Genomic DNA, 144,179 nt, shown 5'->3' on the forward strand with positions numbered 1-144,179 from the left:
CAGAGTCACAATTCAAGATGGATTTGTGAAGAAGATACGATCGACACACTGGATCCACTCAATTAAGAGAAGAGAGGGATCACGCACTCAAACCAAATGAGCCTGACTAAGAAATGCAAGGGGAAAGACCATCAACTCTTAAAGGAGTCAGTGAATACCCAAATGCTGAAGAGAAAATAAGGAAGCTTAAAGAAGCCAGGGGCCTAGTAGAAGAGTGTCAATGACTTCACGAAGCCAAGTTATGGGCTAACCGGGTTAGGGACACAATGTATCCAAGAAATGAACCAACAAAGGGAAAGGGAATTGGACATACCTACTCCAATTCCAGAAGAGTCGGAAGAGGGATCTCAAGGAAACATGATGTCAAGAATGTTTGAGGAGGTTGCGCAGGATGAGTCCATCCATCCATTCCCTAGGGATGGATACGAGACACACACATTGAAGGAACTCTCAATTGCCAGAGAACCCAGAGACATAGGCAGTCTCACAGCTATACTATCCAATTCTAAGCAAATGCCATTGGGGAAACTGCTACGCAGTTCATCAACATTGTGGGTAGACATAAAAGAATGGGTAGAGGGCGGACTAAGGCCAACTGACACTACAGAGGATATTCATTCACCTCTAGCAGAAAGATCCTTAAAACATGCAAGGGGGAAAGAACAACCAACGTCATCAAAATACCGGTTAATTGATTGGGGCGTTATTATGAAAGTTACGACACTAATGCTATGATCCCAATTCATCATAACAGATACCAAGCACTGGCTATCCTGGATGGTGAGGCGGAGGTTAGCATCATCACAAAATGATGTTGGGAAAATTGGGAAAAACTCGATTTGAAAAGAGAAGATCTTCTCGTTAAAATAGTAGACGGAACATCTTCAAAACCCATATTGGGATTTTAGAGAATGTGCGACTCAAACTCTTTATGTTTCACTACCATCATACATTTGTGGTAATGGACTTTCTGCGCCAACTTGACATATATGACATAATATTGGGGAGACCCTTTATGAGGGAATCCAAATTGGTGCACAATTGAGCATTAGACCATGTGTATGTTTGAAGGGATTCACAAATTCTAAAGATAGATTTGAGAACATGGAAAGCACACCGGAAACTATTTGGTAATGATTCGGTCACAACCAAGTGAACCACATCCGTAATAATATTCCAGCCCACGATGGAAATTTCCAAAGAGGAAGAGGAAGCAGAAATGTATGTATCACTTTCTCTTCCGTATTTCAATGAAAACTAGATGCATTTGCTAGCCACCATAGATGTGATGTAACCCCCCCGAGAAAGCCAATACGTGGAATTTGGGACTGTTCCCACTACCTCTATTTGTATGGTCAATTGGCAACCCATTAATGAGGTTTCGGAGGAGGAAGTTTCTAGCATAGAAGGGACTGGATCACAAGGCCATACCAGCGCTCAACGCCTTAGAAGATGGCGAAAGCAAAAATGATATTTCGCTCAACGAAATGCCCTGCTACAAAGAAAACCCATGGATGCCTAGTGGCTGAGATACCTCGAAGCTACTAAGGTACACGACAAGTTTTCTAAGGATTGGGCTAAGGATTGGGGTGAGGAATTGAGTAACAAAACACTTGAAGGGAAACATAGGGAGGAAGTCATCCTTTGAGAACTGGAAATGCCTAAGCTTACAAAAGGTGGGCGCCGAAAAATGAAACAAAGCTTTAGAAGATGAGCAAAAGGACAAGAAAGTTATAGCTAAGCTGTAAGATTCCTCCCCAGCCTCTCAAAATGTCCAACATCTTCCCCTGTAATCAATCCCTCTTCAGAAATATAAAAGACTTGTTTCTAACTGTTTTAACCTAGAGAGAGAAAATATTCTAGAGAGAGAATATTTAGATTTTTAATATTTTTGGATAGAAAATTATCTCATCTTATTAAAATAAGTTTCCCTGAAACAGAAATTCAAAAAGAACTTTCCAATGTGCAATTGGAATTAATTGGAAATGGGTATAAAGGACCTTGGCCTAAGGGTCTAGATTTTCAGAAATTTTTGGATTATGGTCCAATTAAGGTTCCTATGGGCCAATAGCATCAATCCATGTGTAGGGAGGAGATAAATCCAATTTGTAAAAGAAGATACCCAAAAATGAGTAAATGCTCACGTAAGATGAAGAGTTGAAAATGTACAAGGTTTATTAGTAAAAAAACTATGAGCAATATTAAAAATATGAGATATTTTGGGTATCCAAAAATGAGTAAACGCTCACATAAGATGAAGAGTTGAAAATGTACAAGGTTTATTAGTAAAAAACTATGAGCAATATTAAAAATATGAGATATTTTGGGTATAATGATTCCATTTTGACACATGTAAGGAAGGGGAGTTCTTTAAAGGAGGTGCATATTTCACATAAGATGAAGAGTTGAAAATGTACAAGGTTTATTAGTAAAAAACTATGAGCAATATTAAAAATATGAGATATTTGGGTATAATGATTCCATTTTGACACATATGTAAGGAAGGGGAGTTCTTTAAAGGAGGTGCATATTTCACATGCTTGAATGAGTTTTAAACTCATAAAAATTGAGATATTTTATCTCTCCTCTCTCCTCATTCAAGTCTAGTTCCAAAAAGTTAGCTTAACTGACCTAAAAATGGTCAAATATTGACCAAACAGATTTAGAAAATTCTAGAATCAGTTTGTTTGGTTAGGAGCTCAATTTTTCCTATAAATAGAAGCCTCCCCCTTGTTGAAAAATATATAGTGTTTATGCATCGTTACTCTACTCCACCTAAGCCAAGAACTGTGAATTCATTAATAATTCACTAGTTTTTGGAGCTTCCCTCTTTCTTCAATCCCCATTGGTGGCTCCATCAACATACTTAACCAATTGATTGGTTGGGGTCCTCTACCGTGAACAAAGAATCAAACAATTTGTAAGGTAAATGGTGAATTTTGATCTTTTATATAATTCCTCAATGTTTCTCTCTTCTCAACCCCTCTCAAGCTTGAGAAGCTTAATTGGAATGGTTTTTGAATGCTATTGAAGTTAATTGATGAATGTTAGTGAAGAGTTTCATAATTTGATGAATGCTATTGAAGTTAATTGATTAATGATAGTTAAGAATTACATAAATTTCTATTTATGCTTAATTCTAATGGTTTTTATGTAATTTCTCTCTCTCACTCAAGAAATGGTCATACTCATGACCCATTCTCAATCCAAATGAAGCTTTTCATAAAGCTTTTCCTTAATCCAAGATTAAGCTATGCTTGAGGCCAAATTAATGATTAATTTTCTATGCTTTTAGTTTATGTATATTGATGGTTCAATCCATTATGGATTGATGATCCAATTAGAGACCATTCTAATTATCTCCTTAATGATAAGCTTTATCCCTTAGAAAAATTGAGATTTATCAGTCATAGCAGCGGAGCTATGGCAAAATTTTTATAAAAATTACGCATAAAATAATTTCATTCAAAGTATGAAAAGAGGACTTCCTACCATATTCTAGGAAGTATCATCCTAGATTAATTGAAAGATATTCATTGTAATCATAGAGAAATTGATTCTTATATTATGCATAATTGATTTTCATGCATAGAGGTATGTATAAAAGATTATTATTTTAACATAAAAGTGTTACTTTTATCATATTTGGATTTCATGCATAGAGGTATGCATAAAAGATTATTATTTTAATGTAAAAGTGTTACTTTTTTCATAATTGGATTTCATGCATAGAGGTATGCATAAAAGATTATTATTTTAATGTAAAAGTGTTACTTTTATCATAATTGGATTTCATGCATAGAGGTATGCATAAAAGATTATTATTTTAATGTAAAAGTGTTACTTTTATCATAATTGGATTTTGTGCATAGAGGTATGCATAAAAGATTATTATTTTATTATAAAAGTGTTACTTTTATCATATTTGAATTTCATGCATAGAAGTATGCATAAAAGTTGATTATTTTATTATAAAAGTGTTACTTTTATCACAATTGAATTTCATGCATAGAAGTATGCATAAGAGTTTATTATTTTATTATAAAAGTGTTACTTTTATCATATTTGGATTTCATGCATAGAGGTATGCATAAAAGATATTCTTTTTATACTAAAAGTATGATTTTCATCATAAATGGATTTTATGCATAACTTAGATGCATAAGAGAAATTCTTTTATTCTAAAAGTGTAATTCCTACCAAATTGAATTTATGCATAGGAAGATGCATAAAAGATTGATTCAAAAGTGTCATTCTCATCTAAATTGAATTTATGCATAGGAAGATGCATAAAAGATTGAATTTTAATTCAAAAGTGTCATTTTCATTTAAAATGAATTTATGCATAGGAAGATGCATAAAAGATTGATTTTTACTTCGAAAGTATTAATCTCCTTAAAGCAAATTTATGCATAAATAAATGTGTAAAGAAATCTTATATCAAATATAAGAATTCTCTTGTATTCTATAAATAGATATGAGATGTGATAGGATGTGATAAAAGGTGTATAAGATGTGATAAGAGGTGATAAGATGCTTATGAAATAAGTTAGCAGGTGATAAGGTGAATTAAGATGTGTATGTGATAGGATAATATGTATATGGGTCGTGATAGGGCAAGAATGGATGTGATGTAAAAGATTAGATGTGAAGGCATATGGGGATATATGAATGGGAATGTGAAAATGGATGTATGTATGTGGAAGTGTGAATGTGGAGATGGGAGTGTGGATGTATGTATGTATGTGGATGTCGATGTGAATGTATAGATGTGAATGGGAATGTGGATGTGGATGTATGTATGTATGTGGATGTAGATGTGAATGTATAGATGCGAATGGGAATGTGGATGTGGATGTATGTATGTATGTGGATGTGGATATATGAATGAGGACGTGATAATGGATGTATGCATGTAGATGTGGATATATGGATGTGAATGTGAATGTGGATGTGGATGTGGATGTGGATGTATGGATGTAGATACGGATGTGGATGTAGATGTGGATGTATAGATGTGAATGGGAATATGGATGTGGATGTATGAATGTGGATGTGGATGTGGATGTGGATGCGGATGTATGGATTTGGATATGGATGTGTATGTATGAATGTGGATATGGGATGTGGATGTATAAATGAGGATGTGAAAATGGATGTATGCATGTAGATGTGGATGTATGGATGTGAATGTGAATGTGTATGTGAATTAATGTGTCGTCGATACGAGGAAATGAATAAGAATGAGTACACATTGAATGGAATGTGGAATAAGTAATGTGGACTAAGGAGAGATAATGTGGAAAGACGAGAGTTCGATTTAAAAACTGTATTTTGTGACTGTTTGTAAATGAATGTTTTATGTCAAGAATGTTGGGGAAGCATTTTGACCATCTTGTAGATTAAGGTCAAGGAGACCTAACTGATAAAGTTGCAACTGCTGACGGAGAGTCAATGGAGGACGTCTCACGTAGCAAGGTCGGCCGAGGTCTTGACCAGCCTCGGTTCGATTTAAATGGTGAGCTTCCGGTACGGTGGATTAGGGACCAAGGAAGCGGCCTATGAGTGAAGCGCTAGGTCACCTGTGAAGGATCCTAGAGGGTGCTGACTATACGGTGCTCGGGCTCTGGGTCGCCGAAGATACCCACACGTGCGTCGTGGAAGATATTGGAACAAGGAGTAAGAGTTGTTTTCTGAAACCGGGCATGGATCTGGTTGATTGACCTTGCTGGTCCTCAACGGATGAGTCCATGGCTCTTTTATATGGATCTGTGGGTTGATCTTGCTGATCTTCCACGGAGATTCCATTCTATTATATGAATATATTGCCGGTTACTATGAGCTAGGAACTATGGAAAAGGCCCCTGAGCGAACAGGTGGTGAGCGTTCTGGTTGCCAATGATGCCATAAGTATATCGATGAATGAATGAATGGAAAAAAAGGATTCAACCAGAGACTGAGGATTGTCATCAGTGACATAATGGTTTCATTAAAGGATTGTTTTAAAGTTAGCTGATGCTAAGAAAAAGGCAATTTCATATTGGGTCTGTAAGTGGTGTGACTAGTTTTATGCTTGCATGAACTTCCGGCTAGGGGGCCTTGGAACTCTTTTCCTTGGTACCCGGGACAAAACCTAACCAAATTCTTAATTGGATCCCATCACTTCAGTGGTTGGGCGGTTGGCTAACCCATGGGACTGGATGGGGTTAGGCTGGACTGATGGATCCGTAAATCGAGATTTAAATTCTATTATTACGATAGATGAAGTAAATCCCAGATAGTAAATGTTCTATGGATAGGAATCAACGGCTGTGCCTCTTGATGGGAAAAAAAGCGTTGATCCCAAATGATCCAAGTGCAAGCTTCTTTCTTGATCTGACCAAGTACCGTTAGAGGTGCAGTCGGATCAATTTGATCAGTAATGATCTTGACTATGTTAGAGTAAGGAGTTATCTTGGTGGAATCGCCCATGCTTTTCGCGTAAAGGAAGTTTTTCCGGTTTCGGTTTTGGATAAACCGACGGATTAGTCTCTTGTCCGGATATCTGTGGGCGAGGCCCCGAGTATGAGACCCCTGCCCCGCGCACGATGTGCTACTTCCGCTGCTAGTACCCCGAATCCGTTACGCGGTGGAGACCGGGATCTTACATAAGACAAAAAGTGAGAATGAGGATAAACCAGACTTGCTTTCAGTACCAGACCATTTCAAAACATACACAATTGACGAACGAAAGGTGGTCCGAATTGATGGCAAAAAGAGTTAAGGAAGATGGGTTATCCACATGATACGATGGCCCGATTGAAGTCAAGGAAATTGATATTGTAGAACCAATCGAGGAAACCAAACCTGTTTATATCATTAAGGACTTGACTCCAACTGAAGAAAATGAGCTTGTTGCTCTCCTTAAAGAGTTAAAGGATTGTTTCTCCTAGAACTACAAAGAGATGAAGGGTGTACCACCTGAAGTGGTGCAACATATAATCCCAATCATGGAAGGATTGGCCATGGTCTATGCTATCAAGAAGTATCGACATTACCTATTGGCCAACAAATTTGTATTCTTTGTGGACTAGCAGGCTTTATTAGACTTGGTGAACAAGCCTTGCACCACAGGAAGAATCACACGCTGGTTGTTATTACTATTGGAATTTGACTTCACGGTTACGGTGAGAAAGGGAACACATGTGTTGGCCAATCATATGTCGAGGATTCCAAATGGGGAATTGGAATGGGTGTTGATGATGAACTCCTTGATGCTTATTTGTTCAAACTAGACATGGTGCCCGAAGGGAGTGAGGAATATCATATTATCTAGCTTATGGTGTTGCGTGACGAGTGGTGATCAATGCAAGGATGCAACACAAAGATGCAAGCAGGAAAACATGTGACATTCTTATTTAGGGCTCTTGTAAAGAGTTCCAAGTTGTAGATGAGTGTGGGAGTGGGCTTAAGAATAATCCCACATGGGAAGTTTTGGGAGTTTTAGAGTTTTTGTATAAAAAGTGGCTCATTTGAGAGCTTATGGACACATTGGGCTAAACTTATGCTTGAGCTCTCTTGAGACTAGCTCTCCCTCTTTTTTCATAGAGGTGCAAGCTCTTCTCTCTCCCCATCTACATTATTGTATGAGCAATGCTCTTTTTTTAATTCAATGCAATGAGATGATGTTTGTCTCTCTTCTCATGTCTATTTTCTAGTGTGCATGTTTCTTTGTTGATAGCTTCAAGGTTTGTGTGCATGCTAGGGAAGTAAGTGCTTGAGAATGAAGTATGCTTTGAGCTTGTGTATGCATTAGCTTAGCTTTCTTCTTGTATTGGATGCATGAATGAGTGGGATGATGAGTGAATGAGTTATGGCAAGATTGAGCTTGTGTGTGTTAAGTCTATGTCAAGATAGTGGTGTTCTTAGCATTCTCTCTATTTGTGGATAAGCTTTTGTGCACTGGTACGGGTTGAATCCCTAGCTCTGAAAAGGATGCAAATCCCATTGGATTGAGCTACACACGGATCATACTACTCATGCTACAAGCGAGAGAGTTTTTCGTCTCTCCATTGGCGCCGCTGCCGGGGAAAAGACTCAAAACCGGTTGAGAAGCTTGCATTACTACCACTATTTCTTTTTGTTTTTAGGTTTAGGGTTAGCACGAGTGTGAAATCTCGGAGCTAGTGATTAGAAGAGAAAAAAAGTAGATTACAAAGACAAAGGCAGGACCGGATAAGGTAGCAAATTTTTTTATTTTATTTTTGTTATATATTTTTTTAAAACACACAAAGAAACCATGCATTGTGACGGGTTGTAGCTCTCATGGAGCATTGCGGAATGCTATTGGGTGCATTGCTAAGCTCTTCCATAGCTTATGCAAGCTCCATAGGCTCTCAAGTGTGAAGGCCGCTTAAGGGAGAGAGAAAAAAAAGGAAAAAGAGGAGAGAGGTCGCAAATTTTATTTTTTGTTTTTGTTATATTAAAAAAAAAACCACACAACCGGCGAGTTGACTGGCGGCTAAGAGGAGGGAAGACGGCTAGCGTCGCTGACTGGCCGGCATGGAGACGACTGTCGGCTCTGCAGGGCGACCGCGTGGAAAGAGCGCAAGCCGGCAAGAAGGCAGTGGTGGCCGGGCGCCTCAGCTTAAAGCGAAGGACGGGTGACTGTGGAAGGCGGCGCGAAGGCAGTGGTGGCCGGCGAGAGGTAGGCCGCTGAACACGTAGGCATAGAAGGAGACGAAGCCGAGAGGCAAGCACCGCCAAGACTACAACCCGCAAGGCGGTACTGGTTAGGTGGCCGCTGAAGGCCAAAAGCAAAAAAAAAACAAAGGCTGGCAGAAAGAGACAGTGAAGGGCGGCCGCGTGGAGAGAGCTGGGCACGGGCCTCAGCTGGCGGTGGCGAAGGTCAACAAAGAAGCGCAGGCGGTGGCCGCTGAAGGTGGCGAGCAGAGAGAGCTAAGGAGTGGCCGATGAAACCACGCAGAGCTGCAAGAGAAGAAGAAGGTGAAGGGCCCGGAGGCGAAGGTAGTGAAGGCGGTTGTGAAGTGACCTTCGCAGTGGCCAACGTAGTTAGGTGGCCGCTGAAGGTTGTGGCGGTGGTTGTGAAGTGGCCGGCTGAAAGCAGAAAAGGCAGGCCGTTGAAGGCGGCGAAGGCCGTGTGGAAGAGAAAACTAAGGCGGCAGCTCAGGAGGCGAGCACAGCAGGGAGAGAAGGGAGGTGTGGAAGGAGCGAAGGCTGGCCGGCGTGGAGGGCGACTGGCAGGTGCGACGGCATCCACAGCATCCGCAGCGGATAAGGAGGCACGTGAAGGAGGAACGAACGGCGCACGATTAGGAGGATAAGGCGCGAGATAAGGTTAGTATTTTTTTTATTTTTTTGTTAATTTTTATTTATTTTTTTTTGTTAATTTTCATGTTTTTTTGCATTTTTTTAAAAAAATAATAAAAATAAAAAGAAAAAAACAATAAAATAATAAAAATAAATAAAAATATTTTTTTTAAAAAAAAAGAGAAAATAAAGAAAAGAAAGAAAATAAAAATAAAAATAAAAAATAAAATAAAAAATATTTTTTTTTTGTAATTTTAGGAGTCCACATTTTTTTTAGGAGTCCACATTTTTTGCATATTCTGTAATTTTTTATTTTTTTAAATTTCTATAATTTTTTGCATAATTAGTGTAACTTGCATCTTTTTAAATTTTTGTAATTTTGTGCATAATTAGTATTTTTATGTAATTAGTTAAAAAAAAGGATAGGTATTTACACACATATTCACGTTAGTTGCATTTAGTGGTTAGGTAGGGTTTAAATATATATATATATATATATATACATAAATATATATATACATAAATATATATATATATATACATATATATATATATATACATATATATATATATAAACAAACTTAAAATTTGACCTTATGCACTTGTGGTCGGGACGTCATATAGACACTGCCATAGGGCCTAGGGCACCTTCTAGAGTACCTACGCAGGAAAGTGGGACCCAATCGATAGGAAATTTGGCAGATATTGCTGAAACCTTTTCCGAATCCCAATCTGATACCCTTTCCAGAACAACTAGCTCATTGTCCATGGACAATCTAGGGCCGTCAAATAGTCATCCCTTAGCCCCAAATAGGACACCCACAAGATCTTTTAATCCATTTGAAGCTGACACCATGGGGTTACCACTCAATGTGAGACTTCAATATGTCTACACGAATGCTCAAGGAGCTGAGATCTTTAGGGATCCACAACAACGGTATCTTGTTAAGATCGCAGACTTTTTCTCAGAACTTGATAGAGCACCTCTAGTCAATGACCAGGGTAACATGTACATGGCTGGAGATGGTGTTCGCTATGAAGTCACCTATCATCCAGAGAATGTAGACAAATTAGGGGAGCTCTCTAAAAGCGAGTTCTTAGACTTATCAAAGCTTTCCAGAGCAAGGGAGTCTAGAGATGATTGGCTCATTGAGCCGGACATGCTTGGACCATCCAATGCCCAGTCCTCAAAGCCATCCATAGATGATTTACTTCTTGTAGATCTAAATTTGGAAAGGGATAGGAAAGGCAAGAGCAAAATGGATCAGGGGGCTGAGAACCAATGGGAGTTTGTACGACAAATTCCAGTGACAAAGGTCTTACAGGATGACCCACTTCAAGAGGTCTATAAGGACTCTTAGAAGGATATTATGCCACAACTAGATTGCCAGAGCTAGATCTTCCTCTAGCACTTGTGGTGGTAGTCGAGAAGCTTGCAGAATACAAGAACCGAATCGTTGATAAATGGGCCAATGAATACCGAATCGTTGATAAATGGGCCAATGAATACCGAACCTTAGATTGGAAGGAGATTCGGGAGCTCACGTGGAAAGGACAACCATTATTCATGGAAGTGTTCTCAACAAATACAACTAAACCAGGAGAGACAGCCTTTCATGGAGAAATTGCTGCTCCTCCCCTACGAGAGTTCATTAGAGAGGGACCCTCAACATCAAAGTGGACCACTGCAAGTAGCCCAACTCTAGCACCAAGATATTGTCCTACACCAAAAGTGCAACCACAGATCACACCACAACAACGTTTCTCTCACTATGACAATCGGAGGGTAGGGGAGCAAACTCGGCCTCCCATAAATGCACCTCCTGAAATATGGGTAACAAGATCTTTGGAGGGGGTTGGTGAGGCAGGTAATAGGAGACCCACACCAATTTGGGATGCATGTGGACCATCTTACCAAAGAGAGGAACAATTCCCACTGAGAGTGAGAGGCCGTAGGCCCTATGATGAGTATTCAAGACAAGTAAGGCCATCAACTCTTCAGAAACTGGTAAAGAAGTACGAAGGGTCGGGAGATCCATATGACCATGTAGCAACATTTAGGCAAGCAGTTCGAGCTAAGCAAGTGACTGACAAGCATACTCAAATTGAAGGATTTGGGCTCACTCTTGAGGGAAAGGCCCTTGCTTGGTTTCAGGCACTAGAGGCTTCAGACAAATCTTCTTTACAAGTTCTGGAAGAGAGATTCATTGCTGCTTTTTCCTTGATGGGGATTCAGCATGACACAGTAGCAAACATCTACTCTTTCAAGCAAGGCGAGACTGAGAGTGTTAGAGATTGTGTAAATAGGATGAAGCAGTACATTAATCGTTGCCCAGAAGATGAGAAGCCCACCCAGAGTCGATTAATTTCTCTCTTCTTAAAAGGACTCAAAAATTCAACACTGCATACACATCTCTATGCAAAGAAGCATACAAATTTCAATGAGTGTTGCCATGATGCTATGGATTTCACAGATAACTTCAAATTCCAAGATGGTTCTGACCCTGAGGTGAAACCTAGAGATCAGTGGGGTGATGACCAAAGTTCAGGGTCTAGCGCGCTAGTAAATCCAGACCAGATAGCTAACCTAGTACTAAGGAGATTGGGACAAACCTATCGCCCACCCATGCAGCCACAACAGCAGCAGCAGCAGTGAATGAGGAGTGTACTACCTACAGGTCCTCATCTTTGTGGAGCATGTGGCGGTAACCATAAAACCGAAGAATGTAATACCTTTTCTCCTCTAGTCACAAACCAACCCACAAAGAAGTGGTGCCAGGCCTGTGCTTGGAACTTTACCCACACCACACAGGAATGTACTCGCATTGTAAGAATGAGACAGGAGCGTGAGCAGCAAAGGGGTGGAGTGACTCCACAAATGCATCAACAGTACACTAATTTTGAACGTAAGCCACCGATGGCACAAGAGCAAGCACGACTTGTTCTTGGTGCTCAACCTCGTGCTCCTGTGAGGGTTGTTGACTACGACAATTCAAATATGTGTAGAGACTTGGTAAACCCAGGCTATGTGGAGGAGGAATATGCATCATATTCATCCAAGGAAAATCTCTTTGAAAGTCCCGCATATCCAAGCCAAACACTGGCTCAACTAGGGGAACAAAATTCTTTGATGTTGCTAGGCGGCTACCAACCTAGGACTCCAGAGGCCCCTTAGGTCAATGGCAGCAAAGGAAAGTAGAAGCCAAACTAATGGGCCCCTGTTATGAGTGCGGAGAACCCCATTGGGCTCGTGATTGTCTACATCGCCCAAGGCAAGCAGCTCGATCCAATACAACAGTACCACAGTTTCCACCGATTGAAAGATATTATCTAGGGTGTTGTGTAGAACACTTCCCAAAGGATTGTTTGCTGAAACCACATGAGGAAGGCACCTCTCAACCAAAGGTCTCACTCAACCTTATAGGGGCAGTTCCATCGCCACCTTCATCAGAGAATGAGGATGTCGTGCCACTTAGAGTCATGACTAGATCACAGACACGAAATGCCGAAATGCAGACTGATGAGACACCTCGAACTAGGGATGCAAAGGCAAATCTAGTGGACAAGACCCTACATTCTAATAGAAAAAGGACCACTAGGAGGAAAAAGAAAAAGGACCACTAGGAGGAAAAAGGCAAATCTAGTGGACAAGACCCTACATTCTAATAGAAAAAGGACCACTAGGAGGAAAAAGAACCGCAACAAGCGAACTAAAAGTGCATCCACTAGTTCTCAAGAAGTCTCTAAACAAAACATGAGGGATCAAGCTTTTACATCCCAAGAAGTGCATAAGGAGCATCAACCTCACCTGGGCCTAGTGCTAAACAAGATGAGGCTAGTACGACTGAGGATAGTTCTGGGGGTTCTGTTTTTGTGGATAAGGTGAACGAGACTCTAGATACCATCATTGATGCTCATAGAAGTCACATTGCAGCTTTATCTGAGCTACCCAAGAAGCTTCAAGAATACCCAAACCCTCGTGAGGAGAAGATCAATCTAGCTGTACATCAGCAACTCATTCGGGAAGCTCAATCAATACTTGAGGGACCACCTCCACCTATCCCTTGGGGCCCAACCTCTCTTAAGCCAACATTAGAAACCGTACCAGAAGTGTCATCAAGTTGGGAAATGAAAAGTGAGCTCATCTCATGATCTCATAGCGAGAAGTCTGCACCAATTGCCACCCCATTGAAAGAAGGTATTCTGCCACCACCTAGCCTTGCCTTCCCATGCAATGATGAAGTTATTGATGCTAATGAGGACATGGCAAATGAGATGTGGGCAGCAGTTCATGAGAAAGTTAATGAGAATATGTCCTCTATTATTTCACCTCCATTCTCTGAGGTGGATTTTACCAGGGGCACAGAAAACAACTTTAGATGCCCAAGCATCCAGGAGGAAGTTCAAACAATTGTTTCTCCTAGAAGTAATCATACAATGAAAACCTTACCATCATATTTGGGAGAATATGAGAACTGTTCTCAAACCTTGAGAGGATACCCTCCATGCATAGAAGGTTGACACAAAGGAGATGGATATGGGTATCATGCAAGCTATTTTGTCAGCACCAGTGGCTTGTACCTTACCTTTGCTTGATTTGATAAAGCTTCGACCTGAGTTGTGGAATGATATTGCCACATGTTTGTTAGAGCAGGTATTGCTACAAAAGGGTCACCATCATTGTACTATACACCCTGAGACAAAGCATGTTATGCCAGTTCCTATCAACAAAGTAGAAAAATTTTGTGAGGACGATCAGGGAAATGCTACCCTCCCATTAGAAGTGCGAAAAGTAGCTTCAACTGCAATACTTGATAGTGGTGCAGGAGTGGGCATTGTGACAAGGTCCATATGGGAAAAGTGGAGCAAACCAGCTATTAGGAGTACCAGGATGCGCTTGCAGCTAGCAGATGGAAGCTTAGAACATCCCCTTGGGCTGCTTGAGAACATATTGGTCACCACATGTGGGATTGAATATGAGCACACCTTTGCAGTAGTGGATTTTGGAAAACATCCAAACTATGAAGTGATATTGGGTAGACCATTCATGCGACAATTTCAAATGATTCAAGATTGGGGATACAATTATTTGTACCTCCGACATGATTCTGTCATCACAAGGGTCAACCTAAAGAATCACTCATATCATGATGTAACAAGGTCTCTAATAGATAAGTTTGATTCTGCTTCATCTGAGGGCTCAAGAGTTACATTGTCAGATGGGTGAGAAGATCTGTGGATGTGTGGAGCCTCATGTAGGGATTTCAACACTGAGAGACTTAAGGGTAATCGAAGTGTATCAGATGAGGCATACATTCCACAACCCTTCCCTGAGCATTTAATTGATCCACTAGAATGGAGTCATGTCCTTGCAACATTATCGACATGTGCTTTACCTAAGCCAATTCAATTTTGTGACTCAGATGGATATGACATTATTCCTATACGAATGGTACAACCACGTGACCTTCTAGATGTTTTGTACTATGGGGATGCATCCACAACAGCACTGCATGTAGAGAAAGTCTCAGTGGAGGATTTAACACTTGAATCTGCTAATGATGCTGATAAGGAAGATGGATGGGACTTTGATTTTGATAATGATGTGATAATCCCTGAGGAAGAGTTAGGAAAGGCGCGCCTACTCTTGAGAGGAAGGGAGGTTCAAGTAGAGATCCCTCGAAGCCGACCTAAACGTAAATGCTGTAAGAGCCATAAGAGAATCCGTAAACAAGATGAGAGGGAATGACGTGAGAGACTACAAAAAAGAAAAGGAGGAGTTTAAGAATGAACACTCTCGACCACCACCTTACTTCTCAGGAAAGAATGGATATCTATACTATGTCCAAGCACAAGATAGTATCAAAGACCAAGTAAAACGATCAGATGGATTCCAACCAGGAGAAAAGCTAAAAACTGCTAGCAAAAATCGCAAAAAACGAAGAAACAAAAACCAAAACTCAAGTCTAAAATCAATTCAAAAGAGAATGTCGGAAGTGCAAAGATAACGGTTGAACAAAAAACTCTGATGCAAGATTGCAAAGGAGAGCTCAAAACTGCATGGTCTTTAATTAGTGATGACTCAAGTGGACAAGAACAAGGTCTCAATGTTCCCCCCCAACTTCACACAGTACACTCTTCAAGATCGGAAGATTGTTCTTCAACAGCCCATGCGACAAAAGCCAAGCATGCCAGGGGTTTCATATGATGGTCTAGAAGATGCAAAAAAAATTGATATCGCTAAGCCAGGAGAAGAGCCTCGCTATATGTGGATTGCCACAGACTTGTCCTTAGATGAGGAGAAGTTATTAATTCAAACAATAAAGGAGTATCGCGATGTTTTTGCTTGGAGTTATAAAGACCTCAAAGGAGTTGATCCAAGCATATGTCAGCATACAATTCCATTGCGAGAGGATGCAAAGCCTTCCAAGCAACGTCCTTATACTTACAATGAGAATTTTGCATGAAAGATAAAAGAAGAAATAGACAAGCTCTCAGAGGTAAAATTTATCTATGAGATTGAACACACTGAATGGGTCTCCCCTATTGTAGTGGTGCCCAAGAAAAATGGAAAACTTCGAGTATGTGTAAACCTCAAGAAGGTAAATGCAGCTACTATACGTGATCATTACCCACTTCCAATCACGGATCATGTTCTGGAACGAGTTGCAGGGAAAAAGGCATATAGTTTCTTGGATGGATTCTCCGGTTACAATCAAGTGTCAATTGATCCAAAGGATCAACACAAGACAGCCTTTGCTACTGAAGATGGCATCTTTGCCTATCGTGTTATGCCATTTGGTCTAACAAATGCACCAGCAACCTTTCAGTTAATGAGTCATGTATTCAAGGAGTACCTTAGGCAATTTCTTGAGATCTTCATGGATGATTTATGTGTTCACTCACAAGAGCGTGATGATCATATAGAACACCTCAGACTTGTGTTTCAAAAGTGTCAAGTTTATTATATATGCTTGAATCCTGACAAGTGCAAATTCATGGTAAGACAAGGGAAAATTTTGGGCCATATTGTTTCTCGCAATGGGATTTCAACAGATATGGATAAAATTGATGTCATTGTCTCATTACCTCGGCCTATCAACCCTAAAGGGGTACAAATATTCATGGGACATTGTGGCTATTATCGTCGATTCATCTACATGTGCGCTGTCCTAGCCAGACCATTATATGCTCTTCTTGTAAAGTTTAATTGGACTGATGAGTGTGAGGAATCCTTTGAAAAGTTGAAGCAAGCATTAGTGACTGCACCCATCTTACGGGCACCAGATTGGAACCAAATCTTTCATGTCCATATTGATGCTTCAAACTTTGCAATTGGATGTATTTTGGCTCAATCGGGAGAACATAATAAGGATTTCCCAATCTCATATGCTAGTCGACAGTTGAACAATGCTGAGAAGAATTATACCACAACAGAAAGAGAAAGTTTGTCCATGATATATGCAGTGAAAAAGTTTCGCCATTACCTTTTGGCAAACAAATTCATATTTTTTGTGGACCATCAAGCATTGCTATATTTGGTGAATAAGCCTTGTGTAACTGGAAGGATTGTGAGGTGGTTTATCATCCTTCTTGAGTTTGATTTTGAAGTGGCAGTCCGAAAAGGAACAACTCATCTTAGGGCAGATCATTTGTCTCGAATCACCTCTGGCGAAGCTCCTGTGGGTGTGGATGATGATATGTTAGATTCAACACTTTTCCTTGTAGAGACAGCTCCTAAATGGTCTGAATCCATCTTAGAAATTTTGACAAGTGGGCAGATACAACTAGCGGGTCCTAATGTGGACCTATGGCGACCATTCAAGTTAATCTCAGGGAGATTATATCGTCAGGGTAATGATGGAGTGTTGTGGCTTATACCTAACCCTGACCAATATGAGGAGATCTTGGAATGGGCACATGCGGGTATCGATGGAATCCATGCATCAGCTACTACTTGTGTGCAACGTATATCTCAGGATGGGCAATGGTGGCCTACCATGCATGCGGATGCTGAAAAATTTGTTCGTAACTCTGCTTCATGTCAAATTCAACAGCCAATTCATAATGTCACATTATTCCAAATTTCAACTACACCAAGTTGGAGTAAGTATATTGTGGACTATCTTCAGCATGGTCATACTGATCAAAAAATTCCTAAATATCAAAAACATGCTATTGAAGTTGAAGCGGCAAACTATATGCTGATAGAGGGCCAACTCTACAAGAGGGGCAAGGATGGCAACTTACGCATGTGTGTATGTGAAGCTGACTACTTGAAAATCTTGACTCATGCTCATGCAGGTGTTGGGGGTGGACACTTTTCGGGCAATACCACAGCTAAGTTTATTAGGTGGTCTGGGCTTTGGTGGCCAACCTTACAAATGGATGCCAAAGAATATGTAAACCGTTGTGACGATTGTCAAAGGACCAAACCTCCCATCACAAAGGACAATATGCCATTGCGGCCTATGTTAAGCACATGTGCTTTTGCAAAATGGGGTATTGATTTTGTCGATCCCATTAAACCTCCAGCTCGTCACACGCATGCCGAATATATTATAGTCGCAACTGACTATTTGACCAAATGGGTAGAGGCAAAGGCTACAACAGTTAAAAATGATGCCAGAACCACAACCAAGTTCTTGTATGAGTACGTGTTTACGCGCTATGGCTTACCTATTGAAATCGTTAGTGATCAAGGTGTGCACTTTGTGAATGAGGTCATAGAGTTTTTGCTTCAAGAATTTATGGTAATTCACAAGCGTTCTGCACCCTATCATCCCCAGACCAATGGACAAGCTGAGAGTACTAACAAGATTCTTTGCACAGCACTCACAAAGATTGTTGAGGGACATAGGACTGATTGGGAGCAAAAGTTGCACTCAGTTCTTTGGGCATATAGGACAGCCTATAAAACATTTGTGGGCACAACCCCATTTAAGCTTGCTTTTGGGCTAGATGCAGTTCTTCCCATTGAATTTCTTGTACCTACTCTACGAGTTGCTAAACAATTGGACTGGACTGGCCATGAGCTTTCACAACGCATTGATGAATTGGAAAAGCTTGATGAGACCCGCTTATTGGTGGTAATGGGGATGTATGTTGAGAAGAGGAGACAAAAGTAATGGTATGATAGAAATGTAACAACTAGCCGATTCAAAAAAGGGGACCTTGTGCTCTTGTACACACTTAAGAAGCATAAGAGAAAGCTCAAGAAACGTGGTCTAGGACCGTTTGTGATTAATGAGCTTACTCCAAGTGGTGCAGTGCGTTTAGAGACACTAGAAGGTGAGCAAATGTCTAACTTCATTAATGGAAGTCGTCTCAAGAAATACAATGAACCATTAACTGAAGCCATGCTTCAACAAATGCATGCTGCACACACACGAAAAGAAGCACATGACCTACTTAAACGTCAGGCTCAAGAAGAGGCTAAAGCTAGAGTTGCAAAAGCTAAGGAACGTCGCAAGGCTTCTATGTTAGCCTTACAGTTGGCTCTACTGATGAACAATATGTCGATCCTTTCAATATTCAAGTGTGTCTTCATCTTCATGAGACTACCTACTTCGTCTCTGCCTTAATTGACTCTGGTGCAGATTATAATGTTCTCTCGTTTGACACATGGATAGCCTTGGGACAACCAACACTTGTGCACATTCCTATTGACTTACGAAGCTTCTCAGGTGAAGATAACCCTATAGAGGGAAAATGTGTCATTATGATGTCCATTCAGGATCACCAGATGTCAGTTCCCTTTTATGTGGCAAGTAAGTCCAAGGTAGTGGTAGAGGCTGTTCTCAGTCGATCATGGTTAAGTGCTACCAATTGTTCATTAGATTGGAAGAATAGAAAATACAAATTGCAAATTGATTCTGATTGCATCTTGGGATCTGCTACTCCACGAGCTTTATCATGTCAAAAGGGTGGTGTTTCTACCTTACACAACCCGCTTTCAAAATCTGCTCTTGAAGCTCCAAGACAAATGATGTGGATAATCGATGAGTCCTCAAGTGAGGGCCATGGCTGGCATGTTCCAACTACTTTAGTCACTGCTCAAAGAAGGCCAGGCAAGAAGGAATTATCAATTTGGCTACCCAAAGATGCATACAAACTTGTACCATCTAGCCTAGTTGCTAAGCCTCCTAAAAAGCACATCTTTTCCAAGCCTAAACCTCAGATTGTTACTCGTTGGGTCCCAAAGCATATTCTTAAAGCACAAGGCTATTATGAGGGTGCAACAGCACTTTGGCTTCCCAAATGCCATGGTTTGCTAGAGGTAAAAGAGTGTATCAGTAAGATTCCAAAAGCCACCCTTGGTTTTCCATATCAGTGGGTGTGCAAAGGAAATCAACACAACCTAGATAGGATAGGTGGTTGTGATAGCACCTACAAATCTCCTTGTGTTGACCTTCCCAAAACATGTATTGAATCACCAGTTGTCCCAATTTCTCCTTGTTACACAATTCCACCATCAACTTGTGTACCTAAGACAAATCCAACTTTACATGAGTCTCCTTTGAGCATAGATTCTAGCACTTCAATGCCTAAATCCTCTTATCTTGCTCAAATTCCTCGACAATTGCTAACCTTCCCACCTCTTAAGAAGGACATACCCAAAACCAAAGGTAAGGCATTAACACTACAATTGAAGCTCTTTGGTAGATCAGTGTTTGAATAGTCTCACATTTACTAATGTGGTTCCTTATGCCTTTAGAGGATTGTGTTCTTTTTGAGATGATCTTATCTACAATGTTTTTGATAGGGATTGTAATGATGGATATGAGTGTATAAAGTTTGAAGTTTCTAAATTTCATTGTTCTACGCCCAGATACCTCCTGATGGATACTTGGCGAAATACATGTCCACCATGCATTGACCCTGATAGTACTCAACCTGAACATCACGGGGGTTATAGTGCTCCTCCTTTTCAAACTCATTCTAGGTACTTTTATGCTCCCTTAGGTGAAAATTGCTATGGGCATCACTTTGTCACTTTATTCTATCAACAGCATCACACATTTCCACATTGTCAAGAGTGTGCATGACTCGTATTAGGAGAAGCTTCACACATTTGTTGGCTATGCCGCTCTTGCTTTCAACGATATGGCACGGGCTTAATGAAACAAATTGTGGGAATTACACCCCAATGCCATAACCTTCTTGATGTGAGAGTACTAGACCGAGGACCAAATCAACGTAGATTACCTGAGGAGGTTCAAGCACAACAATGGAGGGATGCATGCATAAATGACTTGCAACCACCTATCTTGCAAGCCCTCTTTCCCCAAGCCTCAACATGTCAATTTTGGATCACTATGAGTACCTACATTGAGCAGTTCCAAAATAAAAATTGTCTGCTTAACCTTCCCACAGAACCAATGCCATATTTTAGCGAGGAAGCACTTCTTCCTCTACCACCTTCTGCAGAGGCTGGTTTTTCTACAGGGTTGTCCTTGCATCCTGAAGTGATTGATACCATCTTTCCAGCAGAAGTAGACACGGATCCACCACCAGTACAAGGGTAAGCTTATCAACTCCACAATAAGATCAACAAGCCAGGGCACTTTTCTCCCACTGGGTTTTTCCCCTCGGCTATATTCGGTGATTGGCACCAATAACAAATTTTATTCCTTTCTTTTCTTTTCTTGTTTGTTAATAAACATTTTGCAGAGATCTCAGCTAAACAAGAGCATACAAACACGCCCCAATAGTCCACCTACCGTGCACACAAATTAGGAAGGGGGGATACATGCAATGCCTACAAAGAGCAAAGAGAAGCAGTCTGCACAACATCAGCAATGCATCAATGCAAACGCACAACATCAACGAGCACTACAACAGGTGTATTCAAATCATAATCTTTTGTTCTTTATGTGCTTTTAAACAGTACAGAGGGTTAGGACCTTTCCAAGTGTCCAAAATCACAACTCAAGGGGGGCGGTTAGAATTGAAACAATTGAGGGCGTACAAATGAGGGTCACATTAATGGAAGCAAGCTTAAAAAATATTTTGGACCACTGACCCAAGAGATGATCTTGTAAGAAAATCTTTTAAAACAATGGAAAGAGCTCACAAAAGAAAAAATCAAGCAAGATTAAGAAGAAGCTAAGGCAAGCGAGGCCAAGACCAAATAAATACTCTAGAAGAGGATGTTGCATGTGAACATGGCTTCACTAACTCTCTCCTTGATGAGGATGAACTAGACATTGAGCCAACATAGCTCAAGGTGGGAGTCTCTATAACTAAATGTCATACAACAAGCATTGCATTGATAGATACGGGTGTCAAAGATATGTAACCCTTATTTGATGACATAGGTGCTGAATCACATAGCTCAGCGGCCTCTTCCAGATTTGGAACCAGAAGAAAGAATGCAACTGGAAATACAGATAGCACCACCACCACTTACCTTTGAATAAATGTAGGAAGGACAAGCCATATTAATGGAAACAAAGGAAATCACGAAGGAGCTTAAGAAAGGGAGAAAGAAGAAGATTGAAAAGAAGATGAGAGGAATTATGCCTAATGTTCTCGAGGAAACACAAAGAATAGAGGCCGAGCTAGCCCATGAAATAGCATTATACTAGGAAGTACTGGGGCAGTAGGGAGCAGTAAGTCTCAGCTTGTCATCACCTCCAAAGGGGACGACAACATAGACACATCATCAAACTCCCCCTCCAAGTCCAACACAATTGATTTTTAAAAAACATTTCCCCTCTTCAAAATTCAACAATGTCAGATACACCTGCTTCTACTACTGATCTGAATAAGGAGACTCAATAGGAAGTGTTGCCAGATGCAGAGCACCAAGGACACGAAGAAGCCACATTACTCCTAGCAGCAGCAAGACTCCCCGAAGAGCCACTGGATACATGGAAACAACAAAGGGCTGAAGAGACACCAAGCCCCAGTAAAAGGCAACATCTGGATGATGCAGAGGGGATTCCAGAGACATGTTTTCTCCATAGCATGGATTATGACAAATTCTTTCATGAGATTGTGAAAGGCCTAGATGGACTCTTGCAATTGCCACACTCTCTGGACTATGGAAGGGACAGCATCAAAACAAGTGCTTCCCTTTGGGAACAAGAGCAAAGAGTATGGCGATACCATCTGCTTACAACTCATATGCTTCATGATAGAAATGCAATGCTATGGAAGAAGTTCCATAGCATTGCTATGGAAGCAGTTCCATGAGGCTACCAATCAAGTTCAAACATTGCAAGAGCATCTAATAGAGCATCTAACAGCAACAAAAGCAACACACATAGATGTCAAGTTCAAACATTGCAAGAGCATCTAACAGCAACACACAGATGTCATCCTAAAAAGCTTAAAGGCTGCCGAGGAGCAGGAAGTGAGACACCAAACACTTGAAAATAATAATCTTGTTCTTAGTCAAACCTTAGTTCAAAAAATCAAGGATACAGACTTGAAAGCGCAGCTGGAATAGGCAAAGGGGCAAATTCAAAGGGAAGTAGCACATAACAAGGAACAAGAAACTATCCAAGCTAAACAACTACAGGAGCTCCAACATACCTCCCAAGCTAAGGAAGAAGAACTACAAGGCTACCTAAATTCACTATCCTCAACCCTTAAGGAAGCAGAACAAAGAGTGCTCCAACTCCAACAAGAAAGAGAACAAAGCAATAGAGAAAATGCAAAAAAATGCGAGCACTCAATGAGACCATCAGCACACCAACTTGGAAATACAGAATATGATGTATACACACAGAGAGGTAATCCTGCAAATTACATAGAAGCTCCAAGCAAGTCAAGCCTTGGCCACCGCAGAAAGGCTTCACAAGATTATAGAGGCTCAAGGAATGGAGGCTGCAGCTAGACAAGCACAGGAGGCAGCCAACAAGGCGATTTGAAGAATTGGATGATGCAAGAATGGTGCGAGAAAAAAGTATATCATATCTTCTTACAACGACGAAGGTCTCACACATACAAGAGTTGGAGCACCAATTGGCAATCCAGGAACACAGCCAAAGACAAGAACCAACTGATGAGATGTGACTTGAGCGAGCCTCGGAGATAGCTTCATTTGCCAGTAACTCCTCGGGCCCCTCCTCAAACTTTGAATCTCTTTTCGTTTAACAATCTCTTTACTACAATATGATATCAATCTGTCTGATAATATGAGCCTTGGAGAACTAACACTTATTAAACAAAATACAGAGGGTGTGTGATGCTGACCCTACTACCATCGTGGGAATTTTTCGAGGGGACCTAGTATTGACTGATCCCAAAGATATTTTCTTCTATCCAGCCATTACACCCCATTGTGCTCAACCTTTGTAGTTGGTGTCGGGTGCTACAATACTCAAACATCCTAGACAATAGTGTCGATGAATTAGACTTATTTGTTCCAGATGATATTCCTGAAACACCGGCCAATTACGAGGTTGTAGCTCGCAGCTACCAGTTGATCATAAGAAATGGGTGGTTAAAAGTATATAATAATTAAGAGAAATTTAATCTTTATGCTTATTTTTAATGCTTTCTTTAGGTAAATCTCTCTCTCAAAAAGAATAGTCATCTCTATGGCTAATTCTTTAACAAAAGAATGCTTCTCAAAGATAATCTCTTATTTCAAAACTAAACTCTAGGCTTGATGAGCTAGAGATTAAGAAAATGATATTTTCATGATTTTGTGCTATTGAAATAATGGTTAATTCTTTTAGATTATTTATGAGTAGTTTAAAAAACTGCTTTAACTCATTCTAAATGAGAAATGGATTATCCTAACAAATTGGGAAAAGAGGAATGTTGAAATGAGCTTAATCTAGTGGGATAATCATAATTATATTTATAATTATGGTTAAAATTATGATTTAAATTCATAGTCTAAATTTAAGCTTAAAAGTAGAACTTCTATCATATGTTCATTACAAGCTTTTATTCTTTTAGGAAATTTAAAAATTATCAGTAATAGCAGCAAAGCTATGGCAAATTTTTTTTAAAAAAATACATATCTTATTTTTATGCATAATACTAAAAGAGGAACTCCTACCATATTGTAGATTTAGAAATTTTAAGTAAAAAGAATGATTTTGGCCATATTCATAAAAGAATACTTTTTGTATTTATGTAGAATTATTTAATTAAAAAAAGAGAAATTTATGATAAATTTATTTTATGCATAAGAATTTTTAAATGATAAAAGAGAAATTCCCATGACATTTAGAATTCAATCATTTAAATGCAAAAGAGGATTTTTTGGCATATTCAAAATAATGGATATTTTATTTATTAGTCTTCTCGCAGCTCTACTGGCAAGTTGATGTTGTGGTGAGGTGCACGGGGTTGTCATGGGACTGTGGGGATCCCTTTGAGCAATGGAGTTGCTCGATGGTGCCACAAAAGTGGGTGCATAGTTCTCTTTGGGGTTCGGCACCATGGGCAACTCTCCTTTGACGACAACGAGGATGAGTAGGGCCATTGCACATGGGCAAGGTGTTACCTCTTGTTGCTTGGGGTCCACGGTCTCTTTTGACTTTTCTAAAGGTGGTGTCGACACCTATAGCATGTCTATGCTTGACCTCGATGCATCTTTCACACCATGCTTTATATGTATGTACACCTACTGTGGGGTGAAAGTTTCTTTAGCAATCTCTAGCTCCTTTTCATCCCCTTTGATGAACTCCCAATATCCTTTTCCCATAAGGAAATTGGTCATATTGAACTTTCATGCTTGGATGTTCAACTTTTTAATCATAATTTGGGATAGATTATCAAGCGTGATTTTCTACAGTAACTTACCAAATGGTGCTTTTCAAAAACTTATGCATATGCAACAAACCTACAATAATCTCCAATATTGTGGTATTATAAACTTGTTATAATGCTACTGTATGTGAACCAGTCACATAATCATACATCCACCAACAGTTGCAACACTTATATTCTCTACACAAACTAGCATGTAACCAAATTTATGCTGCTATAACTTTGCACTGAACTAGAAATTAGACATACATAGTCAAAATTGACACTTCACAGAGCGCCCCACGAGAAACTTGCAAAGTCAAAACAAGGCTTGAAACGAGCCCAAATCGCCCCGAAACGTGAAAAAACATCGATTAACGTAGTTAACTATACACAATTTGGTTTTCTTCCTTCACCCATGAGGACAGCTCAATCTAAGTGACTTCCTTGTCTATCTATCGCTCTCACACATTGCTCTAAAATCAAAGAGAGAAAGAGATGAAAATACCCTTACTCGTGTACCACTTCCTTGCTTGCCTTGTTATTGCCTCTTGCTTGCCTCAGCTCTCACATGAACTAGAGCTCTAATACCATAAAGAGAATGCGAGGGAGAGCTTGAGTTCCTTACGCAAGGAAGCGCACATAAGATGGATGGCTGAATTTTTTTCTTTCTTCTTTCTTCTTCTCTTCTCTACAACCATAAACTATAAAGAGGAGAATCTCCTACTAATAACAGACCAAACTGAAAAATGGTCCAACCTCTATTACTAGTGTTAACCAACTATGTACACTAAGATCATAGACTTTTCCTATTTGACATTAAGCTCATAGTAGTAAGGCTGCTTTATATGTTCCAATACCATCTTACAAAAGATAAGTGCTCGTTCATTACAAAAGATAAGTGCTCGTCATTACAAAAGATAAGTTTGTGGACTTTCCCCATTTGACATTAAGCTCATAGTAAGGCTGCTTTATATATTCTAGCACCATCTTATAAAAGATAAGTGCTCGTTTGCATGGGTAATATAGTAAAGCACCTTATGATAGGTCAGGGGGTGAAATCATGTTAACAAGGAGTTTTTAAGGCAATAATAATTGGTCGATACAATGTTAGGTATACCTACCTCTAGACTCACATCTATGCCGGCTCATGTGTGGGAGCTCACTTTTCCAAACTCAGTTTCCAAACTGACAACTCACGTGTCCACGCTCACATCTATAGGCTTGCGAGTCTAGCCTCGCGTATTTTTATGCAAGACTGTGGACTCACGTCCCTTGTAAAATGGAGCTAGTTTGGCTTGATTTTTGGTGGTTTTTAGATTTTCTACACTTGATGAGGTGTGATTAATGGTCCCAATTCTAGTTAATAATTGTTATACATGTAATTAAGTGTTTTTTATTGTGTTTATTTTAGAATACATACTTATAAGGTACCAATTCACAGAATGCATGAACACAATTAAGAATCCCACTCTAACCTACCCTAATGGATCCTTTAATGCTCCTATTTTTGGTGTGGATTCTACTCCTAATCACAATTGCTAAGCTATCCCTTGGCTCAAAGAAATGAAATCTAAACCTCTTAGACTAAAATTTCATGTGAATCCTTTAATGCTCCTATTTTCGGTGTGGATTCTACTCCTAATCACAATTGCTAAGCTATCCCTTGGCTCAAAGAAATGAAATCTAAACCTCTTAGACTACAATTTCATGTGAATCGCCAATGAACCAGAGTTTTGTCCTTCCAATGGATTAAACCTAATGCAAATAACTTTCGAATCAAAAAATAAAAACAACTACTAAACACATCCAATGACTCCAAAATCGTATATTTTTCGAACTCTGACCTCCTAAGCACTTGACAATATTAGGTAATCCAAGCTTGGAATGGATGAATGGATGGAGGTAACCCCTAGGCTAGTCTCTGATAGTGACATCAATGATCAAGTCAAGAGCTTACCTTGGCCTTGCCAAAGCATGTGTCGTTGGGTCTTACCTTAGAACCATAAACTACAACTCCTCTATGTGGATGCGCAAGCTCCTCGTCCATCACATCCACTCCGTCGTCCGTCACACTAGAATGTTCCTTTGCCAAAGAGGTGAAGAGAGAGCTCTATATACCTAGATGGAGGCAACGAGAGATGGTCCTTCGTGGGGTGATTCTCTATCACAAAAGGTGGAAAATAAGGGGAACCTAATCTAGCATGCATCTATCAAGCAAGGAAGTTTCATTAGTATACAAGCAAGCAAGAAGAGGGAAGAGGAGAGTTCACAAGTAAACTATTACAAGGGAATGATTGTGTATTGCAAATTGTCAAAAATGACATATACAAGTGACTAGTTTTTACACTAGGTCGGCCAAACGTACAACTTGTATTACTAGTCTTAAGCACCTATATAACCGGAGCTCGTAGACTTTCCTTATTTTACATTAAGCACATGGTAAGGCCACTTTATATGTTCGAGCACCATCTAATATACATGCATATATATATATATATATATATATGTATGTATGTATGTATGTATGTATGTATATATATATATATATATATATATATATATATATATATATATATATATATATATATATACAGACATACATACATATATACGTATATGTATTTATACATGTGTGTGTGTGTGCATGCACACACATTTATATGTATGTGTATGTATATAGATATATATACATGTATATATATATATATATATATATATGTATATATATATATATATATATATATATAGATATATATACAATCACACACATACACAAACACAGATATATATAAAATACACGCACGCACAGACACACACACTCACACACACATGCTTGTGTGTATTTATATGTGTTTATGTGTGTGTGTGTGGGTGTGGGTGTGGGTGTGGGTGTGTGTGTGTGTGCAATTATATATATATATATCTATGTGTGTGTATGTATGTATGTATGAACACACACGTGTGTGTGTGTGTATGTGTGTATGTACATATGTATAATTATACATATATCTATGTGTGTGTATGTATGTATATACACACGTATGTGTGTATATATATATGTATGTATGTATGTATAAATGTGTGTGTGTATATATATATGTGTGCATGTGTGTACACATATATATATATACACATACACAACATGCATACATGCATGCATACACACGTGTGAGTACATGTGTGTGTGTGTGTGTGTGTGTACCCTTAAGGATGACTTTCAGTAGTCACGACAGGAATGGGGCAAACCGGTTCCAGAGGTCACGTACAAATTGAAATTGCCGTCCCTCGTGAATCCTCTTAGGAAGTTGTCTCAAACTCCAGTTATAATTTTCTTTCCAGGAAGAATCCCAGCGGCCAGTGATGTCGCGCAGTGGATTAAGTCCATCCTTGGAGGATGCTTTGTAGAGGGAGTGTATTTTGCTTCCAGAGGCTCTTATGAGGTGCATTTATCAGATGCTTCGTGCAAGCAGAGGCTTCTTGAATTCTCTCCCCTGTTTTACGGGAAGCAGATGGTACATGCTATGCCTTGGTCCCCAAACAAGGATTATCAAAGTCTTATACGACATCATTGTCCTGTATGGGTTGAGGTTGTTAACTTCCCGGACTATATGCGTGAAGAGTTGCCTAGCCTGGCTGCTTCTTTGGGACAGGTCATTTGTCCTCCACGCCCCATGGGAAACCGTAACAGGTTCTGCATTCTCTAGGACACTGATACACCTACCCCTCCTTCTATTGCAGTGGAAGTTCAGGGAGTGCAATTGGGAAAAAAGTACTTTGAATTGAAGTGGGGTGTGTTTGCAGGAGCTTGTTTTGCCTGCCACAAGTTTGGGCATCCAGCCTCTGAATGCCCAATGGTTCTGCATGAGCCCCCTCCCAATGCCTTGCCGCCCCAGACACAGGAAAAGAATAAGAATTTGCAAGCTAAGACAGCAAATAGAAATGGAGCAAAGAATGCCAAACCAATCAATCAGGTGCAGTCACTTGCTGGAAAAGGAAAAGATAAAGGACAAGAGAAGATGAAGGAATCTGCGGGGATTGATCAGGATGGTTTTCAACAACCTAAGAAGGTGGTTGTATTGAAGCAACGCCCCCTTCAATCTCGTCAATGGGATGCTTCTTCTCCCTTACCAGGACAGGCTTCTACTTCAGCTCCGATCCTTCAAAATTGGGTGGGGGTTTTGAAGAAGGGCATCCCCATATGTGATTTAGAAGAAGGGGATAATGCTATGTCTTTCATGGGTCATGATGAACTGCAGCCCATGCAGGCAGAGGCTTTGCCTCTCTGATGTCTTGTTTTTATATCTGATACTTTGCTGTATATACCTCTTTCATGCCTCAAACACTTAAGTGCTTTACCTACAATGTACAGAGCCTCTGCAATGTCTCAAAGTGGAGGCTTTTATGGAATTATGTACATAAAATGCAACCAGGTTTGTTTGCAAGAGCATAATCAACACTCCATGGTTGGTCATCATGTTTATTTTGGCAGTTATGATATATATTATGCTGGTACCACTACCTACTCAGGTGTATGCATACTGGTTAGACATGAACTGGAGCCTCAGTTAGCCTTTAATGACAGCAGTGGGCAGATGGATGGTCATACAATGTAATGTCAATGGTGATATTCTTGAGTTTGCATCAGTCTATGCTTCCCAGACCTCTGCCATGAGGGCTTCATTATGGGATTCTTTATGCAGATATCATGGAGATCCAATGCATTCATCTGTGGAGATTTTAATAATTCCCCTCTGCCAAGAGATAACACCACTTCAAGATCTCATATGCTATCATTGGAAAGGCAGAAATGGGACAGCATGCTTCTTTCTGTGCAGGCTGAAGATTTATGGGTGCTGCCCCAAGGGTCAGTGCCTGGATATACTTTTCATCATAATGCACTTATTACATACTCGGCAAGGCTTGACAGATGGTATTTGTTTTACCCACAACAATTTGCAGATTTTAGCCCTCATCTCCTTATAGATTTCTCATTGGGCTTGTCAGATCATGCCCCATTGTGGATGAATTTGCAGCTTGGCATGCCTCTGGATGATTTGCCACCCCTCTCCAGTAGATTATTGCATGTTAATCAGGCTTATTTCCGACATCACTATTTCCAGCAAATGATCAGACTTGCAATTCATCCCTTGCCTTTGCATGCCCAGGAGGACATGAATTATGCTTGGGACAGCTTTGTCTCTCGTATGCAGAATGTCATTAGGGAGTATGGCAACTGGCATGACTGAATGGAGAAATGAGATTAAATGGGCAAAAAGGACAGCACAACAATTGACTGAATTTTCTCAGTTAAGGCCTCTCTCTGATTCAAAAAAGGATTCCCTTTCACATGCTCAGTTTAAATTGACTGTTAATGATCAGAGGAAATTGCACAAATGGCATATTAGGGCAAGAATGAAGCCCCTCATGGATAAGGGCTGCTCATCAAAAGCCTTTTTTCAGGGCTTGCATGCTACTCAAAAGAAAAACTCATGCCTAAGGGTAAGGAAGCTAGATGGCTCTTGGACGCACTCTTTCTCTAATCTCCAAGATGAATGCCAGAATTATTTCCAGAAATTATTCTCCGCTCCTAGTTCCCCATCAAATCAAATGACTGAGGCTAGGACTGAATTTCTCCAATATGTTTCTGGAATAGTGGAAATGGATGAAGCTCTTACCTTGGAGAGACCTTTTACTGACACAGAACTTGATAATGCATTGTTCCACCTCAGCAAATGCAAGTCCCCTGGCTGGGATGGCCTAACGGTGGAATTTTATATTTCTTTTTGGGATGATTTGAAAGAAGTCCTCTTGCAAATGATCAATGTTGCCTGGCAAGAAAATCAGTTGCCGCACTCTTGGAAGCATGGCATAGTCAAACTTGTGCCCAAAAAACATCTGTGTGACCATATGTCAGATTGGAGGCCTATTACTTTGATGCCTGTAGTTTACAAACTCATTACTAAACTGATTGTGCATAGGCTTCACAGGATACTGGATGCGGGACTTCATCCTCATCAGTATTGGTTTGTGCCGCGAAGACAAATCCATGACAATATATCCAATGCCTTGACTGCAATTCTATTCTTTGGCCGGGTCAGGTGGTGCATTCCAAAGATGTAGTCAGGCATTTGGGATATCAGGAAGCAGCAACTAAAATGGATCTTCCAAAGACTTCAACATAAACTGGAATACTAGAAGATTTCTACTTGACCTCTTCATATCAGGCTCAGAATAGTACAGTCCATTGTAATGTCATATGTCCAGTTCTATTTGCCTTTGCTGCATTGGTCCTCCAGGGATATTTCAGCCTTTATGTCTCAAGCTATGGAGATGTAATGGAGGACAAAAACTGCCTGTGAAAGCATTGAGACTGATGAAGATGGAAATGGTGTACTCTCCTAGGATGCATGGTGGACTTAATGTCCTCAATATAAGATATCATGTACTTGCAAGGAAGGCGACTATGCTGCATACTTTTTTCCGCCAACAACAGCCATGGACTTGTATGCTAGCATCCATGTGTGTCAACATGAGGACTTGTGCTTATGGTCATTGGATTACTGATCATTGGGAGGTAGTCATTGGGAGATTTGTAGGGAAGATACATGGTTGTCCTTTCTCTACTGCTCTGATACTTGACTGGAAACAAGTACTTTCTAAGGTCAAATGGGCTCCTGATAATTGCTCGGGGACAAACTCAATGAGGAAAGAAAGTATTCATTGGAGTGCCATCTTTGACATTCCACTCGCTTTACAGGAACCTGTTCGGGCATACAATCTCATGAAATTGGGAATTAGATACATACATGATATGGTAGATGATCAGGGCTATGTCTTATCTTTTCCTCAGGCCACTGCTTCCTATGCATTGGGAATGCATCATAGGTCTATATGGAAGGAAATTGCTTGCTGATTTATTACATCCTTTTCTACCTGTTCCTCTTGTGGTGGCTGACACATACAAGCTTACGGATTGGCAATTGCAACCCTCTGCTACATGCACTCATCATGTTCCTCTTCCCGCCTTAACCTCCATCAAAGCTTACAGGCTTCTTCAGCCTGCTCCATGGATTCAGCAACATGCTAATTCTCTGTGGCATATAAGGAAGCCCCTCTCATGGTGGCGGAAGAATCTCGGGATGTTATGGAAGTGTAAAATGCCATTGAAACAAAGACTTTTTCTTTGGAGATGTATGACAGGCACATTGTCAGTGGGGGTCACACTTGCTTAACGTCGCATTGCACCATCCACATGTTTAAGATGTCAGGCTCCTTCAGAGACTGTTCTTCATTTGCTTTGGCACTGCCCGTGTTCTAGGATCGTCCTCAGGAGAATTTCAGATTATCTTCGGCTCCGTTTCCCGAGTCACAGATATGGGAAACATTTCTGGCTCTTTGGCAGATTTATGAGGTCTTTGTCTCTCAATACTCACTATTTCTCTCTTGGGTGAGATATTGGGCTCTTTGGACAATCTGGAGTAAGCATAATTTGGCATACTTGGGTCGGCAGATTCACAAGTCATATGAATCTTTCCGAGCCTCATTGCGGCAATCCTTATATGATGCCTACCATGAGGGTGATATGGATGCTTCTTGCATAGAGCTTTTCTTTTTATGTTTCTGATCTTCGGGATACTCTCCATTTCGGAGACCTCCCATCATGTAAATTTATGAGCATATAAATATAATGCACTGGATATTACCAAAAAAAAAAGTGTGTGTGTGTGTAAGTGTGTGTATATAAATATATATGTATATACATATATATATATATATATATATATATATATATATTTATATTTATATAAACATATACATACACACATATATTCATATACATGTGTGTGTGTGTGTGTGTGTGTGTGTGTGTGTGTGTGTGTGTGTTTGTATATGTATGTATGTACTATGTATGTATACATACATACATATGTGTGTAAATATGTACGCATGTTTACATATATTTATATGTATGTATGTACTATGTATGTATACATACATACATATGTGTGTAAATATGTACGCATGTTTACATATATTTATTTGTTTATTTATTTATTTATATTTATTATATAAAAAGCTCATGCAAATGACTTGGGTAGGTAAAGCGTTAAAGCCAGGCTTGTGCTACTAACATGTTGCAACATCACTATGCAATTCAAGAGAAACAAAGTTCGTCCATTGGAAACCACGGCAAATTACATACGGTTAGTGTCCACTTGGATGCTGTGGAGGAATAAGATTTAAATGAAGACTTGGAGATCCATAAACTATCACCTACTAAAGTTGACACAATTGAAGAAAGTTGCATCAAGTTGCACATGTACCTTGCTCTTTAGAAGGAAGGAAAACAAATCACGCTAAGAAGTAATGTTCTTACTAGCGCCACTATCAAAAAAACCAAACATGGTGTTCTATCATTGACATGTATACATCATGAATAGTGCGCAATAAGTGCCCAATCTTCTTATGCATAGTTCGTTGACTCCTTTTCAACACTTGGTGTTGATACATCAGCCACATCCATGCCTGACTCTTTCTTATGCTCCTCTAGCCTTTTTTTACATTCATTGATATAATGGCCTAGCTTTCGACAATAGTTGCATGTTTTCCTTTCTTCTTAGGCTTCTCACCCCCTTCTTGTATAACTGCTTTACCTTTATCTTTTTGACTAGCAATGATCTCTTACACACATACTAGTTATGTTTTTCCAAGATTACTCTTCTTGCAAGAGCAACTAACTCACCAAACTTAAGAGCATTAAGGTTACTCTTTATCATGAGTCGAAGTGTGGATATGAAACTTAAGTAGGAATCCAGTAAAGCTGTGAGAACAGTACACACTAATAAGCTAGCCAGATAGGCCTCATCAATACATGGAAGCTTCTCTTTGAGATCTTTGATCCTTGTGAGAAACTCATCCATTAAATCTTCATCGTTCATATGCTCAAACTCTAACTGCTTGTACAAGTAGGCCACTCATGTCTCTCGTTAGATACCTGGCAAAGTGCAACAAGCACATCCCAAGTATGCTTGACAATTTTACACGAGCGAATACGAGGAATAATGCTTCTTTTTACAAAAAGTACCACTAATGCATGTGTCTGTGCATCCCTACCATCCCACCTAGATTGTTCCATTGCAAGGGGATGCAAAGGTGGATGCCACAATTACATCTAGACTAGAATCACCATCTGTATTATCTTACATTAACGAGATAGGATATGCTTCAATGCCAATAACAACATTCCAAAACCCTTTGGTAACTAGTCATCATATAAGACAACAGCTAGTTGATCCCGTCAAGCGTATCCTCAATGAAAAGCATCCCAAATACATCACTGTAAATAATGAATCTCTGACACAAAATGAAATATCCCAACTAACTATAGGCACTGCCAACGCCCACTGAATGCAACCGATATGGCTACTAATAGATCACTGATAACGAAGAATCTTGCAGAGTGATCTATTAGAGTATATCTTCTCTAAAACGAAGAAAAGCACCTTGAAGAGGTGATGGCGAGACAGTGAGGGCAAAGGAGAACCTACTTTGATACCAATTGTTGGAGTGGAGACAAAGGTAGCAACACACACACACATATATATATACATGTGTGTACATACATACATACATACATACATATATATATATAATTTTTATTTTCTTTATACTTTCCTAAAGAGTTACTATATGCTTCAAGAGGCTTGGAAAATTGGACATCCAAAATTTGTTTTCTTTGTACTTTTTTTTATTTGATTTAAGAAAGAAAACTCTAAAAACACCCAAAAAAAACCCATTAGGTTAGCTTTCCATTGTTTTTAAACTGCTTTTTTTACGTAGGCTTATGGTAAATTTAGGCACTCCCCACAATCTTAAAAACACCAAATAGTTCCTGAAAAGCAGGACAAAACCCCTGATCGTAATCCATTGTAATAGACGTGAGTGAACTTACTCACCCGCTACATCATTAAAGGTGGTACATGCCCAATTAAGGTTAATAAAGCCCAGTTTAAGTAGAGCCGCCAAAACAAGGCGCCTGACAATGGAAACCGGACCTATTCGATCTTAACACGTGTAATTGAAAAGTATTACACCGCCTCATATGGTGGACATCACTCAGGACATTGATAGTTTGAAGACAATTTCTTAAAACGAGATCAAACTAAAAACGTGAGCAAAAAGCTCCCACGTGGCAAAATTAGGCAGACCTTTGCTCACGATCGTGAATTGAAAAGTTTGACCATGACTGAAGGGTTTTGAGCTCGTGAAACTGCGTGCATTCTTCTACACGCACATATTTCATCTATAACTCGCCTGTTCATAACCAAAGGAACTTCTGAGTTCAACATGAAGACGAGTCTTGCACTTCTTTAGCAGAGGATGGTGGCATTGCAACTCACTCATTTAAGGGATAACAACCATAACAGCCCCATCCCTGGACGTTACAGACCCACTTAATCATACCTGGGAGCTTGTCAGTGGTGTGGTGCTACTCCATCCACAAAAACCATGCCGGTCGAGAGCATATGTTGTGGAATGATCTCACTAGCGAAGGTAGATGTGGAAAATTCAAAAACCACAAAGTCATGGAAGGGTGGCTAGTCCGCAAGGGTGTCCAGACCACAAAAGCTTAGATCCCCATAACCAATCAAATCGAGGACGGTAAAAAAGCAAGTGACCAAGTGTGCGCCCGACATAAGCAAATGCATGAAGGAAAAGTGTCACAACATCATTAAAACTCCACTCGCACAACCAACAGTAAGACATGAAGACAACAAGAATGCTTTAATCCCATTAAGCTGAGATGGATTGATTTGGATGGACCCCATCCAAACCCTTTGTGGACACTTGGAGCATCTAACAAGCAATTCGGACCACATGCAGCAACATCGACATGATTATCTTTTTCCACCCTCAAATGTCTCGCCAAAAGCACATCAATGCATTATTTTGGTGAGCTACATACTGAACGCCTTTAAAGCTCAAGTACATGACAGTTTTGCAGTAAGGGCGTCATATCAACCACCAGTCACATCAAGACATGGCACAACTTTAGCAGTGCATAAACCAACTTCAAAAGCACTTGGACATCCAGTTTACTCCATGAACTATTGTAGTACATCTACCAAGGATAACCACACCACCAAGTACATTTGAGGCCTCTTCAACTGCCAAAAGAATTCTTTCAAACTAAATGCACCTATGTCAGATTGTTTATCCTCAATATTTGGTTATGTTGTCTATGAAGCTGGAGGAACTAACTCCATGCCACTAACACGACGCCTTGAAGATTCCTAGCACTTTAAATAAGTAGTAACCACATATCACAGTACAGGATAAAAATCCTACCAGTAGTGGCAGTCAAAAACAACCTTCCACCATTAATATACATCAAAAAACAGATGAGAAATCAGAATCAACCTCCTGTACAACATGATGCAAATGAGGGATCCTCTGCCAACGGTGTTTACTTTGTATAGATGATAATGTTGCCCATACATTGCATTTGAAGCAAAGATGGGAAGAAAAAAAAAAACTTAACTACGCGATTGTAATTTCAGTCTCTATACAGGAGTATTGATGATCAGCCAGATAACCCATGAAATAAAAGTTGCCAAACCAATGACCACGTGGTCAAGAACATAAGCCACTGCCAAGGCATGCCTCAGATGCTTTACATGAACCTATCGGTGTGAAATAGCGTTCCTAAGACAAACAATCCACAAATTAAGTACCGTCTCTTTCTGTGAGTCCCTGATGTAACAGTATGTGCTAAGGGAATCTCCAAAGCCACTTTTTCAATGGTCTCTGAAAAACAAATCTGAAGAGGGTTGAAGCTTCTGAAACTCCAGGAGCCAACATAAGCTTGATGTCAACTCATACTCCCCACCTAACTTTTTGGAACTGTGGAAGTGTACTTTTACCGGAATGCTCGAGCAAACTAATAATCTTTACATGAAATGCTCACATGATATACTCAACTAAAGTAACAAATATTGGACATGATATCACAAGCACAGCCTCATTCATTCCAAGCCTGCAGGCATGATGGCATGATTCCTAAGGCTCGTCTCACCACACCAAGAGGATACATGAGCTCAGAAAGAAGCCTTACAGCAGATTCCAACGCACAGGATATTTAGGCAGCTCACAATATCAATGCACAACTTACAACCAGGTGTGTTAATCTCTTCGCAGGGCCGCCCTACGCTGCTCCTGATGGATTCTCTCTTGATACATAGGGAGATGTAGTATCTCTTGTATCTCAGCAAGCAGAACCTCTTCAGTGATATTGTCTTCAATGCTTTCCATTACCTGCAATATTCAAAGGTTGTCAGTAATAAACCATATGCACGTGACTTGCCAAGCCTTCTTAACATTTTGTCGCCTAACCTTGCGATAAGTTCTCACTGCATTTGGGGTCTCTTTGTCAGTTCGCACCCGCATATACTCCCACTTCCTTTCATTGGGAAGCCACGAACATTCAATTATCTTCCCTGAAAAGCTGCTAGGATCTTCGTCATCTGATGATGTGGTTAAAGCAGCATTCCAAAAGATAGAGGTTTAGAATTCTTACCAACCAATGTAATCGTACAAATTACTGTTAAACAGTACACCCTAAACAATGGGCTCTGAAAAGTAAATCCATGAAACTTACGAGGAAAAACAACCAAAGCCCCTTCCAATGGCCAAAGTTTATTCCTGTCGATGAGAAACAGCTGTTGGGAACTTCCATCTGCAGAAACCTGTGCAAAAGATAAGTCCATCATAATCATCAATCCTCTATATAGATACAAAATATCCCTCTTTTAGCACATGGATGATACTACAGCATACGATGCAGGGCATGCTTTTGATCCAGGCATATGCAGACGTTCATTTGTTATGGATCTACACCGACACTAGCATTTGGAGTGCCCAAGTGATGCTATTTTGTACAGCATACTTTTGATCCAGGCATAAGCAGACATTCATTGGTTATGGATCTACACCAACACTAGCATTTGGAGGGCCCAAGTGATTCTGTTAAGACAGAACCGCAAAAAAACTAAGGTTAACAAAAGACATTCATGAGCTAATTGAGCTAGCTAAAGACAAGATAAAGACTTAAATGTGCATGTATTTCTCCCTATCATATGCGTTTACTATATTACCTTTCACCTCAAGTAATATTCTCAATTATTTTGAACAAACATGAGGGTTTACACTAAGCAATTATTAGAGCCTTGTCCTGACCAAAACGTTTCTCAAATAAAAAATGAAGAAACAGAGCCAAAAATACACCTGAAACTTGAAGTCCACAGAATTCATATGAGCATATTTCCATTTCAAGAGAGAATCATTAGTACGTGCAAGATATGGATCATCCCAACCCTGCAATGAACACACCAGGCCAAAATAATTAATGTAACTTGTGGGTTATTAATTGATCCTCTACTCATGCCTATCCATACAATTTTCAGCATTCATCTACTCATCGTTTTGCTCCAGCCACTTGGTGAAGGTAAAACGCAACATTCATACTCATTTACAGACGCAACATTCATACTCATTTACAGCATTCATACACAGTCTAGAACAGTCCCAAACAGCCCCTCTCAGCCTCAGCTTTGCATCCCTCCCTCATTCCATTGGGAAGAGTGCATAGGCTCAAGATTGGACATCATTGGTGCTTCTACAGTCGTGTACAGTTCAGCCCAACTCTCGGTCTTCAAAGGTCTTGTGTTTGGCTTATCGTCAGTCACACCGTCAGTCTCTTCAAAGATAATAAAGCAAATACTATCTCGGTAACGGGATATGGGGCCCTTCAGTGGGTAATTCAGGACCCCATACGGTGTACAGTTCTCGTCTCATAGGCCGAGTTCGGTCTTTTGGAAGACGTTAATAAAATCTATCTATCTATCTATCTCTCTCTCTCTCTCTCTCAAATCTCTTAAAAGTTTGAAGTCTTAAAGTGGATTGCTAAACTCGCGAAACTCAAGATACAAAAGACGGTGTGAGCATTTGTGTGATAGGATCCTCCAATACGTATACTTCCGCTGCAGGTTACATTGGTATCAGATTCAGCTTGTCCACACACACCGTATCCTAGCGTGAGGGCATCCTTGGATGGTCAGATTGCGTTCCGGCATGACCACCGACTTCAGCATCATGTCTACAAAGGAGAGTACCATCAGCCGGAAGACGTCTCCCCCGAAGGAGACCTTGCTCTTCCGACTACAGCATTCCACTGCATGTTACATTGGTATCAGATTCAGCTTATCCACACACACCGTATCCTAGAGTGAGGGCATCCTTGGATGGTCAGATTGCATTCTGGCACAACCACCGACTTCAGCATCATGTCTACAAAGGAGAGTACCATCAGCCGGAAGACGTCTCCCCCGAAGGAGACCTTGCTCTTCCGACTACAACAGACACCATAGCTCTTCTTAGAGCTCAGAACCAGCTGCTCATGGAGCATCTCTAACTCTTGGAGGCAACAGCAGCATGTCCTCCTCCGCCTCTAGCAACCCCCGACTACATCTCCCTCTTCTTTCAGATGGAGCAACAAAGAAGAGAAGACGAAGCCAGACGGGGAGAAGAAAAAGCAGAAGCAGAAGCAAGAAAACAAGAAGAAAAAGCAGAAAGACGGGACTATGAGGAAGCCCAACGCAGGATCGACGAAGACCGGCGTCAGGCTGAACTCGCCGCTCGGGAGCACCAACGAGAGCTCGATCAAGAACATATGTTACTCGAGCACCAAAGGGGAAAGGAGGCCATTCATCTTAGATACCAGCACCTCCCTTCAGCTTCCCGCACCTCAGGTGCTAGTCATAAATTGGCCGACCATTTGGTCCACCATCTCCAAATTTGTGTCTCGTTCACTTGAGGCCAGGCCAGTGTCTCATGTGAAGGGGCCAGTATTTTTGCATAACATGGACGGGAGCCAGACTGGTGCCACCCGTGTATGACCTGGACTGTGTTCTATCCATGGGATTGTCACGCCATGGAAGAGCCAGTATTTGTGCCGTGTCTTGCCTATGGGACTGTCACTCTACAGGGAGGCTCGTGCCTGGATCTGTGTCTTACCTATGGGACTGTCACTCCATAGGAAGACCGGGATTTATGTTTTCTGTCGTGCCATCATTGTGCCCGACAGATGTTTTGTACTTGTTCCATGTATTCTTGTGTTTGCCCGTTTGACGTGCCACTTTACTGAGCGGAGATGCCTGCTAGTGAGTCGTGAAGTTTGCTCTGTCTTCTGACAAGTTTTGTTGCGTGTGAACAGGTGGTAAGTGTATTGCACTTGTTTACTTTATAGCATTCTTTTTAACCATTGTTTTTTATAAGGTGGCAAGTTCACATTCATTAAAGAGTGGACACCCTCCCAAATATTTAATGATGTCCTTCGTAGGGTGGGCACCCACGTTTAATCATGAAGGGTATAAGGAACCCTTTATGTGTGGGGGTGGGTGCATGGCCACCTACCCACACCCCACCTTGGAACTGGCCGCCTCCATGCAAACTAGAGGGGCCGGCCAGCTGTAGTCGTGTGCTCTCTCTCCAACATCTACAAAGGAGCGACCATCTCACCAGCTTGAGAGCACTGTGCAGGCGACCATCCTTCATGCTCCATAGGCGGCTGCGCTCCTCCCCTTGCAGGCGGCTGCGTTCTCCATAGGCGGCTGTGCTCCTCCACTCTGCAGGTTGCTGACGACTGCGCCCTCTCCATAGGCGGCTGCTCTCTCTTTACTCAGGCGGCTGCCTACTCTGCAGGCGGCTGCAGCCAGGCGTCTTCTTCCCTTACAGGCGACTGCGCCACCCTGAGGCGGCTGCGCGCTCCCTCCTCCTTAGGCGGCCACAGCAGGCGGCTGCGCCTCCTCCTCCTCCTCAGCAGGTGGCTTCGCCTCTCTTCCACACACGGCCACAAGCGGCTGCGCCTCCTCTCCACGGGCAACTACAAGCCACAAGTAGCTGCACCGGCGGTTACACCCTTTTCCTTCTTGCCAGCAGGCTGATGCGCCCTGGTGTCCAACCCTAGCAGCTGCACTTAGACGCCTCGGTATTTATCTTCCACTAGCGAGCTACAAGTAAGTGAATTTAGATTAAGTAAAGAACTTTGATGTAAATCTGATAAGGGATACTCTCTACTACTAACACCCGTTTGGTGCCGGGTAGTCCAAGCTTCTGGAGAACCACGGTCCATGGGTGCCGAGATCGGGAGAGCCAGGCGTTAGTACGGGAGCGCCTGTTTGTGCGTGGTACTGGAACACCAGTGGGGCGCTCTCCGCGGATTCCAGTGAAGGCACAAGACCGTAGAGACTAAACTACTCAAGTGGATTGCTCTCCTTCGAACATCTACTTCGAGTCTCTTGTTTGGTAACTGTATTCATCTCAGTTGTACATGGACATCATCTGGTTCTTTGAACCCATGGAGCATTGTATCTTTTAAATACTCCCAATAATATATCATATATTGAGGGGGGGGTCGGCCCGTTCCGGCCCCAGTGCTGGTGTCCATTGATCAACATTTCATTTCATTTCAATTTTCAGTTGTTATTAAGTTGTCCATTCAATTTGTGATATTTAAGTTGTGCTATTACGCGTGTGGGTGTCCAACGGAGTCTATTCCCATTTGACGGGATCGGTTTCATGCCACCAGCCAACAGTCCGAACATCAACTACCATCATTCGCAATCAACCAAATTTCAATAAGTATGATGGTAAGTGTGATCATTTAGTAGTTAATCAGTTCATTTATCAATTTACTGTTCATTTTCCATTAGCTAGGATCATACATCCTAAGGATAGAGTCCAAGGAGCAGCTCCCCATCTCACTGGTGAGGCAGTCACTAGGTGGCGCAGATGCTCTTAGTCGAAAGACCAGCATCCAGGCAGTCCAGGAATCTACCATTCTCGAAATCATGGGGAGGGACTTAGATAGCATGAAAGACCAGTATGTCGACTCCCCTGAGTTTGGTACTCAGTATAATTTGACCCTCACTTCTGAGCCTGGCCATTATTCAGTACAAAACAGTTGGTTGTTCTTCAAGAACCGCCTCTGTGTCATCCAAAAAAAGTGCTCAGCTCTTCTCCATGATGCCCATGACTCCTTAGTTGGAGGACATAGGGGTATCAAGGGACTTAGATAGCATGAAAGACCAATATGTCGACTCCCCTCAGTTTGGTACTCAGTATAATTTGGCCCTCACTTCTGAGCCTGGCCATTATTCAGTACAGAACAGTTGGTTGTTCTTCAAGAACCACCTCTGTGGCATCCGAAAAAAGTGCTCAGCTCTTCTCCATCATGCCCATGACTCCTTAGTTGGAGGACATAGGGGTATCAACAGTACCCTCGAGAAATTGGAACGGTCCTTTTATTGGCCAAAAGTGAGGCGTGATGTATATTCACATGTTCAAGCCTTTAAGATTTGTCAAAAAGTAAAGGTTCCACATACAAAGAAGACTGGTTTACTTCAACCTTTGCCTATCCCCAACGGACCTTTCATCGACATTCTATGGACTTTGTAGGGTCTCTACCAGCATCTACCGGATCCCGTAACACTCAGTGTTTCACCATTGTGGATCGCTTCACTAAATTCTGTATGCTCATCCCATGCAAGCATACGGCCACAGCCGAGGACGTAGCTCGTCTTTTTCTCAAGCATTGTTATCCAATTTGTGGTTTGCCTAGTACCATTATATCAAATAGAGATTCCAAGTTTACCTCACATATCTAAAGGGCATTATCTGAAAACTTTGGAACTAAGTTGCAGTTGTCTAGTGCATTCCATCAACAGACAGACGGCCAAACAGAAATTTATAACCAATTGGCCTTTGATGTTCTCAAGTCATATTGTCATGACCAGCAGTCCAAATGGGAACATTATCTTCCATTGGTCCAGGCTATCTTGAACGACACTCATTCATCCAGTGTCGGACGGACTCCATATGAAGCAACCTTTGGTCTTCTCTTTTGATGAGATTGGTGTCTCCATCTCTAGAGGCTAATAAAACCACGGAAGCATTTTTCGAAATCATTGAGTCAGTCAAGAACCGCTTAACCAAAGCACAAGAAGCCTATAGCAGACAAGAAAATAAGTCAAGACGAGATGTCCACTTCAAGGAAGGGGATTGGGTCTATCTGCGCATCATGAAACAAAGATTGAAACAAGTGGACAAACGTTGTCCCAAGCTTTCGTTCCGTAGTTTTGGACCTTTCCCAATAGTCAAAAAGTTAAGTGATGTCTCCATGAAGTTGAGATTGCCTAACAGTTGGACGATGCATGATGTTTCCCATGTTTCTTGGTTAAAACCATATGTTGGACCAGAAGTTTTCGATGTTTCAGATGAACAGCAGCCAGACGTGGTAGACGAAGTCATCGAGCCCGAGCAGTTCCTTCTTCATCGTTGGAAGCATGGTTCTAGTCAGCAGATACGTCAGTTCTATATAAAGTTCCGAGATCGAGGTACCTATAGAGCCGTATGGCTAGACGAGGAGTTCTTTCAAGAGTACCCCTAGTTGTTGGTGGACTACTTGGAAGCCATGAACCTACCGCCCCAAGCTAAGTGGAGGGAATGTCACATGCACTCTGCACTATAGTGCCTGGTGAGAAGCTGGCTCATCATCATTAGTGCAACATTGTCCAGTATTAGTTTCTTTTAGGATGATATTTGTCGTACGCCGTGACCCATTGTAATCCTCAGTCCAGGATAACTCAGGCACAAGCTACGTAGATCATTCTCAGCCATAGCAAGTCAATCAGTCAGTCCAAGTCCCTTAACCCACTTGAAGAGATGCATTCATGCATGTAGAGTTAGTGGAAACCTTAGGGTTTGCATTAGAAAGCACTCTGCATTTTGCATAGCATTCATTCATTGCATCTAGACCATTGCAGAACCCTCAGATATCATCTAGTATTTATCTGAATATTTACTAGGAATTTTTTGGTATTTTTCCAATAATTTCCAGCATTTTATACATCATTTAGGTATTTTATGTGGATATGAGCAATCGGCCAGCCCTGTAGCCAACAGACTAGCTCATCTGGCCCATATAAATAGCTAAGCATGGTATTCATTCATTCATTCATCATATTCAGCATAGAGCATTCACGCGCTTGGAGCCTTCAGCACAAGGAGCATAAAGCGATTGCAGTTTCCAGCCATCATACCTCAACGTTTTCCTCCTACAGCACTAGGCACAAAAACACATGAGCATACATCAGCAAAACGGAGCAGTTTCAGCATTCAGCCAGCATTCCTCCTTGCGTTTTCGTCATCCATACAGTTCTCAGCATTCATCTACTCATCATTTTGCTCCAGCCACTTGGTGAAGGTAAAACGCAACATTCATACTCATTTACAGCATTCATACACAGTCTAGAACAGTCCCAAACAGCCCCTCTCTCAGCCTCAGCTTTGCATCCCTCCCTCATTCCATTGGGAAGAGTGCATAGGCTCGAGATTGGACATCATTGGTGCTTCTACAGCCGTGTACAGTTCAGCCCAACTCTCGGTCTTCAGAGGTCTTGCGTTTGGCTTATCGCCAGTCACACCGTCTTCAGAGGTCTTGCGTTTGGCTTATCGCCAGTCACACCGTCTTCAGAGGTCTTGCGTTTGGCTTATCGCCAGTCACACCGTCAGTCTCTTCAAAGATAATAAAGCAAATACTATCTCGGTAACGGGATAGGGGACCCTTCAGTGGGTAATTCGGGACCCCATACGGTGTGCAGTTCTCATCTCTCTCTCTCTCTCTCTCTCTCTCTCTCTCTCTCTCTCTCTCTCTCAAATCTCTTAAAAGTTTGAAGTCTTAAAGTGGATTGCTAAACTCGCGAAACTCAGGATACAGAAGACGGTGTGCGCGTTTGTGTGACAGGATCCTCCAATACGAATACTTCCGTTGCATGTTACAACATAGCAATGTGCATGTAGATTCCCTTACTCGTGATAGGCTGAATTTTCTTAGTATAGAGATTGTTTTGCCAATGCCCAGTGAAATGCCTCCTTTATAGCCAAAGGATCACCATATTGAATTGGTGCCAGGTAGTTCACGTCCTAGTAGGCCTGCATATCGTGTGAGTGCATGCCAACAAGAGGAGATTATGAAGCAAGTTGGTGAACTCTTAGATAAGGGTTTAGTGCAACCAAGTTCCTTGCCATTTTATTCACCTATTCTTCTTGTGCAGAAGAAAGATGGTACATTTTGTATGAACGTGGATTACAGGGCACTTAATAAGATAACCATCAAGAATCGGATTCCTAATCCCAGAATTAATGATATTTTGGACAAATTGGATGGTTCGTCATGTCTTAGTCGCATTGATCTTAAGAGTGGTTACCATCAAGTGAGAGTGATGCCTCAGGATGTATATAAGACAGCCTTTCGCACATCCTTTCGGCTCTATGAGTATTTGGTTATGACATTCGGTCTCACAAATTCTCCCGTTACCTTTAACCGAATGATGGACAGAATTTTCAAAAATCATAGAGCATTCACAGGCATCTTTTCGATGACATTTTGGTGTTTTCGAGGACGATAAACAACATCAAATGCACTTGAAAGTGGTCTTTGATGAATTGAGGAAACACAAGCTTATGATTAATGGAAAAAACAATGAATTTTCTCTCGGAGATGCACTATCTTGGATACATACTGTCAAAGAATGGCGTGCAAATGGCTTCTGCAAAGATCTAAGCCATTAAGAATTGGCCGAAACTTAAATCCATACATGAAGTTCGTAATTTACTTGGTTTATGCTCATTCTACAAGAGGTTCATATCTCACTTTGCAATGATTGCCTCACCATTACATGAACTTACCAAGAAAAGGACTATGTTTAAATGGTCAAAATCTGAAATTGATGCTTTTCTTAAGCTCAAGAGTGCCCAATTTTGGTGATTCCTAATTTGCAAAAGCCATTCAGTGTTGAATGTGATGCATGTGGCAGTTGCATAGGAGTTGTCCTAAGTCGAGGAGGACATGCCGTCGCATATGAGAGCAAAAAATTGCATGATGCCGAGCTTTCTCTTGGCATCTATGAGAAAGAGTTATTGGTTATAATTCATGCTCTTCCAATATGGAAACACTACTTATTGGAATCTGAATTTAAAGTCAAGACGGATCACCAAAGTTTGCGGTATTTTCTCGCGCAAACCAAGCTTTCTGAGAAGCATATGAGGATGCCCAATTTCCTCATATGTGATCAAAGAGGGTTATTTTATGAAAGATAATTGCTTGTGTGTGGTGTCTGCCATGAGACAAAAGGTTTTGGATGAGTGCCATGCTCCTCCATATGCTGGTCATAGCGACATAATGCCTACCACACACATGATTGAGCAGTATTTCTTTTGGCCAGGTATGCAGAAGGACATAGAGGCACATGTACGTGCATGTATCACCTGTCAAAAGGTGAAATTTGATAGGCAAAAGTCTCTGGAAGATACACAATGCATTTCATGTAAGCCATTTGCACAAATATGTGGGACTCAAGCCTAAAGTGCCGGTTATGGAAGATCCACGTCAAGTGGATGAGCTAGAACAAGTGTTACAACCAGAGCAAATTGTGTTTCACAAGGAGCGTAAGCTTGTAGGTGGCAAACTTCAAAGACACTACCTTGTTAAGTTCAAACATTATTCACCCATGGATGCTAAATGGATGAATGAGGTATACTTCCAAGTTCCAGGAGTATCTGCAACTCCTAGAAGCATACTTGGAAGCTTTTCAATTGCGGTCAATTGATTAGAAGCTAAGGGGAATGTCACTAGTTGGGCATTCTCTACACTTCTGGACCTATGCACGGGCTCCATAGTGTGGACATGACACCTCGTGGTAAGGGATTTACGTCTACGCCAAGGGTCATGTGGACCAACACCTCATGGTAGGGGACTAATGTCTACACCAGGGGCCAATAGGCTAGATATGAGAGGCTGGGGATTTTGGTCTGCACCCATGTTCAGATTATAGTATTCCGGTTGGCCTGGAGATGTAATATCTATACCCGAAATGACCCCCTGCTATACAAGTAAAATGAAAGGGATATTGACCAATACATTCTTATGCATGGCATACTTGCATGCCTAGAACAGTTTTCACGTGAAATGTTTTACTGCCTGCAAGATCTGTGTGTCTAGTTTCGCGCCCTCTCGTGAACCGTGCACGTGAATTCGTATTCTAACCTTGCTTGTGGACTGTAGACAAGTGGTAGGTGTGTCCCTAAACTCTTTGTTTAAGCTTATTTGTATTTTAGCTCATTGTGTTGCTTTGCTGCTTTGCAGTTCCACACTTCATAAAAGTACGGCCGGACAACTTATAAGTGAGTTTGGGCATCCACACTTCATTAAAGACTGGGCAGACAGGTTATAAGTGAGTTTGGGCACTTAATGGATGGCGGTCGGCCAATCAGGCACACTTTTGAGTAAAAGAGTGTGGACAACTTAATGGGCACCCTCTCCAGAGGTGTGGCTCTAGTTGAGGTGGCCCAATGGCCACCCACTATTCATTTGGAAAGGCTTATCCTCTTCCTCCCCACATGGGAATTAGGCGCCTACTTGATGAGGAGATAAGTGAAGACAATTTTCAGCATAACCAGTCCATATACATACTTTTTGGCATGGTTTCTTGCTTCTCCAACTCTTGGAACAACTGGCAAATGAGTGCTACACTGCTGTCCAGCCCCTAGGAGTCCTTTTCAACTTCTCTCTCTTGAAGATGTACATGCTGAAAATGCTTTGGAGCATTTCTATCATCAACAATTTGATCAAAAGCTGACTTTCTCTCAAAACCAGAAAATTCAGCAGTAAGAGCTTTCACAAATTCTCTCTAGCTATAGCCCATTTGAGATCATACTTACTACCATTAAAGAAGCTTTCCTAATGAGCCTATTGCAGTGTAATTTAAATTTCAGCATTGCTATCTCATTTGGTTTTGTGCCATTTCATCTTGTTTAATAATATTAATAGCTTAAGTGTGTGACAAGATTGTGCTCAGCCCTACTTGGGGCAATTACACAATCACTCTGGCCAACTACTGTTAAGACGTGTCAGACCAAAAAGTGTTACAAAGGTTCTATGTGTATATTGGCATCTGCAACCACATTTTCCTTTCATGGCCTATACTTAATTTCAAAGTCAAATTCTTTAAGAGTCTGCATCGATCTCCTCTGATATATGTTAAGTTCATTCTAAGTAAATATCCATTTTACACTCTTATAGTCAGTGAAATCACTGAACCTTTGCCCTAGAAGCTGCATAAATTTGAATAATAAGAAAACCTTACTTTTGTAAAGGTCAAATTGGTGTAGTAGGCTGGCAAATAGGCTTGAAGAGGTCCCCCAAGCTCCAAGAAAACCCACGAGTTTTTCTTTGGGGAATTGTCTTCGTCATGATATGAATGTAAGCTTAATAAATGGCAAACTTGTTAGTAGTCATCTCCTATCTGTACATATTACTCAGTGAGGGCCTTTCGGATTTACCCTTGGCTCAAGAGCTATTTTATGGAGCAGCAAGAGGCAGCCAACTATTGCCTTGTCTTCTACAGAGGTAGACGGGCTACTTGTGGTGCTGCTTGCGAGGTTGTGTGGCTGCGGCGGAGGTTACTTAGCGAGATTGGGTTTCCACAGAAGGAACCCACGGTCATCCAGTGCGATAACCAGAGTTGTATAGCTATTGCTCAAAACCCAGTCTTCCATGCCCAAACCAAGCACATAGAGATACAATATCACTTTGTTCGTGAGAAGATTACATCTTGCTTGTTTATTGTTCGACGGAGGACAATGCGGAAGACCTCTTCACGAAGTCTCTACCTCAGGCAATGCTCCGGCAGCATTCCAGCTCGGGGTTGGTTCCACATCCAGGAGCTAAGAGGGGGTGTTAGCAGTCATCTCCTGTCTATACATATTACTTAGTGAGGGCCTTTGTTGTGGGTGTGCCCGCCCAGGAGTTTTCTCCATTTTCCCCCCTTTTTCCCATGTTTTCTCCCTGGTTTTTTGTCATGGGGGCTGTCTAGTGCTGGACAACTTGATCTGGTCCTCGCCAACTGATCTTTTTCTCGATCGTGGACATAGTTGTCAGGTACGAAAAGTTCGATTCAGTACGGTACGTTCAAATACGGTGGAGGTACCGTCCATTTAAAAAATACTTCAAGATATAAATATATATTGTAATACTTAAAAAAGTTGAGGAAGAGGGGGAGGCTTGAGGTGGAGGCTTGAGGAAGAGGGAGATACTTGAAAGAGCTATGCCATTGCGACTCACCCAATGCTCCTTTACATGAACAGATTGACATGAGATGGATAGCTACATGGTCTCTCCATGGCCGATGGTACACAATTTGTGGCACAGGCATATGCTGATGACTCTTTCTTTTTTCCCAAGAATACAGAGACTGATGTAAGAACTCTCGTGAAAGCACTATCCCTCAATTGTGTGGCTACAGGATTACATGTAAATTTTCAAAAATCAAAGTTGCTCCTTTTGAAAGATTATGATTGGCATCAGCTTTTGTGGCCGGGTCAGATCATCCCACCTAAAGAGATAGCTAGACACCTTAGTTATCCCATTGGTTGGGAATTGTCTTTGAAAGATGAAACTCAATTGGTGCTAGAAAAATTGCACTCGAAAATAGAATACTAGAAATTATCTACATGGCCTCTACATGTGCGATTGTGTATAGTACAATCAATAGTCATAGCATATGTCCAGTTCTATCTTCCGCTCTTACCTTGGTCGAGCAAACAGATTGATAATTTCATGTTTAAAGCAATGGAATGTCTGTGGAAACCAAGGTAGATAGAAAAGGGTTACGTTTGTTAAGGCAGGACTTTATTTGTTCGCCCAAAATACATGGTGGACTCAATGTCCTTAACAATCATTATCATATACTGGCAAAGAAAGCCACTCTTCTACCTGCATTTATAGAGCAAACCAAGCCATGGGCACGCATGCTGGGTGTCTGTGTACTAACATGCAAACAAATGCATATAAACATTGGATCATCAATTATGATGATATAATCTTTGGGCATTTTCATGGTCGTATTCCACGCTCTCCATATTCGACTGCTCTCATTCGAGATTGGCAAGCTATATTGTGTCACTTGCAATGGTCAGGTAGACCTCCAAATCAAGGAAACTCACTACTCCTACAGAGTATTCATTGGAGCAAGGTGTTTGATCCACTGCTTGCTTGTCTCAACCAAGAAAGGCCTATAATCTTTCTACATTGGGAATTCATCACATCTGCGAGTTGTAGATGAAAATGGTTATGTTCTTACCTTCCCACTTGCAATCAGACAATGCAATTTGGGGATGCACCACAAGCCAATCTGGAGACTCATTTCGAAAATAGTACAGGCCTTTCAGCCAGTCCCAATGCTTGAGGAATCACTGAGAACTCAAGATTGGCATTTTCATAGGCAAATTCCAGGATACTCCTATATCATTTGCCAATTTGTATGCAACTAAGGCTTATAGGTTGCTCTTACCACCTCAATGGATTGAGGATCATGCAAATCGCCTTTGGCATATGTCAAAATCTCTTGCTTGGTGGAAAGCTGCATTGAAAAGAATTTGGAAGAGTGGATTATCCCTCAAGCAATGATTGTTTCTGTGGCGATGACTGGTTGGAGTATTCCCAATTGGATCTCTTTTGGTACGAAGGCTCATTGCCACTACTTCTTGTAGGCGGTGCTCTCATTCTACAGATGATAAAGTTGCACAATACGGAAGCAAAACATAGAAGAGAGGGAGAGCAAAGGAGAGAGAGAGAGAGACATCAGACAATGAACATCATGTTATGTAGCAAGAGGCTTTTACAATAGCCAGTAGATAGTGTAGAACAATGTGCCTATGAATGAATGGATTGTTGGATAACAAGCGAGAGGAGAGGAAGCCTTTATATAAGGAAGGAAGAAGCTGGCCGACTGCCCCTGTGGAGCTGGTCAACTCCAACAAATAAACCCCATGACTAGGAAATCCTCACAACTAGCATAAAATACATGAGATAAACATCCAACCTAATACAAGGCCAAGCTCCCACTCAACACATGAGATGCACAAATTCTAGCAATAGATACAATGCCTTACCTTTTGTGGTATTGTTCGCACTCTCGCGATTTTCTTGATGATTTGTCTGCACATCTTCAGGCATGTTTTCCGGGGAGGCGTTTCGGGCATTGTGGACTATCTATCATGCTCGGAATCAGTTGCTCTTCTGTGGAGATTATATCCAGTTGTTCGTTTATTTCCGGAGAGCCCTTTTCTAGTCCCTCAGATATTCTCATGAAATCAGGGGACTAACCTTCCAGCAATTAGAAGTGTTTTCCCACTGTTTCCCTCATTTGGGACAGCTATGAATGTATATTTCTTTTTTCTTAATGAGACAATGGTTTCACTATAAAAAGAGTGTTTGTGTGTGTGTGTGTGTGTGTGTGTGTGTGTGTGTGAGAGAGAGAGAGAGAGAGAGAGACGTATTATCATCTACAAAAGACAAATGTGTTACAACAGTTCCATGAAGTAACTGAATCATGGAAAAAGAAGAAGAACAAACTAGCCACCTACACAATGGTAATCAGGTGAGAGAGAAACCCAAAACATAGTTTGTTGACTAAGTACACAAAATTGGTTTGTTTTAAGCTCAAAGACTCCAACATAAAGAAATATATAGTAAACCAAAAGAAATAATAATAATAATATAATAAAGCAACAACAATACAAGCAATAATTTCTCAAGACAAGGTACAACATAAGGGACCTGAAAAATAAGTCCATCGGCTTCATGTGAAAGTTTTCTAATGAACTGATGGAGCAGTTTCTCTGTAGTTGACAGCAGCCAGAAGTCTTTTCTGCGCACCTGGTACAAGTATGCGGGTTTGTGAAGTACTACTGTAGAACTTCTGTCATAATGTGTCAACAAATACTACCATAAAAGTAAGAAAGCAACCGAAAAAAACTCACCTTAAACGGTTCCATGTCATAACTATACCAAGTATTAGTATGGGCATCCTGGTATCGAGGATCTATTACATCTGTTTTTATCCTCTTCCACCTTTCATGAAATGGAAGCTGATACAAAAATTTATCTAGTTAAAAATCTAACAAATAGATCAAATAAATCAGCATACAATGTAGAGCATTCTAGTGACCCAAACCCCAGGGAAGATATTTGTGCGCTGGCAATAACAGGGTTAACAAAAAAATTTGGTATTGTTGCCAAGGACATCTCTTTTTTCTGATATAGCAACTATGAAGTTGCCTGTAAAAGAGTAACTCTGCACTGGCTGAACTGGGGAAGATGATCCCTGTTGCTGTTGAGTGCACTTCAAGCCTGCTCAATAGCAGAGATCTGTGAGAGGTGTGTCAACAGTCACAGGCTCTTCTTGACGATTACGGCAACATGTGAAAATGCTCTTCACGCGATGAGGTCTTGAAAATAGAGATGGCCAGTGTAGCTACAATCAATGTGATCGCATAATGTAATGTGTGAGCAAACAATAGTACCTACCATTGGCTACATTGTCATATGGTCCAACCAGAATAAAGATATTTTTCAAAGAAAGCAACAGGACTCAAGCACCAAAATTTAAGGGAAATTTTGGTCCAGCACCAGTAGAGAAATATGATAAAAATTGAGTGGAGATGTAGCCCATGTACATGATAAAAAATAGCATACCTGCACAAGGGACTCCTGATTCAGCATCATGATATCATATATCAGATACCTTCTTTTCCGCTGATGAGTTTCAGGTATCTCATCAATAACCATCTCACCATCTAATAATGTCAGATGATGTGTCTCCGAGGCCGTTGCATTCTATCAGGTACACACAAATGCAAGACAAATCATAACCGCAAGTACGGAAAGAAAAGACCCCCAGATATACAATCCATCAAGTTCTGTTAGTACCTTTACAGGAAAGCGCATTTGAACCCTTCGGAATTGGAACTTTCTATCTACTAGGTAGCAACCATCACGAGTTATGAACATCATGTATCTCGTCCCATCTGCTTTCCAAGTAGCATAATAATACCGTTGTCTCAGGAGCTGCAGATTTGATCTGTGAAACCCAAACAGGAATAGGAGATAGAAAGCCCATATAAGGGACATACATAAGAAGACTGTGCAAGCCTCTTCACCGCACCTTTTCAACACTAGTCTTCATCATAAATACATCAAACAGAGTATCATGGCCCCTTGCTCATTCTAAGTCTCTATGATAAACAAATCAGAAGATCATGGCCCCTTGCTCACTCTAAGTCTCTACATAAAACAAATCTAACAGATCATTATAACCCCTTGCATTTAGTAGAAGCATAGAAGTTGATAACTCGGAACATTACCTGCTTAACGACACTGGCTGAGATCCAGGAAACTGGTAAAATCCATGGCTTGAAGGCTGCCTAAGCCATAATGGCAAAATTATGTGTCAGCTACCCATAGTTGAAATAAGGAGCAGTAGTTTCATGCATCTTATTAACAATAACATCACCGAGATCACAAGCAAAGAGATGAATAAATTCATTTTAGGAGACCTTAATGGTCATGCGCACGGATGTAGAGTAGGTTAAAAGAACTTGGAGAAACTCTTACTGGTGAATTTGCTTAAACTAGTGGTGGAAATCAGCTTTGGGTCAAATTGTTGGTGACAGAAAATGCTCAAAAGCATTTTCAACAGGTAGATATCCAAGAGATAGCAGGTGAAAAGGACATCCTGGGGCTGGACTGCGGCGAGGTAATCATTTGCCGACTGAACCATAGGTTGGAGCAGCACCCAAAAAGCATGTCTATGCACAATGGTGGTCAACGGTGCTCAAGGACGCCTGGCAGTTGGCTAGGGTGTCACCATTTGGTTCACTCTTATGATTTGGACAATGTTCAGTGAGCCCAGACTTATTTTACAAAGGATGTGAATGGGGGAGTTTTTCCAAGGTATGATGGGTTGCCAAGCAATCTGCAACTCTATTAATTATGGACTTGTTCATACATGGCTCGATGTGGTAGTGTGATTATATCACCAGTCTTAAGGCCCACAGTAGATGTAACAGAAATGCATTTGATTGTGTTTCTACCCAAGCTAGTAAATGGATTCAGACAAACTGTATTATGGGCTGCGAACTGATCCAGTGGATAAAATGGTAAGCATCAGAGAATTGATATACTAAGTCTGTGTGGTAAACCACGGACATTCATATAAGGCATCAAACAAAGGCTTTGGGATTCTAGCCTTAGAGCATGAATCTCCTGTTTGGAGAACTAGAGTACAACCCCTACAGCCTTAGAGCATGAATCTCCTGTTTGGAGAACTAGAGTACAACCCCTACAGAAGAAGGGAAAATATACTCTTCAATGTAGAAAAGGAAGACCTTTTTGGTCACAAAATCCCATGATTCACCATACAAAGTCTGACTAGAGGCCTCCACCTGATGCTGCCAGGCCATTGTTTGGATTGCCTTTTGATTTACAACCTATTCCTTGTGGAGTGGGGTGCAATTGTTTTGTATAGACTGTTGAAATTTCTTTCTGCCTTACGTTCTTTGCTTGCTGGAAAGCTTTCAGGCTTTATTTTGCTTTGGATTTTCGCAGATGCAAGCAGAAGGGTTTTCGAAGAACTGACCTCTAGCCGGCCTGATTTTATTAGAGTACTTTTGGCTGCCCTTGTTCTAGTCAACTGGAAAGAGCACTTAATCTACTATTTGCTCTCATGATGGGAGACACTACTCTTGCTGAAACATGTTGAACCTTTTGTAAACCACTAAGTTCTAACTTGAAGCTACATTCCCAAGAACTCGTAACATGCACATGCAGGAAACCTTTTACCAATAAATATCAGAAAAAAGGTGCACTTTAGTCCAGCATCCATATATTTTAAATGAAACAAGTCTATGATGAGAAACAACAGGAATTTAACATTCTTTAGCCTGCCGTACCGGATTGATATGGAGACCAAAGTAACACAACTTTTGCATCTCAAGTTGCTGCATGTCTGGAATTGCATCTCCAAGTACATCGTCATTTGTCAACATATCTCCATTCACACTCTACAAATTAAATACCATAAAGCAGTCAATACATGCAACGTAAGCCATTCCAACATTATGACAAAGCCTGTAAAGAAATGATCTACTTCTTTCAATAATCTAGAAAAACAGCAATTAGTTGAATGTGTGACAGCGAAAAGTCTGTTCCCTCCCATCATAATATCCTCAATAAGGACACAAGAAAACAGCTACTCTGACAATCGAGCAGCTTCTTGGCCTTCTTTATTTAGTACACACGAAAAACTGAAAACGATATTGAGTGATACTGTCAGAGCACATTTTTGCATTAAGGTGCTTTGAGTGTCAGGACTTTTCGGTGAGTTCCTCACAAAATGCAATAATTGCCTCAAGGACAGTGTCACAGTCACTATTTGTCTGGGCAGACTTGTTCCACCCAAATCTGAACCGGACCCCACACCCTTGCCTAACTCATTTTTTACGGCAATACCACAGATAGATACACCCTAGCAAACTTCAGGCATTGAAATAAAGTTTGCCGCATTTGAAGACACTGCAGGCAGCCAGAAAGCAATGAAAGCACAAAATGCAAAGCCGAATACTGCTAGATATGCTGAATTCCAGGATAGAATAAACAAACTGAATATACTGAAAAGTGTTTTAAGAAAGTGGGAAGACATGTGCCAAAATAAAATAAAAAACCTGACACAAGCAAGATCATAAGATAAGGACTCGAACAAAAAACTACACATTGCGCATGGCAAAGCATCCCAACTAAATACATGCTAGGAAATGTGCATGACTCCTTGACAAAGAGAAATAACCCCTGGGCCCTAACTTTCATCAATGATGATTAAGTTCCTACTACGGAATTCATGGTAATTCACAGAAACTCTAAACTTCAATAACTGCCACTTAAAGTGCAGTAGGAGAAAATTTCTTGCCAAAAAAATCAAGAAGCCTAACGGAGTGAAACGTATAAGAAAATTTGGCCACCATCTTACCTCAAGTGACGCCAAAATGCCTCCATCGTTTTCGCCATCATCGTCTTCACCATTCAAGTCCACACGCTTCCACTCGGGGGTGGACGGCGCTACAAGTGAATCAGGTCTTCTCTCATTGTAGAATGTAAAAAGTGATTCAATGTAGTGTTGCTTATAGATTCCAGGCGGCCTTGCTGATGCAAACTGCTCAAGAGCCTGCACGTTCCAAGATGAAATATGGGGCAAGGGGTCAGAGCCCAATTGTCAAAAGCCTGCACAAAGCCAATATTATTGAGCATTGATCATCAATCACAGAATGACCCTTAGACAGCTAGGACTTGACAAGCCTTTGAGAAGGTTCACTGCTAAAAGATGCACATGATCAAGACGACGCACCTCCCTGCCACTCTCTATATTCTTGGTGTAGAACCCACGTACCAAGCGAGCATAGATTTGAAAAGAAGATACTGAGATACATTCTATGACATTTTACTCAGATTATTGGTGTCCAAAAGTACATGCACAAACATAGGGCTGCTTTGACCATCACACATGCACAAGAGAAGGGGCAGGTCCCCCAGCTTCTTTGACAACATGCCAAGTTTATATCACCTCTAAATTCATAGTGTGATTCGCACTTCAAAACGAAGAGTTAAATTGAGTTAGTTATACCATCCTCCCGCTCATATCTAATACAAATCATGTAAGCTTCTGAACCCTAAAGACCTGCCACTCAGCCACATAACAAAAAGATTGTGCATCTAGACATGACTAAAATAGCCATGATCCCCTCAAACATCCAGACAACACAGCCACGTCCTGCCTTTATAAAGATGCTCTTTTCATCCCATCATGCACCATTCCATCTTTTCTCCACTACAATTCTCATCCAACACTCCCTGCATGTAGAGACATGAACTACTTACAGCTAAAGCATGACATACCAAGGTTGAAATTATAAATTCATATTCCAGTGGTATTACTTTGTGTGATTAGGAGTCGATTTGTGTGATTAGAGTAGGCTTTGCTTCTAACCTTATACTCTTTTGTGTTTTATGTTGATTAATTTTTTCCTATTCTTTGTCTCATGGGAGTGGTGGAGTGAAGAGCAAGCTCTGATCTCAGCTCCACTTCTGACAGCACCAAGATAAGATATTATCTTCCATGTACACATTGACGCATTGGCTTAGGTAATAGGATGCATATTACTCAACCACACCAAAGAAAAGAACATGGACTTCACAATTTGCTATGCACTAGTAGACAGTTGAACGAGCCAGAGAAGAGAGAGGCTTTATCGACCAGACTTTGGGAGGATTGGTTAGGCAAGGCTGCCACTAAGCGCCATGTATGCAATTGCTACTCAGCCTCTGCTGATGTATATGGATATTCTTACTCGGGAATGAGAATTACATGGAGTGGTATAGCCAAACAGGTCATCAATGGTCGCACAAGCATACTCTTTTTTCTTCCCAGTAGATATTATAAGGGATTTGACAGTGATTACAGATGTTCTACAATTGTTTAGGACAGCAACAAGCCTAAAAATCAACTTTAGAAAGTCGAAGTTGCTACCATTAAAACAAGCGGATTGGCAAAGTATTCTCTGGCCACAAGATATACTAACCCCAAGCCAAATCACTTGGCATTTGGAATATCCATTGGGTTAGAGCATATCTTTCAAAGACACAGTTGCATGGGTGTTAACAAAAGTCAAACAAAAGGTTGATTATTGGCACTTCTCTACATGGCCTTTCCATGTCAGGCTGCAAATAGTACAATCTGTAAGCCCAGCGGGGCGTGCCGTGACAGTGTCCAAGAGATGAAGATATATAGAGGGAGAGAGAGAGAAGGGAATAGGGATCTTGCACAGTACACCACACTGAGCGGGGAACAGGTCCCGTCCCCTTTGAGAAATTTATTCAGGAACAATCCACAGGCACGCTGGCCAAGATCAATACAACATGAATACAAAAGCAAACAAATATGTCGATGTAGAATATCCAAGTCGATGTCGATGTCGATGTCGAGGCACAAGATCTCTGATGTCGAGCACACCACGAGGATTACCCACCAGAATCTTTCACCAGGCTAGTACCAGATCCAATATCCTAAATCCAGACCTAAGTCTAAGTCCAAATCCAAATCTAGATCCACATCCAAGTCTAATCTAGAAGTAGAAAAGTATCCCTCAAAAAAACTCACAGGGATGTATGTGTTTTTTTCAATGACCATGAGGTTAGGTGGTTAAAGCACCGAGTGTGTGGGCAGTGCTAACTAGTGGCGCAACCCAAGAGATAAAAGCCAAGCGGCGGTGATGCTCTAAAGATAGCAAAAGCATTCCTTTGTGTGTCCATGTGAGCATGTGACACCTATTGAGGACACCTAGCATCATATTTGGCATAAGGCATATGTGGTGGCAAGCTGTAGCATATGCTTTAGAATATGTAAAGGGGTTGTCTCCTATAAAAAGACTATCATTTTATGTTTGATATAGCACATTAAGCAAGATGTAGCCTTTCGTGTATTCTCGCTCTATTAGACAACCCATTCAATCACCCACGAGCTCTCATCACTACCCTGCCTTACCTGCTCGTTCCTCTTAAGACACCCGTGCTACCGCCACACCTCCACATCGGGTGGTCGTCCTACCCTGCCGATGGTGTCCAAGCTCCCCTTGGAAATTCCCAGTGTCTCGTTCTTCGAACAGCTTGGCCCTGCAACTCAAGGCCTCAACCGACTGTTCTGTGCGTGTCCTCGGTCCCAACGCTACCACCAGCCCAACATCGACCGTGGACACTTGTGCCATGCTCTTGTTTGCTATTGAGTCTCATCCTCGCGTTCCCTCTCACACCTACCTATCCCCCGTTCGATTGGGCCTTTCCATGGCAATCCTCGCCCATTCGCTAGTGTTCTTGTGTCACTCAATCCTATGGCTTTGCATACCTACACCTCCTGTAACCCGTTCGATGATGCTCTCGCTACAGTCTGCCCAGCGCCTTACGCCTATCTTAGCCTCTCTTCACTAGCCCCTGTGTTTCGCCCTCTATTGCTCCTACCTATTGGTCATTGTTGGTCATGTCCACTCCCGGCTAGTTCAGGTGTGAACCCGGCTTACTCACGGGTACTTTTTTCCTGTGACTCGACACGGGTTTTTTCCCGTGTGAACACACTTACGTGTGTTGGGCACTTAGCCCTAGGCCTTTTAGTACTGACTTGTACTTTCATTTCACATCATTATTGAGTACATCTTTTCCAGCACTCACGTTTCTCTATGCTTGAGGGTGTGTGTGTGTGTGTGTGTGTGTGTGTGTGCGCGCGCGCGCGCGCGCGCGCGCGCGCTAGCTTCCCTCCTACCCAATATTGGTATCAGAGCCTGGTTAGGGTTAGGGTTTGCCCCCTGCTGCCCTTCAGAGCTTGAGCTTCAGCCTATTGGCATCAGGGTTTGCAGCATTAGAGTTTTGTTGTTTAGGGTTAGGGTTTCACCCTGCAGCCGCCCTCAGCCCACACTGGTAGCTGAAAATGTGCATATGATGTCATGTCGATTGAAGACAGACCATTATTGTTTCCACAAGCAAAACGGGTGGCAATTGGGAGCCCATTACCACCCTGTATGGAGACTTGTTATTGCTCATCTGGCAGGACATGTGGATATGTCGTATATATGGGTTGGGCAACGACAGAATGATAGGTTGCTAAAGAACAGCCAATCACGTTATATTACGGAAATTCTTCTTTGTAGACTGACAACAGCAAGGGCATATAAATTACTGTGTCAATAGCCATGGATAAAGGGACATGAGGATAGGGTGTGGCATATGAACCAAGTCCTTAGGCTAGTGGGAAGGTAATTTGGGAAAGATATGGCAAAGCAAATTGCCTTCAAAACAAAAGGGTTTTTCTATGGAGATGCCTCACGGGAATGCTCCGAGTAGGAGAGTATTTGGCAAAGTGGAAAATTGCAGTGCAATCATCAGATGGAGAGTATTTATCATTTGCTATGGGCATGCACTGACACAAGGGATTTTCTGAATTGTCTATTTTTGGATATGTGAACAAGATTTCCTTGGGTGACATTTGGAAAAATGTTTCGGATGTTTGGAACATATCCTTCCAGACTGGGGAGTATGCTCTTTTCTTTGCCTAGGCGAGACATTTGGCTATATGGACAATATGGCTGGATCGTAATCATGAGGTGTTTGCACAACCTCACATCGACAAGTACGTATACTTCCGTCGATCATTACGTTAGTCATTGCATAACAGTTTTGAGCTGCAGCAGATTGATCAACAGAACTATGAAGTGTTTTTCCACTGTTTTTAGATGTACTTTAATGAAAGCCTCTTACTTTGAGGGTTCTCAAATATAAGGTAAAACACTGGTTTCACATAAAAAAAATATGTGTGTGTGCATGTGTGTGTGTGTGTGTGTGTGAGAGCGTGTGTGTGGGGTTATATTACCTGTTCAACTGTCAGGCCCTGCTGACTCCTCTTTAAATAATGAATGATCATATATCCAGTACGGTTATAGCCATGGGTGCAATGCACTAGTATGTTCTTAATTTTCGTGTTTCCTCTTTGTGTACTTAGGAAATGCATGACCTGTTGCGTACAAATGTAGTCAGATCAACCACTTGATACATAAAAACACAGCATTTTCTAAATCCCCCCCCCCCCAAAAAAAAAAAAAAAAAAACTGACTTTTTTCACCCTTCTACAGAAAAATTGGTCAATTAAGTTGAAAGCATACTGATCACATACTTCATACACAAAGACATTGACTGAAGCATTATCTGGAACTTCATTGCGACCTCTACACGGTATCTGCAGTAAAATAAGTAAAAAATTGACCATCTAGATACACACGAAGAAAAAGTTGCATTGTGCACAAAAATGTCCCGTCTTTCAAACCTTCAAATATTTGACGCTTTGATCCCTCCATTCTGAGGCAGCGTAGTACCGCGTTGTATTGGTGAGGTCTATCACCATCCCTACCTGCTAAGACTACCGCTTGATAAGGCTGCAAAAACTAGCTACTAGATGTGTAAACAGACTACAGCATCTGACTAGAAAAAATCCAAAGTAAACAGACTACAGCATCTGACTAGAAAAAAATCCAAAGTAAGCAAACCTCTCTACCCATAGCCCGCAGTTGCCGCCCCACATGTTGCACTGAGTATCTTTTTCCTGCTTCTACCACTTCATTGAAGTGAGGTCCGAGCGGCACCTTGGAAGGTATCAGACCAGCAATAGGCAGCCCAAACTTCGGACACTCTATCCACCCTGTAAAAGCAAACAGATGAATAAAAGGGTAGCTAGCTAGGTAATTTAAGAACATCATTAAATCCATTGACAAGATACCAAAGATGTATTAACATGATAAAGAAGAAACACAGTCCCTACATATAGAAACACGCCAAATAAGCATAGAGCTTGAAAAGCCACCTTAACAACATAGCACATGACCTCTTAATCCTTGCCTACAGAGCGAACAGCAAACTCCTGCACTTGGAAGTTCATATCTCATTCCTTCTTCCCTTCAAAGTCAGGCTTGCACTCACAAGGTCCACGCTCTTCAGCCTCTATGGCACATTGTCCACCACTAAGTGCTTGATGCATCCTGCAGCCCTCAGAAGAGGACTGACTTCCATCCCACTTACATAACATCATGTTGACAAATACTTGTTTCAACAAGTAAAATGATGCATCCTATGTGTGTCCCATGATGTGACATGAGCTTCGCTAGGCACAAACTAGGATTATTATCTACTTTATCTATTACTAGTTGTAGCCCATACTTCTCCAAACATGAAATTAGTAAACGGAAACAGTGTGCATGTGAGGAAACAGAAACAGCAAAATACATGAACTGCAACAGAGGGGCATCTGTAAATCCAAACTGAGGACACGAAATATCATGATAGATATTGGCATGGGCCCATAAATCTAGAATCTAGTTGGCATGTATCAAATTCTAGCACTCCAAGTGTTTGCTTCACTCCTTTTGGCAATAAGTTCAGTTTCTTGTTTGCACCATAGTCGCATCAAAACACATTCTGTATAGTAAGTATAACTATTTTTTCTCTTCACACTATGGGATTGAAAACCAGCTTTGCCACTTGAAAGTCATGTTTGAACAGTGAACTCGAATAGTGATTAATCAATAAATGTTTTACATGTGTAAATCTTATTCTTGTCTCGTGCACCCTCTGCAGTAGAATGCCCATGTGTCCATGCTGCTGAGTAAAGCACAGTCTAGTGACATTTTGGATGAACACTTAGCATGTTCTGAAGCCTGGTCCAAGAACGATGGACTAAAGTCGATGCATACACAAATACAACCCACTCAGGTTAAGTTTTGTACAAGTGTCCAGGCAGCTTATTGGCCCAAGAACCAGGCGCCAACACTTGTGTAAACAAGTCTAGGACCCATATAACATTTTGCACACTGAATGGTCAGCTTACCGGGCTGGCTGGGCAGCCGCGCAAGCAGCCATTAAGGTCAGGCTGGAGGTCAGCTAGAAAACGCTGCATATGGGGTATTTATCCCCAATTCTTCTCAATCATGAAGTGTAAAGCAGGCTGACTTGCGCACACATATGACTCCGAATCCCATCACGAGTTAACCAAAGGGGCTGTCAAAATCCTATAAATAGGACCCCTAGGTTACAAACAAAGATTATCGTATAATAATCCATGAATATTCAGGTGAAAAATCGTAGCCATTCATATTACACCTCCCACAATTCTCATATCTCAAATCTAACACAAGGAGGAGTTTTCTCCCGCAGCAAAGATCAGCCAGCCAGTGTCTAGAACTCGCAAGGGCAAGAGTCCAAGTAAAGCTCAATTTCATGCAGCTATAATCAGGGTGAACATAATCTATGCCGTCGGCCATCCCTAGAACTCAACCAATGCTCAATCCACACATCTTTTCACACAGTTTTCCATGTACTTAAATACACCATTTGTGGTGAGGGAGTAGTTGAGACCCAACAGGTTGTCTTCCCTCTCTGTGCTCCCCTTCTCTATTCTTAAACTCTTCAAGATCAAGAGGTTGCACACTCTGATTAAGCCTTGATTATAAACACTTCCGCATACATATAAGATTGATATTATGCTAGGGTTTCCAGAATAGAGAGAGAGAGAGAGAGAGAGAGAGAGAGAGGTGCAGTGTGCAACGGATTTACTATATTGTATTATATACAATGAAAATGTTTACAACAGCATTCCAAGAACAAAATGTTCTTGAAGGTGATGATCCTAGATCTCAACCCACACACTGTTGTAGATCACCTTTGCTCAGCCCAGTCGAGAGGAAACACTCTTCTGCAAACACTCAATCGCTTGGTAGAATGTTGAGATGGGAGTAACCACGCATGCTTATATTAGGGGGCTAGATGTCTTGTACCGGTGCTCATGTCGCCGGCTCGTAGAGGACAAGCCCATGACTATAGAAATGATGGGCGACTCTAGCTTCACCCGGCAGACTGCCATGTGGAAGCTACATGGCATGCCCAACATGCTCCTGGTCACTGCCTATTGCATCCCTAACCAGGCCTTGGGGTAGTGTCAACTAGGGGTTAGGATAACCTGGGTTAACGCGATGTGCTAACCCAGGATAAGGGTTAGGGCTTAGCTGGGCGTGGGGACTAATAGGACCTGCCCAAGGGCTAAGGGCTAGCAAGGATGAGGTTGGGATTGGCTAAAAGTCAATAAAAAGCTAACTGGAGGCTTATAATGGCTACAAGCTTATAATAAAATCAATGGGCCAATAATAGCCTAGTTATTACTACATAATAAGGTTAGGCTCATTATGAGGTATCCACATGGAGAGAGAGATCTCTAAGGCGTGCAAGAACTCAAGGCCAAAGTAGTTGTAGGCAGGTAAGCAGTCTAGTGGTATGGGACGCATAGGCACTATCAAGGCTTGGCTAGCCCACACCAATCTAACCTTAGGCTCAAGGGTGCTCCCAGAAGGGAGCCAATGGCTGGGAGGTGAGCTGCTAGCCACAATCTATTGCGATCAACATCGGATTCAAGCGGGTAAAGTTAACCCTTTTAGGGTTTCCAGGTATGTGGTCCTAACATTATGTCATTACCCAACTGCTACTGCGCGCCTAAACCCTAAACACGAGGTGTGTCACATTCACCCCCACTTGCATCCCAGTTGTTCTTAGCTGCATGGCCAATTGATAAGCTCTAAACAACAACCGGCAAGACTCATCCATGAATTGATCTTCATTGCACCAAACTACTTGATGAATCGGATAGCCCTTAAACTTAAGGTGTAATTCACCCCAGTCAATGTGAGCACGTATTCGGCACCGTCTCATAAATAACAATCACTTAATCACTTAATGAAATGGACACAGCACAAAACTTAACAAAGATGAAAACTGAAATTGCACAAGTACACCACACTGGGACTGGAACCCACCCCTCCCCCCTCAATACCAAGTATATTATTGGAGGATTTTATTTGTACAATGTTCCACGGGCTATAAAAGCCATATTTGCCATAAACAAAATGAATACAAATACCAAACAGTGTTTGTCAGAGAAGAATTCTTCGAAAAAGACTTTTCACAATTTCCCCGTCACTCAAACTGGAGAGAAGCAAACGCGTCCTTGGTGTTCCGGGTCCACACACGACATTGGTGTGCCCGTGCTAGCGCCAAGCTTGCTCTCTCACAACGTGGGAATGCTGAAAACGGAGAACTAGCACCGGTTGATAATCAGGGGCACAATTTCACGCAGCAGTGAAGTTGATGATGATGTCGGAGCGCGATGGGAACATTCAGCTGGTCACGGGCGCCACGCACACACTCAAAACAGGCACAGGCTGCCCGTGTGAGGGAAAAAGGACAAAAGGACCAGATGTACAAGAGATCACAGCAAAACAACACAGCATGAAATAGGTGAGTGAGTCTATATAATGGTGAGTGAACATATGTACAAGAGCCCTCTAATGTGAGGTGACTCTGAGTAGAAGAAGACCAATGCAGAAGCAAAGACGATGTCGGAGCTGAAGCACGGTCGGTGACAAAGGCTGGCGTCGATGTGAGGCAAAGGAACTCCATGAGGTGGTCGGTGTTGAAGGCTCGCGTCGGTGGATGTAGTCAGTGACGAAGGCTCGTGTCGATGTGAGCCAAAGGCACTCCGTAAGGTGGTCGGTGTCGAAGGCTCACGTCGGTGGAGCTAAGGCACTCCGAGGAGATAGTGGGCAGCGGAATGTGAAGTGACGAGGCAAAGCTATATATAGTCTGTGGGACTGCTGGTTGGCCAGCCTAAAGGCTGTCGGCCAGCAGAGCAAAGACAAAAAACAAGGAAAATCTAACAAATCCAGAAAAGTCCATATAAAATCCCATTTTTAGGCTGGACAAAATGCCATTTTCAGACAGCCCGGACTGCACTGAAACAGAATTCAGCACCTAAATGACAGGTGGCCACAGCAAAAAAACAGGCTGGCCAGCGGAAAGCGGCTCTGGACGACTACCCATACAGTGTGCAGCCTGCTGATGTGGCAGGTCAAACAGCAAATTCTGTGCCGGCTGAATTGTCGCATGCTGAGTAGTAGTGCCTACTGATCACCAGGGTATACTCGGAATCGCGATTGGATAAGTGTAGTACCCGTACTGAGCAAAATCGATGAAGAGCTCAGCATGCAAGAGAATGAGGAGTTGACAATTTGCCTCCTCGAGAGGTGAAAACCACTCGTGCGTGAACTTTTAGTTGCCCATACCAACTAATGGCCACAAGGGTGGTCACCCCTCACTTATGGGGTTACCCACCCCACACATTGGGCCACCAGGGTGCCCACCCAGTTGGGCCCCAGGCACTATAAAAAAATGTCCACCCTTTTTTAATGAATGTGAACCTACAAAGGTTATAAACATTAAAAGGCATTAAAATAACACAAGAGTACTTACCAGTTGTTCAGAAGCCACAAAACACGTCAGAATACAGGGCAATCGCAGGTTCACGAGTAGGCGTCCCAAGCCGTGAACATAACATTCATAGCAGGCAAACACGCAAAAACAGTTATGAGCATAAGTCAAGAAAGCTTCGTACTTCATGTGTGGATGTCAACTCTGCCCAATTGCGAACGGCATCAAGTTTTGTGGGATCCATCCTTACAGCATCCTTGGATACAATGTGCCCCAAATAGTGTATCTCCGAAGAGCTCTCTAAAAACTAAGACTAGATGACCTCTATGATCCTCCTCATTCTTGGAGAACACCAAGATATCATCAAAGAATACATCTATGAATTTCCGATCCTCACAGAAAATGTGATCCATCATTCTATTGAATGTAGATGGGACATTTCTGAGACCGAATGGCATGACTAGGTACTCATAAAGTCCAAAAGCTGTCCAGAATGCCGTCTTGTGAACATCCTGCTGTACCACATGCACCTAGTGATACCTGCTCTTCAAATCAATGCAACTAAAGCATGCCAACCCATCAAGCTTATCAAGAGTGTCATCTACGCGTAGAATCGAAAAACGATTCTTGATGGTAAGCTTGTTTAATGCCTGGAAGCCAACACACATATGGTAAGACCCATCCTTCTTTTGTACGAGGAGCTTGGTTGAATCAAACCCTTCTCCAAAAGCTCATTTACCTACTTCATTATCTCCTCTTGTTGCGCAGCACTCAGGTGGAGAACGTCCTAGAGCCAAGTCAATGCAATGATCCTCGGGCCTTTGAGATAGGAGCCTCCCAAGCAAAGTGTCAGCAAAGCAATCTTTTATTCAACAAGAAATTTCAGCCTCTCTTTTTAGTGAGAGTATCCACATGCACATCACTATGTTCAACATCATCACGAACAAAAACCAAGTACACGAAAAGACCCTTTTTCATTGCTTTATTAATCTGTACGTGAGATACAATGGAAATAGAGTCTCCCTCCTTGCCGAAATTAATAAAATGCTTGCCGCCTTTATGCATAAACGAAATTCTATTCGTCTTGTAATCCTTGCGGGAATCAAGATGGTGGTGCCATGGCTTGCCAAGCACCACATCACATCCATTCAATGGTGCAACCAAAAAGTTTTCATCATCCGAATACCCTTGAATATGCACACCGAGCTTGCCTATTATAGACATAAACTGCACCTCTTTGCCCACAAAGGCAGCTTCGACCTCAATTTGTGGTCCCAAATCCCCTACATCAATGCCCAAAGTGGCGGACGGAGATGAAGTTATCTGTGGCACAATCATCAAACATAAAGAGAGTAGGTTGATACTTGATTTGGTCCCAAGCTTTGCATACCACCCTTTCATTGCCTTCATGACTAGTATTCCCTTGCACATCGGGAACTGCATGCACATTCACTTTAGGTTGCTTGTTACTTTCATTCTTTTTCCGTTAAGGACATTCCCTAAACATATGGTCTTTGCTCCCACATGCAAAGCACGTCCCTTCCGTCACATAATGATCCCTTAGGAGTCCAAACTTGAGTCTTTTGTTGGGGTTGTCTTAGGCAGAAGTATTCTTCGCTTTTCCCTCTTGTTTGGCCTCTTTCGAGGCCCATTTAGGTGGTGGTCCACCTTTTTGCAGGTTTTGGACAACCCTCTCTTTACACTTGTTTGCACGCCCATCCTTATTGGATTGCTTGATTGTAGAACACTTGTGCCTATGTGCTAGAGTTTTCTAGAGATAGAAAGAAGAGTATTGTCACGTGCACCATGCACTGGGTTACACAGTGACACACTAGCATGATTATTCGTGCAACATTTGTCCAGAAGTAGTACCTTTTATAGGAATATTTAACGTATGCCGTGACCCCATTGTGAGCCCTCAGTCCAGGGACAGTCAGGCGGCACAAGCTACGTAGGTCAATCTCTGAGCCTTAGGAGGTCAGTCAAGTGTCAATCCTCTTAACCCACTTGAAGAATTTATCAAATAGTGCATGTAGTGTCAGCCCTAGAAATAGGTATGCATTAGTAGCATTTAGTTTAAATGCATGGCATTGTTTATGGGCCAGCCCTGGGCTTTATTGGCCTATCCAAGGGCTAATATCGGCCGTGGACAATAGTATGGGCCTGCCGACCAACAGTGGAGCAATCATGTACCAGTCCGCCAGCATTTGCAGCAGACCAACAACATTATGGGTACAAGCCTCTAGTCGGTCATTCTACAGCAAGTCGGGTAGCATTAAAAAAAGGCATTTTTACCCATGCGCAGCATTATTTCAGCATTTAATGCTAAATTTGTCCAAATTGCTACTCGCCGACCAGCAGCATAGGGTCATATAAAAGCATGCACTTTAGTCCCAATCAATCATTCAGGCATTCAGCAAAATACAAGTAACAGTTCAACATAGAGTCCTCTCCAGGCAAACATTGAAGGTTCCCTTCAACATTCAACCAGAATATGTGCAGTCCTACAACTATCTGGACTTGCATCAGTGGCCCAAAGAGTCTTCAACAGAGCCTTGGATTGGTGGATTCTCAGTCGACGTACGGTCTTCCTAATCCTTGCATTGAGCATTCATATTTCTTGTTTACTCAAGCATTGTACAGCATTCTCCAAAGAATAATGCAAATACCCACTGAAGGGCCCCCCATACAACACACAAGAGTCCTAAACTATTGCTTTGTATTATGTACAAGAAAGAAGTAATACAACTGAAATTCAAGTACCAGATGTGGCTGAGAATGAAGACATCAAATCATTGCCCTGTGACCTACTGTTCACTCCTCGCTTAGCACTTCGCCTACAAAAGAACACTCCATGAAGCAAACGCTAAGGAAAGTAGATGAATATGATGATTTAGCTACCCATGTATATATATGCACCAATGATCCTAGTCGGCTGGTAATAGCTGTCAGCCAGTTGTACCCAACTTGCGCGTCATCAATGCTATGCCACCATTGCCATGTCATCACTACTACTACGTGTCACTTGCCATGTTCGACCCTATTCGTTGGCTGCTATTTGATGTCTGGCTCTACCTTGGATACTCGTAGGTGTGCCTCATTCTCCCCTACTTGCATTGCAGCTCTCCTCAGCTGCACGTGTCCGTATAAAGTGCCCTTCCATAAAAGGAAAAGATACAAGAAAGGCTCATCCAAGATACCCAAGATCCCGAACACTGCGAGACCACTTTGCGTCCATTGAAAAGGCTCACATTCCGTCCTCGCCGCATCGGCACAAACACCTCCACAGAAACCTGCGAATGACCAATTTCCACCTGATCGAGCACTCTCCGTCTACCCAACCGTGCATTGCATACCTCTGAGTATCCTCCAATAGCCATAAGAAGAACACTCTAGAGAATGGCCAAGCAAAACTCCGCTATCCATACTCTAGAGAATGCACTGTCTCCAATGCATCCTGAAGGAAGAAAGCAGAACTAAGAACCATACTCCTCGAAAATTTTGTTGGGTGATGGAAAAGGAGCTCTGCAAAGAGAGAGAGGCACACAAGCACACAAGCACTCTCAGCCTCATGGTTTTGTACAGCCCTGATGAGGAACATATTTCAACTTTCAAAGCTGAATTACTTTCATCATTTGAGATGTCAGATCTAGGTCAATTGCATTTTTACAGCGTGATGATGGCATAGTCATGATGCAGTCAAAGTACATACAGAGACTGCTTAAAAGGTTTGATCTTGAAAATTGTAAGCCTATGTCTACACCAGTTGAGATAAGTGTCAGGCTTAGCATTCAAGATTCTGGAGAGCCTTTTGATCAGACATTATATCTACAAGGTGTTGGTTGCTTGATTTATTTATGCAACACGAGGCTAGACATTCAATTTGGGGTCTCTCAACTGAGCAGGGTTATGCACAGCCCAAGCTGTCGAGGTCAAGGAGAAGAGAGGGCTGCTGTCCCAGTGATGAAGAAGTGAACCTGCTGAAAACGACCTACTGTAGCAGAAATGCTGTCCCATAAGCTGTAAATAAAACACAGATGTGCTGATGTAAGCACTGATGATCTCCTATTGATAAAATGCAGATGACAGTGGTGACGTAAGCCTGAAGTAAGCTCCGGTGTAAGCCTGATGTAAGGCTGATGTAGAAACGTTGAAGTCAACCCTGTAGTAGGCGGCCTGTACCAACAGATATAAACGCTGATGTCAGCCCTGCTGTAGGCACCCTGTACCAGTAGATGTAAACGATGATGTCAGCCCTGTTGTAGGCACCAGCAGAAGTAAACGCTGAAGTCAGCCCTGCTGTAGGCGGCCAGTAGATCTAAACGTTGAACGAAGTATCCACACTAGCAGCAATAGGGACGCGATGTAATGCTTGAAGGAGCACCTAGCTGTAAGAAGACCCAAGATGGTGTGTATATGTAAGTGAATTACGCAGAGTTCTTTTATAGGCTCGAGGGGCTGCTGGTCAGTCATGGTAAGGTGGCGGCCAGCAGCAAAGACAAAATAATATCCAAAAAAAATACCCTTTTGGGTTGGATAAAAGGCATGTTTTCACACACCGCCTCTCAGGCCAAAAAGGGGACCATGAGAGAAGATGAAAAAAGGGGTTTGAAGAGGGTCATGACATGGAACGGTTTGTCGATAGTGTAGAACCATTTGAGATTGGGCGGTACTGGATTCAATGCCACAATGCAAGAGGTTTTCAAAATTCACATGTATGAATGCCCATTTTTGGGTTTTCATTCACACATGCGCCCCAAACACAAAAACAGAATGCTATGCACAGGGAATGCAAGATGGAAAATGCAATGCAATGGGTATTCACATGAGCCGCGCCCTCATGGGGTTTTCACTGACTCATGTGCCCGATACAACAATGATAAAAAATTTTGAAAAAAGAGGAAGATCCCCCTCTTAATATGCGGATGGTGATGGTGGAGGATCGATGCCAATCTAGTCGCGAAGATGCTCGAGGATGAGCCGGTTGACGGACTTTGTAAGGATGTCTACATGGTTGTCTGCCGTAGGAATGTACTGGAGTCTGATGGTACCAAGCTCAACATGTTCCCTGGTAAAATGAAAATGGACACCCACATGTTTGGTACGGTTGGAAAACATAGGATTGCCAGCAAGGGCAATCGCACTCTAACTGTCGACGAAGATGGTAGAAGTAGTGTCAATGGGAATGCGCATCTCTGAAAGTTAAGCTGTCGAAGATACATAGCCTCAGTGGTGGCGTCATAGAGGGCCCGCTATTCAGGCTCAGCAGAAGAACCTGCAACAGTATCTTGCTTCTTGCTAGACCAAGAGAAAGGGGTAGATCCGAGGAAGCACAAATAACCACCATGAGTACGCTGGGAATCGAAATCACCAGCCCAATTGGAGTTCGTGTAACCACGCAGGGTGATCCCACGACTGTAGTGAAGTCCATACATATAGGTACTCGCTAGATAACGAACAACCCTCATTGCTGAACTCCAATGTGGCCCCTTAGGACCACTGCAATACTAACTTAAAATGGATGTGCAATAGGGGATGTCAGGTCAAGAATTTGTGAGCCATATAAGTTTCCCAACCACTTGGCGGTAGGCTCGCTCTTCATGTGGAGGTGAGTCCTCTTTCTTTGATAGTTTGATGGTGGGATCCAATGGGGTAGCCACAGGGATAGCACCATCAAGAAAGTGGGAAGTAATGAGCTGAAGACAATACTTTTGTTGTGACACAAAAATACCATTAAGATGTTGGACCACCTCCATGCCAAGGAAACATGAGAGAAGATCGAGATCAGTCATCTCAAAAATTCGTCTCAATTGTGCCATGATATCAGCCACTTTGGCTTGATGTGAACCAAAAATAATGAGGTCATCGACATACAACACTAGGTAGCAAACCATCCCTAATCAATGTGAATATAGATATTGGGGTCACAATGAGATGGTTGAAAACCGTGGCTGCGGAAAAATTTGTCAATGCGATGATACCACGCTCAGGGGGGGCTTGCTTAAGCCCATAAAGGGCTTCATGCAAGCGAAAGACTTTGTCCTCAAACCCCGGGAACGGAAAGCCCGGAGGTTGGTCAACATAGACCTCCTCGAGAATGCCATTTAAAAAATGTGATGTGCAGCGAAAGTCTTTGTATTGGAAGATCCTGTCACACAAATGCTCACACCGTCTTCTGTATCCTGAGTTTCATGAGTTTAGCAATCCACTTTAATACTTCAAACTTTAAAGAGATATGAGAGAGAGATATGAGAACTGTACACCAGATTGGGTCCCGAATTACCCACTGAAGGGCCCCCTATCCCGATAACGAGATAGTATTTGCTTTATTACTTTAGAGAGAATGACTGTGGACTGTAGATAAGCCAAACGCAAGATCTCAGAGGATCGGAAGCCTGGCTGAACTGTACACGGCTGTAGAAACACCTCAATGAACTGATCTCGAGCCTACGCACTCTTCCGAATGATAGAATACCTTTACCAGATGACTAGTGTATGCCTGGATGATGCACTAAATGTTGGATACTGATGTAGACTGATGAATCAAGGCTGAAACTGCTGGAAATCTGCAAACGCAGGTCTGTAGGGCTGATTACTGGTGTAGGACTGATGCTGGACTGAAACGCAGACTGTAGGGCTGATGCTGGACTGAAACGCAGACTGTAGGGGACTGAACTGCAGGCGGCTGGTTAATATGCAGAAAACGCAGGTGTGTTTGCTGATTTGGGCCTGTGGATGTACTGTCTGGCTGCGCTTATGGCTATAGGGATGCTGAACTGCATGTGTTGGAGAACCAGGGCTGGCTGAAGCAAATTCAAGTACTCCAAGGGCTGGATGAGACTAGTCTAGTGCTGAAGGCAAGGGTACTCCTAGGGCTGAGGAGGAAAGCTCTTAGCACACTGAAGACTGAATGAGAAACTAAGCCCTATGCAAGCCTATTTATACTAGATAGGGGTTGGTCAAGTTGGCTGGTCATAATTCAATAAACTTTATGTTTATAAATAATGCCAAATAAATACCATAAAATATGGGAAAAATACCAGATAAATCCTAGTAAATTCCCTAAGGCTTCTGGGATGTTCTAAATGATGCACAAGCATATCAATGCATATTATGCAAGATGCAAAGTGCTTTCTGACGCAAACCCTAAGGCTTCTACTGACTCTACATGCATGAATGATTCTCTCCAAGTGGGTTAAGGGACTTGACTGACTAACTGACCCGCTAAAGCTAAGGAATGACCTACGTAGCTCGTGCCTGACTTATCCTTGACTTAGGATGTACAATGGGGTCATGGCATACGACAAATATCATCCTACTGGGTTCTAATAATGTACAAATGTTGCACTGTTGATGATGAGCCAGTTTGTCACCATGCACTGAGTGCAGAGTGCATGCAGTTTGTCACCCTTCACATCCATCTGGTAGACTGGCCATTTGTGGTGAGCAGCCAGATTGAGTAAGAGACGGATTGTCATCATTCAAGCAGTGGGTGCAAAGGTCTCGTCAAAATCAATGCCTTCTTTCTGGCAAAAGCCTTGCACAACAAGCCAAGCTTTCTATTTGTCCAAGGTGCCATCGGCTTAAAACTTAGTGCAAAAGATCCATTTGGTTCCAATGACCTTCTTATGACGAGGGCGATCCACAAGGGACCACATGCCATAACAGTTCTAGTTCCATAGCCTGTTTCCAAGATGGAAATTTGATAGCGTCTTTCCACGATGTTGGCTCATCATGCGCCACATAGTCTGCGGAAAAGACAGAGGCAAAGGAGGCACGAGGATTGAGCCTCGTGGACCGACGAGGACCGTCCAAGGGAATATCATGAGGAAGCATGCCAGAGTCACGCATGGTCTATTGGTACCAACAGGATAAAGGGTCCCTAGGTGGCTATTGGGAGGAGGAAGGCTCCTCAAGAGACTCGGGAGTATTGGACTGATTGGGTTCATGTGGCACAATCGGAGATTCTTGTTGAGGTGTTATGGGCAGCGGAAGACGAAGTAAATTCCGCTCATCAAAGACAATGTCTCGACGAACGAAGACTTTGTTTGATCTAGGATCAAAAACTTTGTAAGCCTTTGATTCAAAAGAGTAGCCCACAAAAATGAGCAACTCACTCCTTGGCTCAAGCTTGCCCCTTGTGTCATTTGGAGTGTGTATACGCACGACACCTAAATACATGGAGATGAGAAACAATCGGTTTTTCGCCATAAAATGCCTCGAACGAGGTCTTGTGAGGGACTACAATCGTGGGGCAACACGATTCAGAAGGTACACAGAAGTGTTGACCAATTTTGACCAAAGGCGTTCAAGCACCTCTGCTGCAAAGAGTATGGAGCGTGCCATGTCCATAACGGTGCAATTCTTGCAGCGAGTTGGCGTTGAATGCCCTGCTCTTGCAAGAACTCGGTAAATTGATGGGAGATAAACTCACCGCCATTGTCACTCCGAGCAATCCCAATTGAGATGCCCATTTGGTTAGTGACTAACCGAACCCACGTGGATTGAAAGGCATCTGATTTACGCTTTAGGAAGTACACCCACATGTATCTCGAATAGTCATCTACAATCAGCATGTAGTAGAGGAACCCATTCAAGGAGGGAGTTGGGGATTGCCCACTCAAGTCGAAATGAATAAACTTGCGTATTCCCTAAGCACGATGAGTAGCATGATGAGGGATTGATGTACGATGCTGCTTGCCGCTTACCACGAATGCAAGAACTACAGTGTCCCTGCCTGCTGCCAACATCTAGCAAGCCACCCACCATTTGGTCCCGGAAAGCCCACCGCAACGCATCCACATTCAAGTGGCCAAAACGGAAACGCCACAATCACCGATCTAAGTGCATGTCAGAGAAGAGAGTGCTGAGAGTTTGTAGATCCCATTCTCCACTCCGCCTTCCCAAACAACCTCGATGTTGTTTTGTCCCGTAGAGCAACAAAATGCTCATCAAACTCCACCCGGATGCCAGTCTTGCAAACCTCATGCACTGACAAAAGATGAAAACCAAGTGTTAGGACGTAAAGAACACAAGAGGAATGTTTCCCCCCTTTGCCATCGAGAATAATCTCCATCTTGCTCTCATTGTGAATCGGGATAGTGGAATTGTCGCCAATGAAAATGCAACTTGATTGCCATCAAAGATCTTGTAATAACTCTCAGGAAGGAGTCATGTACTTGGAAGCACCACTATAGAGAATCCACTCCCAAGTATCCCTGGCAGTAAAACCAACTCCCTCCCTGCTCGAAGAAGATGAAGCATCTGTGTCCATTATCTCCCAATGCACAAAAGCTAGAGTCTTGGAGCTGCAACTAGAATCGGCACTCCTCTTAGGACATTTCCTTCAATAGTGGCCTTTCTCGCCACAATTGTTAGAGGTCCGCTCGGCCTTCAAAGCATCATGCTCTGAATCGGGTTTCTTCTTAGAAGACTTCTCTGACGAAGACTTCCCTTTGCCCTTATTGTTGTTGTTGTTACAGCCTTTCAACCGCTGGCTAGTCAAGGCCTCAAAACCTCCACCCTCGGGAGGGTTCGTAAAACGCTCTTCCTGGTCCAAGACCATAGGCACAAGTTCCTCCCATGTGATGGTGCTGAGCCTCCCACTGGTGATCAAAGAGGAGTACAAAGCTAAATACTGAGAGGTCAAATGAGACAGCAAAGTGATGGCCATATTCTCTGAAGATATCTCCTTCCCAACCTGAAGAACCTCCTGCTGAAGAGCCTGCAGCTTGTTGATGTGCTCCCGCATCATCGAAGACTTTGCAGGATTCATCACCCGCATCTGCACTTCCAAGGAAATCCACTTCAAGGGTAATACCCTGTTATACAGAGAAGCCAAATGCTGCCAAATCCCTCCGGCCAACGTCATACGTTTGATATGATTTTTTTTTCCATGAAAAGATCCTTTCATTAGTTATAAAAAAGCCCAATGGACTACAAACCCTCTCCTGCTCATCATAAGAAGGCAGAGCAGAGACCAATCAAGGCAACTAGGGAGACTCTCCCTAGGTGCAGAAAAGTACAAATAAACTGAGAGGCTATATCATACAATAGGAGGGGGGGAAATCCAAACAAGTGGCCTATAGTGCCAGCGGGGGGTACCCGCGTGTAGAGTATAGAAAGGGCCGCTGCGCCAAGTGGTGTGGAAAGCCTGGCGTTGCAAGATCACTCGATCTGAGACGCCCCGGATGCGGTCATACTGTCCTTGCAGGGTGTGAATCAACCCCTGCCAGATAGCCCGAATAGTCTCTGTTGGTGGCTCCAGTCTCCCCTCAAAAGCCATCTCCAGGTGAACCATATGGTGAGGCTGCTGAGGAGCTCCCATCGTAAATCCCTCTCCTGTGTCCAGCCGGCTGTCGAGAAATCCGGTGAAGGAACAAGGCGAGGCTTGCCCCCAATGAATCTGATGGCATGGCTGGCCTGCTCCGTCTCATATCCCATAGCTAGCCCTGACAAAGTCGACCAAGCAGCGGCTCCCCATGTATACATTCCCTCTGGAGAGAGGGGGGCCAAAATGCGCAAAATCCTTAGCCAAATCTGCTGCGCCTGTGGACAGTCCCATAGGCAATGTTGCTGTGTCTCCAATGGGTAGCCACATCGGACGCAGGCCGACGGAAGGCCACTATAGAAAAGCCAGGTGCCAACTGCAAAGCCCCTGTGGGCAACCAGCCACTGGAAAGCCGACATCCGCTCCGATGCAGCTGGAGAGACCATCCTCCTCGCAGTCAAAATATGCCTCCCCAACCGAATAGTGTACTGGAAACAGCTGATCTCTGTGGCCTCGGGGGACGCATAAGGATCATACCACTCGTACTCGCCAGGGTTCCACTGGAGTCGGGCCAAGGGGCGCGCAGCATATGCCCATATGCGCCAATCAGAGTCCACATGTGCAGGGTCTGGATCAATATGCCACTTCCGAGAAGCGGCGGCCACTACCCGTATCCTCTGAAAGATGCACTCTGCAACCAAAGGGGACTCCTCCTCCACTCTCTGAAGTCTGCCCTCATCCCGTATCTCATAGTAGAGGCATCTACCATCCTTAGTATAAGCTCTGACAGCAATCAGGATCTCCAACTGTGTAAAGACTCCCATCCACCGTGGGGCCGCTGGCTCGAAAGGCGTGAACCACTCCTCAATGAGTGCCTCCTGAATGTCATCCCTCATAATCAGCCCCCCTCTGAAGTGACTCAGCCTCTCCGCCTGGATCTCGACACTGACATCATTCCAAAGGGAGACACACAGCGCGGACTGGCACTGTTTCATGTGCAGGACAGTGCACACCTGACCTTAGACTCGTGCAGGACAATGCACACCTGACCTCGGACAACTGAGATGGATCCCTGGCTGACTCGTCCCGGACTGGGCTCACATGGGACCAGTTCACCATACCAAGTCCTACACCTTCTGTGCAGATATGTCTACGTGGCATCCAAGTGCGGGATGCACGTGACATCCCCTTCTGCTTAACTTGACGGAAGCTGTATAGCCTCCAAATAATCCGTCAATAACGCCAGATAGTCTTCGAAAAACTCTTTGTCGAGCCATACCGCTTCGTGGGTCCCTCGGTCCTGAAACTTCGTGAGGAACTATCTTAGTCTTCAACCTGAGCCATGCTTGAAACGGTGCAGAAGGATCTGTTCTAGAACCATAACTTCTGCTTCATCAACAATATCTGGTTCCGCTTCGTCTGTGACTTCTGAAGGGATAGAACCTGCATATGGTTTTAACCAACTGACATGAAACACATCGTGCATAGTCCAACTCGAAGGTAGCTTTAACTGCATAGACACCTCATTAATCTTTTTCCTGATGGAAAAAGGTCGGAAGCTCCTGAAAGACAACTTTGGGCATCACTTGCCCACCTGTTTCAACCTTAAATCCGAAAATAAACCCAATCCCCTTCCGAAAACTTCATATCCCTTCGGTCTTTATTGGCCTATCAAGTGTAGGCCTCTTGCGCTTTAGCCAACCTGTCTTTAACTGACTCTAAAATCTCCTGGTAAGACTCCGTCACTCTGCTTGCTTCAGGTACTGAAGACGAGGTCCTGGTCAACAACGACTGGAAAGGTCTTCCAAACGATGCCTCATATGGAGTCCTACCAATAGCTGAAGAAAAAGAATCATTCAAAACAGCTTGAACTAAAGGCAAATATGATTCCCACTTACCTTGCTGATCGTGGACATAACACTTCAGCACATCAAAGGCCAACTGGTTGTATATCTCTGTCTGGCCGTCCGTCTGTGGGTGGAATGCACTGGAAAAATTCAACTTAGTACCAAAGTTATCAAACAATGCCTTCCAAAAATGACTGGTAAACTTAGCATCTTGATCTGACACTATGGTCCCAGGAATCCCGCCAATCGGGTACCAATGCCAAATGAACAACATTCTGCTCAACCGTAGCTGAAAATACCATTATGTCGTCCAAAAATATGAACACACACTTTCCAATCAAATCCCGGAAAACACGCATCAGCATGCGGTTAAATGTAGCTGGGACGTTCGTCAAGCCAAATGGCATGACCACAAATTCATAGTGGGCTTGTTTCGTACGGAAGGCTGTCTTGGGGATGTCCCCCTCCACAATCCGCACCTGGTGGTACCCACTCTTTAAATCAAGTTTCGAGAACATCTTTGCTCCATTCCGCCTCTTGAGAATATAATCAATTCGAGGCATCGGGAATCTGCTATTGATAGTCAGCTTGTTGAGTGATAATCGACACACAAACGGGAAGACCCATCTTTCTTCTTGACAAATAAGATCGGTGCTGCAAATGGCGACACGCTAGGGCGGATGAAGCCAGATTGCAACAATTCTTAGAGTTGGCTGTCCAACTCCGATTCCATTGCCTTGGAAAGGCGATATGGAAACTTGCTCGGGGGTTCCGAGCCTTTCATGGAGAACCGAGTACTTCTCGGGAAGCACTGGCCACAGTCTGGGCTGTCTAGATGTAAATCATCGCACACTGTGCGCCTTTCCTGACTGCTCGCTTAGCTTGCAAGTGGCTTATGAGCGGAAAGTTCGAAATTCCTAGCTCACATTTAATGGTCACTGGGGCGTTTGACACATTCCGATTGATCTAGAACGTGTGCTTGTCCCACTTGACATCAGGAAGAAACTTGTGAAACCACTGAATGCCCAAAATTATGTCTGCTCCTACAAGAGGGGCAACCATAAAATCACGCACAAATTCTTTTTTTTTCCCGAGAAAAGATCCTTTCATTAGTTATATAAAAAAAACGCCCACTGGGCTACAAAACCCCTCTCTTGCTCATAAGAAGGCAGAGCAGAGATGCAATCAAGGCAGCTAGGGAGACTCTCCCTAGGTGCAAAAAGGTACCAATACAAGTACAAATAGCTGAGAGGCTATATCATACAATAGGAGGGGGGAAAATCCAAACAGGTGGCCTGTAGTGCCATCGGGGGTACCCGCGTGTAGAGTATAGAAGGGGCCGCTGCACCAAGTGGTGTGGAAGGCCTGGCACCGCAAGATCGCTCGATCCAAGTCGCCCCGGATGCGGTCATACTCTCCTCGCAGGGTGTGAATCAACTCCTGCCAAATACTCCGAACAGTCTCTGCTGGTGGCTCCAGTCTCCCCTCAAAGGCCCTGAAACAACGGGCTCTCCAGGTGAACCATATGGTGAGGCTACTGAGGAGCTCCCATCGTAAATCCCTCTCCTGTGTCCAGCCGGCGGACGAGAAATCCGATGAAGGAACAAGGCGAGGCTGGCCTGGCCCCGAATGAATCTGATGGCCTGGCTGTCCTACTCCGACTCGTATCCCAAAGTAGGCCCTCACGAAGTCGACCAAGCAGCAGCTCCCCACATATACCTGCCCTCTGGAGAGAGGGGGGCCAAAATGCGCAGAATCCTCAGCCAAATCTGCTGCGCCTATGGAGAGTCCCATAGGCAATGTCGCTGTGTCTCCAATGGGTGGCCGCATCTGACACAGGCCGACGGAAGGCCACTGTAGACAAGCCAGGTACCAACTGCAGAGCTCCTGTGGGCAACCAGCCACTGGAAGGTTGAGATCTTGCGTGCCTGCCGGCTAGCCCAGAGCCTGGTCCAAAAATCCTCCAGGAACTCCTGAGAGAGCCCCTGTAGCCGCCAATGCTCCGATGCAGCTGGAGAGACCATCCTCCTCGCGATCAAAATATGCCTCTCCAGCCGAACAATGTACTGGAAAAAGGTGATCTCTGTGGCCTCGAGGGACGCATAAGAATCATGCCACTCGTACTCGCCAGGGTCCCACTGGAGCCGGGCCAAGGGGCGCGCAGCATATGCCCATATGCGCCAATCAGAGTCCACATCTGCAAGGTCTGGATCAGTATGCCACTTTCGAGAAGCGGCGGCCACTACCCGTATCCTCTGAAAGATGCACTCTGCAACCAAAGGCGACTCCACCTCCACTCTCTGAAGTCTGCCCTCATCCTGTATCTCATAGTAGAAGCATCTACCATCCTCAATGCAAGCTCTGACAGCAATCAGGATCTCCAACTGTGTAAAGACTCCCATCCACCGTGGGGCCGCTGGCTCGAAAGGCGTGAACCACTCCTCAGTGAGTGCCTCCTGAATGTCATCCCTCATAATCAGCCCCCCTCTGAAGTGACTCAGCCTCTCCGCCCGGATCTCCTCCGGTAGACTGCAAAAGGCCTGCCAATCTCCAAAACTGCCTGCTGGGCCTGCCGCCAATGGTCCCCAGGCTAGACGAGGTCGAGAACCCAGCATATGACCATGCTCCGTGCGTATCGCGGGGCTCCAGATGAGCGGCTGTCTTGCCCGCTCCTCATCACAAGTGGGAGGTCTCTGAGAAAGCCCCGGTCTCAGCAGCTCCCAAGCTCGCAGGATGCTCAAGGCAAATCTGTCCTCCCATCCTCTACTGAGGCCTGTCCTCCTCATCTCTATGAAGATCCACCGTATCCCTGGTGCCCAAGTGCCCCCTGTTGGGGGAGCTCTAGGCTGCAACCGCTGAAAAATAAGCTCCTTCCAAGGCTCAGCGCCTGGAAGTAGCCCCCGAACAATAAGCTTCCCCAACAAGGTTCTACTCTGATCAGCTGGATCTATAATGCCCAAGCCCCCCTGGGCCAACGGAAGAGTGATAACTGCCCAAGCAACCTTAGCCCGGGCCGGCTGACCATCCCGCCCAAACCAAAGAAAGTTCCTGATCAACCTCTGTACCTGGCTGATGCAAGAGCTCGAGAAGATCCAGCAAGACGTGATGTACCACATAGTCGCTAAAAGCACCTGATTTGTCACCACCACCCTCCCAGCCAAGGATAGCCGAGCTGTACTCCAATATAAAAGCTTCTTCCGAATGCTCAGAAGAAGCGGGGCGATCTGCTGCTCAGGTGACAAATCAAGTCCAATCTGGCATCCCAGATACCGCACTGCTGTGCTAGGAGGAATCCATCTAAAACCCGGGTCTGGGCTCCATATCGGAGCGGGAGCGCTACTGATCCAAAAAGCCACTGTCTTGCGCCAATTGATCAATGCTCCCGAAGCCACACCAAAAACCTGTAGCGACTGCTCTGCCCTCTGCAGATTTGCCTCCTGGCCACGCAGAAACAATCCCGTGTCATCAGCAAACTCAGAATCGAGCAGGTCCTCACCCCGGACTAGAAGCTGGACTCCTCTCAAACCAACCCCTCTGTTGTCAGATACATGCTCATAGCCTCTGCAAAGAAGAGAAAAAGGAACGGGGCGAGAGAGCATCCCTGACGGACTGATCTGGTCAACTCAAAAATCGGCCCCCGTCCTCCTGCCATCAACACCTGGCTACGCGCTGTGGAGTATAGAGCCGCCACTCCTCGAATCCAGTCTGGCTCAAAACCCAAGCGAAGCATAGTGCCCTCTAGGAAGCCCCAATCGACTCTATCATATGCCTTCTCAAAATCGAGAAGCATCACGACCAAGTCCTCACCGAGAAATCTAGCTCGGGCCGTCGCCTTCCAAAAGGTGAAAATGTTGTCAAGGATACTGCGCTCCTTGACGAATCCTATCTGGGTAGCATGAATCAACTCCCCAAGGAAGGGCTGGATCCTCAAACTCAAGGCCTTTGCTAGGACCTTGTAGACAGTATAGAGGATCGTAATAGGCCTCCAATACCGAATATCATCTGACACTCCCTTCCCCTTGGGGATAAGAAAGATCAAGCCCTCTGAAAAGCTCTATGGCAAAACCCCAGTGTCCAAAACATACTGAAAGCCCCTGCGGAGGCCTGGCCCCAAAAGGTCCCAATAGCGCATGAAGTAGGCAGGCGTCAATCCGTCCTCCCCAAGGCAACTATGACGCGGAAGGACCCTCAAAGCCTCAACAAGCTCATCCTCTGAAAGGGGCTCACCCAAAACTATGCGCATACGATCTGTGACCCTCCTCTGCACCTGGGCCCACACAGTCTGTCTGCAAGCATCACATGCCTCCGTGGCTGGTTCCACTAAAAGCAAGTCTCTATAGAACTCAGTGGCAATGGCTCTAATCTCCCCGGGCTCAGTGGCTAACAATCCGTCCTGCCTCCTGAGCTGGCGTACTCCTGCTCGAGCATGGCGCGGTCCGATGATCTCAAAAAACTCCCCAGTCACTGTATCACCAAGCTGCGTCCACTGAGAGGCCTAGCGATGATAGCAGAACTCATGTCTCTGCTCCTCTGCCTCTCTAACCTCCTGGCGTGCCTGGCTCAGCTGGGACGCCACCCACTCACATGTAGGCAGTTGCTCCTGAGTACGTCTCAAGCGACACTCCCGCTCTCGAGTCTCTCCCAGCCGTGTCAAGGCTATAGCGTGCAGAAAAGAGCTGAGCTCGATGAGTCCCTGGGCACACTGGCCTGCTGCATCCAGGTCAGAGCTCTGGCTATCATGCCATATCCTCTCAATGTCCTCAGAAAGACTGGGATCTGTAAGTATCCTCTCTGGGATCCTCAACTACAAGCTGGTCTCCCGTGTCCTCTCCTCCAGTGTCAAAATAACTGGCACATGGTCTGAAAAAGAGGTGCCAGCGAGAATGCCAACGGAGCCACCTGTCGGCCACATAGAAGCGATCAATCTGTGATAGATTAGTCCCTCCCTGCCGGCGATCCGACCGAGAAAAACTACGACTGTCCTGAGAACGAGAGAAAGCCTCATGCTGCCATGCATCAGTGATCCGCAGTGTCATACAAAATCGCTCCCAAGCTGCAAGCTCCGTGCCGTGCACTGTAGCATGACTGCCTCCCACCCTATCGGCCGGGTCCTCAAGCATGTTGAAGTCTCCCCCAACACACCAATGTGCGGCCTCGGGCAATGCATCTGTAACAAGGGTCCAGAACTCTGCTCTGGCACTAGCATGATTGGGCGCATAGACATTGAGCACACCAAAGTGCTCATCGTGCATCCTCAGAATAACATACTGTGCTCTACCAGGCACAATGACCCCGCGATCCACAATGGCCTGACGCCATACATCCGCAATGACCATACATACTCCTCCCTACCCACTCAAGGGGCCAAAACCTGCAGACCAAAATGTGTCCCATCTACCAGGCATCATCGACCCATATCTCCAAATCCTGCTCACTCAAATGGTGCTCCTGCATCATCAGAATATCAATACTGCCCCCAACCAGGCATCTCTGAAGCTCCTGCCTCAAGCAACCACGATAACGTACAGAGTGTGCGCCGCCAAGGCCCTGTACATTCCATGAGATGATCCTCATGGATGACCTGCTAAGGTGGAGGCTGTCTCAGCCATACGGCAGGCCTTCGCAAGCGGCTTGGATGGAGAGTAATCCCCATCCGAGCGGCTACGAATCTGCCCACCCGGTGTGCTACAAGAGTCTCGGACCAGGCGCCAGTGGCTGTGTCCCATAGCGACTGCCTCCCGCTCGGAGAGAGAAACCTCATGTATGCATACATAGCCAGGGTCTCGTGCTAGGTCTGCCACTATGCGAACCACCAAATGTCGAATCCTGGAGGCATCCGCACTCCCGGTATCAAAGAAATGTGCCAACTCCCAGAGTCGGCCTATTACATCTGTCATCTCCAAATCGCTCACATGGTGAGAAAACTCAACTGCCTGAGTCTTCAACATACTAAGAGCGAGATCCAGAGTCCACTCCCGGTCGCTAATGCCGCAAAGAGGGAAGGAGAAGGCCACCGCTGAATCAAGTGCCTCCTCCCCTCGGGCCGAAGGTATCACCACATGAACTTTGATGGGTGCTGGCTCATGGGGGCCCTCCGCTCCAAAAAGGCGTGTGAAGGAGTAGTCGAAAGCCTCCGAGCGCTGTCTAGTGTCGAGACTACTCAGCCGACTGCGGATAGAGGATATCCGTGAAGCACGAATCGGCATGGTAGGTCTCCTCTGCGGTGCTCGAGCAAGGTCGGTGCTCAGTGCTTCTCATAGCTACTCTCGGGTTATCGCATGACTAGAAGTTGTGGTGGATTATCCCATATGCAAGAGCATGGGAAGTCCAAGAGCCATATATAGGGTGTGGTGGCTGTTAGAAGTCATCTCCTGTCTATTTGTATACACCAGGGCCTTTGTTGTGGGTGTGCCCGCCCTTATGAGGTGTTTTATCATTTTTCCACACTCCCCGTATTTTTCCCTATTTTTTCCCATTTTTCCCTAGTGGTGGGAGGGTTGCCATAGGCTGCCAGGAGCACTCTAGTGCTGGCCGACTGGATGTTTATCAGTCGTGGGCTACTGGGCTGCTGGCCGACTGGATTTCATCAGTCGTGGGCACCTGTCTGCTGGCCGACTGCATTTATGCAGTCGTGGGACTTTTTCATCAGTCGTGGGCACTCTTTCTGCTGGCCGACTGCCCTCTCAGGGATGTATATATAGCCCCTCAGCCCCCACCACTTCCTCATTCAGTTTTTCCGGGATCTTGTGTATAGAGAAGAGTTTACACACCTATCTCTCTGTGTTTCTTGTGCTGTTTATTTTCTGCAGTCTACTTGCTCTTGTCTACCCAAGTTTGGTTATCATTTCCGCTGCATATTCTGACATGGTATCAGAGCCCTAGGCTCTAGACAGATTTTGGGCGTTTTTCTGAGCAAGAGGGGGAGCGTTAGGCTGCTGATTGGTGGACTGTTTTGGGCTGAACGGGAAGAGAAGGTGCAAGAGGAAGGCGGGCAAAGGTGCTAGACCACTTGCAGGTTTACAGATTTTTTTTCCCACCCACCCACCCTTTCAGGTTACTCTCCGCGATGGCAGATTTACTAGAGATGGCTGAGAAGCACGTGAAGATTCCGACTCTCCCCACGTTCCCAGTGGATCGTCAGTTGGACGGGTCCAATTACGGCATCTGGAAGGTCATGATGGAGTCAGTTCTGGAGTCATATGACCTTGCTGATTTTATTATCATCGGGGTGCCACGGCCGGAAGCTGAGGAAGGGGAGTTATTATCGACGAGGAAGGACCGAGAGGCACAGGCACACATGTGGGATCATGTCAACGCCAGGGTCCGGTCGTTTATTTTCCTCAATTGCACACCACAAGTGATCAACCATGTGAAGCACATGACGCTGGCGAGAGGCATATGGGAGCACCTGGCTTCTTTGTATAACAGGGTGTCACCCATGAAACGGATCTCCTTGGAAGTGCAGATGCCGGTTATGAACCCTGCAAAGTCTTCGACAATGCGGGAACACATTAACAAGCTGCAGGCCCTTCAGCAGGAAGTCCTACAAGCTGGGAAAGAGATATCATCTGAAGATATGGCCATCACTTTGCTTTCCCACTTGCCTGGTCAGTATTCTTCTTTCTATTCCTCGTTGATCACGAGTGGCAGGCTCAGCACCATTACTTGGGAGGAGCTTGTGCCAATGGTCTTGGACCAGGAGGAACGTTTCACGAACCTCCTCACGGCGGAGGTTCGGAGGCCTTAACTGGCCAACGGTCGAAAGGCCGTAATACCAACAAGGGCAAAGGGAAGGCTTCACCGGAGAAGTCTTCTGAGAAGAAGCCTGATCCAGAACGAGAGAAGCTGAAGGCCGAAAGATCTTGTAATGATTGTGGCGAGAAAGGCCACTACTGGAGGAAGTGCCCTAAGCGGACAGGGAAGAGTGCTGATTCCTCAGCCTCAGCTGCGAAGACTCCGGCATTTGTGCACTTAGAGATGGTGGACTCCGATGCTTCATCATCTTCGAGCGAGGAGGCAGTTGGCTTCACCGCGAAGGATACCCGGGAATGGATTCTCGACAGTGGTGCTTCCAAGCACATGACTCCATCCCGTGACTTCTTTCTGGATCTGAAACGGCAGTCAGGTCGTATCTTTATTGGCGATAACTCCACTATTCCGATACATAGTGAGGGCCGGATGGAGATTATTCCCGACGGCAAGGGGGGCAAGCATGCTTCCCGTGTTCTTTATGTCCCTGCTCTGGGTTTTCATCTTCTGTCAGTGCATGAGGTATGCAAGACTGGCTTTCGGGTGGAATTTGAGGAGCATTCAGTTGCTCTAAGGGACCGTGAGACAAGCAAAGTTGTTTGGGAAGGCGGTGTGGAGAATGGCATCTACAAGCTCTCTGCACTCTCCTCATTGACAGGCTCTCAGGTCAGAGATTTGTGGCACTTTCGTTTTGGCCACTTAAATGTGGATGCTTTGCGGCGCGCCTTCCGGGACCAGATGGTGGTTGGCTTGCCAGATGTTGGTAATAGGCAAGGACGCTGCAGTTCTTGCATACGTGGTAAGCAACACAGGGAATCCTTTCCGAAGTTGGCTTCCAGGCGGGCTTCGAAACCATTGGAGTTGATTCACACTGACTTGTGTGGACCACAGCAGATACCATCCTTGGGAGGATCTCTCTACTTCATGCTGCTTGTTGATGATTGTACCAGATTCACGTGGGTCTACTTTCTTTCCCAGAAGGACCAGGCTTTTGCTCGGTTCAAGGATTGGCACGTGATGGTGGAGAAAGAGTCTGGATATCAGGTTAAGACTCTCAGGGCTGATAAAGGAGGTGAATTCTCCTCGACTGTATTTTTCAGGTTTTGTGCACATCATGGCATCAAGAGGGAATTGGCCAATACCGGATCGCCTTCGGAGAATGGAGTTGTTGAACGTAAGAACAGGACTGTGGTGGAGATGGCGAGGACCATGCTGGAGCATCGTGATCTTCCTCGTCCACTTTGGGGTGAGGCTGTGGCAACGGCTGTCCATACCATTAACCGCTCTCCGACGACTTTTGTACCCCATATGACTCCATTTGAGGCATATTTTGGCAGACCTGATGTCTCGCACTTCCGTGTCTTTGGGAGTGACGCGTATGTACATATTCCGAAGAAGCAGAGGGGGAAGCTTGACTCCAAGTCCCGCAAGCTGGTATTTGTGGGGTATAACTCTCTTTCCAAGGGATACAGGTTGTATGATCCAGAGAGGAACGAGATTGTTGTCAGCCGGGATGTGGTCTTTGACGAGCATGTTCCAGCATCCACTGTTGAGGAGCCGCCACTTCTTGGAGATCCAGAGGAGTCTGATGATGATTCCCAGTCTTTCATTCCAGTTGATCCACCTCAGTCATTACAGGAGGTTGAGCCCGCAGCTGGAGTTGAGCCCCCGCGATCACAGGAGGCTCCACGATCTGTTCGAGTACCTAGGTGGTTGTTAGACACCCTTTGGGAGTCGGGTGTCACGGAGCTACCCTCCGAGTGGACCACAGAGGACGGCCCTCGAAGATCACATCGAGTCCGAGATAAAAGCAACACGACGGAGCTTCTTCAGGTGAACTATGCCTTGATGTCTCGTATCATGCAGGACAAAGAGCCCACTTCCGTAAAGGAAGCCCTTTCACAGGATACTTGGAGGAAAGCCATGCAGGTGGAACTTGATGCCATGGAGAAGAACAACACTTGGGAGTTGGTACCGAGGCCGTCGAAGCGGTCAGTCATTGGTGTCAAATGGGTCTTTAAGACCAAATATGCGTCTGATGGGTCGGTGGACAAACACAAAGCCAGGCTTGTGGCTAAAGGTTATGCTCAGTGGCCAGGCATCGACTACGAGTATACCTTTGCACCGACAGCGCGGATGTCCACGATTCGGACCGTTCTTGCCCTTGCTTCTTCTCAGAGGTGGCCCATGTATCAGATGGATGTAAAATCTGCTTTCCTTAATGGTGACCTGTAGGAGGAGGTGTACGTTGAGCAGCCTCCAGGCTTTATTGTTCCAAGATCGGAAGGGATGGTTTACAGGCTACGTAAGGCCTTGTATGGTCTTAAGCAGGCTCCCAGGGCTTGGAATCAGAAGATTGATTCCTTCTTTATCCGGACTGGATTTCAGAGATCCGTTGCAGATCCGAACCTGTATCTCTTTCGGGAACGCGGCATGGTCACACTCATCATCCTTTGTGTGGATGATCTCATTCTCACCGGTGGTCATGTGGAGCACATTGGCGTGACGAAGGCTGCCTTGTCAAAGGAGTTTGAGATGACCGACTTAGGCTTACTCCACTTCTTCTTGGGATTGGAGATCTGGCAGACCCAGAGGGGGTTTTCCGTCTCTCAGCAGCGGTATGTTCATGAGTTGCTTGAGGCCTTTGGGATGGAGAACTGCAAGCCTATTACTTCGCCGATGGACCCGAACTCAAAGTTAACCGTTACAGATCCTTGTGAGCCAGTTGATGCCTCGCAGTACCGGAAGTTGGTTGGTTCATTGATCTGGTTGCTGAACACCAGATTGGACTTGAGCTTCTCCGTGGGGCTGTTGAGCTCTTTTATGCAGACGCCATTGAAGTCTCATTGGGACGCAGGATTGCGGATCTTGCGGTATCTGCAGAGTACGAAGGATCTGGGACTCTTTTACACAGGAGGGAATGGAGTCAAGCTCCAAGGTTGGAGTGACTCAGATTGGGGAGGAGATCCAGACACGAGGAGATCTACTTCAGGATACAGTTTTACCCTCGGCTCAGGAGCAGTTTCTTGGAGCAGCAAGAGGCAGCCTACTATTGCCCTTTCTTCGACAGAGGCAGAGTATCGGGCTGCTTGTGGTGCTGCTTGTGAGGTTGTATGGCTGCGGAGGCTGCTAGGCGAGATTGGGTTTCCACAGAGGGAGCCCACAGTCATCCAGTGCGATAACCAGAGTTGTATAGCTATTGCTCGGAACCCGGTTTTCCATGCCCGGACCAAGCATATAGAGATACAGTATCACTTTGTACGTGAGAAGATCTTGGCTGGTGACATCTTGCTACTTTATTGTTCGACGGAGGACAATGCGACGGACCTCTTCACGAAGTCTCTACCTCAGGCTACGCTCAGGCGGCACTCCAGCTCCCTTGGGTTGGTTTCACAGCCAGGAGCTGAGAGGGGGTGTTAGAAGTCATCTCCTGTCTATTTGTATACACCAGGGCCTTTGTTGTGGGTGTGCCCGCCCTTATGAGGTGTTTTATCATTTTTCCACACTCCCGTATTTTTCCCTATTTTTTTCCATTTTTTCCTAGTGGTGGGAGGGTTGCCAGAGGCTACCAGGAGCACTCCAGTGCTGGCCGACTGGATGTTTATCAGTCGTGGGCTACTGGGCTGCTGGCTGACTGGATTTCATCAGTCGTGGGCACCTGTCTGCTGGCCGACTGCATTTATGCAGTCGTGGGACTTTTTCATCAGTCATGGGCACTCTTTCTGCTGGCCGACTGCCCTCTCAAGGATGTATATATAGCCCCTCAGCCCCCACCACTTCCTCATTCAGTTTTTCCCGGATCTTGTGTATAGAGAAGAGTTTACACACCTCTCTCTCTGTGTTTCTTGTGCTGTTTATTTTCTGCAGTCTACTTGCTCTTGTCTACCCAAGTTTGGTTATCATTTCCGCTGCATATTCTGACAGTGGCACCTTGTCATAGATATCTCCTCCGGCCGGGTTTTTTTTTTTTTTGGGGGGGGGGGGGGGGGGGGAGCAACGGCTAGGAGATGGGAGCCCAGCCACCAACATTGCTCAGTGCCCTAGGGTGGTGTGCGTGCTGCTGTTGCGTGACTTTGGGGCCACTGGCTCGAGAGGTGTGAACCACTCCTCTGTAAGTGCCTCCTGAATATCATCCCTCATAATCAACCCCCCTCTGAAGTGACTCAGCCTCTCCACCTGGATCTCCTCTGGTAGACTGCAGAAAGCCTGCCAATCTCCAAAACTACGAGCTGGGCCTGCCGCTAAAGGTCCCCAGGCTAGTGTTAGAAGTCATCTCCTGTCTAGTTTTATACACCAGGGCCTTTGTTGTGGGTGTGCCCGCCCTTATGAGGTGTTTTCCCATTTTTCCCCACTCTCCGTATTTTTCCCCTTTTTTTTCCCATTTTTCTGAGGCTTGGGAGGGCTACCAGGTGATGCCAGGAGCACCCTATTGCTGGCCGACTGCATCTACATCAGTCGTGGGCCTCAGGGCTGCTGGCCGACTGGATTTGATCAGTCGTGGGCACCTGTTTTGCTGGCCGACTGCATTTATGCAGTCGTGGGTCTTTTTTTATCAGTCGTGGGCACTCCTGATGCTGGCCGACTGCCCTCTAGGGGGGTATATATAGGACCCCAGCCCCCATGCCTTATTTGTATCATATCTCGGGATCTTCTTGTGTATATAGAGCAGAGTTACACGCCTACATCTGTCTCTCTCTTGTGCTGTTTTTCTGCCTGCGTTTTTGCTTTTGCTCTTGTGTTCCCAGGCTTGGTCATCATCTCCGCTGCATATTCTGACATGGTATCAGAGCCCTAGGCTCTAGATAGTTCTTGGGATTTGTGTGAGCAAGAGGGGGCTGTTTTGTGGCTGATTGGTGGACTGTTTTGGACTGTTCGGGAAGAGGAGAAGCAAGAGGAAGGCGGGCTGATTTGCTGGACAGCCACTTGCAGGTATCAGTTCTTCTTTGTTCCCACCCACCCACCCTTTTCAGAGTACATCCCCGCTATGGCAGATCTGTTTGAGATGGCCGAGAGACATGTGAAGATCCCGACACTCCCCACGTTCCCGGTGGACCGTCAGTTGGACGGGAGCAACTACGGCATCTGGAAGGTGATGATGGAATCCGTTCTGGAGTCCTACGATCTCGCCGATTTCGTCGTTGTTGGTGTTCCACGGCCGGAAGTAGAGGAAGGGGAGTTACCGTCAACCCGAAAGGACCGGGAGGCCCAGACGCAGATGTGGGATCGCGTCAACGCCAGGGTCCGTTCGTTTATTTTCCTCAACTGCACACCACAGGTAATCAATCATGTAAAGCACATGACGCTGGCCAGAGGTATATGGCAGCATTTGGCCTCACTTTACAACAGGGTATCGCCCATGAAGAGGATTTCCTTGGAAGTACAGATGCGGGTTATGAGCCCTGCAAAGTCGTCGACGATGCGGGAGCATATTAACAAGCTGCAGGCTCTTCAGCAGGAAGTTCTCCAGGCTGGGAAGGAGATATCGTCAGAGGACATGGCCATAACGTTGCTGTCACACTTGCCCTCTTCGTACTCAGCATTCTACTCGTCGTTGATTACCAGTGGCAGGCTCAACACCATCACATGGGAGGAGCTTGTGCCCATGGTCCTGGACCAGGAGGAACGATTCACGAACCCTCCTCAAGGTGGAGGTTCGGAGGCCTTTACTGGCCAACGGTCGAAAGGCCGTAACTCAGGCAAAGGGAAGGCTTCATCGGAGAAGTCTTCTGAGAAGATGTCCGTTAGTGACCGCGAGAAACTGAAGGCAGAGAGGACCTGTAATGATTGTGGCGAGAAAGGCCACTACTGGAGGCAGTGTCCCAAGCGGAAGATCGAGAAGGGTGAAGATTCCTCAGCAATCATGAAGACTCCGGCTTTTGTGCACCTGGAGGTGATGGACACCGATGCTTCATTTTCTTCAGGCAGGGAGGAGATTGGAGGACTCTCCGCAACGGATACTCGGGAGTGGATTCTTGATAGTGGTGCTTCCAGGCACATGACTCCTTCCCGTTCCGGTTTACAGGATCTCTGCAGGCTTTCTGGTCATATTCTTACTGGGGATACGTCCACTATCCCAGTTCACAGTGAGGGCAGGTTGGAGATAGTTCCCGATGGCAGAGGGGGGAAGCATTCCTCCCAGGTGTTGTATGTTCCGGCACTTGGCTTTCATCTGTTGTCAGTGCATAAGGTTTGCAAGACTGGCGTACGGGTGGAGTTTGATGAGCATTCTGTTGCTCTCCGGGACAAAGCAACAGGCCAAGTGGTTTGGGAAGGTGGAGTGGAGAATGGAGTCTACAGGCTTTCAGCAAACTCTCTCCCAGGTCCTCAAGATTGTGATGAGTGGCAGTCTGGTAATGGCTACTCAAGTGTGGATACGCTGCAGGTGCGGGCTTTCCGGGACCAGATGGTGGATAGCTTGCCAGCAGATGGCAGCAGTTGGCAGGAACTTTCCAGTACTGATGTTGGTAGTTCTTGTGTTCGTGAGTCAGAGGAAGCTGAACAGGTCACTTATGCTCTGATGTCTCGTCGTGTTCGGGACATAGAACTTCCAGTAGATGAGGATGTTCTTTCCACGGGGACCTTTCGGAAAGCCAGGCAGGTGACAGGTGATTACTTGCAGAAGGAGGTGGTTTCTCCAGGCTTTGTGGTTCCGGATTCAGAGGGGGTGGTTGACAGGTTTCATCAGGTTTCCAGGACTTGCTTGTGCACCGTAACAGGTGTTGATCCTTGTGAGCAGTGTGATGTCTCTATGACTCAGAAGCTGTATGGTTCATTGATCTGGTTGATGGACACCGGATTGGGCGGGAGCTTCCTGATGAGGCAGTTGAGCTCATGGTTGCAGATGTCTCTTTAGGAGGCAGGATTGCGTTTCCTGTGGTTTCTGCAGCATGCGAAGGATCATGGACTCTTGTACACGGGAGGGGGATTGTTGGATGGAGTTCGACTCCGCGGTTGGAGTGACTCGGTTTGGGGAGGAGATCCGGACACGAGGAGATCTACTTATGGCCCAGGAGCAGTTTTACGGAGCAGGAGGAGGTTGCATTGCAGGTTTGGGCTTCCACTGGAGGAACCCATGGTCATCCAGAGGCACTTTGTTCGTGAACAGATTGTTGCTGATGACATCTTGCTGGAGTTCTGTTCGACGGAGGACAGTACGGTGGACCTCTTCACGAAGTCGCTCTCAGGATTTGCTCAGGCGGCACCCCAGCTCCCAGTGGTTGGTTACACAGCCAGGAGCTGAGAGGGGGTGTTAGAAGTCATCTCCTGTCTAGTTTTATACACCAGGGCCTTTGTTGTGGGTGTGCCCGCCCTTATGAGGTGTTTTCCCATTTTTCCCCACTCTCCGTATTTTTCCCCTATTTTTCCCCATTTTTCTGAGGCTTGGGAGGGCTGCCAGGTGATGCCAGGAGCACCCTATTGCTGGCCGACTGCATCTACATCAGTCGTGGGCCTCAGGGCTGCTGGCCGACTGGATTTGATCAGTCGTGGGCACCTGTTTTGCTGGCCGACTGCATTTATGCAGTCGTGGGTCTTTTTTTATCAGTCGTGGGCACTCCTGATGCTGGCCGACTGCCCTCTAGGGGGGTATATATAGGACCCCAGCCCCCATGCCTTATTTGTATCATATCTCGGGATCTTCTTGTGTATATAGAGCAGAGTTACACGCCTACATCTGTCTCTCTCTTGTGCTGTTTTTCTGCCTGCGTTTTTGCTTTTGCTCTTGTGTTCCCAGGCTTGGTCATCATCTCCGCTGCATATTCTGACAGCTAGATGAGGCCGAGAACCCAGCATATGACCCTGCTCCGTACGAACCGCTGGGCTCCAGATGAGCGGCTGCCTGGCCCGCTCCTCAACACAAGGAGGCCGCTGAGAGAGCCCCGGTCTAAGCAGCTCCCAAGCTCTCAGGATACTCAAAGCAAATCTGTCCTCCCATCCTCTACTGAGGCCTGTCCTCCTCATCTCTATGAAGATCCAGCGAATCTCTGGTGCCCAAGTACCCCCTGCAGGGGGCGCCCGAGCCTGCAGTCGCTGCAAGAGGAGCTCTTTCCAAGGCTCAGCGCCTGGAAGCAACCCCCGAACAATAAGCTTCCCCAATAAGGCTCTACTCTGATCGACTGGATCTATAATGCCCAAACCGCCCTGAGCCAGCGGAAGTGTAATAACTGCCCATGCAACCTTTGCCCGAGCTGGCTGACCGTCCCGCCCAGACCACAGAAAGTTCCTGATCAGCCTCTATACCTGGCTGATGCAAGAGCTCGAGAAAATCCAGCAAGACGTAATGTACCACATGGTCGCTAACAGCACCTGATTTGCCACCACCACCCTCCCAGCCAAGGATAGTCGAGCTGTACTCCAATACAATAGCTTCTTCCGAATGCTCAGAAGAAGCGGGGCAATCTGCTGCTCAGGTGACAAATCGAGGCCAATCTGGCATCCCAAATACCGCACTGCTGTGCCTGGAGGAATCCATCTAAAACCGGGGTCCGGGCTCCATGCCGGAGTGGGAGCACTACTGATCCAAAAGGCCACTGTCTTGCGCCAATTGATCAATGCTCCCGAAGCTGCACTAAAAACCTGGAGCGACTGCTCAGCCCGAATAAGATTGGCCTCTTGGCCATGCAAAAATAAGCCCGTGTCGTCTGCAAACTCAGCATCAAGCAAATCCTCCCCCCGGACTGGGAGCTGAAGTCCTCTCAAACCAACCTCCTCTGCCGTCAAGTACATACTCATAGCCTCCGCAAAGAAGAGAAAAAGGAAAGGGGCGAGAGGACACCCCTGACGGACTGATCTGATCAGCTCAAAACTCGGCCCCCGACCTCCTGCAATCAGCACCTGGCTGCGAGCTGTGGAATACAGAGCTGCCACCCCTCTGATCCATCCTGGCTCAAAGCCCAGGCGAAGCATAGTGCCCTCTAAGAATCCCCAATCAACTCTATCGTATGCCTTCTCAAAATCGAGAAGCATCACGACCAAGTCCTCGCCAAGAAACCTAGCTCGGGCCGTCGCCTCCCAGAAAGTAAAGATGTTGTCAAGGATACTGCGCTCCTTGACAAATCCTGTCTGAGTAGCATGAATCAACTCCCCCAGGAAGGGCTGGATCCTCAAACTCAAGGCCTTTGCTAAGACCTTGTAGACAGTATTGAGGATCGTAATAGGCCTCCAATGCCGAATGTCATCTGATACTCCCTCCCCCTTGGGGATAAGATAGATCAAGCCCTCTGAAAAGCTCTGCGGCATCACCCCAGTGTCCAAAACATGCTGAAAGCCCCTGCGGAGGCCTGGCCCCAAAAGGTCCCAATAGCGCATAAAAAAGGTCGGCGTCAGTCCGTCCTCCCCTGGGCAACTATGTCGCGGTAGGACCCTCAAGGCCTCGGCAAGCTCAATCTCTGACAGAGGCGCACCTAGAACTGTACGCATATGGTCTGTGACCCTCCTCTGCACATGGGCCCACACAGTCTGTCTGCAAACATCTCGATCCTCAGTGGCTGGCTCTGCTGAAAGCAGGTCACTATAAAAAGCAGTGGCAATGGCTCTGATCTCCCCGAGCTCAGTAGCTACCGATCCATCCGGTCTACCAAGCTGACGGACTCCTGCTCGCGCATGACGGGGTCCAGTGATCTCAAAAAACTCCCCAGTCACTCTATCACCAAGCTGCGTCCACTGAGAGGCCTGACGACGAAAGTAAAACTCATGTCTCTGCTCCTCTACCTCTCTAACCTCCTGGCGTGCCTGGCTCAGCTGGGACGCCACCCACTCACATGCAGGCTGCTGCTCCTGAAGGCGCTGTAGCGAAGCAAGGCTGCGTCTCAGCCGTTGCTCCCGCTCGCGAATCTCTCCCAGTCGAGTCAAAGCTGCAGCGTGTAGAAAAGAGCTAAGATCAATGAGTCCCTGGGCACACTGGCCCGCTGCATCCTGGTCAGAGCACTGACTATCATGCCAGATCCTCTCAATGTCCTCAGCGAGACTGGGATCTGCAAGTACCCTCTCTGGGATCCTCAACTGCAAGCTGGGCTCCCGTGTCCCCTCCTCCAATGTTAATATAACTGGCGCATGATCTGAAAATGAGGTGCCAGCGAGAATGCTGACGGAGCCCCCTCGCTCCCCTAACCAATCGCCCACATAAAAGCGATCAATCCGTGATAGATTAGTCCCTCCCTGCCGGCGATCCGACCGAGAGAAACTAAGACTGTCCTGAGACCGGGAGAAAGCCCCATGCTGCCATGCATCAGTGATCCTCAGTGACATGCAAAACCGGTCCCAAGCTGCAAGCTCCGTGCCGTGCACTGTAACATGACTGCCTCCCACCCTATCTGCCGGGTCCTCAAGCATGTTGAAGTCTCCCCCAACACACCAATGTGCGGCCTCTGGCAATGCATCTGTAACCTGAGTCCAGAACTCTGCTCTGGCACTAGCATGATTGGGCGCATAGATGTTGAGCACACCCAATAGCTCATCATGCATCCTCAGAATGACATACTGTGCTCTACCTGGCACAATGATCCCTCGATCCACAATGGCCTGCCGCCATACATCTGCAATAACCATGCATACTCCTCCCTGTCCACCCAAAGGACCAAACCCTGCAGACCAAAAAATGTCCCATCTACCAGGCATAACCGAACCATATCTCCGGATCCTGCTCTCACCCAAGTGGTGCTCCTGCATCATCAAAATGTCAATGCTGCCACACCAACCAGGCATCTCTGAAGCTCCTGCCTCAAGCAACCTCGATAGCGTATAAAGTGTGCTCCGCCAAGGCCCTGTACATTCCATGAGATGATCCTCATGGATGCCCTGCTGAGGTGGATGCTGTCTCAGCTGTACGGCGGGCCTTCGCAAGCGGCTTGGATGGAGAGTAGTCCCCATCCGAACGGCTGCGAATCTGCCCACCCGGTGTACTGCAAGAATCCCGGATCAGGCGCCAGTGGCTGTGGCCCATGGCGACTGCCTCCTGCTCTGACAGAGAAACCTCGTGTATACTCACATATCCAGGGTCGCGTGCCAAGTCTGCCACTATGCGCACGACCAAATGCCGAATCCCTGAGGTATCCACACTCCCGGGATCCAAGAAAAAATGAGCCAACTCCCAAAGTCGGCCTATCACATCAGTCACCTCCAGATCGCTCATGTGGTGAGAAAACTCAACTGCTTGAGTCTTCAAAGTGCTGAGAGCGAGCTCTAGAGTCCACTCCCGATCACAAGGTCCACATAGAGGGAACGAGAAGGCCACCGCTGAGTCTAGTGCCTCCTCCCCGCGGGCCGGAGGTATCACTACATGAACTCGAATGGGTGCTGGCTCATGGGGGCCCTCTGCTCCAAAAAGCCGTGTAAAGGTATAATCAAAGGCCTCCGAGCGCTGTCTAATGCCAAGGCGACTCAGGCGACTGCGAATAGATGAAATCCGTGAGGCCCTAATCGGCATAGGTCTCCTCTGTGATGCTCGAGCGAGGTCAGTGCTCAGCGCTCTCCGGACTGCAGGTGAGCGCCAGGGAACTGCCAGGGTCTCCCAGGAAGGTGAGGCGGGCGGAGGGGGAGGAGGGGGAGGCGAGGGAGGTGGAGAGGGAGCCGCTGCCGAAACCGGAGCGGGGGCGGGAGGAGGCGAAGGTGGAAGCGAGGCGGTGGGAGGGGACGGGGGTGGGGGAGGTGAAGGAGGGGGAGCTGGCATCTCCTGGTCCTCGGTCGCTGCAGGGGTCTCCTCCTGAAGGGGAGCGAAGCTGTTCCTCACAGGAACCCAGTGAGGCTGAGACTGTGGCTGCTGCTGCAGCGGTCTCTGTGCGTGCTGCTGTGGCTATCTCCCTCGGCGGCACCCCTGTCCAGGCTGCCACTCCAAGGTCTCTGTGGCCTGAGCAGGTGTCCCTGAGGCAGCCTGCCGAGTCGAATCTGTGGGCGGGCCATCAGTAGCCTGCCTGCTGTGGTGCTGGTCGAGGTCTCCTGCGAGGGCAGGCCTTGGCCAGATGACCGACCTGCCTGCAAATGAAGCACTGGTTCGGGAGCCCCGAAAACTCCACTCTCTGATCTATCCACCCCCCCCTATCCTAGGTAGCTGAATGACCTTAGGAAGGGAGGAGGTGTCAGACACCAACACTCTGACCGAAGGTAGCCCAGCTGCTCTGGCCACCACTGAAGCTGCTGAGGGGCCCGTCTCTAGTACCGAGCCCACCAATGCTCCGAGCCTGGAGAGGAGCGGAAGATACTCCCGGCGGAGACCAGGGAAACAAACTGTAATATGGAAGAGGCGCTCTCCCTGCTCCGCCGCTGCTGGGTCAAATCCATGCTGCCAAGGTCTGAAGAAAGCCCGAGCACCCCTGATGTCCAGAGGACTCATGGCAAGGACCTTGGCAACGCTCTGGGCGGCCTCGAATTCGATCTGATAATGGCCCCGGCCCAGGAGCTGTACATCCAGGATCTTGCCCACATCTGCAAGAAGGCGAGCCTGAAGAAGATCCCTGATCTCCCCTCTGCTGGGGCGAGTGCCGACTATACGGCAGATGGTGGAATGAGCCTGGAGGCGTTCCACCTCTGCGGTGAGGCTCGCTTCCTCTTCCGGCGAAAGAGAAAGCCTGATGGGGATGTCCTAGGGGGCGGGCGAGGGGGCTGCGGATGAGTCCCTCTGAGGCGAGGCGGGAGGAGTCTCCATCAGAGTCTGAAGCTCAGGCGAAGGCGAGGCGAATGCGGGAAACCTGCAAGAAACGGGCTGCACACAAAGAGGCGGAAGACCGGATGAAAATGAAGAAAAACAAAAACCCCCTGGGGGTGAAACGCAGCACGAAAGAGGAGGGAGGGGGGAAAACGAAGGAGAAGCCCTGAGGGGGGGGGGGGCGGCAACAAAAAAAGAAGCGAAAGGGGAGGGCGCTGCTGAGGGGAGGCGGGCGAGAACAGGCGGAGAGGTGGGAGGCGGCGAACAGGCGAAGAGGAGGATGGGGGCGAAAATGCGAAGAGGCGGCTAGGAGGGGGGGACGAAATGGCGATGAGGGGGGAGGCGCAGCAGCGAGGCAGGAGGGGGGGGGCGCAACGGCGAGAAGAAGGCAGGCGGGGGGTGGAGGGGCGAAAAGGCGGAGAGGTGGGGGGCGAGAAGGCGACAGAGAGAGGGGGGACAGGCGGGCGCGCGCAGTGCAGGGTGGAGGCGGGAGCTTCAGCGAGCTTTAACTTTTTAGGACAGATTTTGGTGTACTCCACCTTTTATGTAAGGCAGCCTATGGCTGTAGATTAGGGTACTTTTTGTACCATAAGAATATACTGAATTTCCAACATTTCTCTCTCTCTCTCTCTCTCTCTCTCTCTCTCTCTCTCTCTCTCTCTCTCTCTCTACTCTCCCTTCTGTTTGCGTTTTGCATCAGCATGTTCTCAGTAGTGTTTAGGGCTGAAAGAAGACTCCCAGAGCTTCCGCTTGTTACATTTGTATCAGAAGATCAGGCTTAGCAAGGCTAAACATTGATTCAGTCCCATATGAAGGGGTACAGGTCTAAGGTACATGAAAATGCATAGGTACAACGCCCAAGGCAAGGAACACAAGACCGGGAAGAGCTCCCAGGAGGTTTGTTGGTGGTGTTCCACAAAGCCTAGAGGGGATGGCAGTCCTGCCAAATAGGTTTTTGGGCAACGGTCCCAAGGGAGGATGATCCTCCAAGGGATGGAGTGAGAGTGCTAGACTCATTTCTCAGGAATGAAGACTAAGACGGTGTTCAGAGTCAGGGCAGGAACGGATTGGGGACTGGATGGAACAGATGCATAGATCTTATTCAGAGTGAGAGCGGTTTTGGAGACCGGGCCGGGTTTTCAGTGAAAAGGGTTGCCAGAGACGGATAGATGACAGAGGGACTCAAGGAACAGAATGGGATGATGACAGTCATCCAAGAACAGGTTGGAATCCCATCATCAAGTTTAGCAGAGGGGGATGTCATGTGCAAGTTTTGCCCGTGGACATATCCTGAAGCTAGTCCAGAAGGGGCAACGAGAAAAAGATGACTAGAACCAGGGAATTGGAGCATGTGCTGCTGTTTTGGGCAGGGAATTGACTGATTGGAGGACATGGAGTGTAGTCGGCCAGCTCTTCTATTGTCCAAAGGGCCTATAAAAGGCATAGGCTTGCCCATGGACTTTTCCTGGAACCAATCCTAAAGGGGGCAACCAGAAAAACAGATTAGAGCTAGGATTTTGAGCACAAAGTGCAGATATGGCAGTGATGGACTTAGAGCAAAGCATGGAAGACAAGGAAGGGGTGTTGTTGGCTGCATGACAAGGGAGTCGGCTGTACCCGAAGAAGGCGGCAGCAGCAGGCGCTTCAGTGTTTATGGAGATCAGGCCTACTCGGCTGCCTGACCAGCATTTATGGAGTCTCATCGGCCAGCTCTTCTATTGTCCAAAGGGCCTATAAAAGGCGTAGGTGCTCATTGAGTTAGTCATTCAACTCATGAGTTGGGTCCTAGTTTAGGACAGATTTTGGTGTATTCCACCTTTTATGTAAGGTAGCCTATGGCTGTAGATTAGGGTACCTTTTTGTACCATAAGAATATACTGAAGTTCCAACATTTCTCTCTCTCTCTCTCTCTCTCTCTCTCTCTCTCTCTCTCTCTCTCTCTCTACTCTCCCTTCTGTCTGCGTTTTGCATCAGCATGTTCTCAGTAGTGTTTAGGGCTGAAAGAAGACTCCCAGAGCTTCCGCGTGTTACAAGCAAGAAGGGTCATAAATAGCCCCAATGTTACAAGAAGAAGCGGGATGAAGAAGCAAAGGACTCTACCGCTATAACGGTGTCTTAGACCAAGAAGGATGATGGTATTCTTCTATTAGTCGGTGCTCGTCGTGTACTGGCTCTTGTGACTTCTCAGTCACGGTCTTGGATTGTGGATAGCGGTGCTACTGCACACATGACACCTCATCGGGATTGGTTCGAGGACTTTATTGCTAGGACAAGCAATATCACTTTGGGTGATTCTTCTTCCGTACCAGTTCATGGATGTGGCACCATCCCCATCTTCCGCTCCTTCGAGGACAAGAGGTACTTCTCAGACGTTCTGTACATTCTAGATTTGGCATTTAACCGTTTGTCAGTGAGTGCTCTTACAGCTTAGGGTGCGGAGGTGATCTTCTCTCGTTGTGAGATTACTATTCGTGATAAGGAGACTAGTAGCATCTTGGCTCAGGGAGTCTAGGATAGTGGCTTGTACAAGAGTTGACCGCTTTGCTCTCTACTGGTTCTTCTTCAGCTCTTTGGCATGCTCGGTTTGGCCATTTGAGTTATCAGCTTCTATAGCGAGCTTCGAAGGATGGGTTGGTTGAGGGTTTACCGACCATCAAGGCTCTGTCTTTTGTTTTTAGGCTGAGGCGGCTTGTACTGCTGTCTATATTCAGAACAGGTCTCCTACTGCTGCTCTTCCAAATAAAACTCCATATGAGGCTTTCCATGGTGAGAAGCCCTCTGTTGTTCATTTGCGGGTATTTGGTTGTTCGACGTATGTACATGTGCCTAAGGAGCATCGCTCCAAGTTGGACTCGAAGTCTCAGCATGACTTTTCTCGGATATAGTTCTGTGTCCAAGGCATATCGTCTTTATGATCAGCAGGCCGACAAAGTTGTTGTGAGCCGTGATGTGGTGTTCGACAAGAAACCTGCATCTTCTTAGGGGAGTGGTGAGCTTCTTCTTACTCCGCCTCCTTCTCTGTCTCGTCCTCCTCTTCCTCGTGCTTCTGTTACACCTCCAGGTGTGGATTCTTAGTTAGATTATGATGATGACTCTACTCCTCCTTGATCGAGTTTGAGCATATCGGTGCCTGGATGGTATTTTAGATAGTTCGTGATTCTGGGTTACGTGAGCTTCCTTCTGCTCCTCTGCTTGGTTCTCTCTGGCGATCTTTGAGAGTTTCAGGGAAACAAATTCATGAGGGCAACATGTTTGTTAACTATGCTCTTATGTCCTCTATTATTCATGGTCCTTCTGATTCCACTTATGTGGATGAGGCTCTTTCACACGAGCCTTGGCGTCGTGCTATGCAGGCAGAGTTGGACGCTATTGAACGGAATGGCACTTGGATTTTGGTGCCTAGCCCACAACAGCGTAAGGTGGTTGGTGTGCGGTGAATCTTCAAAACGAAGTACCGAGCTGATGGTAGCTTGGACGAGCACAAGGCAAGGTTGGTTGCCAAGGGCTATGCTCAGCACCTTGGAGTCGACTTTGATGAGACCTTCGCTCTGACGGCCCGGATGACTACCATTCAAACCGTTCTTGCTCTTGCTGGACATCATAGATGGCCCGTATTCCAGATGGACATCAAATCGGCTTTCCTGAATGTGGAGAGCTTACACAGGAAGTGTATGTTAATCAGCCGCAGGGATTTGAGGTTCCAGGTAGACATGACCAGGTGTACCGGCTGAAGAAAGCTTTGTATGGTTTGAAGCAAGCTCCACGGGCTTGGTACCAGCGGATTGATGAGTTCTTTTAGAAACTTGGCTTGTGCCGTTCTCATGTAGATTCGAGCCTTTATATCCTCCTTGAGAGGGGGTTAGGTGTTATCATTGTGGTCTATGTTGATGACCTTGTCTTTACAGGTTTCTTATTCTGTGAGGATCTGTTCAGACATGGATGCTTTGGAGACAAAGTTTGAGATGACGGATCTTGGCCTTTTGCATTTTGGCTTTGAGATTTGGCAGACCCCTAAGGGTATTTTCTTCTCTTACCAGAAGTACACATGGGAGATCCTTGACAGATTTCAGATGACTGGATGTAAACTAGGATACTAGTGCGAAGCTTTCTTTTCTTGATGCTTCTCCAGGGATTGATGGAGGACAGTATTGGGTTCTCGTCGATTGTTTGGTATGGTTGACCTACTCCTGTCGGTTGTTTCGCAATCAGCTTATTGAGTTCTTTCACATCCAAACCCCATCAGCAGCATTGGTGGTGTGCTCTCAAAGTTCTTCGGTACTTGTGTGGTACTTTGGACTTTGGCATCTTCTACGGCGAAGGGTGCACTCTTCTTGGATGGTTTGATTCAGATTGGTCTAGAGATCCAGATACTCGGCGTTCGACCATTGGTTGTGTTTTTTCACTTGGGTCAGGAGCCATTTCATGGAGCAATAAAAAGCAGCCTACTGTGGTGCTTTCCTCTACAGAGGCAGAGTATTGTGCAGTTTGTTATGCTGCATGTGAGGCGATTTGGTTGTGGAGATTACTGGGAGAACTTGGCTTTCCTCCTACCAGATCTATTCTTCTTTGGTGTGACAATCAGAGTTGCGTCACCATCGCCAAGAACCATGTGTTTCATGCTTGTACGAAACACATTGAGATTCAGTATCACCATGTTCGTGAAAGGGTTCTTGTTGGAGATTTGTGTTTGGAGTATTGTCCTTCAGCAGAGAATGCAATAGATTTGTTCACCAAGTCGGTGTCTCAGGCTTCCTTGGCTCCTCATCTGCATCTAGTGCTGAGAGGGGGTGTTAGCATATTCATCCCCAGATTTTGCCCATGTATGGTGTCCCCTTTTGATCCCTTTTATGGCCCTTGGTTGTGGGCTGGCCACCCCTATTTTCCCCCTATTTTTCCCTATTTTTCCAGGTTGGGTGACTTATCTCCTATCTGCGAGCTTTTGTTTGTCCATTCGGCCAGTTCCTTTGTTCCAGTCAGCCAACCCTCATGACCTATATATAGGTGGGCTAGCCTCTTCACTTTTCAGTAGTCTTGGTCATCTTTTGCATCCCTCACTTATGAGACCTTTTATGTCTCTTGCTTGGGATTGCTTTCATTGTAGTATATTCAGCTTTGTTGCTTCATATCTCTCTCTCTATTTCACATCTCAGATCAGCACACTCTAGTGCTTATCTTGCTTCTACTCTGTGCACTCTTTTAGGTGGGCCATCAAAATTGCCCTGGAAACAAAACTGGACATGGTCCATGACGAAAAATAGCTTATGATTCTTCCAATCTATCTATACATTGTGGTTATGAAATCACTCTTTACTTATAATAACAGCTACTCTATACAGATTAATAATCATGAAATCTAGTGGCTCCGAGTAGCTCTGTATAGTTATAGGCATTGAGACACTTGCTGATCCCAAAACTAGTACCCCATGGCATGTCGACATGATACTGGTGATCACTTGGTTGTGTCTCCACCCCCAACTTCTGCACAAGCTTGGCATTCATGAAGTTGAGTACTCCCACAGTAAAAAAGAACGTTTACAATTTTTCCCACAACTGACCCATACATCCATATTAGGTCCATAGTATTGAAAACTTCATATTAAAGCTACAACCCTGTAACACGCGGAAGCTCTAGGGGTCTTCTTTCAGCCCTAAACACCACTGAGAACATGCTGATGCAAAACGCAGACATGAAGAGAGAGTAGAGAGAGAGAGAGAGATGCTGGAAATTCAGTATATTCTGATGGTACAAAAAGGTACCTAATTCTGCAGCCCTAGGTTGCCTTCATACAAAAGGTGGTATACACCCAAAATCTGTCCTAGACCTTCTAAGGACCCTAAGGACCCAACTCATAAAGAGTTGAATGATCACTATGAGGAGCACCCTTTCGGACCAGCCGACTGATGCTTGGACTCCACTATTTGCTGGTCGGGCTGCACGACACCATGGATTGAAACGCCTGCTGTAGTCGACCTCTTCTGGTACAGCCGATAGGCTCTTGTCTTCAGCCTACATCATCTGTGTGCAGCCGACAGGCCTTCCTCTTGCCCTCCAAGCCTTGCTCCAAGTCCACACTGCCGATAGCACTCTATGCTCCAAGTTCTGATTCTTATACTCTTTTTCTGGCTACTTCTTCTGGACCAGCATCCGAGAATGTCCATGGCATTTTATGCACATGACATCCCCCTCTGCTAAACTTGATGACGGGATTCCAACTTGTTCTTGGATGACTGTTATCATCCCATTCTTTTCCCGAAATCCCTCTGTCATCCATCCATCCCTGGCAACCCTTTTCTCTGAAAACCCGGCCCGATCTCCAAAACCACTCTGTCTTTGAATAAGATCTATGCACTTGTTCCCTCCAGTCCCCAATCCATTCCTGCCCTGACTCTGAACACTGTCTTGGTCTTCATTCCTGAGAAATGAGTCTGGCACTCACATCACCCCTTGGAGGGTAATCCTCCCTTGGGACCGTTGCCCGAGAACCTATCTGGCTCACAGGACTGCCATCCCCTCTGGCTCTGTGGAACACCACCAACAAACCTCCTGGGAGCTCTTCCCGATTATGTGTTCCTTGCCTTGGGCTTTGTATCCGTGTACTTTCTTGTACCTTGGACCTGTACACCATCATATGGGACTGAATTAGTGTTTAGCTTTGCTGAGCCTGATGCTCTGATACCAATGTAACACGCGGAAGCTCTGGGGGTCTTCTTTCAGCCCTAAACACCACTGAGAACATGCTGATGCAAAACGCAGACATGAAGAGAGAGTAGAGAGAGAGAGTATGCTGGAAATTCAGTATATTCTGATGGTACAAAAAGGTACCTAATTCTGCAGCCCTAGGCTGCTTTCATACAAAAGGTGGTATACACCCAAACCAACTCCCCCTGTCGTCACTAAACCTGCCAATGTTGCTTGCATAACAACAATGGTATTGGTGAGGTTCAAAATCAAGTGCACAAGCAAGGTCATCCTTGCATTGAAGTCTACTTTGGTGCAAGGTCATCAACAGTCACATCGTCATCTTGATGGTCATCATCGAGATGAAAATTCTCGTCCATCACACGATCGTTTTGTGCTTCATCAGCCATGACAATCCCAAGTTGATCTGCCATTGCTCAAGGAAAACTTGCGTGTTGAGTGTAGAGATGAAGTGCTGCCAAAATCTTGTCGATCACAAATTCAAGTACAAATCTTGCTCAAGGATGCTGGCCGAGTTCTTTTAGCCCTCTTGACCAAGGGGACTCACTTTTGATGTGGAGAACTCACAAGCAACAAACCAACGCGCCTCCCCCCCCCCCCCCCCCCCCCCCCCGGTGTCAGAATGCGCAACGGAAGACTAACGCACGTAGAAGACGCATCACCATCGAGCACCACGAACACCCCCAACAGGCACTGCAGCATCCCTCCACCGGGCTCCCATCTCCCGGTGAGCTGCCTCCCAAAACACCGGTCGGAGGAGATGACTATGACAAGGTGCCACTCTAGCCTATATATGGCTCTTCAACTTCCCATGCTTCCACTTATGGGATAATCCAAGGCACCTTCTAGCCATAGATCACAGGCTCGAAATCGTCAACCTTCCAACACCCTCCCTCGATTCGAGCTCCACAAGCCACCGAGGCGCGAGGGGGTCGCCCAGGACCACACACGCCTGAGCCGCCTAGGACCACACACACCGGGGCTCTGATACCATGTCAAAATACGCAGCGGAGATGATAACCAAATTTGAGACCACAAGAGCACGCAGATTGCAGAAAATAGACAGCACAAGAGAAGGAGAGAGATGTGCGTGTAACTCTGCTCTATATACACAAGATCCCGAAGTGTAAACAAGATGAATATGGCAAGGAGCTATGGGGCCATTTTATATGGCCCCAAGAGAGCAGTCGGCCTGCTTCAGGGACAGCCAACATGGCCTATATCTCCACGACCTGCTGAAAACACCGAGTCGGCCAGCTCACAGATGTAGTCGTGGACCTGAAGCATTAGTCGGCTAGCAACTGTGTACTCTAGCCACCACAGGGCAGACACCCAAGCCATAGAAAAATAGGGAAAATGGAGAAAAATACGGGGAGTGAGGAAAAATGAGAAAACACCTACAAAGGGCGGGCACACCCACAACAGAGGCCCTGGTGTCTGATAAAGACAGCAGATGACTTCTAACACCCCCTCTCAGCTCCTAGTTGTGAAACCAACCCTAGGGAGCTGGAGTGCCACCTAAGCATAGCCTGAGGTAGAGACTTTGTGAAGAGGTCCGCCGAATTGTCCTCTGTCACCATGTCAGAATGCGCAGTGGAAGACTAACGCACGTAGGAGATGCATCACCATCGAGCTCCACGAACACCCCCAACGGGCACTGCAACATCCCTCCATCGGGCTCCCATCTCTCGGTGAGCTGCCTCCCAAAACACCGACCAGAGGAGATGATTATGACAAGGTGCCACTCTAGCCTATATATGGCTCTTTAACTTCCCATGCTTCCACTTATGGGATAATCCAAGGCACCTTCTAGCCATAGATCACACGCTCGAAATCGCCAACCTTCCAACACCCTCCCTCGATTCGAGCTCTGCAAGCCACCAAGTCGCAAGGGGGTCGCCCAGGACCACACATGCCTGAGCCGCCCAGGACCACACACGCCCGGGCTTTGATACCATGTCAGAATGTGCAGCGGAAGACTAACGCACGTAGGAGACGCATCACCATTGAGCACCACGAACACCCCCAACGGGCACTGGAGCATCCCTCCACCGGGCTCCCATCTCCCGGTGAGCTGCCTCCCAAAACACCGGCCGGAGGAGATGACTATGACAAGGTGCCACTCTAGCCTATATATGGCTCTTCAACTTCCCATGCTTCCATTTATTGGATAATCCAAGGCACCTTCTAGCCATAGATCACACGCTCGAAATCGCCAACCTTCCAACACCCCGCTCCCCCGCCCTTTTATAACTAAGTTCAAAGGGTTCTCTTGCTTTTTTTCCCCCCCCCCAAAAAAAAATTAATGTGCTTTTATTTGGTTTGTAGCTTTCCTCTCTTAAAAAAAAGCCATCGAGTATAAAATTATTTGCTTTTCCATGTAAAATAAAAAAAACTGATGATGCTTTTCCCTAAACCTGGCGATGTGTTTGCACATGCTAGTGTTAGCAGTCATCTCCTGTCTGTACATTGAGGGCCTTTGTTGTGGGTGTGCCCGCCTAGGAGCTTTTCCTATTTTTTCCATGTTTCTTCCTATTTTTTTTTTGGTCGTGGGGGCGGTTTTACTGGAGAGTGTGTCCTGGCCAACTAATGATATGCTGGCCGACTGCTTTTTCCTAGTCATGGACAACCCAGGCAGGCTGTCGGTTGTTTTTGACCTGGCCGACCAGCATTGGAAGGTGGTATAAATACCACCCTTGCCCCCCACACCTATTTTGTATCGGATCCTTGTGTATATAGCAGAGTTTATATAGCTTCTCTCTCTCTACACTTATGTGTTTTGTTTCTCACAGCACTTGTCTCATCATGGTATCAGAGCCCCATGTGGCTTGAAGCTTGGAGACAATAGGAGCTTGAGGGTTTGCTGATTTTTGGTGCTGATTGGAGATTTCTTGGGTTGCTTGGGACTTGGAGATCGGGTAGAAGGCGGCCATCACCGTTGGACAGCCACCTTGCATAGTGTTTGTGAAAGAAAGTGAAGCAAATATAAAACACAGATGTAGGCCCAGGTACAAGACCTGTAAATGCTGGAAACTGATGTTTATTGCTGAAATCTGAGCACGAGGGAAGCCCGTAGGTGCTGTACAATGGTGAGAAGCAGTAGCAACTGCTAATGACCTCAACTGAATGCTGAAAAATGAGAAGAATTGGGGGAAAGGAAGCAAGCCCTTATATATTTCCCTAGGATGCTGGTCGGCTAGTTGTAGCAGGCCGACAACATGGTAGTAGCATAAAATGCTACAAAAAATGCCTAAAAATACAAAAAATGGTAGAAAAATACTGAATAATCTCTGCTAAGATATGCCAATGTAGGGCCTCATAAATGGCCAATACAAGCATGAAAAAAGGTGATGTAGACCCTTTGGAGATGATATAATCCAACACCTCCTCTTCAACGCCAGAGCAATACCAGCATGCTGAAGTAACACCTCCATAGTAGCTCTCGGAAGTGGTTTGGTGAAAAGATCAACCACATTGTCCTTGGTAGAATAGTAGGCCAGTTGAAGAAGGCCCAACTCGATCCAATTGCGTACAAAATGATAATGCACTTCAATATGCTTGGATCGTCCCCGTATCATAGGATTCTGTGTTAGAGCAATAGCACTCTGAGAATCCGAGAAAATAGTAACCGGGGAAGTGTCGGCACAGCACAAATGCTCCAGAATCTGATGAATCCAAAGTGCCTCAGTAGAGGAGAGAAGGTAGGATTTATACTCCGCCTCGGTGGAAGAAGGCAAAACAGTCCTCTGCTTTTGAGACTTCCAAGAAACCGAATCCAGAACCAAGCATGAAGCAATATCCAGATGTAGACCTCCGAGTATCAATACAGCTTGCCCAATTAGAATCTGTGAAGCCAACCAAATCATCACCACAAGAGTAGGTGATGCCATAATCTGAAGTACCTTGAAGATAACGAAGAACTCTCAAAGTTGCCCGTCAATGAGACCTTCGAGCGGTTGATGAGAATTGGCTGAGGACACTCATAGCATAGGAGATATCTGGACGGGTACCTTCCCACCGCCCAAAAGGATTCTAACACTTCACGTCGTCAACTGTACACATTATTAATAATAAAAGGACTAGCAGGTTGTTGGCAAGGTAAAGCAATGAGCCAACAATGTGCCGGTACTCTGTGGAATACACCAAGGGTGTATCATCCTCCTTGGATAACTTGGCATTGGGATCCATGGGACGAGAGAGACGTACAATCTGACAATCCATAAAGTGTGAGCAGCTTCCTCACATACTTTTGCTGAGAAATGAAGATACAATCATCTTTCTGCCAAACCTCCAGCCCAAGAAAATAATGTAGAAGGCCAAGATCAATCATCTCAAATGTCTCTGAAAGCTTGGATTGAACATGTGTGACCAACCTAGCATCTGAGCTAGGAAGAATGAGGTCATGAACATACAAAACAATGACACAAATATCTCCATCAGAAAGAAGCACATAGAGATTGCTGTTAGCATATATCCTCTCAAAGCCAAGAGATAACAAGAAGGCATCAATCTTTTGATACCAGGCACAGGGTGCCTGTTTGAGACCATAAAGAGCCTTCTGCAGAAGATAAACATAGGTGTCCTGTCCCTGAATCACAAAACCAGGAGGCTGCTCAACATAAACTTCCTCCTCTAAATCTCCATTCAGAAAAGCGGATTTGACATCCATCTGGAACACGGGCCATCTGAAGTGTGCAGCCAGAGCCAAAACAATCCTGATGATGGTATACTTGGCTGTAGGAGCAAATGTCTCATCAAAGTCTTCACTTGCCTTTTGAGCATATCCTCGTGCAACAAGGCGGGCTTTGTACTTGTCCAAAGTACCATCTGCATGGAACTTGACTTTGAAAATCCATTTCACACCAATAACACAACGATGTAAAGGCCGTGGTACCGAAGACCAAGTGTTATTCCTCTCAACAGAGGCCATCTCTACTTCCATGGCTTGCCGCCACTGCAGCTATGAAAGAGCCTCCTCTGGACTCTCAGGCTCATCAATCTCCTGGTGAGAACTCATGAGAGCATAATTCACTGTGTGATGAGGTGTGGAAGCCCGAGATGAACGGCGAGGGCCAGGGGTGGTGGTAGTGCCATCTCTTTGACGGTCCGGTTCTTTCGTTCCACAACTCCATTCTGTTGAGGAGTGTAAGGAACTGTAGTCTGTCGGTGAATGCCCTTCGAAGCAAGGAAGTCATGAAATGGTATTGTAACTCGCGGCGGTGCCCGGGGGACTAGGGCCTTTGTATTCTAGGATAATCCCCCATTCCCAAAGCTTGTACTTTCCAAATATTTAGGCATCCTGGAGTCCACAGACCCCTTTCATACTGGGAAATGTCCAGGCTGGTGAAATGTAACTCGCGGCGGTGCGCGGGGGACTAGGGCCTTTGTATTCTAGGATAATCCCCCATTCCCAAAGCTTGTACTTTCCAAATATTTAGGCATCCTGGAGTCCACCAGACCCCTTTCATACTGGGAAATGTCCAGGCTGGTGACATCCTCCCCAGCTTCTTAGAAGTTGTCCACAACTTTAAGCTTCAAGCCATATATTCAAGATATACTCATGTCCCATCAAGTGGGCGAGACGAGACAATCTCAAAAATCCAATATAACTGAAGAATCCATGTCCCAAAGAAATGGGTGAGACTAAATAAGTCTCCATAATACCAATATCAAAATCATGTCCCAAAATAAATGGGCGAGAATTCCATGGAAGATATGCTAGACACAGGCACAGTGTCTCAATCACCAATATCAATGAGAGAATCATATGCCAATGAAAATCACCAACCAAGTGCTAAGACACTTAAATAAGTGCCATGCACAAGAAACTAGTGCCTCGCACAGAAACATGTGCTATGCACACAAACTGGTGCCATTCAAGAGCACAAACCATGGTGACAGAAAAGCTGGTTCTCCATAGTTCTGGCAATCCTTTCTCCCAATCCTTACAGTTCCCATGTTCTCCCATACAATCCCAACTCTGATCAACAAGCATGGTGTGGAAACAATGAAACACTAACTCCACAATCGCAACACGAATCCACGTGTATGGTGGAGTGTTCATTGAATTGCTCTCTCACAATCCCAACATGAATCCACATGCATGGTGAGATGAACAATGAACCTCTTGGCCTCTGTATGGGGAGATAGTGATTCCAATAATTCCAGATATCATAATCCAAGCTCAAAGCACACAAACATGTGCCAATCCACATGACCCTTGGCGTATACATAAGTCCCATGCCAACTAGGTGTCATGTCCACTTTACCACTTGCAAGTAACAAGATAAAACAATCACTCTGAGGCATAGATAACCTGGTGTTCCATAAGCATTTCTGCTACACATAGTTTATAGGCATTTCGGCCACCAACTCACACTACCCTCTCAAGTGCCCATGTTCCCTTCCATCTCTCTCTCTATTGTTCCACCCGGATATGGTAGAAACAATCTTCAAGAGAGCACGTAGGACAAGAGAACACTACACACGATATGTTGTGTCGACACTACCCTCTGAAGTGCCCATGTTCCCTTCCATCTGCTCTCTATTGTTCCACCCACACATGGTAGAAACAATCTTCAAGAGAGCACGTAGGACAAGAGAACACTACACAGGGTATGTGAACCACGAGTTTCATAAGTCCAATGCATCCCAAATAAAGGGAGCCATAAAGAATAATCCATCCTAGTAAAAGGGAGTCATAAACATAATCCATAAACCTGAGGATGGATCCAAATCCCTAGAAAAGAAGTCCAGGAATCCATAGACCTGTATACCATATCTCTTACCACATACTCCGTGCTAACCACACACCTTGGAGTAGAGGTGGACTTTATCCATAAAAGCATCATATCCATGAGATATCCAAAGATTTCTTCTCTATAAACTCGGACAGATTCGTCCATAGAAATTGCTTGTGAAGCCCAATATCTATATAAATCTCGTGAAGCCCAATATCTATATAAATCTCGTCCAAGATTCGTCCATAGAAATTGCTTGTGAAGCCCAATATCTATATAAATCTCGTCCAAGAAAGAAATCTCCATAGATATAATCCATCCCAATAAAGGGAGCCATATACAATGTTTCCCTGAAACCATCTCAAGGCAAACAACACCACTTTTCTCCTTGCATGGCTATACAAGGGTTAGTGAACATCAAAAACACTTCATAGCAAAAGCACTAACTTTGCAAACTCAAAGTATACTTAGCTTTTCTTTGCCAGGTTAGTCATGAAGCCAAAAGAAATATCTCGTCACCATATCCTTAAGATATCCTGAGATATATTTCCATATAGCTTGCTTGTAAGCTTGATAATATAATCCACAATATCCATATGGAAAGAGTGCTAAACGTGTGCACATAAAGCCAACTCCACACTTCCAAGATAAAATTTTGTGAATTCATAAATCCTTAGATCAACAAGCTGTCTGCTGCTCATGCTCTTGCTTCATAAGCTATGAAGCGGCTGGCCATGCTTAATAGCAATGATGGTAAGTGTGGTTCCCACTTGAGATCTTTTCTTTTCCTTATTGATAGAAGGAAGCCTCCGCTTCCAAGAAAGCCTATGCTCTGATACCAATGTAACTCGCGGCGGTGCCCGGGGGACTAGGGCCTTTGTATTCTAGGATAATCCCCCATTCCCAAAGCTTGTACTTTCCAAATATTTAGGCATCCTAGAATCAAAGGAAGCAGGCAACTTAACAAGAAGTTTATGGATGGGATTGTTGATGGTGCTCCCGTACTCCTCAAGTTGCAGCTTGATACGAGAAAACTCTCCAATCTTCTCAATCAGGTTATCTGACTCAGTGATGGTAAGCTTCTCCAGATCTGACTTCAATTTGGCAATCTTCACAGTCGAAACTCTCCCATACCTCCTCTGGATCTCTGTCCACATTTGATGAGAGAGGGCTGCTATCCCATAAGCTGTAAATAAAACGTAGATGTGCTGATGTAAGCACTGATGGTCTGCTGTTGATAAAACGCAGATGACACTGCTGATGTAAGCTTGAAGTAAGCTCCGATGTAAGGCTGAAAACGCTGAAGTCAACCCTGTAGTAGGCGGCCTGTACCAACAGATATAAATGCTGATGTCAGACCTGTCTGTAGGCGCACTGTACCAGTAGATGTAAACGATGATGTCAGTCCCTGCTGTAGGCGGCCAGCAGAAGTAAATGCTGAAGTCAGCCCTGTCACGGTGGATGGGAGCCTTTACACAGTTGGAGATCCTGATTGCTGTCAGAGCTAGCACTGAGGATGGCAGATGCCTCTACTATGAGATTCAGGATGAGGGCAGACTCCAAAGAGTGGAGGTGGAGTCGCCTTTGGTTGCAGAGTGCACCTTTCAGAGGATCCGGGTAGTGGCTGCCGCTTCTCGGAAGTGGCATATTGACCCCGACCCTGCTGATGTGCTCCCGGATTGGCGCATATGGGCATATGCAGCGCGCCCCTTGGCCCGGCTATAGTGGGACCCCGGGGAGTACGAGTGGCATGATCCTTATGCATCCCTTGAGGCCACAGAGATCACCTTTTTCCAGTATACTGTTCGGCTGGGACGGCATATTTTGACGGCGAGGAGGACGGTTTCTCCAGCGGCAGCGGGGCATTGGCGATTGCAGGGACTCTCACAGGAGTTCCTGGAGGATTTCTGGGCTCGGCTCTCGGCTAGTCGACAGGCCCGCAGGATCTCGGCTTTTCAGTGGCTGGTCGCCCACAGGGGCTCAGCAGTTGGCACTTGGCTTGTTTACAGCGGTCTTCCGGCGGCCTGCGTCCGATGCGGCCACCCTATGGAGACACACAGACATTGCCTTTGGGACTGCCCTCAGGCACAGCAGATTTGGCTGCGGATGCTGCGTATTCTGGCCCCCCTCTCTCCAGAGGGTATGTTTACGTGGGGTGCCGCTGCTTGGTCGACTTCGTCAGGGCCTGCTATGGGCTATGAGATGGAGCAGGGCAGTCAGGCCATCAGATTTATTAGGGGCCAGCCTCGCCTGGTTCCGGCACCGGATTTCTCGTCCGCCAGCTGGACACAGGAGAGGGATTTACGATGGGAGCTCCTCAGCAGCCTCACCATCTGGTTCACCTGGAGGGCCCGGTGCTTTACGGCCTTCGAGGGGAGATTAGAGCCACCAGCAGAATACTGTTCGAGGGATTTGGCAGGAGTTGATCCACACCCTGCGAGGACAGTACGACCGCATCCGGGGAGACTCGGATGGTGATGTAGAGGGATTCAGCTTATGTTTAGGGACCCAAATCTGGTCATTCCCCTAGGCGATCTTACGACGCCAGGCCTTTCACACCACTTGGCGTTGCGGCCCGTTCTACACCCTACACACGGGATCCCCCCGTTGGCACTACAGGCCACCTGTTTGGCTCTTCCCCCCCCCCCCCCCCCTATTGTATGATTTAGCCGCTCAGTTCTTTATACTGATGCTTGTATTTTGCAGCACCTAGGGAGAGTCTCCCGGGCTGCCATGATGTATTCACTGCTCTTCTCTCTCTCAGGAGCAGGAGAGATCTTTTGTAGCCCTACGGGCGTTTTTATATAACTAATGAAAGGATCTTTTCTCGGAAAAAAAAAAAAAAATCTGTCCTAAACTAGGACCCAACTCATAAGGAGTTGAATGACTAACTCAATGAGCACCTACGCCTTTTATAGGCCCTTTGGACAATAGAAGAGCTGGCCGACTGCTAGTCGGCCAGCCGACTGGGCTTGATTCTCCATAAATGCTGGTCGGGCAGCCGATTAGGCCTGATCTCCATAAACACTGAAGCGCCTGCTATTGCCGCCTTCTTCGGGTACAGCCGACTCCCTTGTCATGCAGCCGACAGCACCCCTTCCTTGTCTTCCATACTTTGCTCTAAGTCCATCACTGCCATATCTGCACTTTGTGCTCAAAATCCTAGCTCTAATCTGTTTTTCTGGTTGCCCCCTTCAGGATTAGTTCCAGGAAATGTCCATGGGCAAGCCTACGCCTTTTATAGGCCCTTTGGACAATAGAAGAGTTGGCCGACTGCACTCCATGTTCTTTCTCCCAAGTGGCGTCCTCTAAAGGATAGAACTTCCACTTGACCAGAAACTCTCTAAGGAGTCTATTCCTGAGAGCCTTTTCCCGAACATCAAGGATTTCTTCGGGTTGGATTTCCATTTGGCCTTGAGTCGAAGAAGTCAATTGTTCATCATCCAGCACAGGACTCAGGCTTGGTACATACTTTTTAAGTAAGCTGACATGGAACACATTATGTACCTTGAGATGGGGAGGTAGAAGAAGTTCATAAGCTAGATCTCCTACTTTCTTAGTAACGGCATACGGCCCACAGTATCTAGGAGACAGTTTTTTGTACTTTCCTCGAGATAAAGAACTTATCTTGGGTCGTACATGAATGAAAAACAGTCAATTCCCTGCCCAAAACAGCAACACATGCTCCAATTCCTTGATTCTAGTCATCTTTTTCTAGCTGCCCCTTCTAGACTAGCTTCAGGATATGTCCATGGGCAAAACTTGAACATGACATTGCCGCAGTAGTGACATTCCACATCCTTGTTTTTAGAAGATTTATTTTTGTCTTTGTTTTTATATCCTTGGAGTCCTTGTCAGAACCCCCTTTCCCTTTCTTCTGTCGATTCTTCCCTTTATCTCGAGCAACCAAAGCTCCATCAGAACCACCAGAGGTGCCAGTCCGCTCCTCAAAGCAAGACTCAATGTGCATAATGGAGAAGAGAACTTCCTCCCAAGTGACTAGAACAGGACGAGGAGAAGAAACAAGAGATTGAAAGAAAGCATCAAACCTCTCTGGAAGCTTGGAGAGGAGCCAAATAGCCATATCCTGTGTAGAGATATCCTTGCCACATATAGCGACCTCGTCCCAGAGATCTTTCATCTTCAAGATGAGAGCATATAAAGATTGAAAGGCAAAAACTGACAAATTCATAAGCTGCTTTTCTAGAGCCAAATTTTGACCCGGAGACTTAATCTCGTAAAGATCTGCAAATACCTTTCAAACTTCATGTGCAGCATCTGTTGTACGCGCATGAGAGAACAGAATCTTGACAATTCACAATCAGAAAGGAGAAAACACGACGATCGTTTGTCTGCCAAACATCAATCTGTGCCTGAGTCACACCAACGGTAGAAAGGGTGGGAGGGGTGGCATTGGCAGCTATAACAAGCCAGTCCCAGAGATCCACTCCACGTAAGGCTGCTTTCACCTTCACCTTCCATAAAGTATAGTTGGAGCCATCCAACTTTGTAGACTCAGAGAACATATGAAGAGTAGTCGAGGCAGCCATCACTAAAGCTCAGGCTCAATCTCAGAAGAAAAAAAAACGCACAATCTCGTCCTCCACAAGTACCGAATGCCACAAAACCTCAAATCAGCAAACCAACTTCTGCAAAACACCTGTAGAAGAGGAAACGCAGCACAAAACAGGGCAAAAACTGGGGCAACAGAGTAAACTCTGAACCTAGAGCTCTAATACCATGAAAGAGTGCACGGAAGCAAGATAAGCACTAGAGTGTGCTGATCCGACATGTGCAAAAGAGAGATATGAAGCAACAAAGCTGAATATATTGCAATGAAAGCAATTCCGAGCAAGAGACATAAAAGGCCTCATAAGTGAGGGATAGAAAAGATGACCAAGACTGGGGCTGGTCAAGTTGGCTTTATTTAATAAAGTTTATGTTTATAAATGACAATAAATGCTAAATAAATACCATAACATATGGGAAAAATACCAAATAAATCCTACTGAAAAGTGAAGAGGCTAGCCCACCTATATATAGTCATGAGGGCTGGCCGACTGGAACAAAGGAACCGGCCGACTGGAGATAAGTCACCCGACCTGGAAAAATAACCCAACCTAGGAAAATACCAAGAAAAATAGGGGTGGCCAGCCCACAACCAAGGGCCATAAAAGGGATCAAAAGGTGACACCATACATGGGCAGAATCTGGGGTTGAATATGCTAACACCACATATCTAATGATGGGACAAGTTCGTAAGAGTAAATTTCCTTGGGGGACACCGATACTTCTGAAGCACAAGAAGAACAAAAGTTAAAGAATGTGTGCCAACTATAAAAAGTTACTGGGTACATTAGCACACAAACCTAATCTCAAGCATAGTTGACTACCTGTGCACCACAATTAATGTTGTCGACCTCAAAGCAAAGTTCCAGTAACCGCCGTACTGGACCACCTTGAGGATGAGTATCGGAGCATCAATCCTCCTAGCCCGTGCTCACATTCACCAACAAGATCACTTAGCTGGCCTTACAAATGCAAAAGTTCCGACTCAAAGAAGAAATATGCTTTCCTTTTAGAATTGGACCACCAACTCTGACCAGAAACCTTTTGCCGCCAATGTTGAGTTAAACCAAAATGTGGTGTTAAAACATACCACCACAACAACAAGAAACCTCGATCAACCCAACCCAACCTGCCCAAGTCCACCAAACCAAGTGGTAATCAGGAACAGACCTAGAGGTGTTCCTAGAACAAACCTCAGTCTTCCGAGGCCTCTGTGACTCCAAGTCACAAGAAGCACCCCAACCACAAATGACATTAGACCAAAAGACCAAAGCAAGAAAGAGAGGAGGTAAGTTGTTGGAACGATACAAACGAATGTAGTTTTTTCCACACAATGGGACATCATAACAAACAGTTTAAAAGTAAAGGAGTTCAACGAAGGCATGAATATTTGGATAAAGTACCAAGCCCGCAACACCAAGCTCTTTTCAACACATGGAATTCGAGAGTGACTTCACGGTTGTCCCTCTAGTAGGAGGGGACCTGATTTTAGCCATGAGATGGTTCCACAAGTTTGAGCCCGTCCCTAATTAGGATGAAGACCTTTTCACAAATACTTGTAGCTAGTCACACTTCAAGGTCAGGCTCTAGCATCCCAAGTTTTTCCCATATCTGTGGGCTTTCCATGGTCATGGGACACAGGTGACTTGATCCCGACTCCCCGCCAGTAAGTCAAAATCCCCTGGGAGACCTGTTGTAAACTCCAAACATTGCTGATGTCTCCAGTGAAACCACAAGGTACCTCCAGACAGCCACTTTGAGGGCACTTACTTCCAAGAATTCGGAATTGCCTTAGGTTAACCGTTATACTAAGGACATAGTTTGACTTAAAGTAATGGATGTCTAGCATTATGAACAGAATACTTTAAGCAAATAAATTTGGCTGTTTCGCTAGCTTAAACAGTGTACCTTCAGGTAGGATGGGAGCCGAGCTTTTGAAATTTCGGACTCTGTCTACTAGCCTGCTATTAGTGATGGTGGCGGCGGGGAGCAGGGCCACGGGGGGCTCAGCTAGCACAGATGCCTTCCTCTTCTGCTCCATCCGGATTCGTCTCTCCTCCCGCTCCTGAAACACATGGAAATTGTGTGTGTGTGTGTGTGTGTGTGTGTGTGTGGTGCTCTGACGCACTGAAAAGCGTCCATCACTCTTGCATGATTGCAAAAAGATGCCCCTTCAGATGTTTGCTTGACTTGCAGAAACGCAACAGGGGGGAAAAAAGCAAACAGCAAAAAGCGAAAAGCTGCTGCTTTCCGTTTTGCCAACATACCCTGCGCAGGATCTCCACTGCAGATTCGTATCTAGGATCTTCACGCTCCTCCAGCGGAAGTTCGTTCAAATCCATTGAAATTTTCTTCCGGCGGATGTCGAGCGCAGGGTTTTTCCTGTAAGAACGAGAGAGAAAGCAGGGACTCTAGCTTGGTATGCGGGAACGCCTCGAGAACATATATAGGCGCTCGGTTAAACAATCTATTTATTTATCTAAATTTATATTTATGTATATACTTTACACATAATATTTCAAAGCCCCCTTTACTCTACACACACATAATATTTCAAAGCCATTTTCCCACTGGATGTGGATGTAGCCAAACACACACTTGCATTGCAACTTATAGATCAAGGAATGTATATATATATATATATAATCGTCACTTTTATTTCAAAGCCGTTTTCCAACTAGAGAGGGCTAAATTCAATCACATATTCTCGAAGAGCTAAATTTATATAGGCCCTGGATTAAATAATCCCTTTATTGTGTGTGTGTGTGTGTGTGTGTGCACGCGCGCTACACACACATATAATCATCGCTTTAACTTCAAAGCCCTTCTCCCACTAGAGGGCTTGTAGCCCGCCCATCACACAACTTACAGTCAAAGAAGTCATATGCATACATACGTGTTGGGAATTTTGAAGTCTATGTGTGTATCCATCGTATATGTGTACCTCTCTTTATGTGAACATTCCTTATATATGTGTGTGTGTGAATACTTATTTATGTGAGCAAGTGAGTATGTGTGTGTGAACAGGGGCTTATAGCCACTACAGTGCTTGTGTGTGTAAGCAATGATGTCATTTGTTTATTAGCTAAGTGCCAGTGTCCCATAAGTACCCATGAGTAGAGTGTTGAGAAAGATAAGGCATTTAGCCTACAAAGGCATGTACTTGATACAAGGTTAATCATAAAATCAATAGATTATTGAGTCGTGCAAATCTTTGTTTGAGAGGACACAAACTCACTAGATTAGAATAAACAAAAGTGTGCCATATACAAAAGATAAGTACACACCACATAAGAGGGTGTACATATGCACGGGGGAAAAAACCTCCTACTGGAGGAAAAAGTGTCCCGGCGGTCCTGAGTGTGTTCATACACATCACTACCATATAATGCTACAAATCTCCCCTAGAGTGATAATGTAAACATGTACAGGGTATGGCCGATCAATCCTGAAAAGGCAGTAAGCCCAAAGCTTTATGAAAAGCTTCAAACTTTTCACGAGAGGAAGAGCCTTCGTGAATAAATCTGCCATGTTGTCATGTGTAGGCATATAAACCAAGCTAATCTCTGCTGTGCAGAGTCTTTCCTTGACATAGTGGTAATGCACCTCAATGTGCTTAGAGCGAACATGAAACACTGGGTTCCTCGCAACTGCTAATGCGCTCTGGCTGTCAGTGAAAATCGTAGTGCTAGACGACTGTCCAACACCCAGACGTCTAAGCCACACACACTCAACTGTAGCTGTAAAAGCTGCCCTGTACTCAGCTTCACAGCTGGAGGTGGCCTCTGTAGGCTACTTCTTGTGCGCTGAGCCATGATATACATGAATCACCAAGGCGAAAGCAAAACCCACTAGTGGGCACTCGTGTGTCATAACATCCAGCCCAATCTGAATCACTGAAAGCATGCAGCTGTGACTCAACCCCCTTTGGATAAAATAATCCAAAATACTGAGTGCCCTGTAAATAGCGAAAAAACCCACTTAACAGCTTGCCAATGCTTCGTACCTAGGATATGCATAAATCGGCTCAACTATGAGACCGCATACTGTATATCTGGCCTCGTGTTGCACACATATAGAAGGGTCCAACAGCCTGCTGATACAAACTAGCATCAAAAGAGTCTCCTGCATCTTGAAGACTAAGTTGAGTACCTATCTCCATAGGTGTAGCCACAGGTTTACAGTCTTCAAGATTAAACCTCTTCAATAGCTTTTGTATATATTTAGACTGCAGCATAACAATGTCATCATTGCGCTACATTAACTGAATCCCCAAATAGTAATGCAAGGGCCCCAAATCTGGCATCTCAAACGATGACTGTAAATTGGCCTTAAAGGTTGAAATCTGATCTATATCGGGTCCTGTGAGAAGCATGTCATCAATGTATAGAACAATGACAAAAAAATGTGTCCTTACTCCTCTTCACATAGAGGATACTTTGTGTTGGGCTGTTTTAAAAATCATTTGCAACCAAGTATGCATGAATCTTCTCATACCATGCTCTAGGAGCCTGGTTAAGGCCATAAAGAGTCTTTTTCAACCTGCATACTTTAGACTCTTCTCCTTTCAGAGCAAAGCTAGGAGGCTACGATACATACACCTCCTTATGTAAATCATCATTCAAGAATGCAATCTTAATGTCCAACTGATGTACATTCCACCAATGATGTGTTGCCGAAGCAATGAGATACCTAATGGCAGTCATACGAGATGTGGGTGCAAAGGTCTCATCATAATCAATGCCCTTTGCTAGGCATACCCCTTTGCAACAAGTCTGGCCTTGTAGCGATCAATGCTACCATCTGCTTTGCGTTTTAACTTGTAAACCCACTTAGTACCAATGGCCTTCTTTCCATGAGGTAGATCTGTTAAATACCATGTGTCATTCTTGAGTATAGAGTTATACTCATCCTGCATAGCATGCATCCAATGATCATCATCGTGTGCTTCCTCAAAGGAAATAGGTTCCTCGTCATTACATAAAGTAGAAATGAGAACATGATCCACATGAGAATAATCTGCATGATGAGAACCTACACGAGTTGTGCTAGGTAAAGGAGTTGCCAACTTGCTATACCTCAATGTCTGCACAAGCCATTTTGGCATATGCCTAGATTCTTCTATGGCTTCTCTCTCCTCATCCACTACATCCTCAATAGTTGCCTCATCAAAAGGCTTATTTGCAGGCTGAGTTTGCACCTGCAAAGGTTGAATTTCAGCACTTGGTGATCGATTGCTCTACATATGGCTACCCTCCATTAAACAAAGGTAGGAGCGAATCAAACATGTCCTGTGAGCATACATTCTAGTCTTTTTTGCATGAAAGCATAGGTTGAACTGAGTTTTCGACAAAAACAACATCTCTACTTACCAAAATCCACTTTGAGGCTGGATGGTAGAGTCTATATCCCTTGCTTTCTAAACTGTATCCCACGAATATACATTTAACTACCTTATCATCAAGCTTACTGCGTTGTTGCTCAGGCATAAGAGCATAAGCAAGACAACCAAAAACACGAGCAAATGAGCCACATAAGGCTTCCTGCCATGCCAAGCTTCATAAGGAGTTTTAGACTGCAAGACCTTGGTAGGGCATTTGTTCGACACATAGTTGCCTCTAACCAAAAACCATGAGGTAAATCTTGGGCTTTCACCATACATCGTGCCATCTCTATGATAGACATGTTCTTCCTCTCAACCACACCATTTTGCTGAGGTGTGTATGGCACTGTACATTGATGCCTTATGCCTTTTTCAGCCATATATGCATGAAATTCCTTGGACATATACTCCCCCCCTCGATTTAAACGAAGGGTGCCAACTTTACATTCACATACATTTTCAGCCATGGATACAAAGTGCCTAAAGCACATAAAAACCTTTGACTTCTACTTTAATGGATACACCGAGCTATATCTGGAGTAATCATCAATAAAAGTGACGAAGTAGAGATATCCTCCAATAGATAGTGTCCTCATAGGACCACATACATCACTATGCATAAGCTGTAATTTCTTAACAGTTCTCACATATCCATCCTTTGGAAATGATGCGCGATGCATTTTACCAAGAATACACCCCTCACATACATGTCTAGCAGGGGTCTCAAGAGTTGGCAACTCAGACACCATATCATGCCTTTGAAGGCGTAACAAATTGTCATAATTCAAATGGCCAAATCGTGCATGCCATAATTCTACATCACTCATAGCACAAGTCGTAGAGATTGAGCAAGCATCATGCTGAAACATTTCAAATACATCCATCTTGGGCCATGAAGAAAGGTACCTGAGGTAATGATAGAAGAATAACCATCATTTCTATCCTGAATTGTACATTTGTCATCCATAAATTTCACCATCAAGCTTGATAAGGCTAAGGTTGATTGAAACTGACAGCAAGTTTTTGTTAATGCTGTCTGGCACATATAAAACTTTAGAAAGAGTAAATGTGCCCCCATTTGCAGCAGTGAGCACAACTCTACCAACTCCTTTGATAGGATATGAGGAACCGTTTGTACATGTGACGGTTCCTGCACTTGGGATAGATTCGAGACATGAGAATAATTTTTTTTATGAAGTAATGTGCTTACTAGCACCACTGTTAAAGTACCAAGCATTCGATTCTGCCATTGACATGCATACATCCATGAACAGAAGGGTCATAACTAGAATGTGCAGTCCATGCCCAATCATCTCAAGCAAAACTTGTAGATTCCTTCTTCTCTGCCCTTGGTGCAGATGCATCAGCCATAGCCATGCCCGATTCTTTTATTTTCTCCTTCTCTAGCCTTTTCTTACACTCATTTATGTAGTGCCATGGTTTCCTGCAATAGTGACACTTGCCCTTCTTTTTAGGCTTATCACCTTCTTTCTCTGCATCCTTAGCTAAGGATTCTGATTTTGGCTTATAGCCACCATGCGAAGAAGCTTTACCTTTGCTTTTTTGACTAGCAACAAAAGCTTGGTCACCAACTTGCATAACAGAGTTCCCTTCATGAGTTTAAGGGTAGAGGCAAAACTCTGATAAGAATCCGGCAATACATTGAGAACTGTGGGCACCAATGTACTATCATGATATATCTCATCCACACTAGTGAGCTGCTCCTTAAAATCTTTAATCTTGGTTAAGAAGCTGTCCATTAAGTCTCCCTTATTCATGTGCTCAAACTTCAACTGTTTGCGCAGATATGCAACACGTGCTTCATTGCGTACCTGGTATAATGCAGCAAGTGCATCCCATGCCTGTTTTGAAGTCTTACATGACCGAATATGAGGAATAATGCTCGCTTCACAAAAAGTGCAAGCAATGCATATGCATGTGCATCTCTTCCATCCCATCTCATTTGAGCAGCAATGGGAGGTACTAGTGGTGCATGTGGAGGAGCCACATTTGTATCAAATTCTACTTCAAATGTACCTATAGCACCTGGTTGCACTGGTAGTTGTGAAACAGGATGAGTTTCACTACCATTGATCACATTCCAAAGGCCTTTAGCAACTAATACATGCCTCATCATATAGGACCACAATGGGTACTTAGTCCCATCAAGTTTGTCCTCATTATACAACATGTTGAATACATCACTACTGCCAGCCACCCATGACTGTCTACCAAATACAAAATCTTTCAACACACTACAAGTACTCAATATTACTTAATGCAACCCCAGATGACTGCCAACTGACTGAATCAGCTACAAAGTGTATGAAAAATAGCACAGAGTAGAGAATAGAGTGTTACTGGCAAAAGTATGATGGTCGATGTTGTTGAAGACACTGTAGATGCTGCTGCATACCAAATCTTTGCTGTTGCACAGCCCAAACACCCAAAATCTAGCTAACCCAATCTAAAATGATGCCTCTCCAGAACGTCTGTAGAAACCTTGCGGTGCCCAAAACGTACCCGAATCGTGCCGTGGACCTTGAAAATTTGTATACTTCGTATACAACACACTACAATATATACCTTCTTCTCCTAAGAGGGTATCTTAATCGGAGATAGAAAAACAGGGCCGTGAGGAGCGAGATAGACTACTAGATCAAGTGTCAATGAAGCTAGCTTTGATACCCATTTGTTGGATTTAGGGTTGGGGTTACAACAATGCACACACACAAGATAGAGAAGCTTGAGAGCACACAAACTCACTAGATTAAAATAAACAAATGTGCGCTAGATACAAAAGATAAGTACAGACCCCAAAATGAGTAGATAAGAGGGTGTACATACGCACGGGGGAAAAAACCTCCTAGTGAGGGAAAAAGTACCCCGGCAATCCTAAGTATGTTCACACACATCAATACCATATAATGCTACAGTATATAGATTCTGCTTTTTGAAATTATGTGTGAGTCAATAAGGTTTCTATGCCTAGGTTGTCCCCCGAAATTTGATTGTATTTATTTGTGTGCTTGTACCACCTTATGTTATAAAAGGCTTCACTATTTTAGCTTATACTTGTTTTAAATCCTGGGGGGGTAGTAGTTTAGAATGGCTAAGGAATTTTATGAGTGATCAAGCCCCATATCAGGCCTGTGATGAGAGTATAGGTGTTGGCACACTATGATCTTTTATATCATGTGTTACAGTCAAGGGCCCAAATCACCATAAATACAAAGGCCACTTCATAAGACACCAACTTGACTCTGAAGGAGGGTTTCTTGGGTATTTCAAGGTCTATGTGTATATCCATTGTATACTTGTACCCCTCTTTATGTCTCTATGTAAACATCCCTTATATATGTGTGTGAACACTTGGGGCTTTTAGCCCCTAGAGTAAGTAGTGGTGTTATTGGTTTAGCCAAGAGTCACTAGAGTGCTTGTGTGTGTAAGAAGTGGTGTCATTGGTTTAGCCAAGTATCGAGAAAGATAAGGTATTGAGCCTATAAAAGCATGTACTTGATACAAGGTTGATCATAAAATTAATAAATTATTGAGTGGTGCAAATCTTTGTTTAATCTTTCTCACTTACGTATTACATCCCTCTCTCTATAGTCGTTTCTCTCTTCTTATAGCAATGGAGCAACAACCACCATAGCCAGCCTTGAGTCCTTTTTGTATCTTTGTAACCCTAGTCTTGGTCCTTCAATACATACATACATATAGACCAAAGAAGTCATGCACACACACACATAATCATTGTTTTTACTTCAAAGTCCTTTTTCCCACTAGAAGGGGCCATTTCCCTATAACCATCTGTAGCCCCTACCCATAACACAAGATAGCTTACAGATCAAAAAAGTCACTCACATCTTCTCCAAGAGATGATTGATCTAGTCGCAAAAGATTGTTGTACATTTTGAAGTGATTGATGTTACATTCTGAAGCGATTGATGTTGTGCCTCCCAAGGAACATGATGAAATGGAGTCCTACACCCACTCCTAGCTAATCACCCATCATGTAGAGTGGGTGTCCACTTTTACCTATAATATGTGAAACCATTCACATCGATGTGTCAAGAAGACAACTATATGCTATTCAACGAAAGTAATCCTTTATTTAATTTAACAAGATGGAGATTTATCAAATAAGGAGATGAGAAAAGGTAAACTAAGGTAGTGGATGAAGAAAATCTACATGTCAATGTTCCATCACTCTGAGGGAAAGCTATCAACACGTTCTCGTTTGTATTTCATCACTCTATGGAAAAGATATCAACACGTTCTTGTTTGTATTTCATCACTCTACAGGAAAGCTATCAATGCGTTCTCATTTGTATTTCATCACTCAAGTTGCTAAAGAAAAGAACTAAGAAAATGCAACCAAAACATCTCAATGCTAACTTGCTAGAGAAAAAAAAGCACATATAAATTTGATTTTGTGAAGTAAATAAATTGGTGCTCTCTCTCTCTCTCTCTCTCTCTCTCTCTCTCTCTCTCTCTCTCTCTCTCTCTCTCTCTCTCTCTCTCTCTCTCTCTCTCTCTCTCTCTCTCTCTTTATCTATCTATCTATCTATCTATAAATAATTTTTTCATGGCACAGATTAGCATCCACTTCTACATGCCCCGTAGAAGATCGATCTTCTTAGGATGTGTGGCATTGCAAGGCTCAATAGGGGATTTCATTATTGAAATCACTATGGTGAAAACCACTCATCATGTTAATGGGGGGAAAACTTAATAGGCGAACGCTTGGGCCTTGGCTCTCTATGTAATGTACTTGTCTGGTGTTTGATTTTTTGCATTCTTTTGATATTCTATTATATTTACCTTTTTTATGAACACATTAAAAGGGAAGTTCTTAGATTGTTTATTGCAAAGGAGATATTAAAAGGAAAGTGTTTAGATGGCTTAAAATGTGTGCCTCTTTAGCCACATACAAGATTCTTTGTGAACATACGTATCCATTCTTATTGGCATAACGATCTTAAAGACATATCGATCTCACATAAACAAGCGTATTGATATCGTATAGAAACACACCCACCAATCTTGAAGATGGCAAACCGTGCATTGATTCAAAGGATGTCCCAACTAGAGGTGGTGATGGAATATGATTTAAAGGAAGTGTACCAACTAGAGATAGCAATGGTGTATCAGCTAAAAGGAAACAAATGGTAATACAAATGGCACACAGATTGATATGGAATGCAAACAATATATCATTTAGACTTGTGTATTGATCGACATGAAACAAATGGTATATTGACTGATTCAAGATTCAAGGGACACACCCATCTGATCAATGGATATGACATACAAATGATGTATGATTTAGACTTGTGTATTGATCTCATGAAACAAATGGTACAATGCAAAGGATGTATCATTTAGACTCGTGTATTGATCAACATGAAACAAATGGCAACATACACCCGTCAAGCATGGTCTCAAGCTATGCCAATACCACTAGGTAATCAGTAGAAGGCCGCTAGCATCGAATTGGAGAGAGTGGAAATCAATTGGAATATATATATATATATATATATATATATATATATATATAATTCTTGACTTTTCAAGAAGAACTAAACCACTAACGCAGTGTTTTTTTTTTGAAGAGGAGGATAAATTTTATGAGCCCTCCAATATAGAAATTCTATGTGAGATGAGCTTAGCAATACTGAGAATAGGCCTGTAATCTCCTCAGAATGCTGATTTCATCCATAAGGATAGATTATGGAGAGGAGTTGAATTGAGAAAGGTGGTTTTTAGAGAAGAAGGGTGGTTTTAGGAGAAGAAGGGTGGTTTTGCTCAAAGGGTGGCTTTCTTTCTAGCCCTTCATCCAATTCTCGATCTAATGGCTCACAAAATTCACATAATCATAGCTTCTTTTGCCAAAAGGTTTTCCATACCTTCTCTTCTTTACCTCTTGCATTTTTGGATGAATTTTATCTTATGAATTGTGTCCTTGTCCAAAGCCTTGTACTTTGCAGATTCTACTCTTCCCGTGCAAGTATTTTTGAATTTGTTGAAAAGCCTTCAAATTGCTCCAAACCAATAACCTTTGAGTAAAAATCAATTTCTTAATTTTTCTTCAACTCTCCATGACCCAAATTCAATTCTTGAATTTGCCGTGCTCTGATACCACTGTTATTACAGGACCATGGTACATGGAGATTAGATTATTCCACAAATTAGATAATAAAAGAAATAAACCATAACATCATAGCATAAATCAAGAGCATGAATCAAAAATATGAAAGATCCTTTTCTCCAAGTACAAGATTTCAATAAATTTTACAAATTACTTTAAATAAGTTAACTACAAGTTAATACATCAACCTTAGAAGAAGAATTAAACGTAAAATTTAAACAAAATATATTTATGAACATAAGACAAAAGCATTGGGTCCAATCTGCCCCCCCATATGTAAGACATGCGGTCTTACATATGAGTATTTCAATGATTTATTAAGGTATGAAGTAATTTGATACAATCATACATCTTCTTATCAGAGGAGAAAAGAGAAGATAGAAAGAAAAGAGAGCTTCCTCCAAGGAACCTACAATTCTTACAAACCATGTTTAATCTCTCTCTCTCTCTCTCTCTCATGAAATAAACCATGTTTAATCTCTCTCTCTCTCTCTCTCTCTCTCTCTCTCTCTCATGAAATAAACCATATAAGGAAAACAATAAGAGAACTAATACTCCCTGTAGACGTTTGCCTGTCTTAGCCTGTCTTGGCTCCCTGTATATAAGTACAGGCCTGCAACTTGTAGTCGTTGTAGCTCTCTGGTTTTTCATTAGAATGTAGTCGAGTTGGTACTTAAAATTATGGGTCTACAACTCATCGTGGGCCATTTTGCTAAATTCAACCATATGCAAAAATCGGCCTACTTTTTGGAGATCTTTATCATAAATATGCTATTTTTATCATAAATTTATTTTCTTTATATTTCTCTAATTGTTTAGAGATATTCATGTACTCTCATCTCTAACTATAATTTTTATTTAATAAATGTAATTAAATTCTCAAGAAAGTTCACTCACATAATAGTCCTCCCAGTTAAAAAGCAACAGTCCTCCAAGTTAAAAAGCACTTTAAAGCCCATGAACTGAAGTAAAGTGGAATCGTTTGCTGTCACAATAATTAACATAGTTTGTTATGGTGATTAAAATAAAAAATATCCTCCCAAGTTTTAAATGTTATCTTTTGCACGTGATTTCTCGTTGTTCTTACATAGTGAAGGATTTTGAATGGCTAGGCATATTACTATGTGTGCCTGGACAAAAGCTTGTTGTTGTTATGAATGAGGCAAGATATTTTCATCTTAAGCTTGTTGATATTCTTCTACACTTTGAGTTGGTGGGATGCTCTGTCACACTTCGGCCATTATCTTTGGGTAGTGAGAAGGTGAAGATAGAAATAACTACACTTGCAAATGGAGAAGATGGCTTCGTTCTTGATGCAGATGCTCATTCCTTCTATATAGTGTTTATTGATCAAGGCACAAGGATAGCTCCAATTGTTCTTGATGATGATTGTGTTTCTACAGGACATGCACAAAATATTATTGTTCAAAGTGTGTTGGATTTGATAGGGAACCTACCATTGAATAGTAGCTTGCACATTGACCTGTCTAGTTCAAAAGAAGTGTTGCAAGTGGAAGAGTTGCCCATTTCATATGATGGATATATTGCCTTTGAGCTTCCTCTGTGTGGAGCAGGTTCTACAATGAATGGTATGGATCAAAAACATGATGGACATGTTTGGGCAGAATACATTACTTGCACATCTAATTGTTTTGCGGGTGTCATTAGGCTTAGCAGGTGTGGTGGCTATGATGCTTGAATCTTAATTGCCCATACTTAGCAAGAATGAGACGAGTGCTAACTTGACAAAATGGAAAGAAACACTTAAAAGCACATGCTCAATAGGAATTGTCGGTCTTAAATATGGAAGTCTCGCTTACAAACATTGTGGTCAAATGCCATAGTGTATAGGGACTTGTCCAATTGTTATCTACTACTGCATACCTAGTGACCATTTCTCAACCATAAGATGTGTCATTCATTTAGGTTTTCCTGAACACCCTTACGAAGAGGATCCATCTAGGCAAAAAAAAAAGTGTGGAGGAGAAGATTGCAATGCATGCATAATTCAATCCTTTCGTTACTCCAAAATAATTAGAGGTTGTGTGGCCCAAGACATTGTTATGCAAATGTTGTTGGGTGATGGGATTACAAATAATGTAGAGTTTGAAGATAGAGTCCTTAAAGAGCTCCTAGATGTAGTGACTCCACTTTCTAATAAAAGGAGCATTCAAACGTGTGTAGAGGATGCAAAGAGGGCAAGTTCGGTTAGTGCAAAGGAATTGGATGTAGTGTTGGATGTAAAAATAGATATAGATATCCATTTATTCACAACATTCTATTTCTTAATCAACTAGACACCACACACCAAATCCACACACCAAATGTATGTATTTAAAATGTCCACTATTGGACCAGGGAGTGGCTCCAACCTTGTGAATAGAATGCGCCTTGGTGGAAATCTGCAATGTGCATTGAGTTCAAGGCTGGTCTATAATGGGAACCCATGTGTATGACCCTTTTATCCATGAGTTGTTGACAATAGGCACATGTGAGTTCAAGGTGGAGGATAGATATGTGCATAGTGAGTTTTGGAAGATGTTGAATGATGTGGTGAAGAAGTGTGGCTTTGGAACTCTAGAGTTTTGAGAGTTCATGGCCGATGAGGCTAGTGCTATTGGTTAGCTATGCGGTCCATGTATAATGGTGGTGCTAAAAAGGTCATGCAGGGCAAGGAGAGATCTTGTTTTTTCCATTGAGAATAGAGCATGCTCAATCACACAAAGATATGTATATGTGCATCCTTGTGGTCCTCTCGCGAAAACCACAAGATTTTGTGTAGAAAATGGAAAGAAGCCCCCACCACGGATGTGGCTGTGCTAAACAGTGCAAGCAAGGATTGCAAAAATTTTAGAGAAATAGTCATGTCGTGAAGGGAGAGATTCCTTGTGGAAACTTAGCTAGCATGTGGGATGTTAGGGCCTTCCATTGGGAGTTGTGGTTTCTTACGCAAATGAGGACGGCTTGTTTAGTGCCAACAAACAACAAATTTGGCCGAGGCAAAGCACTCTAGCATGAGAGAAAGTGTGGGATTCAAAAATCACAATTCCTTATATGAAGCTACTGGTGCAAACTTGTCCTTATTTGGCAATTTTGCAAAGCTCAAACTACAATGCATTTCTTTTACAGGAAAGAACTTGGGGATTGGTCTGCAACTTGAGGGCATACAAGACAAGTTCTATAGTGGAGAGGTTGCCACAACCTCTGGTAAAAAGCTTGCTAATTTGGCTAATTCAATAATGGAACAGGTGGACATAAACTATCTTGAGATGCAACGTGTTCAAAGGGAACAATGTAGTGTGTGACAATGTAAGCACCCAATGTTGAATACTCCCGGTGTTGTTCTTGAGAATGATCGTCACAGGCCGGAGTACGTGACACTAACAGTGAATCAATGAGTGGATCCGCATGTGCCAAAAGGAAATTCAGTATGGATATTGTGGTCAACAAGAACTTGTGGGCTATTTAAAGAATAGAACCGCATAGCATGGTCACATGTTTTGGATTATTTCTGGAGAGCAAGATGAGGTGTGGGAAATTGATCAACCCTTCTAGGAAGTCAGCAGACGAGGGTATTCCTACATTTGGTTTTTAGGGTCACCATCGTTACCCCAATGGTATATAGTGGAGAGTTTTATATGGTTCTGTAACTCCACCAATACACACTCGTGGTTTGTGGATACGTCCCAAGTCTTGGTGCCATTGCAACCCACTCTCGGCATGTGGCCAATTCCACTAGGACAAATCTCACCATTGTTGAGATTGAAGATCTTCATGCAAGTGGTTTTGTTTTGGAGAGAGGAAGCTCAACCTCCAATCGCCAAAGAGCACCACACCACTCCAAGGTCAACGTCCTAAATATAGAGACAACAGGTAGTTCGATGGAGGGAGAAGTTGAGTAAAGAGTCTAATGAAAAAATTGAAAAGGAAAAAAATATCTCAGCTTAAGTGTCTCGGGAAGCAATCATCTTATGTAATGAATCACACGATCATGTGCTAAGGGTGTGAACTATTCGATCAGGATTTCGGAGCTCCCTTGTTGCACTTGTGAGGACTTTCAAAATCGGGAGAGAAAACACCTTACTTATGTGCCTTGTAAACACATGTATGTTGTGTTCTTGCAAGTGCTCAACTTAGATACACAGACTCATTCCTTCATGCATCAAGCTGCTCTGTTTAAGGTGGAAATACTCTAGGCCCTGTCAGGATGCAGGTCTCACACTTCACCTTGACAATATGTCTTGATGCTAGATGGGACATCATAATCCCCTATAGAAAAGGATAATTAGGACAAATGAGTCTTGTTTTGTGGTATTGGATGGAAGTAAGTGTGCCTTGTTTTGTGGTGTTCCATAAAAGTGAATTTATGATTTTTGCAATGATTCTCGAGCTACTTTGAAGCTCGAAAAAATTGCTTCTATGGGGACTTGGAAGGCATATGAAGAGAAATGAGAGTTCTATTGTAGTTTTGGATGTAGGTTTTTTTATTTGATGGTGTAGTGTTCCATTGTTGTCGTGCTTCACATCTTTGTCTTGCGACTAAGATATATTTGTAGCTTGCATAGGTCAAGGGTAACAATGAAGCCAAAAAGATGATTATTTTTTATGCTTGCTTGATGAGAAAGTTGAGCTCCGCTGGCTTCTTGTATTTAACTCAAAAAATGTATGTTTTAATATCATCATTGGAAAATCTATTTGCTGGATTTTTTGCACTCACTCAAAGATGCTTCCTACTTGGTTTTGATCGTTTGGAGTGTGTCTGTCCTCTTAATCAAGTGTAATCCCAATAGAAATCACAAAAATTTTGTTGAATATTCTTAGCTACTCGCAACTTCTTCTATTCCCAGAAAGCCTTTAGGAACACTCCTGAGCAATTCTCTTATTGATTTTGAAGATATTAATTGACGTGATTTTGCAAGTGTCGTTGGGTCGTCTTGCCTTAAAGCCACAAACTATGACTTCCCTATGTGAGTGTGCTAGCTCATCTCCATCATGTTCTTACCCCGTTGTTACACCAGAATGCTCCTTTGCCAGAGAGGTAAAGGGAGAGCTCTCAATGCCTAGATGGAAGCAACAAGAGATGGTCCTTCATGATGGTTCTCTATTTCTCACAAAAGGCAAGGATGAATGAAGAGAAAGCTAACACAAGAAAACAACCTACAACTAAACCTATCCAGCATGTATCAAACAATCAAGCAAGAAAGATTTAATAGCATACAAGAAAGGAAGAAGATCACAAGTAAACTATTGTAAGAGAACGATTAGGTATTGCTTATTATTATAAAAAATACTTATATACAACTAGTTTTCACACTACACCAGTCAACTTTAAAAATGGCCTAACCTCTATTACTAGTCTTAAGAAATTATGTATACTTTTCTTAACATTAAGCAAACGTTAAGGCCATTTTATATATTCCAATGCCATCTAAGTGCCCATCATTTAAGCAAGTAAGGATGACAAAGCGCCTTTTAGTGGGTCAGGTTAAACCATGTTAATAAATGATGTGATTTTAACATACCCACCCATATCCTTGTGTCACCCAAGTTGGTGATGGAGCTAGTACTAGGGTAGAAAGGTGTGGATGGTCAAGGTTATGCCATGAAGTTAGTAGCAAAGGTTAAGTGGTATGGTTCAAGACCGATTTGTAGGGAAAAGTGGTGGAAGCCCTAATGGTAGGCAGCGTGTCGAGGCAACACAGAAAGTGATAAGTAATGTAGAGGTTCTTCATGCTAGGCCTTTGTTGGTTATGAAAATGGCATGGATCCTTCAACATGAGAAGCAAACGGCTCACTCTACAATTAGCAGAATGAGCAAGAGGAGCACCATGGAATGATTTGCATAGTTAGATGGTGATCCAGATCTTCATGGCATGAAATGCAAATATGTCAATTTTGATCTCACAACGTGATGCTAAGAGATGAGGTTTCTACATGGCAAAAACATCGACCAAGGTGAGGTTGTCTTGGTGAAGTGGAGTTGAAGTAGCATTAAAGCTCTTTGGAAGTATGTGCAAGGTTAAGGGTTTTCCATGTAATGGGTCATACCATGGGCATACTATAGACCGGGCTTGTTCCTGCCATGGTCCCCCCACCTAGAGGTTCCCCCCACCATTGTGATAAGTGTACTTAGAGGGTTGGTATTGACAATGTTAATTGCATGTGCATGTGTTTGTGTGTACTATGAGATGTGAGATGTGAGAAGTGAAAGAATAGTGATGCTCATGGTAAAAAATGCAAGTGACATGCATGGGCAATGGGTAGAAGGTATGCTTCTGTGTGTACATTTACACTTCTCCAACATGAAGGCTTCTCCAACTAAATTGCTTTCTTCAACTTTATTTGCTACTTTCTTTAACATTTTCTTACCATCCCTTTTCTTAGGGAGTCAAGATTGTGCATGGCAGAGAATTGTGATTGTGGCTATGATGTAACTCAGGGGTCTCTGTGGGTTTAGGGGTTTGGGATAGAGGTAGTGCAAATCAATGGGTAGTGTGGTTGGAGGCCACCATGAAAGGTTCCTATTGAAGGTACATGTGTGGCGATGAATCGTACCATGGGCAAGGCTTACACTTGTTTCCATGGTTTCCCCATCCAAAAATGTACCTAGACAAATGTCAATGATAAGGCTTAATGTAGGTTTATGAGATTAGTAACTATGTGTAGGTTGCATATAGAGCCCATGTATATATATTACATATGGTGTGAATACATTGGGAAAAATGTATGCCCATGTAGAAGCTTCTTTCGGGGTCAAGCTCTGTTGATTTCTTTGACACTTTTCCTTCTACTTTCTTTGACTCTCTTTTCATGTAGCTTGGGTGATGCCACTAGACAAGGGTTTTGTACCAATAGTGGGCCCATAAAGAATGTGGAAAGTAGCAGAAAGGGCCCATCATATGGTGTTGTATCAATAGTAGAACTCCTAAATAATGTGGAAAGTAGAAAATAGGGCCTAGCATTTGGTGAGACTTACCAGCCCACATTGGTACCAAATATGCCGTCGGTCTCATAGAAGAATGGTGAAGGGATTGTGGGAAATCTATAACCTAGATTAACGCATGATATCAAAGGGATTCCACAACCAATATCCATCTTGCCTTCAAAAGTGAACACTCAATGATCACTCACCACTATGTGATCATGGAAGTGTTTGATCATGCCATAAAGGTCTATTTACTACTAATATAATGGAGGTTGGGACCTTCATTGAGCCACTCTTTGCTTGTCCATTAGTTCTTGGGCACATCCTCAAGGATGAGGATGATGAGCTTGAAGAACCGATATGTGGTAATGATAGCAAGGCTGGGGACCTTAACGTAGGAGAGGTTATTGGAGTTCTTCATTTGGAGTCGGATCATGGGGCCATCAATATAGGGAAAGTTATAGGCCATCCCTTTTCCTTCCAGCATGAGAACTTGCACCAAGATATCCTTCTTTTGATTGGCATGAACTTGGGGTCAATGTGGAAATCAGATTTACTTCCCAAACTATCTAAAGAGGGGGCTTGTGAGGCTTCTTCTCTAGAAGACTGGTGCTTGCCTTAGGTTCCTTCATCAAGGTTTCCTTCATCATCCTTAGGCTTATGGCTTTGGAAAAAGGCAAAGGCCTCATGTGCCTTGTGCAAAGATTTTCTAAATGGTTCACTACTAGTGGAAGGCTTGTTGGAGGTAAGAGTAGACTATATGATATAGTTGGAGGATGCCCAATAGGTTGTACTGATTATTGGGCATGTTACAAGGCTGGTAGAAAGTAGACTTCACTGCTCAATGCGATGGGGATCATCATGGCTATCATGGACGAGTGAAGTGAGTCTACATGGATGGAGAAGTTGAGGCTATCTGGTGGTGTTGTGTGGTGGTACAGTGAGGTTGAGGAAATGATCATCCTCAATAAAGAGTGTAGAATTCACAAACAAGTGACGCCAAGTTGGACACAAGCAGATGGGATTCAATGGAGTATTGAAGTGTGGCATCCATGAATGAGATGGCATGGTCAAAGAATAACATGGTGGTAAGGGTGGGTTGTCAACCGATGTTGATGTAGGCTAAGATGGTATGAAAGGTGGGGGTTAAAATAGGGTCTAATAAAAAGATATAAAATTGAAGCAAATAAAAGGCTAGGGTGTTGAGGTATAAAAGAAGTATGTCAAGATTTTGTTAATCACACCCTTCCAATGGGGTATCATTTGAGGCAACGGTCTCCATTTTATGAATTTTAGGATGTGGCTCGGTGTGATGAGGGTTTCTTTGTGGAGGAGGAGATCTTGGTTCCCTAGTGGTCACTTTGGTTATTGCATGTTATGGAGGCTAGCACCTCTACTTAAGTGGGGGGGTAGGAGTCGTGCTCGTAAAAAAAGCAGATCCTTCTGTAGCAATATGTATTTGCACGTGTGTGAGCTATTAATTGGATCAAAAAAATCCATGTATTTAAAAAACACTACCACTTTCTCCATGTTCTCTAATCGTGCATTGTGTTTTTGTGTGCTCTTTGAGGTCTTCCTCTTTTAGACCTTAGGTTTTGGTTCATTGGCCTTTGTTAGGGGCTATTATAGCCTTTGTGGCTTGTGCCTCTAGTTCTTTGGCTTCTTGCTTCAAATTTGAAGCCTAGGCTTTCTTTGTATTAGTAGCCTCTTTGGTTGCTTCCCTCGTCATGGCTTGGATCCTTATGATGCCATTAAGGGAAAGTGTATGGATAATTCCTCCTTGTATGCTTTTAGCAAGTCAAATGTGCACTTATAGCATGTGCCTCCATAAGGAATTATATGGGTTTGGCATAGGATTTGGAGTGCTTGGAGCACTCACTAAATTTGGTGAGTGTCTTTATGAGGGAACTCTATAATATAGTGTGGGCCTTTACATTGGAAGCATTATATACATTGATCGCCTATGTATCATATTGTTTTGAGGTCTCTTTATCCTTGTTACACCATGGCTTCGAATAGAGAGGCATAGTCTATGGGTGAAGCATATTTAGGACACACATAGGGGTCTTGTTGGTCATAATACTCATAGCTCTCCTGCTCTTGGTTGTTAGTCTCTAGGTAGAGTCAAAGCACTATTATACTACTATGCGATTCTTGGAGGAACCTATTGGGTTGATAATACCAAAGGTGGATATGGAAACTGGGGTGATCTATACATACCTTGGTCATAATACTCATAGCTCTCTGTTCTTGTTTTTCAGTCTCTAGGTAGAGTCTAGGTACTATTATACTAGTGTGTGATTCTTAGAGGAACCGATTGGGGTAATAATATCGGTGGTGGATATGGAAACTGGGGTGATCTATATGTACCTTGCGATAAAGAGTTTTGATATGGAGACACTGGAGATTGTGCTTGAATTGGCTAGCGGGGATGGTAAGGCCAATGATTGTTTCCTTGGCATAGGAAGCATCTATTCTAGAGTCCACCCTATTGGGTTTCCTTTCTACCAACAATGAGTTGTGTCATGGTTCTTGTGGTAAATGAGCACAAAATTGTTGTCTAGGACTTAGCATAAAACTATGTACTTGTATGATTTTAGTGGCAAAAATTATGCACCAAACCATATCTCTTCATGAGAAGAAGCATAAGCCAAGTTCATGTCTGCAGGTTCACATGTTCAGGCTCTTGTCTTTAAGCTCACATATTTTGTTCTATACACGTACTTCCCTTTTATAAAATAAGCCTACTTAGGACAAAAAAACATAGGAACAAGACCTATGACATGGTTAGTGTGCATTGGGTAATAATTATACTTTAATAATTTCCCAATAATTATAAAGAATAAGAATTCTCCTTGGAATTTATAACTAGTATAGATTGTTATATTATAGAAAAATCCTCAAAGGACATGAGTAGGTATCTTTATTATATGATAGGAAAATCTTCAAAGGACACGAGTAGGTATGTTTACATGAGTGTTCAAGTCAAGAGCTTACCTTAGCCTTACCAAAGTATGTGTTATTATGGGTCTTGCCTTTAATCCATAAATTTAACTTCCCATGTGGGTGCGCTAGCTCATTTGTCATGTCCTTGTTGAGGTATCAAGCTCAACTAGTGCTGTAGATATTGATGATCTACTAGGGTGATAGCTTCCATAATTATGGTACTAGCAAAGTTGGTGAGATTATGGTTGATATGCTGCTAGTGGTAGTGGGGACGTCAAGTTATGGCTGTACGTGATAGCCATATTTGGATTACTAGAGTATGGCATAGTTATAGCATAAGCTCATATAGTCGATTTACACTATGGACTAACCATTGTATGTTATAGTAGGAGAGTACTTTCTCTAATATTATGTGGTCTTATCTCTTTAGTTCTATGGTTGTAGAGAAGAGAAGAAGATAGAAGAAATTTTAGCCCATCCATCTCTCTCTTATACCTTGCTCTCTCATGTGTGTGTTTGCTTGTAGGAACTCAAGCCCTCTCCCTCGCATTCTATTTATAGTATTAGAGCTTCAGATTGTGTAATAGCTAAGGAGGTAAGCAAGAAGTAAGAACAACGCAAGCAAGGAAGCAGTACAAGGATATTTTCGTCTCTTTCTCTCTTTGATTTTGGAGCAACACTTTAGTAGCTGTGAGAGCTATGGGCAGACAGGGAAGTCACCCATCTCAGATTGAGACATCCTCCTCGGTGAAAGAAGAAGACCATATTGTGTGTAGTTAAACAAGTTACTTGAGTTTTTGCTCATTTCAGCTCGATCCGGTGCATGTCAGGACCGTTTTTTCTCTCTACAAGATTTCTATAAGCACTCTGTGAAGTGTAAATTTTGATTGTGTATGCCCAATTTCTAGTTCCATGTAAAGTTCTAACAAAAAATTGGTTATTAAATAGTTTGTGCAGAGAATCTAAGTGTTGCAAGTGTTGGCGAATGTATGTGTATGTATATGTGACTGGTTCACATACAGTGACATTATATCAAGTTTATAGGACTACTATATTAAAGATTATAGGTTTGCTATAAGTGCAAAAGTTTTTTTGAAAGCATAATTTGGTAAGTTGTTGTAGCTAATCATGTTTGATAATCTTTCCGAAATTATGAGTGAGAATCTAAGATAAGAATAACTTCTAGGCATGGAAGTTCGGGATGACCAATTTCCTTATGGGAAAAGGATATAGGGAGTTCATCATCACAGGTGATGAAAAGGAGCTAGAGATAGGTGAAAAAAACCCACTCCACAATAACACATGTAGGCATATAAGGCATGGCATGAAAGAGCTAGAAAGGTGTTCTATTAGTTGTATGTCCGTTTGATAGATTCTATAATTATGCATATACACGATGCATAAATGTCTAAGGAGACTTAGGACACCTTAGTGAAGATGAACATCACAAAAACTCAAGCTCAAAAAATGTGGCTAAAGCAAGAGTTGCATAATGTGACCAGCGAAAAGCTGATATAAATGATTACTTGATGAAAGTTAAAGGGCTTACAGATACCCTTGCTTCTATTGGATCACCATATTAGATGATGATGATATGGTGTTTATGATCTTGAATGGTCTTGGAAAAGAATACAGTTAGTTTCAGACCTCCATTAGAGGTTGAGAGAACTTTCCAGATTTTCAAGAATTGATTGCTCTCCTTATCCGTGAAGAGATGAATATTGGGTAGGTTCATTATCTTGAAATGCAAATAAGCATGCCTTTTACTCAAAGATATAGAGGTAGAGGCAAAGACGGGTTATCATCTGGTGGGGAGGATGATGTGGTGGTCGGTTTGGACATCTAAACCAGTAGTAACAACAACAAGAAAATCAATGTCATATAGGTGAAAGAGACTACTCTAAAGGTAGGAAGAGTCAAAGGGGCTGAGGTGTGTGGCAAAGAAATTAGAGTGCAAATAGTATAGAGTGCTATTATGGTAATACATGGCATATGACAAAGGTCTACTGCTATAAAAATCAGAACGATGTCAAAAGTGAAAAGTTGGAGGACTAACACACTTCGAGCAACCGAAACCAAGCAGGAAGCATCTCTAAGTGAGTGCAAAAAAATCTAGTGAACGAATTTGCCAATGATGATATCAAAACATATATTTTTCGTGTTAAATACAAGAAGATTACATCGATGTGAAAGATACAACATAAATAACAAGGTTCTTGAATGTGGATATAACATAAATCACAAGATTACCATATTGGAGAATTTGAAAAAATCCCAAGACTTTGGGAATTTTATTGTCAATATACTTTTTGGTGTACCTTAAGCATACAAACTCAAAAGTTGTCGAATAATGTGCATTTAGAACCTACTATTTAAGCTCCTTCCAATGATATGTCACATGAAGAGGTTTTGACAAAAGCTTAAAAAGTTTCACCAATGGTCCCTTTTTTACAATCGTGCAAAATGGAAATTGGGATTTTTCCAAATTCTCTAATATGGTGTTCAAGGTTCTTAAAAGATACATCATCGATGTGAAAGATACAAGGTTCTTGAATGGGAATACAACATAAATCACAAGGTTCTTGAAAGATATATCATTGATGTGAAAGATACAATATAAATTTATGCCTTGTGTTCAGTGCATTCACCTATGACCATCCCAATCCCCATTGTGTGTACAAGGCACTTGTTTTTATGTATTACATATATTACAAAACCTTTGGCCATAACACTACCCAATGTCCCAATTCATCTACAAATAACTCAAAACCTCCATCTCCCGTGCACCAAGCATAAACACCAAAGGGTAGAAACTGCTCAAGAAGCAGTTAAGCAAACACTTCAGTGTTTCTATTGTCGGTGGACCACAGAAGGTGGTAGATTGCACTATTTGGAGTACTTCCATGCCCATAGTCACAGACACTCCGCAACCCATATGTGAACGATGTGGCATCGATCACCTATTCCAAGATTGCCCAAGGCGAGTTGCTTCACTACAACCTGGCTCACAAAATATAACTCTTAATATCTTAAGTGTGCAAAACGGGAAATTGTCCATGGTACCCTTGAATGTGCTTACGTGATTGCAAGCCAAGGCACGAGAAATGGTAAAAAAGAACGCAAAAGATAACACTTCAAAATGCATAGAGGAACGTGCCTCAAAGTAGAAACCAAAAGAGAAAATAAAACCTTCTAAAGCCAAGAAAAAAAAGGGACAACAAACTATCAAAACCAAGGTTGAAAGAGAGGACCTTGAAAAGGAACCTATGGAAAACATTAACCCAAAGGAACCAGAAGCTACACATGATGCAAAAGCATCCACCTCAAAGGCCACCACACAAACCACAACACCCATATCATAAACACAAGGGAGTCACACATATGGCCTACCTAAAAGTGGTAGAATATCACAAATAACTCCCAAGGATCTTAAATAGCCATTCCATTTTTGTTAAGCTTATAGCTTAACAAAAATAATAGTAAGCTTATAGCTTACTATTATTTTGGCTAAGTTAATGTAGCATCTACTCCATGAGTACATATCCATACTCATGCACTGGAGGACATTTGCACCAAAGCCTCACCATCAACAACTTTCCAAGTACATCTCTGGGATGGGGGGGCCATGGTGGGCGAAAGCCTAGTCAATGGTATAACCCATTGCCTGGAATTTTCCTTCAAATTGCAAACCTCTCTAAACGACGTTACCATCTTCACAAATCAATGATCTCCAATCCTTAGTGATGATATCGATATTAACCTCGCAAGTCAACGTAATTCTTTCAATCCTCACCAACAAGTGGCTACTTCAACACAGAGCAGTTCAATAAGAGTCTATATGACTCACTTCTTGTATTCAGGAACACGCTCTACTCAACAACATTTGACAATATATGACTCACTTCTTGTATTTCATGTATATCCACTTCATAAGAGTACTTAAATATACATAACAACATAAAAAGCACATGGGAAGAAGCATGTAGGAACACACTCTAGTCAACAACATTTGACAAGAATCCTGCCAAACAAAGGGGCCAATTTCTTCAAATGATGAATTTCGCTTCAATGAATCAAATGAGGAACTGAGAATCACCATCTCATTCTGATGATTATGTCTACGTTCCTCGGATCCTTCCCTCTCCTCTCCCATAATTAACGTCTCTTAGCGTCCCCCCACTAACACAAATCACATGTAACCTTGCTTATGATTGCCCAAAAAAAAAACTCACACAAATAAAAAAATGCAATCATTCACAAAAAACTCCACCGACCCACCCGTAGGAATTCAAAAAACCACCAACCTTTTCATTTACTACCTACCCCTTCTCATTCCTTCTGAAGGAATAACGACCATTGAACATCACTTAACATCAAAAGCCATCAATAAAGCTTACCAATTCTCCCCATACAAAGATTTTCCACGCGATCACGAGGATACAATTGCCATTAGGAAGGGGGAAAAGTTAACCCATTCCTAAGGTTAACAAGAGCTACTACCATTATCTTACATCAAGGAGTCAAGGTAGATATACCAAAAGATCATACATTCAAGATATGAAGCAATGGTGTCCAAAGCTACAACTTGGACGAGCACTCATAATGGTATGATGGAATACTTATGGTGATTCTTGCTTCAATAGCATGTGGTAGTAATCTAGGATAAAGTCCCAAGTGATATACTTCATGGATCTATTATGAAAGTAGTCATTGTAATAGCATTAGGCCTCTTATGAGCCAAAAGTGCCTGGCTGGCCACAATTTAAGTGAGTGTGGACACTTATGGCTATGTATATAAGTTAATATCTCTCATAGTACAGGAATACCCTCCCATTGTTCAATTGAGTCTTACTCTTGCTAATCTCTCTCTCTCTCTCTCTAATGCATGCTAGTGAGTGTGTGTGAGTGATGTGAGGCGAGAGGAGGGACGAGTACATGTAATGCAATGCGGCGGTGTGAGAACGCTCGTGGAAGGTGCAGTGTAATTGCTTCTCAGGGAGTTGTAGAGCTTGGAGACCTCAAGGGTTACGAGCTCGGCTTTCACGACAATTGTGGCAGGTAATCTGTTGTTGGATGTGTTTTAAGGGAGGTTAGGGTGAGGCATAACAATCGCACACCTACTTGATATAATAATTTTGATTGAAAACAAGTTGTTCTTGCCAATGACGGGCCATATAGAGGGCCATATAGAGGGCTTCTACTGGGGTGTTGATGAATTTATTTAAACATCGATAGACTAGGGAGTACCGGCTTGGTAACCGCACCAACTCTAATAAAATTGCCTATTGCAGATTCTTTTTGAAGGCCATTTGGTTTGTAGATAAAGATTCTGAATATATTAGCACAAGCCATGGACTGGATCCTGAAAGTTTTTTTCAATCGATTCAAAAAGGAAATCATCCATTTAAATCCGAAAACTCAGACATGAGTCGAGCAATGCTTACAGTGTTGTTTATCGTGGAAGCTGAGCAGGCTTTAATTGCCTTTTCTTATTAATTTGGTGTGGCCTCCTTTCGAGAGTTGATGGATGTTTTAATATTATCACCCAAAAAAAACTATTTGGGTCTGGGTTTTAATTGGTTTTTTTTTTAAATCTGGTCGAGCATTCAAACATGGTCTTGTAAAGCTTCACTGCAGTCTCAATGGCTTGTTGCAGATCTCGCTAATTTCAACTATTTTATTTCCTTTTGTTGTAGGCAGGCACCAATTCCTCTTTGTGAAAATAATCGGCCAAATATTTTGCACACTAAATCCTTTCAAAGTTGATGGCACAATGGTAATAATCTGTAGCACACAAGTCTGAGGTAGCTGCTGTGAACGAGACGATGATCCTCCTGCCATTGGATTGACTGATTCAAGATTCGAGGGACACACCCATCTAATGGATATGACATACAAATGGAAAAAATGAATGTGGACAAGTCTAAACAAATTTTTAACATACTATAGGGATTTCTACTGGAAACTCTAATTTAATGGATTTAGAAGGCCATATCATCTAAGCTAGTAGGCCATATCATCTAGTATGTGAGAGCTATGAGACATGTAGCAATACAAAGTGTAAACCCTTCCATGAAAGATTATTCAAGTACAAACAGAGTACATAAAAGAAGATTACCAAGAATTCGATATTTAACCTAGGGACTACATATCATGGATGCATAGCTATGCATTACCTTTATGTTGCAAGTAATAATCATGTAAAACTTTTTCTTGATAATTCTATTATGAGAAAAATAAACTAAGACAGATCCATGGAAGAGGAGATATATACATTGTCAAAAAAATGATGCTTGGGATTTATTGTCTCATTAACATAAGGAAAGAAGGTAATTGGATCCAAATGATGTATCAAAACGAGCATATTAGTAATGGAAGCAT

General features: G+C 43.9%; 1 protein-coding gene and 1 long non-coding RNA gene across 2 annotated transcripts; one reads left to right on the plus strand and one right to left on the minus strand.

Moving 5' to 3' along the window:
* Window positions 1-36,482: 36,482 nt before the first annotated feature.
* Window positions 36,483-118,858, minus strand: LOC147617472 (uncharacterized). Its single transcript, XM_086775724.1, has 17 exons — window positions 118,658-118,858; window positions 118,299-118,455; window positions 61,120-61,271; window positions 60,900-60,983; window positions 60,750-60,812; window positions 60,450-60,590; window positions 56,010-56,204; window positions 54,937-55,047; window positions 53,350-53,405; window positions 52,916-53,066; window positions 52,682-52,822; window positions 51,967-52,074; window positions 51,764-51,862; window positions 38,314-38,403; window positions 37,688-37,775; window positions 37,423-37,553; window positions 36,483-37,344 (listed from the first exon to the last, which is right to left on the minus strand). Exons 1-17 carry the CDS (start codon window positions 118,730-118,732, stop codon window positions 37,213-37,215), a joined length of 1,974 nt encoding a protein of 657 aa, XP_086631850.1. The 5' UTR covers window positions 118,733-118,858; the 3' UTR covers window positions 36,483-37,212.
* LOC147617473 (uncharacterized) lies at window positions 44,459-44,795 on the plus strand. Its single transcript, XR_015262231.1, has 2 exons — window positions 44,459-44,540; window positions 44,623-44,795. It is a non-coding gene; the product is annotated as an uncharacterized LOC147617473 (long non-coding RNA).
* Window positions 118,859-144,179: the final 25,321 nt, after the last annotated feature.

This window comes from Cibotium barometz, chromosome 36 (genome assembly GCF_041138505.1).
Source record: "Cibotium barometz isolate CiBa-2024 chromosome 36, ASM4113850v1, whole genome shotgun sequence".
NCBI lineage: Eukaryota > Viridiplantae > Streptophyta > Polypodiopsida > Cyatheales > Cibotiaceae > Cibotium > Cibotium barometz.

What these genes read in the sequence shown, in the direction of transcription:
- LOC147617472 (XM_086775724.1), bottom strand. Translation starts at nt 118,732, where the DNA reads ATGGATTTGAACGAACTTCCGCTGGAGGAGCGTGAAGATCCTAGATAC. An exon ending in CAGCCAGTGTCGTTAAGCAG is followed by an intron (nt 53,067 to 53,349) that starts GTAATGTTCCGA and finishes TGGGTTTCACAG; the next exon opens with ATCAAATCTGCAGCTCCTGA. An exon ending in CCGATGGACTTATTTTTCAG is followed by an intron (nt 38,404 to 51,763) that starts GTCCCTTATGTT and finishes TGTTCATTGCAG; the next exon opens with GGTTGGGATGATCCATATCT.